At 35.6% G+C, this 126,013-nt stretch overlaps 3 protein-coding genes and 1 long non-coding RNA gene across 5 annotated transcripts; 3 read left to right on the top strand and 1 right to left on the bottom strand.

Moving 5' to 3' along the window:
* Positions 1-3,024: 3,024 nt before the first annotated feature.
* Positions 3,025-8,477, top strand: LOC129792080 (laminin subunit alpha-like). The gene is made up of 9 exons (XM_055830805.1): positions 3,025-3,396; positions 3,480-3,714; positions 3,783-3,929; positions 4,120-4,359; positions 4,424-4,709; positions 4,787-4,933; positions 5,000-7,864; positions 7,937-8,068; positions 8,146-8,477. Exons 2-9 carry the CDS (start codon positions 3,520-3,522, stop codon positions 8,391-8,393), a joined length of 4,260 nt encoding a protein of 1,419 aa, XP_055686780.1. The 5' UTR covers positions 3,025-3,396; positions 3,480-3,519; the 3' UTR covers positions 8,394-8,477.
* Positions 8,478-9,262: 785 nt separating this feature from the next.
* On the top strand, positions 9,263-29,683 carry LOC129792070 (laminin subunit alpha). The gene is made up of 11 exons (XM_055830781.1): positions 9,263-9,464; positions 9,546-9,813; positions 10,616-10,762; positions 12,935-13,171; positions 13,248-13,635; positions 13,708-14,190; positions 14,310-14,444; positions 15,717-19,218; positions 19,806-20,854; positions 21,712-26,459; positions 29,145-29,683. The coding sequence occupies exons 2-11, from the start codon at positions 9,586-9,588 to the stop codon at positions 29,274-29,276; spliced, it is 11,049 nt and encodes a 3,682-aa protein (XP_055686756.1). The 5' UTR covers positions 9,263-9,464; positions 9,546-9,585; the 3' UTR covers positions 29,277-29,683.
* Positions 29,684-62,411: 32,728 nt separating this feature from the next.
* LOC129792106 (dendritic arbor reduction protein 1) lies at positions 62,412-121,617 on the bottom strand. 2 transcript variants are annotated; one of them, XM_055830882.1, is made up of 6 exons: positions 120,215-121,616; positions 81,767-82,105; positions 81,006-81,362; positions 80,522-80,942; positions 78,171-78,230; positions 62,412-62,711 (listed from the first exon to the last, which is right to left on the bottom strand). In XM_055830882.1, exons 1-6 carry the CDS (start codon positions 120,266-120,268, stop codon positions 62,524-62,526), a joined length of 1,419 nt encoding a protein of 472 aa, XP_055686857.1. In that variant the 5' UTR covers positions 120,269-121,616; the 3' UTR covers positions 62,412-62,523. The 2 variants fall into 2 exon arrangements, with proteins under 2 accessions (XP_055686857.1, XP_055686856.1); XM_055830881.1 differs by having other exon boundaries at positions 80,522-81,362; positions 120,215-121,617.
* Positions 119,606-120,317, top strand: LOC129792153 (uncharacterized). Its single transcript, XR_008750782.1, has 3 exons — positions 119,606-119,712; positions 119,850-120,061; positions 120,208-120,317. It is a non-coding gene; the product is annotated as an uncharacterized LOC129792153 (long non-coding RNA).
* Positions 121,618-126,013: the final 4,396 nt, after the last annotated feature.

The following is a 126,013-nucleotide window of genomic DNA, read 5'->3' as shown; positions in this document are numbered from 1 at the left end:
TTAGTTTTTCTGGCTGCTTTTCCGAATTTTCCCCAAGAAACATTCACAGCCGTAATGGATCCTTTCATCTTTTACTGATAGTTTCAATTTTAAAATAATCTTTTCTAATATTCCATAAGACACGAAACGCTATTTAAAGGTGATTTATATGTTTTCAATCTGTGAGTGTACTTCTTTTCTATATTATTTATTCGCTATTTAAAGGTTTCACTTTTTTGAAATGTTAATTTTGTTTATTTAATACATTTTTTTTAAATATTAATATTAATTTTGTATTAATAGCTTAAGATAAGTTTGAAGAAATGTAGGTAATAAAAGCAAAAGTGACGGAAAGTTTGGTCAAATTATGATTAAAAGTCAAAATGACGGTAAAGAGATATTAAATGACGGTAATTTCCTTAAGAGTTAAGGCGTAACCAAATTTTGTTTTTAAATTATCATTGGAAATTGTCAAACACTCAAGAAAATCGTTCTCATTTCCCGGAAAAGCGCTGAGAAATACATGAATTTTCCCGTTTTATTGGTGTAAAACATTTTGATTTTTTTTTCTTAATTTCTAGCTTTTCTAGTAAATTCCTTTCTATGTGAAATGAAAGCACTTTGAAAGCTTAACATTATATATTTAATCCATTTTCCTGCGAAGAAAACTCGCGAGATTCCGGCAGTGAACTTTTCTTTCGCTTCCTATTTCTCCAATATTCCACGTAACCAATTTTTATTTTCATTATTTTGTAGCATTTTTAATTCTCCTTCATTTAATAAAGCATTCGCAGAAGAAATCCGCTGGGAAAACTCGCTATTAAATAATTTACCAAAGCTAAAAGTACATTTTTGCGTTAGAAAAAAAAGAATTCCTCTCCAAACATAAGTGGAAAAAATTGTCCATCCTTTGCCAAATATAATCACTTTTATCTGTGATTCTTTCGAAGAAAAGAATAGCACAGCTTCTGTGTACCACCAATTTTTGTTCAAAATAACCGACACGTTTACCAAATATAAGGTGAAATTCACCATTCAGACAGTCTTCTTTTGTTCAGATTTTTAAAGAAAAGTTAAGATTTTTTAAGAAAAGTTAAGATTTCTTAAGTCAGACTGAATTTTAGACTAAATGTAATATTTTTTGATGATTTTTAAGATTTTCGATGTCTTAAGACCACCAAGAGCATTTTTTTTTTAAACTTAAGAAATAGAAAATTGTATTTACTTATCAATTTAAAACAAAGAAAATGCATTTTTGAGTGTACAAAGAAGATTGATTCTTTGAAGAAAGAATCACAGCTAAAATGTTACTTTTCAAGACAAATTCAAGTGTAGTAAGCTGTTTTTCTTTCATTTTTATAACTTTTTCTCGATAAAGAATTGAACATATTTTTCCAATTTTTTCCATCAGTTTATGAAAATTCTTGGTGGAAAATTGGGGGATTTTCACGTGAAAAACGCGAAAATTCGCTTTAAGCAAATCATCATGCACTGATAACAGTCTTAAGATTGTTTAAGCATTCTTAATACTTGCTTAAAGGGCACTGAATGATTCTGAAGAATTTTCCGGGGGTGTTTTGAGGAAAATCACTCTGGAAAATATTTTGGGAAAATTATTATAATTTTTAGCCGTGCTTTTGAGTGCCAGTTTGTTCTATTCTTTATCGGGAAAAAGTTATAAAAATGAAAAAAACAGCTTACTACACTTGAATTTGTCTTGAAAAGTAACATTTTAGCTGTGATTCTTTCTTCAAAGAAACACAGCTTCTTTGTACACTCAAAAATGCATTTTCTTTGTTTTAAATTGATAAATACAATTTTATAATTCTTAAGTTTAAAAAAATGCTCTTGATGGTCTTAAGACATCGAAAATCTTAAAAATCATCAAAAAATATTACATTTAGCCTAAAATTCAGTCTGACTTAAGAAATCTTAAGTTTTCTTAAGAAATCTTAAGTTTTCTTAAGAAATCTTAAGATCTTAAGACTGTCTGAATGGTGAATTTCACCCATAATCAAAAAACTGACCATTTTGCCAAAACTAAAAACTCCAACAAAAAGAATTATTCATATTAACGACTAAAATCTCAATATAAAACTTATGCTTTTTTTTATTTTTCATATTAATTAATTTTGGCCAAATTATTGTTTATAAGACAAAAAATATGATTTTTCTAAAATAATTAATTTATTATATGAACAATAAAGCTGAAAATGGAGTAATGTTGGAAATGTCCAACAAAAGTCGTAGGATTTTGCGACGATGGAAGTTTATTTTTTTGGGTGTCATGGCGACGGCTTTTGGCGGCGGTTATTTTGGCGGGAATTCAAATATTTCAGTGCAAACTTTAACAAATTATTTCTTCATTTCTATAATATATTGAGCAATATTTTAAAGTTTTTCCACCTTAGAATATATAAATCTAATTTTAGAAAAATAAAAAAAAATTAATCAAGAAAATTCAATTTTTAATGGCAATAAAATAATTAAAAATTATCATTTTTTAATAAAGGAGCATTATTAAATGAATCTACATCATTTTTCACGACGGTAGTTAAATTGGCATATATTTTTTGTGTGTGATGACTTCCCAAAAAATGCATATAAAAATAAATAATATACGCGATGGTCGCCATGAAATTATTCCGTATGGATATTTGTTGTAATAACTCATGGCGCCATCACCATGGCATTGGTATAAATAAAGAAAAAGAAAGAGAAAATATAGAAATGTTGAATGTTCAAGAGAAAAACAGAGACAGACAGTGCGAAAAATTGCGACGTAACCGCAACGTAATGGCAACGTCATCGCTACTTGACGACGTAACAACGAGGTAACCGCGACGTCGCGGTTACGTATGTGGTCACATGCCTGGTCGCAGCGACGAAACTGCGACCTTGTTGTTACGTCGCCATGACGTCGAAAAATTCCCCATTTACGTTGCCATTACGTCGCGGCGAGGTGCGATGTTACTTGTGGCGTGACGTTGCCGCGACCTGAAATTACGTCGCCGCGACCAAAAAATGTTACATGGGTAGTCTTAAGTATTAAGTAATTTACAACCCATATTAATCACGTAAATTCTCAACCGACCACGTTCAAAGATAACGAGTTTTTTTGGGGGGTTGAGCCCGGTTCGTGAACAGCGGGAGATACTTCCGAGATGATCTCAACTTTAGAGCTTTTGCCGTGGCTTTCAATGCTTAAAATCTTCAGTCTTGCGTTGGAGTCCATCCTGAATGGATGGTTAAAACTCAAAGGGGGAACAAGTGCTGTGCTGGTGATCTTAAGAAAGAGAAAAAAAGAAGAATAAAGTGTTGCCTGTGGAGGTTTTTTTTTGTGCTGGTTTTTAGTTTCTAAGAAATCGAACGATTTGGTGTGTGATCTTACTTGATCGAGGATTGAGGAGCATTTCGGTTTGTGATCTTATTCAAAGTGATCGTGTTGCATTTTCTTCAATTATTTAGTCTGCACATTTACTTGCTCCTCGATCACACAGGGTGGCTCACAACGGGAGGAGATCTTCCCGCATCGGGACAATGGAAATGGGATCCATTGTCGTCGCCCTGATGATCGCAGCTCTCGTTGTGCCTGCGATCGTCAATGGGGCTGAACTCACACCGCCCTACTTCAATCTCGCCGAAGGACGAAAAATCTACTCAACTTCCACTTGTGGTGTTGACACGGATGGACCGGAATTGTACTGTAAATTGGCGGGAAAAGATCAGGAAGAAGTGAATTTGAAAATTTCTTGCAATGATCGAGAAATTTTTAATTTATTCTTTAATTTATTTCTGGGTAGACTTGCGATTCCTGCGATACAGCAGATCCTGCAAAATCTCACCTGCCAGAGAACGCAATTGATGACACGGAGAATTGGTGGCAGAGTCCACCCCTATCGCGAGGGATGAACTACAACAAAGTCAATTTAACCATTGATTTTGGCAATGTAGGTCTCTTATTATTTAAGAGAAGTTAATTTAGCCAAACACTTTATCACTATTCGGCACATTAGTTTTTGATGACCTTTTCCTATCAACTTGACCTATTTCTCTGACCCTTTATTATACCCCTTTCGTTACTTAAACTAATCACTTTGGCTTTTTTATTGACTGGGTTTTCACTTTTTTTGTGAAAAGGAGTTTTTAATGAAGAACGTTCTGATTGACTTTGGGAACTCTCCGCGTCCTAGCGTGTTGAGTATTGAGAAGTCAACGGATTATGGAGAGTCCTGGATGGCCTTGCAGCATTTTGCAGAGACTAAAGTTGATTGTGAAAAATATTTCAATGAGAAAAGTTTGCAGAACTCCAGTACAAATGATTCGAGCTCCTTTTGTACAACTGAATACTCCAAAAAGAATTCTTCTGCGAATGAAGAAGTAATAAAAATTGAATTTAAAGAAATTTCTTATAGAAAACAACTGATAATGCTTCTTCTTTTAGATCTCAGTTGATTTTAAAGATTGGATAAAGGCGACAAACTTAAGGATACGTTTCTTGAAAACTCTGAATCTCTCAGATGAAGAAAAAGATCAGAAAGTTCTTCGTCAGCACTACTATTCCGTCAAGAAGATCTCAATTGATGGACGTTGCGCTTGTAACCTGGATGGAGCATTAGAAGGAGATTCTTGTGACACTAAGTCAGGAATTTGTCGCTGCAAGGATGTAGTTGTTGGCAAATACTGCGATAAATGCCACACTGGCTTTTACAACTTCCCTGAATGTTCTCGTAAGTATCCCTTTGCGTTGCATAAGACTCCTCTAAACTTTGTTGCACCTTCGTCTGATGCCAAATTTTCATTGCAGCTTGTGATTGCGATTTTATTGGATCTGAAAATCCATTTTGCAATGAAAATGGGCAGTGTCTGTGCAGAGAAAAGTTCACTGGAAGACGTTGCAATGAATGCCAACCTGGATACTATTCCGAAAATCACATCATCTCCAGTTGTATCGGTAGGTTTCCTCACCAGCAACAAATTGAACAATAAATTAAGACTTTCCTCGTTGATTGTTCTGCAGAGTGTGATTGCGAAAAAATGGGCACAGATGATGTTTGTGATAGAGCATCAGGGAAGTGTGTCTGCCGTGAAGGATATGGAGGATCTCGTTGCGATGAATGCGTTGCAGGATACTTCAACTACCCAGACTGTAAGCCCTGCAACTGTTCAACACATGGAAGTAAATCCGCTTCTTGCGATAAAGATGGAAAATGTTCGTGTTTAGATCATTTTGAGGGTTTAAAGTGTTCTTCGTGTGATTCAGAGCACTACAACTATCCGGAATGTCTGGCCTGCAACTGTAGCGCAGTCGGATCGAGTGGAACAACTTGTAGCCCAGATGGACAATGCAGTTGTTTTGATAAATTCAGTTCAAGGGCATGCAATCAATGCGGAGAAGGTCTATTTGATTATCCCATTTGTGAGGAATGTAGTTGCAATGAGGCAGGCACAGTGCCTGACTTTGCAGGATGTGGATCAATGCCTTCAGGGAAGCTCTGTGAGTGCAAGGAGAGAGTTACAGGACGGTATTGTGATACCTGCAAGCCTCTCTATTGGAATTTCAACGAATCCAACCCGGAAGGATGTGAGGAATGCAATTGCTTCACTGATGGCACAGCAGGAGCCACAGGAACGTGTGACATCAAAACAGGTCAGTGTGCATGTAAGTCAACAGTTCAAGGAAGAACTTGTGATGTCTGCAAGGATGGCATGTATGCTATGAAAGCTGGAAGCCTTTTCCCATGTAAAGATTGCGAATGTAATCCTGGAGGATCAGTTAACGGGGTTTGCAATAAGACATCAGGGCAGTGTGAATGCCTTCCTGGAGTCACAGGAATAAAGTGTGATCGAACTGTTCCAAACTACTACTTTCCCAATCTCCATCAGTTCCATTTTGAGTACGAAGATGGGAAAAGACCTGACGGACAGGCAATTCGGTATGAATTTGAGGAAAGGATTTTTCCAAACTTTAGCAGTAAAGGGTACATTGTGCTCTCAGACAAACAACCAGAAGTCTGGAATGAAGTTAACATTGTCAGAGCATCAAATTATCGTCTGGTCATCCGATATATGAGTCATTTTCACGAAGAATTTGAAGGAAAACTTCTAATTCAGCATGCAAATTCAACTGAAAATGAGGCTGTGATTGTGTTTAAACCAGCACAAAGGCCTGATTTTGTAACATATTACGAATTATGCTGCAATGACCCCGAAGATGTTTTAGCCCTTGAACCAGGACGCTATATCTTCAAGATGCAGGTTAAGAATAAGGTGTTCCTTGACTATTTCGCCCTACTTCCTGCTCCTTTTTACACGGGCTCAATTCTAACGCGAAAACTCATCAGACCGTGCGGGTTTAAGGATAAGAATACTCCCAATACTAAGAATTCCTGCACTTACTACAATTACCCACATCTCAAAGATTTTACTTCTCTTGAGCAATTGGATCGGTCTTCGGGAGAATTACTATGGTTTTCAGAAGTTGAAGACTACAGCAGTGAAAATGATGTTGCTCTTCTCAATGAAGAACAACCGAAATTGTACTACAAACTTTCAGGTGATAAATCAACAAAGTACGTTATTGTTGTGGACTATATAACAGATACAACGTTTACTGGATCAGGAGTTGCGAATGTAACAATAGATAAGGATAATGATGGTGTCCTAACTTACAATCCTTGCCCCTTTATCACTCCATGTCGTCTTGCTGTGCTTGATGGAAGATCAAGAGTAAAAACAATCGATCTAGATGAAGATGGAGCACGTACGCTCATACTTTATGCTACAGGAAAGAAAAATTTAGGCATTGTATCGGTTACAGCTATCCCGCTTGATTCTTGGTCATCTGACTATCTTATTCCAAAGGAAGTTTGTGTCCCAATTAGGGATCCGGAGCAGGAGACTGAGGAATGTGTTAGGAGATCATACGAAAGTGTACAAGATGCAAAGAAGATTGAGATTGAAGATAGTTACACAGATCTTACTGCAAAGCAGTTTCCACCTTACGTAACAGATGTCTACGATGAAATAACACTCGTCTATCTTCCTGTTGATAAAGGATTCTCCTTGAATTTACTTTCGGACGTTGAGAAACCTGATCGGTACTTTATTCTTTTGCACTATTACCAACCAAATAGGCCTTCATTTGAGATGACGTACAGCCTAGAAATTGATCAACAAGTTCACAATGGAAGACTTCGTGTTCATCACTGTCCTTCCAATATTGGATGTCGTGTCCTGATAGGCAAGGATGTGTTTTACATTAAAGATTCGATTAATTTAACTTTAACAAAGGAAATGGATTCAAATGATATTTGGTTGGATTTTGTTCTCCTCGTACCAATGGAGAAATTCAATGAGAACCTTTTGAGTCAGGAAGCTTACAGTCAGGCCCAGGAATTCATAAATGAGTGCAGTGAGGCAAGCTTGTATGTAGATCAGGCCTCATCTGACCTGTGTAAGAAGGCTGCCTTTGCAATTACAGTAAATTACAATCAGGGAGCCTTGCCATGTGGCTGCAATGCTGAAGGATCTGAAGGAAGTGAATGTTCACCCTTCTCTGGGAAATGCAAGTGCAAACCCAATATTGTTGGCAGGCAGTGTGATACATGTGCTAAGGGTTATACCGGCTTCCCTGATTGTGTTCCGTGTGAGAGGGGAAGTGAAAACTGTGGTTGTGCTCTGGGATTCCAATCACCCACATGTGATGCCTGCAGTCATGGATACTTTGGCTATCCTGACTGTAAACCCTGCAATTGTAGCTCGGAGAGAAGAGCATTTGACTACTGCGACACTGACACGGGATCCTGCAACTGTAAAGCCAACTTTACCGGCTACAACTGCGATAGTTGTTCTAAATATTACTACGCTTACCCTCAATGTTCAGGTTAGGATTTTTTAGCATCCTTTTCTAGCCTAATTGAACTAGGACTTAGTTTTTTAATTTTATAATTCGTAGAATGTGAATGCTTTCGTCCTGGATCGAGGCCAGGATGCAATGATGAAGGTATTTGCCAATGTGTTGGGCAGTACACGGGTAAACACTGTAAGGAATGCAAAGTTGGGTATTACGGCTTTTCCAGTTGCTACGGTAAGTTTGTTTCTTTTACCGGCAGTTAAGAGTTACATTTAGGCGTCATTTTAATCCTTGATTTTGTACCTATTAAGCTTGTGATTGTGATCCTAAATTCACAACAAGTGAGATTTGCAGTAAAGACACTGGAGAATGTTTCTGCCGTGAAGGATACTCCGGACGACATTGCCTTCTATGTGCAATGGGTTACTATAATTTCCCCAACTGTACTCCTTGCAATTGCTCCAGTGAAGGAAGCATGGCAAACTTTTGCAATGATTCTGGCCAATGTCCTTGTCTCCCGAACTATGGTGGTCTTGATTGCTCAAAGAAGCTTGGATGATCAACAGTTTTGACTACTCTTTGGATTTTCTTGATAAATATATTTTTTAGTGCATGCTGTAGTTAATAAAATTCAAGCAAAGAATTCATTGAAGTTATTTTAGCGTCATTGAGCATATGCTTCCAACAGCTAACGCTATGAAGCTTATGTTTGTAAGGTTGTAAAATTCTAAGAACATTTTTCACATTTTCCTTCCAATTTGCAGCTTAATTTATGCGAGAGTAGTGTTTATGCTGTTTGCTCAATGCTAAAATATGATCTCGTTGTAAAAGATCACCTCGAATCACATTCTTTTTGAAGAAAATCGCTCAATAAATTGCGATTAGTAAAACAATGAAGCATAAGCCGCAAGAAGTTCAAAAAATTAAGTAAAACGATCACTCCCTTAGCACGCGTAAAGAAACTTTTTTATTACAGCAGAATTTCTCATCCGTAAATTCTTCCTTCAAATTGAATTGAATTATCCTTGACATTGCCTTATAAAGTAAATCAATGCCAAATAATAAAGAGATCTCACGCAAGAGCAAAAGCCATTCAAGAAGAAGAAAATAAAGAAGAAACGAAGAAGACGAATGGATTTTTTTGCTGTGCGTGTGATAAGTTGGTGAGCTGGTGCGGGAGATGAGAAAATAAAAAGGGAGATGTTTGAGAGAGCGAGAAGGGATGTCAGAGTGGATTCATTGACGAAAGATGTATGAAAGCGGAAAGATGAAGAACACACAATGCATCCAAGACGAGCGATTGCATAAAGTCCCACGAAACGCATCTTCGGGCCCAAAGGAAAATTATAATCTCTCGATCGTGTGAGAAAAATCGGTGCCTTCGGTCCGACTGGTCGGGCATTTGCGCCCAAAATCTCCCATTTGTGCTTCAGTCTTACGTTGGAGTCCATCCTGAATGGATGGTTAAAAATCAAAGGGGGAACAAGTGCTGTGCTGGTGATCTTAAGAAAGAGAAAAAAAAAGAAGAATAAAGTGCCTGTGGAGGTTTCTTTTTGTGCTGGTTTAGTTTCTAAGAAATCGAACGATTTGGTGTGTGATCTTACTTGATCGAGGATTGAGGAGCATTTCGGTTTGTGATCTCATTCAAAGTGATCGTGTTGCATTTTCTTCAATTATTTAGTCTGCATTTACTTGCTCCTCGATCACACAGGGTGGCTCACAACGGGAGGAGATCTTCCCGCATCGGGACAATGGGAATGGGATCCATTGTCGTCGCCCTGATGATCGCAGCTCTCGTTGTGCCTGCGATCGTCAATGGGGCTGAACTCACACCGCCCTACTTCAATCTCGCCGAAGGACGAAAAATCTACTCAACTTCCACTTGTGGTGTTGACACGGATGGACCGGAATTGTACTGTAAATTAGTGGGGGCTAACACGGAAAATGATCACAATTACTACTCCCTTATTCAAGGACAAGTAAGTTAAATGATTTTCCTTAAAAAATCTCTGAATCTGTTAAAAAATCGCCTTTTTTCAATTTAATTGTGAAAGGGATTTACGGAGAAAATCCTCTTTGAGGGGCTTTAACAATATAAAACAAATAAGATTCTCACTGGAGGAATATTTCTTGTGTGATGGTGAATACACTCAGAGAAATTCGTGTTAATAATTTGCATATAATTTAAAATATTTCAATTTTTGGAAGGAAATAAAAATTCTTAGCACGAAAAGAGAAAAGGTTTTTTTTTTGAAAAGAAAGAAGCTTTTCTCGAGGAAAATTCCTTGGCTATTTTAGCATTCACTGGAGAGAGGAAAACTTTTATTTAGTCCTCTAATTTCAATCTTCTTTTCATAAAATTTAAATGAAAAATTTTCCACAAGAAAAAAATGAAAAAGAAAATTTCTAAGAGTGTACAAGAAAATTCAATTTATTTCCTTTCCATTTAAATTTCTTGCATTCTTCCATTTTATTGTTCTTCCCTTCAATTAGAACGTCCTCTTCATTTTATTATTTTGATTTTAAGGTTGAAAATCTTCTGTAGCCCATAAAATTAATAAGAAAACTATTAAATAAATTAACAACATCTCACTAATTCTCCTCGAGAAATGAAATAAGTATGGAGTGAATGAGAACCAAATAATCTCACCCCGGATGCTCTATCGCGTCTGTGGGGCCTGGCGAAGAGATAAGAGAGCTCGCGAGCTATTGACCTAGGATGCCCTCACGCTCTGTCCCAAATTTCAAGCACGATCTTTCATCTGAATTTTTTTCTCATAGGTTTGCGATTACTGTGACCCTACAAATCCCGAGAAATCCCATCCACCAGCCTATGCCATCGATGGTACGGAGAATTGGTGGCAGAGTCCACCCCTATCGCGAGGGATGAAGTACAATGAGGTCAATTTAACGATTGATTTTGGTCAAGTAAGTACAACATTATAGCCTTTATTTGCCATTACATAAGAGAGATCATACAGCAGATGATCTCACAGCAAAAGCAAACATACGGACGCTGGATGAAATTTTCTACACAATTCTCATGTTTATGGATTCTGTCTGGTGTGGGCTATTTTTAAGCTTACAAGCACTGCTTCCTCATCAACTTTTCCCCACATATGTGGTGCCTAACATATTGTACTCTCCTCTGTGGCCCAGAGAAGGGAGACACATGTTGAACGAATAATATTGTTTATGTACGCACCACTGCATGGGATGGTTTTGTGAGGAAAAAATAAAGAATATGAGAGAGAATTTGAGAATCAAAGCCCTCGGCTCGTGGTCCAAAAAAGAGAGGAGAAAAAAAGACGAAAGAAACTGAAATCTTGCATTGAATTTTTCTTGCAGAGATTGGAATTTTTCTTAAGCTGAATACGCATGAAATTCAATTCAAATGACTAACAAGGGAACCTTGCACAAAATATTAAAGAACGATTGGATTCTTTTCATGAATATTTTTTCTGAGAGTTTTATTAAAAGAATGTCAATTGAGAAAAAGAGAAGAAAGAATATTTTAAAGAAAATTAATACAAATAGGTATGCCTTATTTTAAAAATGCTTTTTATTATCTAGAAAAGTTAATTTTAAACTAAATTTTTTAAATTACTGCGTAGAAAGTTCTAAAATTCTTCCTTTAACTGTTATAAATCTATTCGATTTTTCTAAAAGTAAAGATTTTAGAAAGATTTGGATCAATAGAAGGGTCTTTAGAGTGTAAAAATTCAATAATTTTATTTTTTATCATAATTAAAAAATTTTTTTAATAAAATTCTATGTCTTAATAGTTTTTTAAACATTTTTGGAGATAATTTGCAAAAGAAATCCTTTTTAAATTGATCAAAACATTTTGTAAGGTTCCCTTGTGGGCAATGAGGTTTATGTAGTAAGCCTTATTTAAGTGATAAAGCGTTTTTCTTTGAGGTTTCTTCAAGTTCCTCAAATTACTCGGAGGGGAAACGATAAGACGCGCACTAATCAGCAGTTTTTGCTTTTATGTAGACTTACTTACCAAATGGAATGAGATCGTCTCTCAACTCAACTCATTGACTCTGATTAAATTACATTTTTTTACATAAATACTTTGGAGGGCAAAATTGTTGAATGAATGACTTTGTAGCAATTCTTGGGAATTTTCTTTAGAACTTTTTGGGATTATTGTTTTGAATTTTCTTTTCGGAGTGAAAAAGATTAAGAAAAATCCTTTAAAAAATTGCTTAATTAGCATTTTTTCATGAAGAAGATTTTTTTATTGAATCTCTGACAAAGAGAGAGAATCAATTAGAAGGATATTTCTAAGAGAAAAAATATTAAAGTCTAACTAAAATTGTTTTTAAGAATTATTTTGAAAATTCCTTTAAAGTTCTTAATTTATTCTTAATCAAAATTTCTGAAAATTCTCACAAGAAGTTCTGCAGTTCTTTTAACACTGAATTTATTTAACTTTAAGTGAAAATAAATCTTTTCACACACTCAAAGTCAAGAAAACTTTTCGGGTTTAGAACAATTGGCAAATGTGGGTTAATAAAAAATATTTCATTAGAATTTTCCTAATTTTAATTCTCTTAAATTCCAAGAAATAAATTAATTTAGCTTTGAAAGAAAATGTATTTTAATTCAAAATGAAAATCTTCTCTTTTGAACTCTTGGAGAGAAGAGAAGCCCACACTGAATGGTGATAATCGTTTTATGTACATGCAAAAGCATTGAACATGATGTGAAACCAAATAAATATTTGTCAGTGTAATTTGGAGGTGGAAGAACATGTGCTGCTGGTGCCTGGCGAACCGATGACTTCATCATTTTCACTGTGAAATTGCTAAATAATCATTTCATGAGCTTCGTTGAAAAGTCCTCCAATTTCATCGCGCTCTCCTCTGTGCGGCAGACATTTCAGCAATTTTAATCTTCTTCACTTCCTTTTTGATATAATTATTCTCACTTCATGCGAGGCCTCACAGATGCTTGCTCAAGCAGTTTTTCTTCAGCTTCATGAGCTGAGATTTTTTTTTTTCTTGGAGAGCAGGAAACTTCCAATCGCGCGAAATTCTTCTTATTGGGATTTTTTGGCGGTAAATGAAAGGATTTCTTGATGTTTTGTAGGAATTTCACGTGGCCTATTTGTTCATCCGCATGGGAAATTCCCCACGTCCTGGCCTGTGGACGTTGGAAAAGTCCACGGATTATGGGCAAACGTGGAAACCCTGGCAGCACTTCTCCGACACACCAGCTGATTGCGAAACCTACTTCGGCAGAGATAGTTTGAAGCCAATCACGGAGGATGATGATGTTATTTGTACCACAGAATACTCCAAGATTGTTCCTCTGGAGAATGGAGAAGTTTGTCCTTTTTTTTCTTTTCAATTTCTCGAGAATTCCTTTTTGTTTGTTCCTAAAGAGGAATTTCTTTTATTAGATTCCTGTAACTCTGCTTAACAATCGCCCCTCTGCAAATAACTATTTCAATTCGACTGTCCTGCAAGAATGGACAAGGGCTACCAATGTGAGGATTCGATTGCTAAGAACGAAGAATCTTCTGGGGCATTTAATGTCTGTGGCAAGGCAAGATCCAACAGTCACCCGACGCTACTTCTACTCAATCAAGGATATCTCAATTGGAGGACGTTGTATGTGCAATGGGCATGCCGATACGTGCCACATTCTCGATCCCTCCAGCCCCAATAGGTTGCTGGCGTGTCAATGTAGGCACAACACGTGTGGCATTCACTGCAATGAATGCTGTCCAGGGTATGAGCAGAAGAAATGGCGCCAGAACACAAATGCTCGTCCCTTCCAATGCGAACGTTAGTAGAGAAGTTAATTTTTCAAAAAAAAAAAAAATTTAAGTTCTTTGCTAAGGAGCTTTCTTCCTTTAGCCTGCAACTGCTTCGGGCACTCAGGGACATGCGTGTACGATGAAGAGATTGACGAGAAAGCCCTCTCACTGGACATTCACGGGCACTACGAAGGTGGCGGGAAATGCCTGCACTGCCAGCACAACACTGAAGGGATCAACTGCAACAAGTGCAAGGATACCTTCTACAGACCCTACGGGAAGCATTGGAATGAGACAGATGTGTGTCATCCGTGCAATTGCAACTACCACTACGCCACGGGAAATTGCGAAGAGGGTACAGGACGCTGCGAATGCCGCAAGGAGTTCCAACCACCAAATTGCGATGCTTGCTCGTACGGGCATTTCGGTTATCCCGACTGTAGGCCGTGTACGTGCAATCTCAATGGCACAGAGGGCTACTACTGTGAACCCCATCATGGGACGTGCCCGTGCAAGGCTAATTTTGCTGGGCAATTCTGTGAAAAGTGCGCTGAAGGGTACTACAACTTCCCCGAATGTACTCGTGAGTATCTCTTTGTTTTTTCCTTCTGATTTACCTTGAAAAGAAAGCCAAAATTATTTTTTTCTTTGACAAATTAATCTTCAAGATTAAATTAAAGATTTCCTTTTGATTTCTTTTAGCTTGTGAATGTTTCCCTCTTGGATCGCAGAATTTAATTTGCAAAGAAGACGGACAGTGTCCCTGCAATAGCAATTTTGCCGGAAAACATTGCGATAAATGCAAGGATGGATACTACGAATTCCCCAGTTGTCTCTGTAAGTCTTCCATTTTATTCTTCTTCTTCTATTTGTTCTTTTAATTTTTGAGATTAGAATTTCATTTATTTCTAATTTTTTTGAGATTCTTCTGAGTCTTGAAAAGTGTTGGAAATATTTTTGAGAGCTTTTTCTTTGGAACTTCAAGAAGTTTAAGGGATGTTTATCTGCTGAAAATTTTGATTTTTTTGCGAATAATTTGAATATTTCCTAAGATCAAAATATTTTTATTCCGATAAATATTTCCTGTTGCAAATCAAATATTTTTTTTTATTGAATTTAGTACTTTTCAGTCTTAAAATTAATAATTCTTATGTTTGAATTTAGTATTTAGGCTTAAATTTAATACATTTGGGATTCAATTTAAAGTACTTTTGATACATGAATTTATATTTTTTTAGGCTCGAATTTATTCTTTTTATGTTTGAATTCAATACTTTTTTTTCATTTTTAATTAAGGACATGAATTTTGCACATTTTTAGCGTATAATCTTAGTACTTTTCATGCTTGAATTTAGTACTAAAGAGGCTTGAACTTAGCACTTTTCCGATTTGATCTTCTTATTTCTCTTCCTGAGTTTATTTTTTTTCATTTTTCAACACTAGTTTTAGTACTTTTCTGGCTTGTAATTAGTACTTTTATGCTTGAATATAGTACTGTTCAAGCTTTTTTAGTGCTATTTAGTTCTTTAATATTCTTATGACCTACATTTAGTGCTATTCATGCTTGACTTTTTCAATTTTTGGGCTTGATCTTAGTACTTTGAAGGCCAAAATTTAGTACTTTTTAAGGTTTAAATTAAATACTTTTTATGCTTGAATTTAGTACTTTTTAAGACTTGAATTATATGTTTTTCAAGATTGAATTAGTACTTCACAGATTTGATTCTAATACTGTTTTATGTTTGAATTAAGATTTTTTTAGGCTTATATTCAATATTTTTTATGCTTGAATTTAGTACTTGGAAGGCCAAAATTTAGTACTTTTAAGGCCTCAATTTAGTATTTTTCAGGCTTGAATTTAGTACTTTTTAGGCTTGAATTTAGCACTTTTCAAGCTTGAATTTAGTACTTTTTAGGCCTCAATTTAGTACTTTTCAAGCTTTTATTTGCAAAAAAAATATCAAAATATGTACTCATTTTCATCTAATTTGTTAATCTTAAATAAATTTTAAATGAAAAAAAGATTAAAAGTTAAAAAAGGATTAAATAAAGATCACGATCCTTGAAAGGGAAAAAAAGGGCTGAAAAAAGACTTAACTTTTGTTGCAGATTGCGATTGCGACATCAGGGGAACCGTGGAGGAAGTTTGTGAGAAGGATGGTGGTCAGTGCATTTGCCGGGAGGGCTTTGCAGGTACCCGATGCGATCGCTGCCTTCATGGGTACTACAACTACCCCGATTGTGTGCCCTGCAACTGCTCAACGATGGGCAGTCAATCCCCATATTGCGATCTCACTGGCAAATGTCCGTGCATTACGAATTTCGCCGGAAGGACGTGCTCATCGTGCGCTGCGGGCTACTACAACTACCCCGAATGCCTTCGGTGCAATTGTGACATTCATGGATCCGATGGGAGGTCATGCAATGCGGAAGGGCAGTGCAATTGCTTGAATAACTTCGACGGGAAGACGTGCAATCAGTGCAAGGAGGGCTTCTACAACTTCCCCGCTTGTGAGGAATGCAACTGCGATCCAGCTGGGGTGATTCCACAATTCGCCGGATGTGGTTCAGTGCCAGCTGGGGAGTTGTGTCAGTGCAAGAAGAGGGTAACTGGGCGCATTTGTGACGTGTGCAAGCCTCTGTATTGGAATCTCAATGTTTCCAATGCGGAAGGATGCGAGGAGTGCAATTGTTTCGTCGATGGCACCATTGGGGCACTGGATACGTGCGACACGAAGACAGGGCAGTGTCCGTGCAAGCCCACCGTGCGTGGGAGGACGTGCAATGTGTGCAAAGATGGAACATTTGATTTGCACGCTGGTAGTTTGTTCGGTTGTCAGGACTGTGGATGCGATATTGGGGGATCAATAAATGGGGTTTGTGAGAAGTCTTCGGGGCAGTGTTTGTGTCACCCGCGGATCACGGGGAGGACGTGCAATCAGCCACTCACTACGCATTTCTTCCCAACGCTGTATCAGTATCAGTATGAGTATGAGGACGGGAAGGGGCCGCATGATGAATTTGTGCGATATCAGTACGATGAGAGTATCTTTCCGGACTTCAGCAAGAAAGCCTACGCCGTGTTTTCGAGCCTTCAAACGGAAATCTGGAATGAGGTGCACATCTTCAAATCATCCGTCTACCGTATTGTCATTCGGTATGTTAATCCATCGGATAAGAATATTATTGGCTTGATTACGATCACATCGGAGAATCCGAGTGAAGTTGATCAGACGGCTAAGGTCCTGTTCAAACCCACTGCTAGCCCGCAGTTTGTCACTGTTTCCGGGTCGAGGGGAGAAATCCCAGCACCCGTGGTCCTCGATCCCGGGCACTACATCATCAAGACGAGTATCAGTGACATTATCTTCCTGGATTACTTTGTTCTCCTCCCGGCTGCTTACTACGAAGCATCGATTCTCACGAAGAAGATCGAGAATCCGTGCGAATTTACGGATTTGAGCCTCTGTAGTCACTACAATTATCCGAGTATTGCTCAATTCTTCCCTGTCTACCAATCATACCCGGAAGATCCCTCCTCGGTGTCCACTGTGATCCTCTACAGTGACATTGAGCACCTCTCGTACCTCAATGAAGATCAAATTCCCGTTCTCAATGGCTACCAACCGAAGCTTCATTACGATCTTACGGTTAATCGCACGGGGAAGTATATAATTGTTGTGGACTACATTACTGGGCGGGATTATGTTGAGCCCGAGCTGACGAGTGTTAAAATGCTCAAAGATGACGATGATGGCATTCTCACCTACTATCCTTGCCCGTACACAACACCCTGTCGTCAGCCGGTGATTGATGCTGAATCCCGGGAGAAAATTATCTTCCTCGAGGCTAATGCAACACGTACCCTTGTCCTCAATGCGGGGCGAAAGGATATTGGTGTTAAATCCGTTGCTGTTATCCCCTGGGATACCTGGTCCCTTGACTACGTGACCCCAAGTCAAGTTTGCGTAATGCGCGATGGTGCCTGCGTACGAGGATCATTTAGAACGGCTCCAGATTCGAAGAAGATTGAATTTGAATTTGATCGTGATGACTTGGTGGCTGAACATCTCCCCAGGAATATGTACGACAACAATACAAAGCTAATTCATCTCAATCCCGATCAGAGTTCAATTGAAATAAAGTCCAAAGTCCCCAGTCCGGGACGATATGTTATTCTCGTGAAATTCTATCAGCCAAATTATTCAACATTCAACATAAATTACCGTCTTGATGCTGATCGGCAGATGCACGAAGGGAAGTTCCCCGTGAGGCATTGTCCATCGAATATTGGTTGCAGGGAGTTGATAAAGGGGGAGGGAGAGTACATTTGGTTTGACATTGAAGACTCCTTCACGCTGACACTGACCAATGTGCACAGAGATCGTGATGTTTGGTTGGACTTTATCTTAGTCGTTCCGGCGGATCAATTCAAGGAGTACCTCCTGACGCAGGAGACCTTCGATCAGACAAAGGAATTCATTCAGTACTGTGGTCAGGATCACTTCCACATCCACCTCAATGCTTCGGATTTCTGCAAGAAGGCCGTCTTCTCACTGACTGCGGACTACAATCACGGGGCCTTGCCGTGTGCTTGTGACATTGATGGATCAACGAGCCTGGAGTGTGATCCCTTCGGGGGGCAATGCCAGTGTGGTCCTCACATAACGGGCAGGCAGTGCGACACCTGCCGCCTTGGCTACTACGGCTTCCCACACTGCAAACCCTGCAATTGTCCCATTTCGGCGCAGTGCCACACAGTAACAGGAGCCTGCATTTGCCCAAGGAATATAATTGGTGATCAATGCGATAAGTGCGCTCCCTATGCGTATGGGTTTGATCAGGTGAGTGGCTGCTTTGATTGCCACTGCGATCCACACGGCGTGATCAATGGGAATCTTCAGTGTGACATCAACAACGGCAGTTGCTCGTGCAAGCCACACGTTGTGAATCGTGCGTGCGACAAATGCGAAAATGGCTTCTTCAACTTCCCCAATTGCTACCCGTGCAATTGCGACGTACGTGGAACAACTTTCGAGATTTGCGATCAAACAGATGAATCGTGCTTCTGCAAAAAGCACGTTGTTGGACCAAATTGTCGTGATTGCGAGGAAGGAACGTACAATCTGCAAGCTTCTAATCCCGATGGGTGTACAAAGTGCTTCTGTTTCGGGAAGACAACACGCTGTGAGAGTGCCTTCCTGCGTCCACTGAACATCAGCATCTTCAAGGATGTCTCAATTGCATCCATTGCTGTGGCACCGGAAGATGTCTACATCTACCCATTGCCCACAAATGAGCCCCATGTCCTCATTGATGCTCAACGCCTGGAGATTCAGGTGGATTTCTCAAATTTGCAAACTGACGAACTCGGTGTGGTGTACTTTGGGATGATTGATCGCCTTGTGGGGCAGGATAATCATCTCACAGCCTACGGAGGGTACCTCTCGTACAGCATCCTGTACACAACGGGGCTCTATGGAAGTGCAATAATTGCTCCGGATGTTATACTAAAGGGAAAAGATCAAACTCTCGTGCATCAGAGCTATGAACAGCCGGCTAATGCGCACGTTTTCAGGGGATCTGTTAAGATGGTTGAGTCGAATTTCAGGTAAGCTCTGCCCGTTAAAGAACAGCTTGAAGTTTGTACGAACACATTTTTCCCGGAACTGTTGGATGTGCTTCCCGGAAAGTGCCATAAGTTGTGCAGTCACCCTTCTCATTGCATCAGGAAGTTTCTAAGGGATCCTAGAACACATTTTTCCCGGAACTGTTGGATGTGCTTCCCGGAAAGTGCCATAAGTTGTGCAGTCACCCTTCTCATTGCATCAGGAAGTTTCTAAGGGATCCTAGAACATTATTTTCAACATCCTGTTGATTCTTGATTTCATTTAGAGTTCAAAATCTGTCCATTTAGCGAGTGTATAAAAATGCTTCTAGCAACTGAAAAGGAGTCTCACTAAATAGGCAGATTTTGACCTCTAAATGAAATCAACGATCAGCAGGGTGTTGAAAATATGGTTTCTAAGATCCTTTAGAAACTTCCTTATGCAATGGGGATGATGAATGCACAACTTCCAGCCACTTATGGCACTTTCCGGGAAGCACATCCAACAAAAGAAAATGTTCAAGAATTTTACAAACTTCAAGCTGCTCCGTTAAAGAAACTTCTTAACTCAAAAAAAAAATCTTTTGTAGAACAACAAGCGGTGCCCCTGTTACACGTGAACAATTCATGACGCTGCTGAAATGCCTGGAAATGATCTACATCCGAGGAACATACTGGGATGGTACGAAGGTTTCCCGACTGTCTGACGTGGCCCTCACAATGGCAGATGCAGATCTTGAGCACTACAATCTCTACGAAGATTTAGCCGTGGAGAAATGCTACTGTCCTGCTGGGTATCAGGGTCTATCCTGCGAGGATTGCGCCCCGGGCTACTATCGTGATCCCAATGGCCCTCATGGTGGCTACTGTATCCCCTGCCAGTGCAATGGGCACGCCAAGACGTGTGATTACAACACAGGAGTCTGCCATGAATGCCTCCATTCAACTACAGGCGATCACTGCGAGATGTGCATTGAGGGATACTACGGCAATGCAACGTACGGCACCCCCTACGATTGCATGATCTGTGCCTGCCCAATGCCAATTGAAGGGAATAACTTTGCAACAAGCTGCGAAGTATCCGAGGATGGCTATCAGATTCACTGTGAATGCAAACAAGGCTACACCGGGGCAAGATGCGAGAGTTGTGCTGCTGGATTCTTCGGGGAACCCGAGAAGGAGGGACACTTCTGCAAGCCATGTGAATGTTCGGGGAATATTGATCCAAGTATGCCCGGGTCGTGTGATTCCGTCAACGGAGAATGTCTTCTGTGCCTCAACAATACCTTCGGATCGGCATGCAATCTCTGCGCTCCCGGCTTCTACGGGGATGCCATAGATCTCAAGGATTGCCAGAGCTGTATTTGCGATCAAATGGGAACTGAATTCTGTGACTCCTACGTAGGAACCTGCCATTGCTTGAGGAATGTAATTGGAGATAAATGCGATCGCTGTGCTGACGATCACTATGGCTTTGACTCGGGCTTGGGGTGCAAACCATGCGACTGTGGTGTTTCATCAGAGAGCACCCAGTGTGACGATCACACTGGAGATTGTCGCTGCAAACCCGGTGTTACAGGACGGCAATGTGATCGCTGCCTCCCCGGCTACTGGAACTACACAGCTGAAGGATGTTTGCGTAAGTTTTATTCCTTTTTTGATCTTTCAATGAAATCTTTGCGATCTCTCAATGAAACGTTGCGATCTCTTGCAAGAATCTTGTGATCTCTTGTAAAAATATAACGATCTTTATGTAAAAACTCTTCAAAAAAAAATCTTGTATCTGATAAAAGTTTTTTTCCTGAAATCTTGTGATCTTGAGTGAAAATTATTTTTAAAAAAATTGCGATCTTTCGCAGAAATCTTTCAAAAAAACTTCAAAAGATCGCGATCTTCAATGAAAATAATTTTTAAAAAGAACTTTGATACGCGATCTTTGACAAAAACCTTGCGATTTCTTGTAAATGCTTGTAAAAACTTAACGATCTTTTTGAAAAAAAAAAAAAATTAGTGAAAATTTTTCTGATCTTTGATTAAAATTCTTGGCTTAAAATTTTGAGATCTTGAGTAAAAATTCTTAGAAAAGAAATTCGCGATCTTTAGCAGAAATCTTTCAAAAGAAATCTCACAATATATCTGATAATTTCTGCGATCTTTGACAAAATAAACTTTAAAAGAAAGCGATCTTCAATGAAAATCATTTTCAAAAAAACTTGCGATCGATAAAATATTTGCGATCTCTCGTAAAAAAATTAACGATCTTTATAAAAAAAATTTGAAAAAAAATTCCGGATCTCTGATAGAAATTCTTGGCTGAATATTTTGCAAGCTTGAGTAGAAATCCTTAATAAATAAAATCTGTGATCTTTAAAGGAAACATTTTGAAAGAAAAAATCTCGCGATCTTTAATAAAACCTTTCAAGATTTTTTTTAAAAAATTAAATCAAAAGAAATATAATTAGGAAATAAAAAAAAAACATTTTCTCTGCATTCCAGCTTGTTCCTGCAACACGGATTATTCTCGTGGGCTGGGCTGCAATGCCCTGACGGGACAATGCGAATGTCTTCCGGGAGTTGTTGGGGAGAAATGCGATGCCTGCCCATACCGCTGGGTCCTCATTCCTGACACAGGCTGCCAGCAGTGTGATCATTGTCATCATGCCCTGCTCGATGTGACGGATTCCCTGAAATCCTTCCTTGATCCCGTTGTCCTGGAATTCGACACGATCGCCGGAGGTTACTTTACGGCGCAGAAATTGAATTATTTCGACGAGATGGCTGATAAGATTCAACCGGAAGTATTGGCACTTGATCCAAAGGGTGTCAATCTCAATCCCATTGTGAATGCCATTGAAGATTTGGAGCAGGAGACGAAGAATGCCGAGAGGAGGATCAGCTATGCTGAGCAGAATGCAGATGATTTGCAGGGAAAGGAGAAGGATTTGCAGAAGAAGGCCAATGAGGTGCTCAATGAGACACGACAGACGGGTCAGAATACCCAGAGAACCGTCAATGAGGTGCAGAAGCTCGCAAATAGCTTCCTTGATGCCACAGAGGAGACCAACATTGATGGGGTGACGGATGAGGCGAAGAAGCTCCTGGAGAGGATCGTGGAGTATAATGTTGATTTGGAACCAGCACGGGAGCAATTGGATTTGTCACGGTTGCAACTGAGGCACATTGAAGTGACAAATTTGCCTGCAACGCTGCAACAGCTCCAAATGCAGAACTTGCAGAATGCCACGCTGGACTTCCAGGATCGTCTCACGGATGTCTTCAAGCTGGGTACAGCTGCCAAGGAGAAGGCTTTGATGGCACGAAGGCTCAATGATAAGAACAATCAAGCAAAGATTAATTCAAAGTTTGAAACACTCGCTGAGCAAACGAAGGAAGCCCGGAAGCATCTCCAGGAGGGTCGGCATATCCTGCAGAATGCCTCAAATGTCATTAATGGAATAATTGAGAACACCCGGGAGATTGATAAGGCCAACTACGAGCTGAAGGATATGAATAAGCTCGTGGATACGATTTTACCGGCAAGAGATGCTGACTACCGCAATCGCACTGAAAAGCTGAAAAATGCAGCAATTCACGCACAGAATCTCCGCCTAACGTCGCAGGATCTTCAGGAACAGATGTCAAACATTGAGGCAAATTCAGGCCCTGCCATTCGTGCAGCAACAGCTTACGCTACAATCGTTAACACGACAAATGATGCCAAGAGAGCTGTCCGGGAAGCCATAATGGCTGCTAGGAATGCAACTGAACTAACAAATGGCATTGAAGATCGTGCTGGACATTCAGATCAAGTCGCGCGGGATCTTCTGGTGAATGCCCAGAAAGCTCTCAATGAAGTCAAAGTAGATCTTGAGCCACGACTCAATAAATCCGTCGAGGCAGTACAGAGAATTCAGAGCATTAATCAGAATAGTGATGATCAAGCCACGGCAATTAATTTATCTCTCGATTCAATTATCGGGGCACCAAAGACAAAGGAACTCGAGGAGGCGAAGGAGGCTTCAGATACGGCCAATAAGAAGGCACAGAATTCCCTGAAAATTCTCAAACCCATCGTAAAGGCCCTTCCGGATGATTTAGTTCGTGCGCAAGAGCTGCCAAAGGAGGTGGACAAGACAAGTAAGGATATCACACAGATCTCCAATCAGGTGGATCAGGTGAAGACAATCGTGCCGAATTTGGAGCATTTAGTGGAGGAATTGGAGCAAAAGCAGAATGCAACGAATCTCATTTCCAGTGATCTTGGTGATCGCATTGGGAAGCTGAGGAAGCAGGTGGAGATGGCGAGAGATTTGGCAAATAGTATCAAGGTTGGGGTGAATTTCCATCCGAATACAACGTTGGAATTGAAGACACCACCCAATTTGCCCCTCTTGGCGTCCAATACGAAGATGTCGTTGTTCTTCAAGACTGACAAACCCGACGGCTTCCTCGTTTATCTGGGCAATGAGCAGGGAACGGAGCAAAATAGGCCGAAGCACAATGATTTCATGGCGTTGGAAATTGAAAATGGGTATCCAGCCTTGACAATGGATCTCGGTTATGGGCCTGAGAAGATCATTAATAGGAAGTTTGTTGCTGACGGGCAGTGGCATGAGGCGATAATCGATCGAACGGGGAATAATGTTCAATTGACAATCAGGGAGGAAGTTGAAGGTGGAGCTGAGAAGCTTCACACGGTCAATGAGACTCTCCCGGGGCCGTATTCAGTGTTTGACGTTGATAAGGATAGCAGGTTGTTTGTTGGAGGCTACCCACCGGACTTTGTCCCACAACCGGGACTTGTTGCGAACTCCTTTGAAGGACAAATTGAGGATTTGAAGATTGGTGATCAAAATGTTGGTCTGTGGAACTTTGTCGATGCTCAGGATAACTATCACGGTGCCAAGGAGAGGGATAAGCTCGTGTCCAAGGATGCTCCAACAACGGGATTCCGTTTCAATGGCAACGGCTACGTCATTCTCGACTCTAAACCGTATTCCCTGAAATCTCGCTCCAGCATTATGTTCAACTTCAAGGCAAGCAGAGATACAAAGGATGGCCTGATGTTCTACGCAGGGAAGCATCGACACTTTATCGCGGTTGAATTGAAGAATGGCGAAGTTCATTTCCAATTTAAGCTGGGGCAGCATACAGTTAGCATGCTGACAACGGATAAATTCAACGACAACGACTGGCATCATGTTGAGGCGGTGCGTGAGGGACGTAAGGGTGTACTGAAGGTGGATCACAAGGAAATGTACGAAGAGGAGACTTACGAGGGTTCTGAGGATCTCAAGATATCCGATTCAATGTACTTTGGTGGCTATCCTGGGAAGCTCAATCACAGCGAAGTAACAAGTCAAGGATTTGACGGGTGCATAGATCAGGTACACATTGCTGGCTCTCCTGTGGACCTAAGTAGGAATCTCAAGGCATACGGTGTACGTCCTGGGTGCCCCGATAAGTTCTCCTCTTCACTCACATTCAAACCCAATGAACCAGGCTACTTGAGACGTGGAAATGTTTCTTCAGACAACTTCTTCCAGGTTAATTTGAAGTTTAAGACAAAACAAGAGGAAGGAGTCATCTTCTATGCTGCTAATCACGATCAAAGCTCCAACATTGGACTGGTACTGCACGATGGACATTTGATATTGACCAGCAACAGAGAATCCGTTGTTGGACGTGCCCTCAACGATGGGGAATGGCATATTGTTACAGCAACACACGATAGTCAGAGTCTTCGGCTTGATATTGACGATGAGAGTCACTATGGGACTGATGCTCCGGCTCCATTGCTCCAAATAAGCTTTGGGGACATTTTCTTCGGTGGCCTCCCGCGGAACTTCCGCCTGCCGAAGAATTCCCTCAAGACAACGGCCTACTTTGTCGGGTGCATCACAGACGTCACCATTAATGGGGATGTGGTGAACTTTGCTGAATCAACTGATCGTACAAATGCCGTCTTGGCTGATTGTCATCCGGATCTACTGAATTACGACCTGTGGAAGGTTCCACATCATTATCCCGACGAAGGAGCACCTCCTGTGCCGGAAGTTCCAGCTGTTCCGGGTAGATTCCAACCAGATGATGCAGTGAATGAGATTGATCTTGAAGAGGAACCAACTGAGAAGGAAACATCAGCTCCACCGGTGCATGTTCATTACACAACTGCAAAGCCTACAACAACGTCAACAACAACGACAACTCAGCGGCCATTCCGACGTCCGGACACCCCTGCACCACCACCACAGACAGATTGTCGCCTTCCAGCTGAACCAGAATGGGATGTAGACTTTGAGGCAGGCTACAGATTCGGCACAGGACTCAATACGCGTGTTGAGTACCTGCAGATGCCGACAAAACCAAAGCGGGCCTACGACTTCTCACTCCAATTCAAGACAACTGATCCCGATGGGGTTCTCTTCTACGCCGCAGACTCCCGGCATACGGACTTTATTGCGCTCTACCTGCAAAAGGGGCGTCTGCATCACATCTTCAAGGGTGGCGCAGCAACAGTCAACATGTCGTCACAGTATGAGTACCACAACAACGAATGGCACACAGTGTTATTCTCGCGATCACACAACAAAGGCAAATTAATTGTGGATGATGACGATATCAGTGGGGGTGAGGCGAGTGATCAACTTAGGGCAATGTCTGTGCATCCTCCGTACTACTTGGGAGGGCTCTCGCCGCAAGTTGTGGAGGATTCGTACATAAATTTGAAGCTGGAGAAGGGCAAGTACTTCCGGGGGTGCATCCGGAACTTCCAGGCAGCTGGACGTTCCGTGGGGGATCCGGCAAAACTCGAAGGTGTCATTCCGTGCTCGGAGCAAGTGGAGCAGGGACACTACTTTGGTGGTGGATTCGTGAAGCTGCGTGAGAGATTCCGCGTTGGCAGCGACATGACCATTTCGCTGGACATTAAGCCACGCACGCAGGATGGACTGTTGCTCAGTGTTCACGGCAGAAGGGCCTTCATGATTGTGCAACTCGTGAAGGGGAACATTAGCTTTGTCGTGGACAATGGGGATGGGCCATTTGAGGCGGTCTTCAATCCGGAGCCAAATGAGAATTTCTGCGATGGCGAATGGAGAACAGTGACGGTGGTCAAGTCGAAGTTTGTCATCACGATTAAGGTGAACAAGATTAATTCAAAACCACAAATTGGCCCGACAAAGACACCATCAGCAGACACAACGAGGCCACTCTTCCTCGGGGGGCATCCCTATCTTCACAAGGTGAGCTTAAAATAATGATCTCTTTTGGCTGTTGGGATTGATTCTGTTAAAAATATTTTATTTTCTTAAATCTTAAAAATTTTTAAAAGATTTTGACAGACTATTAAATCTTTCTATTGTCATACAATAAAGAAAAAAAGCTTTTCTTTTACAGAAACCTTTAAAAAAGTTTTTAAAGAGATTCAGGAAAAGTTTTTTTTTAATTTTTTTTAGCATAATTATAGAAAAAAAAGAATCTGTCAAAATCTTAGATTTTTTTTACAGAATACTGAAAATCTTACAACTAAGAGGTAGATTCTAGAAAAAATCTTTTCTTTTCTTCCAAATCGTCAGTTATAAGACTTTTTGTATTCTCAGAAAAATTTTATACAATTTTGACATTCTATTTCCTATATTAATCGTGTTTTTAAAAAAAATTTTTTCTAGTGCTTTTTAAAGATCTTTCGGACAATTATCTGAAACAATAAATTCTTAAATAAATAAATAATTTTATTAGAATTTACCCCTGAGATTGTTTAAAAAAAAGAAAAATTTTTAAATAGAATCGATCCTGTTATTTTTAAGTATTCATGATATTTTAGGGATTAGTTTTAATCTTGGTTTTAAATAAAATGAAGACTAGAATTTAATAGAACTCTTTTAGGGACTCTTTTCTCAATCTTTTATTCATTGATGTAAGTTTATTTTAAAGCATTTCGAGGCTTAGATTTAAGTATATGAGCTTCAAATGAAATGTTATCAAAAAACTTTTTTTTAAATCAAAATTTCAAGAAAGAATTAGAGAAAAAGAAATCAAAATTGACTTAAAAATCAAGATTATTACTTTAATGTAAATTCATATAAAAAATCTTCTAAACATTTCCCAGAAAAATTGAAAATTTCATCAAAAAATAATTAAAGTCTTGTTAAGTCTTAAATATTGAAATTTATTATGTTTTTGTTTTTATTTATAAACTGTTTAAAGAGTTTTATGTAGAAAAAATCTAAGGACTGCTGAATTTTCTTTACATTTGATCTTCTGCAGATTAAATTTCATTTATCTTTAAACTTGAATTAAATTCTTAATAATTTCTTTATTACTCTTGATCCGTTCAGAACTTTTTCATCGCTGTTTATATTCATAAAGTGGTTTAAAGCACTTAAAAGAGCTTTGTTTTGCTGAAGACGTCTTCGTTGGTCTCTTCTACGTTAAGTAATTCAGCAAATTTGCTCCAAAAGCGACTAGAAAATATAATAAAATTGAAAGTTTCAAGCTTAGTGTGTGATTCCTTAATGTCCTTAAAGGGTTAAATTCTGTTGAAAATTTGTAAAAATGATTTTTTCCTTAAACCTCAAAACGTTTTATTTTTTTTTAAATAATTTTTACAAAAGAAAATGGATGGAACAGTATAAAGCGAAAGAACGGTAAGTAAAACTTACGGGCTGTGATTCTTTCTTTGTCAGTGAAATGTGAAATTGACGGAAAATTGAGGATGGGAAAATTTTGAGGAAGACTTTCTCGCGCACCGAATCACAGCCAACGCGCAGATAATTTGTGAGAAGCCTTAATCGTGGGCGTTGGCTGTGATTCGGTACGCGAGAAAGTCTTCCTCAAAATTTTCCCATCCTCAATTTTCCGTCAATTTCACATTTCACTGACAAAGAAAGAATCACAGCCCGTAAGTTTTACTTACCGTTCTTTCGCTTTATACTGTTCCATCCATGCTATATTTAATTTTTATCTTTGCAGTTTATATATATTTATCTTTGCATTTTTATATGTATATATATAATGTATATATATATGCATTTATATATATATTTTATTTTATTTTATATGTGTATATAAAACGCCCCGCTTCGCGGGGCGTTGGACTTATGCAACTCAAGATATGACATGTAAACTTTAAAAAGCGATATCTCCGGAACGGCTACATAGATTTTCTTCATTTTTGGCATGATGAAAGATATTATAGCCAACTATAACATATCAAAATATGAAGCAATTCTATAAAGCGGTGCTCGAGATATTCATCGAAAACACATCGAAAATTTTGTTTTTGATTTTAGCGCTACTTGCGGACATTTTTTGAACTTGCGATGTTTCGAGCAGTTGTAGGGCTCGTTAATATCTTTCATTTGAGCCCGAGTTGATCAAAATCGGTCAAGCCGTTCTCGAGTTATGGCCGATTTTCGATGAAAAATTGTGATGGCCATATTGGCTAAACGGCTTGGCCGATTTTCGAAAATGTGGTATCGTTGGAAAGGTCTTGATGGCCCCTACAACATATCAAAATTTCAGACCTCTAGCTATAATAGGGCCTGAGATATAGCGAAAACAAAATTTGGGGGTTATCCAAAATGGCGGACCGGGGGGTGGGGGGTCGGATTTGACCTCATAATCGGATGTCTTCCACCCGATATTTAAACTTTGCCGTTGACCGCAAGTCTCTATCTATTACCGTTCTCTTGTAATTCATCAAAAGGTTCCGGACGGACGGACGGACGGACGGACGGCCGGCCGGAAAAATTTTTGGCGCATACGTTTTTTGGAATGTGGGGACCCTAATTCGTGCTCATCCCAAGTTTGAGCCCGATCTGACGACTTTGCATTTTTGAGTGTACACAGAAGCTGTGCTTCTTTTAAGAAAGAATCACAGCTAAAAAAAGACTCAACTAAAAATCCTTTGAAATTCTTCTCTGCAGATTCGAGGATTAACATCGAGACAATCCTACTTGGGCTGCATCAGGAATGTTCGCATTCAGGACAGCACGCAGGAGATTAATCCCGGCATGGCGGTCGGCAATGTTCAAACGGGCATCTGTTCAACAATCTAATAACAATCTTTCCCCAATTTTATTAACAATTTAATCAACAAAAGATGACGACATTTCTTTGGCATTTTCTTCTGGACCGAATGAGTGGACACACTGATTGGAATTTTTGCCGGTATGAAAAAAAACTTCTGTCTTTAACCATTGACGACCATTTGGCATAGATTTGTGGACAACGATGATGCAAATTTTACTTTTTTTCCTCTTCTTCTTTTTTTCTATCTAAATCTCTAAAAATTATATCAAATTATAATTCTTTTTTGTCTATAAAATCAGGCGCCTGATTTATGGAATAATTCGCATATTTTATCAATATTTTATCAACTTTTATGCTTCTCATTATTGCTTTTTATCTCAGCATTTATATGTCTTCAAGTTTTTAAAATAAAATAAAACTGACCACCAGGTCATTTTGTCATTTTCACCTCCTTTTGCCCCCGCGCAGAAGAACCGTTCTCACGTCCACCCGCAGTGCGGAGATTTTCTTCTCAACATGAAGTCGACGCCTTGGTGATGACAAGATTAGAGTTTGTGAGCTTTTATTGGGTGATTTGCCATCAAATTGCTGAATTAATTTAAAATTTTTTTTTCACCAAAATATTTCCTTTCTAATTTAATAAATAAAATATTTTGTATTCAAAAAGCGCGCAGAAATTTGACACCACTCCATGCAGTGGCGCATAATGTGGGTTTTCGGGGTGGTGCTCCCATCAATCCATAATGAATTAAGCAAAGAAGAAAATCTTCTGTTCGAGTAAACAGCTAAAATGCAAAAGAAGCATCAAAATTCATTGCCAAACTTGAAGAGAAATAAAATTTACTTAAATTCTTTTCTAATTGAGAGAAATTAATTCTGCATCGTAAAATCAACATTTTGAATTGAGTCTTTATAAAATTCTATTTTCCAAATTGGACATTCTCGGCGCAGCCATCCAATAAAGCATACACAAAGCCCGAGTGGAGATGAAATTAACAGAAGCAGCAGGAATTCTCTGCTCGAAGCGCAAACAGAAAGAATCCGATTGTCATTAGTTGTTAATTATATTATAAAATAGACGATATTTCAGACTATTTTACCACAGCCAGAGAATTTTTCCTCGTTTTCTTCTAAAATCAAATTTATTTTTCAAGCTTCGAAGTCGTTTGGGAAGTTTTGTAAAGAAAAAAGAAATTAGATTTGATATTTTTATTGATTTATTGAAGTTTATTATTCGGAAGTTGTTTAAATAAATTCTGAAAAGACTGAGCCGAATAATTGTTTCAGAATATTTATGAGTAAAAAAATTGATCTGTTGCAAATTTAAAAGGATGATGTTTATTTGAATGAAAATCTTCGTATTATTCGTCGAGATTCAAATTATTCGTCGAGTTTCTGATTATTCGGATTATTCTTCGAAAAGAGTCAGATTATTCGTTAAGAAAATTCGGATTATTCGTTAGAATTCAGATTATTCTTCCAGATTTAGATTAAACGTTAATAAGATTTCACATTATACAAAGAGATTTAGATTATTCTTTAAATTTGAACTAATCGTAAATTCAGACTGTTAAGATTCGTATTATTTTTTGAGAGGATTCAGACTAATTGCTAAGATTCAGAATATTCGTTAAGGAAATTCGGATTATACGTTATATTTCAGATTATTCTTCAAGATGCAGATAATTCTAAAAATTTGAACTATTCGTCAAGAAAATTCAGACTATTCGTCAATATTTGGATTATTCGTTAAAATTCAAATTATTCGATAAATAATTAAAATATTCCACAGATGAAAGCCCCTTTGTTTAAGAGTCGATCCAAGGGCGAGATGGGTTAAAAAAAAACTTTTAATAATTTATCCCCTGAGAACAGGAATTTAGGCCCTTTTCGAACTAAACCAGTCATATTTTATAAAGAATTGTAGAAAAAAAATCTTATGAATTTAAAGAAATCTTTAAAAAAAGGATTTTTCTTACTGTTTAAGAGAAAAATTTAATTTACAAAACTTATCAAACACCCATTATATTGTATGGCTTAAAGCAGCGGCAGTAGTTAACACACTGACGACGGGTAAAATACTTCCCAAAGGTTTTTTACGCGACATGTAACAATTAGTCACTGGCGTCCAGAAATGTTACCCGGTGGGACCATAGTGTGCTTATGTTCTTCGCACGTTATCAGAAAATATTTATTTGAGAGAATACTCACTTAAGTGAAACCAGTGAAACACAAATATTCTTTTAATATAAAATAATCGAAAACAAAACAATAAAAAAAGAATAATATTCAAATTAAAATACAATTTAAGTTTTCACTCACAAAAAACAATTTAAATTTCAAAAATCTTTCTTTAAGATTTCACTAACTGTTGTATGTTGAACATCAAATTCAAGCTCACAGAACAGTCAAAGGAATAGTTTAAATTAAATCGTATGATATTGGTGAAGAGAATATTTTGGACATATTTGGCATTTTTTTCTCATTCCAACATAACCGCTCTTTTATATTTACGTGGGAAAAAGTCAGATTTATGGGATAATTTCAGTGAAAATCTCTCAGACGAGTTTCCTTTATTCTATTAAACATTATGTAGCATTTTTTTTACCACAAAAATTAAATTGAGGTTATGTAAGAGGAAAATTTTCTTTTCGCAAAATATATAACCTAACTCACCTGAAGTTTTACACGATGAAATTTTCCACTATAAAATACTTAAAAATAAATTTCCATGTGAATTTTCAGCTAGAACATTATTTTATAGCCTAAAGGGAAACTTCTGGAAGCTTTTCTTTGCTAATTTATTCCATAATTCTCACTTTTTTCGGGCACCAGAATAAAAATTAGGTTATGTTGAAACGAGAAAATATACCAGATATGTCAAAAAAATTGCTTCGCCATCCGTTCTGAACCATTTTGAGAATTTTCTAGCATTTACATTATTTTATATTAAAAATAAATGGAAATGATAACGTGAACGAGCAGGTTGATTTTTTGTTCTAAAAATTAAGCAATTCTAGCAATTAAAAAAATCTAGAATATTCTAAATATCCTTCTACTTATTTCTTGTTTTTTTTTTTAATTTTTGAAAATTTTATTTCTCTTGACATATTTTTCATATTTTTTCTTTATAGGATAATAATATCTAAAAATGTTCTATTCGTTCTATTGTCAATATCAAGATTAATAGAATAGAATATTCTAGATATTCCATTTTCTTGTCACTATCAATCTCAAATCATTACAAATTGATTCCAACACATTTCAGAAATTTAATAAATAAAAATTTATTAATCATATATGAACACCTCACGAGTCAGCAATCAAAATTGGCTGAAAAAATGTTGGAGAAGTTTTCCTACCGGGTAAATGTCAAACGCAAAAAGAGTGGCAAATTGTTACAGCGTACAGAATTGAGAACTGTCAGTGGACGCCGATGTGCGTCAAGCCGTCCTGGATGTGTTAAGGAATGAAGAAGGTGAATAACATGCCGAGTTCACGAATTAATTATTCAACAATTTCTCCATATAGTTATGGGCAGAAATGAGGTAAATTGGCTGATGATAGAGAGAACGCCCGCAATGATCTTCAAAAAAATGTGTGTAAGCTTTTTTTGGCTGGAGATTCGGCGTGCTTGGCATTCTATTGCAACGCAGCCTCGCGCTCTCTATACCCAATGTTTCATGCCTTATCGCGACAACGATGACAGTAATTGAAGAGTGTGTGAGAATTTGAATTTCTAATCATTCCAACGTCTCTATTAAGGGGACCCCCCTCCCCGCAACCCCCATCGTGCTCTCAGCGACACTAAGCTAAATACTATTTGGACTTTAAGTTGAGGGGATAAGCAGTTGGAGGCGCCCGCGCAGATTTAATTGCTATTTTATTCATATTCCTCCTCCATTTGCCATATCCGACATATCGAGCAGAATTTATTTATTTTTTTCTTCATCATCTTTCTGCTTCATTTCGCTTCGAATATTGAGAGATGATGATGATGGAAAAGAAGAAGGAAAAAAAGAGAGGGAAATTAAGAAGAAAGATGTGCCAAATTGATGGCACCTATAAATGGTTTTGACGCGCGCTCAGGTCTGTGGAATGCCCATCCGGTGTGGAAGATAAAGTGTGAATTTATTTATTACAAAACACGAGGCGCGCAGGAGGAATAGAACTTGAGCACCATCATTATTCTAACGTGCCATACTTTTTTTTTCTCTTAAACACTTATCTTTCTTCTATAACTCATGATTATTGGTTTTGCTTTCGTAAAAATTGACTTCGGATGCGGCAACTCTTCAATCATGTCATCATTATTTCACTCCTTTTTTTCATCTCTCATCTTTTGATCATCTCAGCCTCTAAATTGCACCTCCATGGGTGGAATGTTTGTTTGAAAATCTCTTGGTGATGACAAGCAAAGCCATGTAATTTGTATTATTATCATTAAGTATTGGAATGAGTCGATATAGGGAATTTTTCTTTTGAGAATTTTTGCTTTTTTGTCATTTTCTTGTTCTCCCGAAAAAAATCTTTATTTTATTTAAGAAAAAAATCATTAAGATGCGCATCTGTTGAAGATCTATTTTAACCATAGAGAATTAAATTCTATAGGGGCAGCTGCTAATTATTCTTAAGCTTTACAGAATTTAACAAAAATTGGCAGAAGAATTGTAAAAGATTGCTGAAAGAACTTTAGATTAAAAGAAAATTTGTTAAGTCCTTCCAGGAATTAGAACAATTCAAAGCTCAAAAGCTCTCAAAAAATCTCACAAACATTTGAAAGAAAAATTCTCTAGACCAATATATCAATATATCAATTTCTCAAAGAATTAAATTAGGACTTTTTCTTCTCACAATAATTTCTTTGCCATTGTGCATCACTGAAGAAAAGAATATCTTTTACATTAAGAATGAAGATCAATGCTCTTTAAGGTGGTGACTATACAGCAAAGGCAGTAAAGTGTTGCTCTGCTGGAAACTTCTGTGAGAATAACATGATTTGAACAATGTGAAACATCATAAGGTTTTTTTAGAGTAAATTTGGTGTCTCGCGATAGCTGCCAACATCATCCGGAAATGATTCTTCACAAACTTCTTGTCCCTTTCCCCACCCCCTGTCCCACCCTCCCAAAAGGTGATTTAACATATTGATAGACAAATTGTATTCAATTGCTGGAGCCAGAGAGTCAAAGAAGATGGTGATGATGATGAAAAAAAAAGAAGTTTTTGAGTGAATGGAGGTGGAGATCTTCACCATATAGTAGACCTTATGATTCTCCTTATAATTTCCCATTCTTCCCCCTCGCAACAAGGAAACTTTCTTTATTTCCATTTGGATGCTGTGAGCTCAGTTCGTCCACCACCACTGCTGCGTATCTCTGTGAGATACAATTCAATTTGATTATTAAATTGTTCTTTTACACACAACACTATTATGTACCTACATAATATATGATGGGTTATTATGCGAAGAAGATGCAAAGTGAGATGGAATTATATGGGGCAATGAATGGGGACGAGTGGGATAGGGAAGGCGGAGAGAGAGAGAGAGAGACATTGTCTGTGAAGGTAGAGCTCCATTAGAGGAGGTGAAGGGGAGGCGGCGATGGAGTGATGTCGATGGAAATTTTACAAATTGTTTGATGGTGACCCTCGTGACCCGACACGGCGGTCGCTTGCGGAGGAGACGACGACGCCGCCGCGTCCAAATAAAAGAGATTCGATCTCGTGAATAATAATAATCACACATCTACGATCGACTCATCTTCCAACACCATCATTCGAGGATGGACCAATCGAAAAATAAACTCAAAAAACAAATTAAAGAGTAAAGAAGAGCAAAAAATGGAGGGAAGAATAAATTTGTGCCTTTTCCTTTTTTTTCGTTTCTTCCTCTTTATTCACCCATAATGCATTTTAGGGGGTGGAACGTATTGCAGAGGAGACTATAATGGTACAATTGTGTTTGCATTACTTTTTGCATCAGCTATGGCAGCGATTCTGTAAAAAGGAATCTTTTCATCTCTTTCAATTTAATTTCAAGTTGGAAGAATAATTCTTTAGAACATATTGAATTTATAGCTGAGACACATTTTTGTGCTATAAAAGATTTGCTATAAATATCCTTGATTCTGGTAAAAATACTTTGATATTTCATCATTAGAGGTAAACGGCAAAGAAAATATTTTCTACAAAATCATTAAAAAAGCAACAAAGGTTAGTTTTTTTTAAAAAAATAATTTTAGATATGTTCTAAAATTAATAAGCAGTAGTGTAGTAATTTTATGGCATGTGTCTAGAGTGCCATAATGTTTTTTTTGCAGATTATACAACAAGAATCCTTGCAAAACTATAATAAAATAAAAAAAGATATTGTGCAAAATCAAGAATAAATAAATTTATTAAATAAAAGTATTTCTTCCATTCTTTCCGCCACCTTAAAAGCTAATTTTTTCTGAATATTTTCAGCTAAAATATTAAATTTTCTTTTTACCAGTTGGGGTAGAATAAAAGGAGAATTTAACGGAAATATTTAAAAAATTAATAATAAAATTTTTTTTATCAAGAAAATTTAATTATTTTGCTGAGAAAATCGACAAAGCTTGGAGGTTCTTTCCCCTCAATTTGATTCCAAAAATCCAAGAATTTCCACTCAACTTTGCACCGAAAAAAAAAATCACCAGAACTAGAGAAATTTTTACTCTCACCCAGAGAGTAGCCCCAGTGGACTGTGTGTCTCCAGAATGGGTACATAGAGCCACTGAATCTGAGACTATTTGTCTCCAATGAATTTAGTTACAAGAAATCTGTGAAGATGTCACCACGGTACTAAATCAAGAACTGCAATACAACTGCAATAATTTTATCGCAATGCTTTGGTTATGTTTACATTTTGTCAATATAAAAATAAATTATTTTCATTTATGTCTGTTTCCCTGAAAATGTGGAAGGGACAAGTTTTTTATTCTCTCTCAACCGCTAAAAAGTGAAGGAAATTGTGCGGTGCAGTGAGTGGGCTGACGTGAAAAGGAGTGAAAGCTGTAAAAGCCGAGGATTCGGATACAAATTATACAAACACACAAAGGACAATTCGTGAATTCTATAAAAGGCGTTGTACGAGGCATTTTTCCAAATTGTTGCCGGAGTTACGTCCAACCACCCTCATGATGACCTCCGTGTTAATGCTCATCCTCAGCATCATCTTCGTGGGATCCTTTGGAAAAACCTCTAGGTATACGCCGCCTCTACACGTTAATTCCTCCTCAAGATATTCAAGGTCAACACAAAAGAAGCCACGGGGATTGAGGAGGCGCTATGTTTCTTGCATAGAGAGAGGAAATTGTTCAAAAATATCCTACGCGCATTCCGGACAAAGCATTGTCTCTCTCAGCAATCACGTTGCACTCAAATTGGGCAATTTCTCTCTGTGTGTAAGACGCAATTTGACGGTCATCACGGAAGAGTCCGTCAGTACACGGCTCCCTGACAGTTTTTCGTGTGAAGAGGACACTCCGGCACTTCCTAGAGAGCCTCCCTTGCGTGCCCCCCCGTTCCCTATTGGGGTAAGTAGCTCATGATGTTGCATAGTCGCACTGGACCTTGGAATTTTGTTTTGTTTTTTTGATCGTTGCAGTCCGCTTGAGCGGGACGGGGAGCTCCTCGCACTACCTTCAAATTGTAAGCGAGGGGGAGGTCTCCCAAGAAGAGTATCTTCATGCTGTAGAATTTTGCCGGTTTCCGGGGCACAGTCTTCGTTCCACGGTGTTGATTGCCCAGCCATCCTCTCCCTCCACGTACAGACACGAGGATGCCTTTTCGTGGCCTGGAAGAGAACTATTAGAGCTCTCCCTGGGAGAAAGGAACAGTGGCTAGGGGAACAAGAGGAGCTTGGTCTGGCCTTGAAGCTTTTATTCTCTGTATAGGATGTCAATCTAATCAAAATAAATTGTGGAAATGGAGAATAAATGGGGTTCAACCCAAAACGGATTTTTAAAAAAATGTTTTTTTTTCGCTTTTGTCTCTTTGTAGTTGTTTGGTTTCACTCCTACAACATTTTTTATGAAAATTAAAAAAAAATCATGTTTCAGTTTTGCCGGACCATGGCACTCAAAGCATCTTTCTGTTCTTGTATCAGACTCGTTTGACATATTCTTGTAACGCACTTCATTAATCATCCGAGAATCTAATCATTATGACAAAAGTTGAAGAAAAAGAGAATATAAAGATTTATAAAAAAAAGATTAAATTCAATTTATGCAAATAAATAAATTTTTAAAAGATTTTTTCTTATGTAAATGCATAAAGAGGCTCCCTATATAGGTCTGTTGGTACATATATTATTAATTACAGATCCCATTCTTTTCATTTTATTTCGAATATAATTTTTTATTTTATAAATATTATTAATTTCAATGCAATAAATAATATTCTCTATTTTCAAAATAAAAAAAAATACCACTAACGCCATCTGTTTATTGCCAATATGTCACGGCTGCTATAAAATCAAATACACGAACTACTAGAATTCTTGTCATTGTGACAATCAATTCTAGTGACTCGTGTGTCTCTATATTGGGGAATCAAGTCCACTACTTTAGCGACGAGCCCCAGTGAACAACGATTCTCTAAACCTCTAGCATATTTTTTTTTCGGTGTGCACAATAAACATCGCGAAGACATATTCAATTCATTCTTTTGCAATATTGTTGCTTCACCACATATAATAAAGCTCAATTACATTCTCCACCAAAGCAACTATATAATATTGCTCTGATGGTGTGTATGGGTTAAGAACGCCCCTTCAGATCATCTCTATATCTTCCTTCTTATGTTTTTTTTTTACAATGTATGAATCGTTGTCTTCTTTTGCGAATTAAAAAAAAAAGAAAATTTAAAGCAAAATACAAAGTCAAAATGTTGCGCCAACAATTGAATTGATCCGAATCTCATCCACATTGTGATTGTATTTTGATGAGTTTCAGAGGGGGAGGCAAGCAAAATTACACAGCAGACATTTTCAATATTTTTTTTTCTTAAACTATTATGTACATATGTATGGTATTGCCTCTTTTGCATAAAACTATTATTACATTAAATTGTTTGTCAGAATATAAAAGTCATGGTGCTTGTAAAAGGAAAAGAAACTAAATCAATTTTAACATAGATTTCGCCTTGTTCATCGTAAAATTGAATGTTGTATTTCAATTTCTCTTCATTTCCTTTATTGTTGTTGGTTTTTTTTTCTTTTTAAATCTTCATGGAACCTGCTATATAGGTATGTATGTTATACAGCAATTGTACATAAGTTTGATTGAAAAACTATCGAACGTAAGAAAGGTGGTTGAAGTCAAAATATTTATTAAAAAAAACTCTGGTATTTATTTTATTGAATTAATATTTTTTTAATGAACAAAAAATATTTTTTCTTCTCAAAAATTATTTATAAAATCAATTTGATTAATAGACCTGCAAAGCTTTTTCGGAGCTTTTTTATTCGTATGAAATGATGTTGAATAAAGCTCTAACGAACCTATTATAACAAGAGCTCTAATTCTAATCATTTTATATTGTCTGATCACATTTACAATGAGCATAAGAACTAAATTAAAGCATAAAATCTTCAGAGCAATGAGAATGATTTCTTAAGGAAATTTTCGTAGAGAAAAATATTTCTTAAGCGGTAAAAGCTTCTTTTTTTGCGTTTAACTATAACTCTATTCCAATATAGATATTTCTTTAATCAAATTCTAATATTTCTTCTTAATCCAATTCCACTAATTTCTTATTTATGCTCACATGTTAATAAATAAGATTTCTCTAAAAGTCCCCTAAACATGGTAAAAAAAAAAGATAGAAACTTTCCGATATTGATAAACATTATAACTTTCCATGTGGAAACAAATATTTTACACAGCATTAAAAAAAATGTAAAATAATTTCCAAGCTTTGAATTTAAATTTATTATTTTAGGTAGGAGAGCACCCATGTCCGAATTCTTATTCTCTCCTCCTATATTTTGTGGGAAAGAGGTGAAAAAAAAGATGAACAAATCACGTGTTAGTTATCTCCAAATCTGGATTAACTACATTGTCTTTTGGAATAGTTTAAATAAATATTTGGATATTTTTGTTGATTATTTATAAGATTTTTTTCTCTACTAAATTTTCATGAATTTAATTTTGGGAAAAACTCACTCAAGAGAGGGGAAAGAGAGTCTTTCTGGGGCCGAAGTGGGAGGTGAGAGGCGGGAAAAGCAAGAGTCAGAAGGCATGAATGGCGTGGATAGAGCGAGAGAGAGATGTCACATGGTGAGGAAGAGAAAAGCATAATAATAATGTTTAAATTATACCAAAAGGCACCACTTTGCATATTTTAATATTCCATTTGGGGGATCAATGCTGTGGTGTTGTGCCTCATTGGAAATTATGTGTTTACAGTGTTATCGTCCCAAAAGTGTCTGATTAATCTGGAGCTTCGTGGTTTGGATTAATCCACACAACACAACCACCACATGCGACAAAAAAAGACGAAGAAGTTGGCTGAAGGAGGCACGAAATGCTGTGCGTGTGTGTACCTCGTTGGGTTATTAATCAATTAGCATAAATAATGAATTTCTATGCCGCCAACGCAGAAACAGTTCACCGGCATTATCATCTCTCATGTGCTCCTCTTCTCTCTCCTTCTAAATGCCCTCTTCATCTCCTTTTGCGCTTTTTTCTTCTTCTCCACGAAAAGCTTCAGAATTTTTCACTTTACACGCGACTTTTCCATCCAATATGATGCATAAATGGCAGAGATTAAGAAGAAGATGAAAAAAAGAGACGAGCGCGATATTAAGAAGCTCATAAAGCTGTTAGATTAATTTAGAAAATATTGAAATTAAATCGACTCTTAATCACCCGATGGAACTCGTGTCCCCCAAAGTGGAAGATCATTGTGAAATCTCTAAATTAGTGGCTGAATTTATAGTTTTTTCCCCCAACACTTATCATTCCCATATTTCTCCGGATTGGCCGTGTGCTTTACAACAACAAAAATCGTTCTTTGAAGTGTTTTTTTGGGTGCAAAAATGGGCGAAGGTGTCACCTCAATCTCTCTTTGAGATTTCCACGTGAAAATATTGAAGGGAACCGTTAAAGGAATAAAAAAAATTGTAGGCAGAAGAAAAAATTAGTAATAAAATAAATTCTTAGACGAGAAATAAAGATTATTTCTTAGAGAAAGAATTTAGGAAATCCATTAAAAAGAATTATATTAGTGGAATGAATTGGATTTTTTACCGATTAGTCTGTCTGATGTTCAATTGATCAAGATTTGTTTGACTTATGTGATGTAGAATTTTCATATTTCTTTGTTTTTGAATTTGTTTTTTAGCATCCTTCACTAAATTTTCTTAAAAGTTCCTCTCAAAGAATTTCTTGAAATCCTTCAAAATTATCCTAAATTAGTTTTCATTTCATTAATTAATGCAACAGTTAGAACTTTGGCTTAGCAAGCATAGGTCCGAGAGTTCAAATCTAGTCTAAATCATCAGTTAGCTCATCCAATAATTTTTTTTCTCCTAATTTTATAATCTTTAACATAAAGATCTAGAAAACAAGAAAGAAAATAAAGATCTAAAAAAAATATTTCTGTCCAAAATACTCAAAGTTTGACAGAATTTTAAAGGAAAAAATTTAGCCTTTAGTCAAAATATTTCTTTTACTTACTAAATTCTTTAATTTCGACTTCAAATGTTTTTTATAGCCAAAAATCAAGAGGAATATTCAACATTTCAATATTATGTTAGAATTATAATTCAATTAATTGTGATTTATTCAAAACACGATCTAAACAAAGGAAATCGGTGAGAGAAAAATTTATTTTTCTGAATTATTTATACCCAATGGAATTAACCGAAAAAAAGAATCCGCCATTCAGAAAAAAACTCTTTTAGCTGTTTTTTCTTCCTCTTGTGATTTTGTGATCATAAAAAATGCTGCTGGTTGAGATCTTCCGGACGAACATCACCCGCAACTATTAACTTTTTTTTGCCTCTTTGCTGAAATGTGAAAAATATTTTAATTTATTTCTTCGCGAACTTTGCTGAAAAAAAAGTTCTGTGCGTGTTGGAGAAAAAAGGCAACTTCTTTTGGCATTTAATTCATCGATGATGGAATATTTGTGAGAGAATAACTAAATTTTTCCATTATGCAAATGCCGCACTTTTAAAAACTCCTTCTCTCGCTTTTCTCTTGTTTAGACAGAAATTTTTACAAATATTTTATCTTCTCGCATATTTGCCTCATCGGTGCGCGCGCGCCAACGGTGGACACAATCACCTGAAATCCCATTCACAAAAATTCTTCATTATGATAATTTCATGCGCATTTTGTTGGTGCGAGGGTGAAGTGATAATTAACGCGGATTTTTTTCGTGACACTGAATGAATAAAATATCAAAATAAATACTGTAATCCATATCGATTTCAACCCATAAAATATTCTTTTATCCGGCCTGTCGATGCGTAAATCATTGATGGGATTTAAAAGAAAAATATTTCAAAAAGAGACTTTTCCAATTAATGAAATGAAAAGAGCTGAAGATCGTGTTTTGCGAATCATCAGGCAGGAGGAAATAATTGTCTAATATTACCTCCAATAAAATGCTTCCTTTTGCAGATGTGAAAATATTGCAAAATCGCGCACCACGAATGTTCAAAAAGTTGGTCGTTGTTGTACTTTTAGCGTTTGGTAGGTACCTAAAAGTAAACGTTAAAGAAGGCGAAAGATGAGAAGTGAAATAAAACAAGAAAATGCTGTCTTCGCCAACATATTCCACCCACATGATGCTATTTGCGCAAATTAGTTGCATTATTTCCCTTCTAAATGATCAGCCATTTGAACTCTAAAGAGATATCAGTGCTCACAAGAGCATAATTGTACGAAGATTCCCGCGCGCGAGGTCTTCCACATCTCTTCTGCTGTATTACCTACAACATATATAAATTGTATGTATAAAATGTTTCGTGTGTGGATCGAAAGACATTACCCCAGACATGACTGATTGAGAAAATCTATAATGAAGAAATTCAAAAGGAGGTGGGAAAGTTAATTGCACACACTCCTGCAAAAGAACTCTCTGTCAGTTTAATTTGGCGGAATAGCTCAGCATAAACGGGAGGGGGTCGATGTCGCAAATGTAGAAACATCACAGATCATTCACAAAAAAAATTATAAATCAAAATGTAAAAGAAAATATTTCAACATCTCACCACGAAGATTTCTCCGTGTTTCCCATCGATTTTATGGGAGCTTTTTATTATGTAATTTTCCATACGTATGTAGGTATACCTATGTTATGTATATTAATTTTTATTAAATAAACTGGGATGGTGGTATTGATGAAACTGTTTTAAAAACCAGACAGCTTTTAAAGACAAATTAATTTTAAAGTTGAATGTAAAGAAAATGATTAGAATTGAAAATAATTTGTCTTACTTTTTACTTTTATTACTCTTTTGTTTACCATTTTTTTGAAGAATTTTTATACTTATTAGAATTTAAAAAAAAAATCGTTTATCTTTAAATGTTATTTTGGTCAAAATGAATCCAAACGTGAAATGTTTTATTTACCGTAATCTTTATGAATTTAATTTGTTATCCTAAGTCGGAAATGTGAGGAATTTACTTAAAAGAGGCTAAGAAAAATTATCTGACTTAGAAATGTTCTTTATACTTTGATGTTTCGATGATTTATGTGGAAGCGAAAGGGTTAAAATTCTAATTTGCGTTCTAGGAAATTATTCTGTAGGTGTCAGATTCAGTTTAAAAATATATTTAAAAAAATTCTTATTTTCTTAAAACGACTTTTACTAAAAGTTCTCATTCAAAAATTAACAAAGAAGGTCCTACAACCTCCTTAAAATTTTCAGTTTAAGCCACGAGAAGCTCAGGAAGCTTTTTCTAACAATCTAACATCGTTAGATCTTTAGATTCTTTACTTCTTTTTTCTTCTAACGATTTTTCAGTGGAAATTATCGTTTTCTTTAAACTCAAAATATTTCAAAAAATTCTCAAAAAATATTTAAAATTCTTTCTCACAGCTTTTGCTACTTACTTCATCAATACATATTTTCATTCATTGCGGAGGTGCTACAACTGAGGCTACAACAGTGTAAGATTATTAGGCACAGAGTGAGAATCACAACAACATTGCAACATGTGCACGGTTCATCCCATAAAGTAAAACATCTATTTGCCCCTGTGATTTACAATCCATAAAATTGCAAAGTGTCGCGAGAACTAATGCACTATTGACAAGTCTGTTACGAAGAACTACATTCATTTCCAATTCCATTTTCATTCTAAAACATCATCGGCGGCTCCCCCAGTGAGTATCAATAAGCTGTGACGTCCACATTGACGTTCTCGACGATAAATTATGAATTCTTTAATACACACCATTTAGTAGGTATATATGAGGAGATGCAATCATTTAATATTCCATTTAGATCCGAAGGTGTCACGCTATGGTGTGAAAATTTTCAAATGTAATACATTCAATGCAGAATTTCTCATTGATTTCCTTCGAGTATACCAAGAAGTTAGAAGAAGAAAAATTAATCAGAATGATATGGAATTGTGATAATGTCAAGAGACTTTACGTCTTGTCTCATTTTAGCTGTGTTTCTTTCAGACACAGCTTTTGTGTACCGAGCAAAATCGAAAGTCGTCAGATCGGGCTCAAACTTGGGATGAGCACGAATTAGGGTCCCCACATTCCAAAAAACGTATGCGCCAAAAAAAATTTTTTCCGGCCGGCCGTCCGGCCGTCCGTCCGTCCGGCCGTCCGGAATCAATCGCTAAATTGCGAGAGAACGGTGATAGATAGAGACTTGCGGTAAACGGCAAAGTTTAAAAGTCGACTGGAAGACGTCAGATTATGACGTCAAATTTTACCCCCCACCCCCGCGTCCGCCATTTTGAATAACCTCAAAATTTTGTTTTCGCTATATCTCAGCCCCTGTAATAGCTAAAAATCTGAAATTTTGATATGTTGTAGGGGCCATCAATATCTTTCCAACGATACTTCATTTTCGAAAATCGGTCAAGCCGTTTAGTCAATATGGCCGCTACAATTTTTCATCGAAAATCGACCATAACTCGAAAACGGCTTGACCGATTTTGATCAACCCGGGCTCAAATGAAAGATCTCAACAAACCCTACAACTCTCTAGAACATCCTAAGTTTCAAAAGTGATCGCTAGAGGGCCAAAAATCAAAAACAAAATTTTCGATGAGTTTTCGATGAATATCTCGAAAACGCCATTATCGATTTGCTTCATTTTTTGATATGTTATAGCTGACCATATTATCTAGCCCCATGCCAAAAATGAAGAAAATCTATGTCACCGTTCTCGAGATATAGCCTTCCAAAGTTGGCATGTCATATCTTGGGTTCTACAAGTCCGATTTTGATCAACTCAAGTGCAAATGAAAGGTTTCGTGAAGCCCTACAAATGTCTAGAACATTGCAAGTTCGAGAAATGACCGCGAGAGGCGCTAAAGTCAAAATAAAAATTTTCGAAAATTTCGAACTCGAATATTTCGAAAATGCCATTATCGATTTACTTCATATTTTAATATATTATAGTTGAGGTTAAGACCTTTCCAACGATAGCTCAAACTCGAAAATCTATGGAGCCGTTCCCGAGATATGGCGTTTTAAAGATTTCTTGGGGGATGACTTTTTAATTTTTCCCGACTTTGCATGTATTTAAACAAATTCGCGTTCTAGTTTTCTCTCACAAAATTGGTACACTGAAAGAAACACAGCTCTCGTAAGCTTGGTCAGCTTACCCGTACATTTTATTTTATTTTTTCCATCAAAGAGAAAACATGCTTCTCTTTTCTCACGGCAACTGGGCGATTCTCTCTTTTAACATAGGTAGGTAAGGTACGCGCAGTTCTAAAGCAATGTGCTAAGCTATGAGAGAGAGAAAGAGCTATTTTGTGGTATAGAACATATAGCCAATAAGTCATGGAATGCGTTTTAAATTATCCCTAATTTGCATACTTGTGATTTTGAGATTATACTTGAAATATTTGTTGTCTATCTGAAGTGTTGTTGAATAATTACCGCAGCCACCATCAGATAAAAAAAAGCTCAATTCAATTCACGAAAACATATCTACGAATTTGCATTGGGAGCCCCTTTTGCCCACCATCAATGTCTTTTCATTTGCTTTTGGGAATTTTCATTTCAATTAATTAAATTTTATTCATTTTAAGAAAATTAAAAGATTTTTCTTTATTTTTCTACATATTTTTATAAAAAAAAATTCATAAAAATTATTTATTTGAAATTCATGAAGATAAATATAAAATTAGTTAGATTGGGGGCGTGGTTAGTGCTCTTATATTAACCCTTTTGCGTTCGAATGAAACATTGAAACAATGAAACATGCGATGTTTTTATCACGATATTTCTTCTGAAAATGCCCTCAGGGAACATTTCCCAATCAAAACGTTTTCTTTGGCTTCTTCTGCGTGAATTTCACAATTGAAAAAATTATAATTAAACATATAAAAATTTGAGAAAATAAAATGTTTCATGTTTGGGTCAGTGTATGACTCAATAGAACTGAAAGGGTTAACTTATAAATTTATTCTCTTTCGTTGATTTGTTGATTGGTTTGTAACTATACAAAAAATCGTAGATTCAAAGGACTTTATAAAAGCGTTAAAATGAATAAAGTCCTTTAGGAAGTAACTCAAAATATTCTTTTAATAAAATTATTGCACAAAGAGAAGCTTTATGTGTGTGGAACGCGCACCAATAAAATGCGGAAAACTCCCACATATTTTATTATAAAATTGCATATTAAAATCGGAGGGAAATAGTAGGTAATATTGTGATAAATTTAGCAGCCGCTAACTTGCAGATTTTCTCTCTCTCCCTCCTCCCACCCCATATGAGTATGTTGTGACTAAATTGCAGTCACTGGGTTAACGTGGTGTACTCTCGACCATTTTTTTGTGTTATTTATATTACGAAAAATACGAGAAGCAATTGTATTTCAAGGACTACCACTTCCATTTGATTCTCGCGCACAGGGAATTCTTTTGGCTCTTTGGCGGGCTTTTCAGTTGTGCGAAGGAGATATGCCGCGTGCACGGTATGCCACGGTGATCACCCACAACTGCTCGCGGCCTCTTAGTCACTTACCGGTTAGTATGGCGAGTCTGCGGAGATTTTTTTCTACCACTCTCCTCTAACTTACAAAATGCGACAACTTTTTTTTTTTTGAAGTAATCCACAGACATTCTTTTGTAACACTTTCACACTTTGCCTCGCGAAACTTCCATCACATACAAATGAGCTATAAGATTCTTGTTTTCTCAACAGCAGAGCTCCGCACCACAAAATCGTGAGACTTTATCTATTTCTTGTATGAAAAAAAAAAGTATTTTGCTAAGTGACCTGCCAGAAAAGTCAACATATTAAGCAACATATTAAATCATTAAGTATACCGCTGTTGCTGCAACATATGTATATATGACTTATTGAAATCTTTATTTCAACTTAATTAAATTTAGGAAATGTTTGAATGGAGGATAAGAGCAAAATGGGCGGTTATGTGCCAATTAAGAGTTAATTAAAAAATATCAATATCAACTGCAAAAACACGTGCATGTGTTTTATTAGTCGAATTAAAATTTACTACCTACTATTAAATGGGGATAAATAGAATAGAATAAATTGAATTAAATAGAATTCTTAGTTACAAGAGAATCTACACAAATGCTCATTGGAAAAATTAGCTGATTTATTAACTAACTATGCTAATTTGTTTATTTTTATTGCAAAAAAACATATTATTACTGGGCTATTAAAAGGAGGCTATTCAGGCGTCCCTTTAAATGTTTCACAACTTTCAAAACATTCTCGACAATGTTTCTTCATTGAGTATTTTGCATTGAAACATTATTGCGAATGCTTTTTTTGCATTTTATGGGAACATTTTTTTCCCTAGAACCGAAGTCTAATATATCCTTGAATAACCTCCTTTAAATATGGATTTAAAATTCTTTTTATTTAAAAAAAAGGACTCTATTCACTTTTAGAACATTAATTTAACAAACCGTCCAAGGTTAGTTTGAGGCCATATTTCGCCAATAAATTATAACATTCAGAAGAACTTTATGAAAGCTTTATCTAAAGGATTAAATTGGGAATTACCACCACCAAGTATGACATCGCGCGATGCACGTCAAGCAAATCAAGTAAATTTTTTTGCAAAGAAATTCCAAATGTCGTTGATGCTTAAATGTTGCCCATTCTTGGGACGAAAGCTGCATTACAAAAACTATATTCTTTTCTACGTGCTTTCGATGCAAATTCTCACGGAGGTGGCTGCATTGTGGCTGCATGATTGCGCACATTATGAATATCTCCTCCGGAAACTTTAATCACTTGAATTATCGCACGGAAATTATAACATAAATTATTTATGAATGTTTTGCAAAATGTTTATTGTGCAAATAATCCAAATGACAATGTTTTATGCCAATTAACATATGTTTTGTCACTTTAAGAGACACTAAGCTGTCGCAATTTGTGCACATGAGCCACACACATGAAATTTTCACTACAAAATGCATTAAAATTTTTGCGACGACAGTACCAAATGCTGCGGATATTGTTGAAGAGTTTAAAAGGTATTTTAGTATAATTTGTGCAGAGTTTTGTATTTGCCTGCGATGTAAGAATAATGTGTTATTTTGTCATTTTAACATTGTGGATTTTTCGTGTGTGGTATGTTGTGGTAAATGATTAGCAGCAATATATATTGGCTGTATATACGACGGAGGAATCGTGGTTGCGATTGGTGAATGGCCATGTGAATGCCACGACAAGAGTGTGGAAAATATGATTTTTATGCAAATTATCATTTTAATTTCTTTTAATTAGCAGACACTATTACAGTTATGTCTTATACGTGATTTCCTCAAAATCGCCACAATTTTCGCGCGTTCTCTTATCGTGGAAAAATTAATTATGTGCGCAAGAATTGAAACCTTTCTTTATCTAACAATTTATTGAATTTATTATTTGCTTTATTTTTTTAATAAATAAATCATTTCTTGGATTTTTTTCTCTTTATTTCTCTCGAACGCAGAAAGATATGATAAATAGTATACAATGTTGTGATATATAGAAATATATGGGGGAGGAGAAAAAGCCGGAAACTCCGTATCCTGTCCAATACACCAATTCAAGGACTTTTAGTTATTTATGTTTGCGCACAAGAATAAGAAAAAAATTAGAATTTCTTGTGAAGTTTGTGTATAGAAAAATAAATTCTCTACCTGAATAATTTGTAATGTAAGTTCTTAATTAAGAACCACATGGAAAAGAAATGAATAAATTTTCTTCGTTGGACACCTGATTTATTGTTGATTGAAATATCTGTCCTTTATACAATTCTTACTTATTTTTTTCCCTCTCTATTTATTCTTTTGAAATGCAATTCCAATGCACTTTTAACAATATTTGCAATCAATCGACATTTTAGCATGTAATCTTAAATGCAATTGAAATCACAATTTATCATTTTAGCAGTTAATAAAATAAATTCCATTTGACACGCATATTAATTCCTAACTGAATAATAATTACTCTAAATACTTTTAAAGAATTTATTGTTCACATTGTCGCTTATTACTCCTTCAATTTGACACTCAATGATTTTTATATGACACCAAACACCGCATTAAGTAACACCTTATGCACAACATTGGCCACCATAGCCATATAAGAGAGTTTCTTTTGCCAACTCAACAAATCCATATGATAGTTTATTTATTATAAAGAGTCTTGCCGAAGAAAAATTACATCTGCAATGGAAGAGAAACAGCCAGAGCTCTCAATAAGTGATGGAAAATGCTCTTCAGCAGAGTGACTTTTGTGGTGCTTTCTGGGTACACTATTGGATGCAAAATATGTTACCTGAAAATGTAATTTTGCTGTATCTTGTCACCAAGAGAGGTACTTTCGGTGTACAACATCGTAAATTGTATGATAAAAGTGCGCAAAATGTAATGCAAGGCTTCTATGAGGCAAATACAATATGTACCTACTAAAAGGCAGCATTGTAAATGTCTTGAGATTACCATAAGAAGTTGATTTTTAAATGATTTTCTTTGAGAAGTTCTAATTTTAGAAGGAAAAGCTAGAAAATATTTCAAATTGGATGATTTTCTTTTCTTCTATTTGCTTCCTTAAGACCTTTTCTCGAGATTTTTTAAATTTTTCGTTAAATTTACTCAATTCAAATTAAATTTACTTTGAAATTTTCTCAATTTTCCAGTTAGACAGTTTACTTTGAAAAATATATTTTGTTTTTTGGGTTTGTGGAAGTTTAATTCCATATAATATTCTTCCAAAAATTAATATTCAAAATAATATTCTTTGACAAACTTCGTTACAAACTATTTTTTCCTACCACATGAGTAAGCATCCCTCTCTTTGAGTTTATCACAGAGAAAAATGATTCTTTTTACATATTATTATTTTTAATTAAACAAGCATGTCCCCTTTATTGATACAAACCTGTGCGTACACACAACACCTATAATTAAAGTCGCTATATAGCACTAAGTGATTTAAATCCCCATATAAATATCCCCATATTTAATTTTTAAATAAAAAGAGTATTTAGTATAATTTCTAAATAATTCCTGACACATAACATTGATCAACGGGCATGTTGGAGCACCTGAGTAATTATTCGACTTTTCATTCTAAATGAGACCCAATAATGTCAAATTTTGCAATAAAACCAATATTTATAAATTGAACATGCAAATCCCGCCGATGACCTGCAGTTTTATTATTCCACTTAAAACCCATCAATTTACCCATTAATGTCCACCGATAGCTAACTCACTTGCTATACGTTCTTTTTCCGAATAAATTGGCATTTTAATATTGTTGTTTAGTGCTTTTCAATATTATTTTTATTATTAATGTATCATATGGAATTTCCTTTACCTCGTTGCCACAAAAAGCATAATTTTAATTTAGTAGGTACATTTGTATTTTCCATAACTAATATTTCTAATGTAAATGTTTTAATCTTTCAAAACCCATAACTGCGCACATTAAAATTGTGTTCAAGATTTTTGCTATCTTGTTCATCTGACAAAGTTTCCTGATTAAATGAAATTGCTCATTGTAGGGGAGATCAGGGCTAAGTTACCCCGGTAAAAAAATTAAGCAAAATTCAAGAAAGATTTTTGATTATGGAGAAGCTTTAAACATTTTTAAGAGAAGTTCCACAGAAAGTGCTAAACTGTTCTTCTTTTTTAAGCAATAATAAAATTAGAGATTTGAATGTTTTAATTATCGTATTAAATTCTTACGTCACGTAAAAATTTCAAATAGTCTTAGAAAGCAAAGTTTTATTTTGAGCGAATTCGAGTTTAAGAACAGTGAGAAAGAATTTTTCTGGAAAAACTCATAATAAATTTCTTAGGGATGTTGTCAAAAATACTTAAATAATTTTCCCAAGAATGCCACATCCTCCCCTATTAGAAGTAGAATATATTCCATGCAATCTTTTATTTGATTTCATGTTCATTTGGAGGATTTCTTGGTGGAAAAATATGAGGTGAAATCCATCGATTAACTTCTGCTTGACATGCAAGACATTGTTTGGTTGATTTTTCCACTCAGCTTGAGCAACAAAATAATAAAACTCAGGATAAAAGACAATCCCACACTCTTGAATTTAGCTTGTTGTTGTGTGAAAAGTTCTTCAAGAAGACGAGGAAGGTTTTTGGCGTTTGCCACTAAAATGTACATATATATAGAGCGTACCTTTGCGATATATGTATACATACATTGAGAGAATAGGCAACATGCTGTGCATAAAGTGCATAAATTATAATCAGATTACTCTATAAAACACGGTGTTTAATTAAACTTTTCTAGGACATTCACTTCATCATTCACCATGAGTGAATTTTATTCAATAGGCGAGAGAATTTGCGTTGTACTTATTGTGTTTATTGCGCCTCTGATTATTTTTTTTTATTCCATCAAAAGAATTTTTTTCGCGGCTTAAAAACATTTTCAAATTTCCTGTCTAATTTTCTTAATGATTCCTCAATGTTGAAAGAAAAAGAAATTAAATTGAATTGAATTAATCTTGAAAGCTTTCGTGGCACAGGAGATTTCTCTTGCCGACAGAGAACATTTTCTGCAACATTCCTCCAGCTCCAAAAAATATCTTGTTGGTGTGATCAATGAGACAGCTAATACAGGTGCTTTGGATCACACGAAAAAGGTGATCCTATCACCATTCAATTGACACACGGTGTACTTACCAGTGTTGCTGTGGTGCACCGTGTATCAATTTAAATGTCACCGCATGTTTGTCCAGCGAGAGTCAAAATAAATTATTCCACGTAATAAATTCTCACCAAACATTACGGAGAGACCTTTCTGGGTCCAGGGCGAGATGGGGTGTATGTGTATAGTGTGAATGTGGCGCTGAATTTTACCTCAAGAGGGAATAAAAGGGGTATGTGTGGGTGAAGCAGGGCAGAGTTTTGGTGAGAGTGAAGGAAAAAGATAGAGTTCACGTTGTGAACTCTTCCTTGGACTTTGAAAAAATTAAATAATGATTGTTAATATAAATAAAAATGCCCTCTGCCCTGTAAATTCCACCATAGATTGTGCATTGAGACTGGCTCTTCAGAACATTCGTAGCCTTCGGGCAAATTTCGATTCCCTTGTGGCTCATTTGTCCTCTCTCCCAATTAAACAGCACATTGTCTTTGTTTCTGAGATTTGGATTGGGGACCATGAGAAAACAATATACCCCATGAATGGTTTCACATTTTACGCAAATTGCAATAACCAATATAGAGCGGGGGGAGTGGGGGTATTTGTGAGCGATACTTTGCCTATCGTTGAGTTTGAGCCTCTCTCTCTGTCTTCCGCCGACTGCCTGACTTTGTGCTGCACTTTCGGAAATGAAAAATTTTACTTTATATGTATTTATAGATTCCACTCTTCCACTGTCCGCCAATTTTTATCAGATTTGGAACCAATCCTACAGTCACACAGCAGGGCCAGAAATGTCTATATAATGGGGGATTTCAATGTAAATGTTTTGGAGAACTCAATTGATGTTGATAATTTCTTGTTCCTATTTTCGTCATACGGTTTTGAGGCTCTGGTTGATGAACCAACTCGTTTTGGAACCAATACCGCCACTTGTATAGATAATATATTTGTTAGAAACAAATCAAACCGACTGCGCAACAATTGCAAGGTGCTCGACCTCTGCTTAACAGATCATGCTATGCTTTCGCTTGAGATAGGGGGAATTGGGGGAATTACTGTGGAACGAAATCAAAGTCCGTTAACCGCCAATGTAAAAATTTCCTATAAAAAATTGAATGATCTACTCAAGAGAGAAAATTGGGGGGATGTACTGAGAGTAGATGATGTAAATGTGGCGTTTGCATTGTTTATTGAAAAATTAAATGTACTAATCTCTACGTGTAGCATCAGGTCCCCCTCCAGCAGGAAAAAGAACGAAAAACTTAAGCCTTGGATGACCGTTGAACTGAAGAAACACATATTACGTAAAAATAAGCTTAGTGGCCTGAGGAAAAGGCACCCAAATGATGAAGGTATTAAGAGACGGTCTTTAAACGCCCAAAAACTTGTTAAAACACTTATCAGGGAACAGAAATTTAATTACTACTATAAAAAATGCTTTGAGTCTGCGGGAAGGAATATGAAGAAGTCATGGGATGTTGCAAATGAAATTTTAGGTCGTAATAAGAAATCTAAAGATTTGTGCGAAATCATGATTGACGGGATTTCTGTAACCGATAAATATCAAATAGCTAATTCCTTCAATGAATTTTTCATAAATGCTCCCTTAAGTGTCATTGAGTCTAGCGACTTGGGTGTGAGTGACGGTTCTTATCTTGCACATTCATCCCCGACAAATAGCCTTTTTTTGTATCCAACTACTAGCTCTGAAATTTATAAGATAATTAAATTATTAAATAAAAAGAAATCAACAGGGTATGATGGGATCTCTGCCATGTGTATTAAAGAAATTGGTTTTTTTATTGTAGATATTTTGAGAATTTTATTTAATCGATGTCTGGAGAGTGGAATTTTCCCTGATGCACTAAAAAGAGCTGTAGTTATACCAATTTTTAAAAAAGGGGATAAGGGTCATCTGGGAAATTACCGTCCGATCTCGCTATTGCCAGTTTTTTCCAAAATCTTTGAAAAGTTACTCAAGGCACGATTAATGGCATTTTTAAACAATAATAAATTCTTTAATGAAAGTCAATTCGGTTTTAGAGAGGGGCGGTGCACTGAGGATGCCATGCTCGCTGTTACGAATTTTGTGCACAAGGCACTTAACGACAACAAAAAGTATGTTTCTGCTGTTTTTCTGGATCTCACTAAAGCTTTTGATACCGTCAATCATAGCGTTCTCTTAGCGAAATTATCTAACTGTGGGGTTAGGGGTGTTGCTCTTGATCTTTTTACTTCATATTTGACGGGTAGATGCCAGGTGGTTAGAGTGGGTGGTGTGCTGAGCGAGCTGCGTGATCTAAATTGTGGAGTGCCGCAGGGAACCGTTCTAGGTCCGGTATTTTTCCTTATATACCTCAATGATCTCCTCGATTCTGCCCTCTATGGTAATATCGTGGCATACGCTGACGATTTAGCCCTGTTGTATTATAGCGAACAATACGAAACCCTACGAGGAAACATGACAGATGATCTGTGTACTATAAGGCTGTGGCTTAGCAAAAACTCAATGGTGCTGAGTTCTAAGTCTAGAGCTATGCAATTTCTTCCCCCTAGATCACAACCGCCTGCGGCCCCAATTATATGTCATTCACCATCCTGTGGTGGGGTTGCTTGTGGTGGGTACTGTGTCGAGATCCCTTTTGTGAGTGAGTTCGTTTATCTGGGAGTCACAATCGATGATGCACTGACCTGGAAACCCCATGTGAGAAGCCTGAGAACGTGTCTCTTGCCCGCAATCAGTAGTCTCTATAAAATGAGCAGATTAGCTCCTATAAATGTTTCTCGCGCTTTCTACTGCGCTTGTATTGACTCGCGGTTACAATATGGGATAACTATTTGGGGGAATGCCTATAACACGAACTTAAACCCAGTTAAGATGGCCCAGCGAAGTGCTCTGCGGGCAATACTGAGAAAGACTAGAAGGGATTCTTTATATTATTCCTTCATGGATCTGAACATTGTCCCAATAATGTACAACTTCAAATATAGGACCTTGAAGGTATTCTTTATCCGGGGTGGTTACTTGCATACTGGTAGAGTGAGGCCCCTCCGAGGTTGTGCCCCCGTAATTGTCCCGCAACCACGAACAGAGCTTTTCAAACGTTCATATACTTATCTTGCTCCCACTCTGTTTAACAGCCTCCCTCCTCACTTAAAGGAGCAGGGTATATCACTTTTCAAATTCTTGCGGTGCCTGAAGGAGCACTTGTGGGTGGAGTACCGGGCCGAAAGGCCGGAGCAAATTGGCCCCTGTTAGAACCCATTTATTCTACTACAAATAAAGTCTATCTCGCCCCCCCCCCTCCTAGGGTTATGCACGCCTTGTGTTGGATTTTTCGAACATGCCACTCATTGGTGTGTCTGTGTCTGTTGGGATGGGTGGTTTTTTTTGGAGTGGTGGGTGCCTCCCTTTCTGTCTCCTCAGCAGGATCGCCTACGTCAACACGGGACCTGCGTGGCCCAATATTCAACCATGATTGTTCCTGAATGTTTGAAATAAAGGTAAAAAAATGCAATTGACTGGGTCTGCCTCGGAACTCCCTGTGCGCTTTAATTATTATTTACAATTCACTGATAAGTGTTTCTTTCAGCCTGCAAGGTATGACAACTATATCCTTTTACAAAAATGAGTACAAAACTATTGATACTATGGTTATATCCTTTTATAATAAGCCTCAAGTGAGGTAATATGAAGTGTGATACATGAACTAAAACTTGCACCCTCCTGCATTAGCCCCACGTAGGGGTACTGGTTGAAAATATGTGCCTGGACCCATAGTTGCAATCTTCAGAAAAGTGAAGAACATGGGTGTTAGCCAAGCACTCAACCAGGTTTGATTTCTTTTTCTCTCTCATCTGAAACCAAGATGAGGAGGAGGGTTGCTGGAGATGTTTATTTTTATATATTTATATCTACTTTGTTTATTTTGAGTGTTGTGGCGCATTTGCGAGTTCCGGGGTGGGAGGGGGGTGCTGGAGGTTCGTGAGATCTTCAATCGGATCCTGGCGTACCTGGACCCTCGATGTGCGGAGAAAGTGGATGGCACTCACCTATCCCTCCCTGTCTCTATTGAGCCACTATCCTTAGTTTGAGTGTTCTGCACCTTTGTGGTGGGTCTTTAAACCCTGGTTTCCCCTGTCTTTCTGGTGTTCTTTTGCTTTTTGGTTGTTTTTTTCCCCTCTCCATTCGCGTTGCCTCTTCGCTTTAGTCTTAAGAACTCAGGGACAGCAGCACGTACTCTTAATTGAGTCCAGCTGTCCCTTACGTCCCTCCGAACTGTACTGTCAGCCCGTCTCAATGCTTATGTTTTAGGTAAAAGTGTTCTTTTCTTTCTCAATTATCTGTTTTATATAAATTCATGTAATATTAAATGTAAATGTAATGAGATTGTAAAGGAATCGGCATATACGACCTATGATCCGAGCTTTCTGCCGTTTACTCGGGGAGGTCGGTAATGAAGACGGCGGCAGCCGCAGTTTGGAAACGAAATAAAATATCTATCTATCTATCTAAAATTTTTGCACAAATTTCGTACAATCTTTTCATCATTCACCCGCGCGCGCAACGTGGCTATAAACTTCATTCGGGTTGAAAATTAACTCATTTTTTCTTAACTTCTTTTCCACATATTGTTGCTGACAAGTTGATATACCTTGCGACGCTTGACCCAAAGAACTGTCCAATTAGTGGGGTTTTGTATTTATCAGTGCTAAAGGTACGTGTTTCCAGTCGTCGGGCCACTTCATCATAAACTCTTGGCGTTTTTCGTCTTGTTATACATCGCTTATTAATGGTGCATTTTGTATTTTACCTCTTTGGCTCGCACAATTCACTTAGAACAGCTATATTGCATTGGACTGAGAATTCGGGAATTTTTGAAATTCTCCTTCCGGTGAGCGTCGATTTCGTGAATGAGCAATTAAAACATTCGAATTGCCAGAGCTTTCGACACTCTGCGTGTCATCCTCAGTGGTCAAAAACTATTGCATTAATGCTGTGTGAATCACGTCATAAGTGGGAAAAGTGAGGGAATGCTAATTACACAAACTGTTGTTCAGTCTCTCCTCTCTTGTTGTGCAATAATTTTTTGAAAATCGTTTAATTTTTGTAAAATTTATAAGTTTCCATGCCTTCAGCATCCTCAGTTTGTGTAATTAGCATTCCCTCACTTTTCCCACTTATGACGTGATTCACACAGCATTAATGCAATAGTTTTTGACCACTGAGGATGACACGCAGAGTGTCGAAAGCTCTGGCAATTCGAATGTTTTAATTGCTCATTCACGAAATCGACGCTCACCGGAAGGAGAATTTCAAAAATTCCCGAATTCTCAGTCTAATTCACACGTCGGCTTACCAAAATATATTGCATTGCTGGTATTTGTTGAAAATTTTTTAAAATTATTTCTTTTGATTAACAATTAAGACTGAGTGATTTCTGCTTTGAAAATCCCATAGATTTCCTTTTAAGGGAGTTTATTCATTTTGAGAAATTTTTTATTTATACAAAGCACGACAAAAAGAAAATTTTGAAATGTTTGATATTGGAAATATGTAAAAATAATTTTAAAGAAAATCTCTGTTGATTGAGAATAGCTGGAAAAATTAAATAGCATTTTCAATGAGACATTTTCTGGATTTTCCAGGTTTTCTAGCAATTTTGTCTGCCCAGTCAGACAGACAGCCTTAGAATGAATAAGTTCCTTTATAGAAATTTTAAGCCAATATTTTGATCTTCTATACGAAATATATGTTAGAAGTTTCTTAGAGGCTTTAGGTGGGTAGCCTGGAAGTCTAAAGGTCTCTAAACACCTACGCTGAAAATTCAGAAAGTTCTAGCTTTGCTTCGTAGGTGGAAAAAAAATTCAGACTGAGGTTTTAAAAGAAAATTTTCAAACATTAGAAAAAAAAGAATATCAAAAGTTAAAAAAAAGAATTGTTGGTAGAAAAAAAAACGTTCAATTCTAGAAAAATATTAAACTTTACAAAAGAAATGTCAAACGTTAGAATTGCACAAATCTGTCAAAAGTCGCTAATTTGAATGCAATAACCGTTAATATGGTTAAGTAATTTCAGTTTTTAGAAATCTCTGGTAATAAGATCTTTTTGAAGATCAATGGCTGCCACTAAAATCATTCTTAACCACGAAGCTAAGTACCTCCATTTAATCCATCTAACTAGACTTTTTTCCTAGCCTCCCACTGCGTTATGATGCAGGATAGCACAGAGAGTGGAAGTGATGCATTTTACATTTTTTACAAACATTTTTTTTGCATTGAGCTTACAGGTAACATACAAAATGTGTCCACTGAGTCTCCGGATAAAATTGCATTTGTCCGTTGAGGGGGAATTTATGGCCACGCCACATGGAAGTGGGTCAGTGTATATGATTTGTTGGAAGATTTATATGAGCTGCGTCTCGCTGGCTGTACTGTCCATTGCTTTGGTGGAGAATGTCGTCTCCGACGCGCGTGTCAATTGCAGAGATAATTCTATTTGAACGTGTCGCTCGAGAATTGCGCGAGACCGCGTCCATTTATATTGCCGCTGATTTGGCAGGAGAGACATATTCGGCGGGAGAGATTTAAAAAGCATAAATCGCATAAATAAAGCGTCCGATATTACACCCATTAAAAGCAACGTATTTTTTATTCAAATTCATTCATTCGCATCATCTAAATGGGAAATGAACGATCGCTGTGGAGTGCACAATTTTGAGGAAGATAAGTTTGTGTCGTGCTGTAGTTTCTCTGCATCTTTCATGGGGGCTTTTATAATCGCCATCATGCACTCTTCTCCAAATCTCCATTATGCCAAAGGAAGGCTCCATTTGATCAATGCGATCAAACTGTGATGTTGCCGAAGAAGTTAAACAGTTTTATTACACCCTAATGTGTTTCACTACAGAATAAATTACACTGAAAATGCAAAGTTTTTTTATCATGTTAATCAGAATCTTAATGCTATGTATTGAGAATTTGGCTAGAATGTTGAGGAGTTTCTGCTGTTTAATAGAATATAAATGTAGCATAGAGTTTTTGAGCTACTAACGTATTTTCAAAGTTCAGAGAAACCTAACCTTATTTTACGTCGTAATAAAACCACGCGTAATTAATTGGCAATCGCAGCAAGAGTTCAACGGTGTCATTGCTATGGTAAAACTTACCTGCGCATTGAGGAGACAATCGCATAAGGAGTATGATAGTTTTGTGTCACAACATTGCACAAGAAAGCAATCCAAAACAGCCAACAAGCGTTCCGTGATCCAGCAAACTTGTCGCACATACAAAATAATTCAGGAAAAACGACCAATCGACATGTAATTTTACTTTATTTTATTCACTTTTTCTTTCATCTTCTCTAATTTCGATAGACATCAATAATATTCTGAAAGATCACGCAAAGTTATGAAATTCGCGTGGAAATTTTTTGAGATATTTCTTCAAAGTTTTCACAGATTTTTCTCTATTAAAATTTTCATTATTATTTCCTTTCAAATTTATCTACTTTTAAAACTAACATCGAAAGAATTTTCTTTTATTTTTCTTTTTCAAACTTGGGGTTTAGCTTCATGGCAATGAAGGAAAAAATTGCAATTTTTTAAAGCAGGTAAAATCAGAAAATTATTGGCAAAATTCGAAATTTTGCACACACACATTTAACACTATTTATATAATAATTACTTAATTATCTATGGAAAAATTGAGATACATAATTACAAGTAAAATGACATACAATGAAAATATGTAATACTTTCATATTACTTACATTTTTATATATAATTAAAATATTTATATATATATATAGGTACTAAAAAATACATTGACAATAAAATATAATATAAAGTGGAATTATTCTTATTTTTTCTTCATTTAATTTGTTCACATTATTATGTTTAAAAAAAGACTTTTTTTTTAACATTAAAAAGACTTTTTTTTAAAATTTATTTCTCAAGTCTCATAGAAGTTTGATAAAAAAAAAACTAATAAAACATGAGAGAGAGATTTTATTAATTACATGTAAAATAATATATATCTTAATGGCATCTAAGAACACGATTTTCTACATATGTACAAAAAATTAAGATTCTTAATGATTACCTAATTGAATTAAAACTCTAAAGAGGCACACACAAAAATTATATTTTTCTTCTCTATTAAATGTCTTTTTTTTCACTAATAGCACATTGAGGGGGCAATATTTCACTTTTTATTTGGATAATTTGTATGAAGAATTTTCTTTTGTTTAAGGAAATATTTTATATGTAGCATGAAAATCTTTCAATTTGACCTTGTTTAAGAAACTCTATTCACTTCCAGAAAAAAATTACTTTTCTGCTTACACTCTACTCCTTCTTATTTACAAATTATACAGTACACATGTTTTGCATTTTTAAATAATTTCTTTTTTATAGCTTAACACGCACGCACACACACATTTACAAAGCACATTATTGGGCTCCTCTCTCTGTGTGATTGATGGAGGCCTTATTGGTGCGAAAATAATTAATTAACTAATTATGCAAATTTGCGGCTGTGAAAATTACAATTTAAGAGCCAGCTTGATATTGGTAACACATCGATTCACAGTAATTTATAAAATATTATCATGGAGCTGCAAGAGGGCAATTTTTCAATTTTAACACTATTTACGCGGGGCAATTGGCAAACCATTCTCACCATGTGCACCTGATGGATTAATTGTACTGCAAAGTTGTTGTGCAAAAGATTAAATATTTTAATGATTCTCTCGTAATTCTTTTTCCTGAATGATTTCTATTTTTTATTCATTTTTAATTGACAATTAAAAGTTTTTTTTTTAAACAGCGTATTTAGCTGACAGTTGAATTTTTTTGTCAAAAGTGCATAAATGTCAAATAAAAACTCTAAGTTTTTATGAAAAGATATGAAGGTACGTAAGTTCTGGGCTATTAAAACTTTGTTTAAAAAAAAAGGTTTAAATCTATTGATGGTAGAAAGAAATTCCTTTTATTAAAAAAATAAATTTTTGACAGATACATTTTTTAATGACAGTTTTTTTTTATTTGTCAAGATTACATCTGTCAAAAAAAAAACTATTAGAGTTTTTTCAGTAAGATGCATGCATATAAATTTTTGCATAGCTTTAATTTTTCACGCATTAAGACATCAAAATAAGAAATCTTTTTGAAAGACAAATAAGATAAAAAATCATAAATTTGAATTTTTGCAAGCAAACCAAAAATGTCTTTAACAGATATTTTTGACAGATGCAATTTTGACACAAACGTTATGACAGTAGTTGAATTTGACATACATCAAATTTTACATTGCGAGTGTACTTATTCCCATCATCAGGTCTACTAAATTATTTTATGCATTATTAAAAATGCAAATAAAACAGACTCAAAATATTCTTGAAAAATTAAAAAAACGATTTTCTCAAGATTTCTCAATTATTCAACAAAAAAAAAACTTTTTACTTCAATAAAATTTTTTACAAAAATGCTGAAATAAATAAGAAGATATAACCTACTGAAGAGAACTTAAGAAATAGGAAATAAACTACATGCAGCACAAAACAGGTGAGAATGGTGCGTAACAATATTTATCAATTGAATTGTATGGGAATGTACATTAAGGGCAATGTCATAATTGTCGTTATGTACATGTTGGTGAAAATGGTGGAAAAGCAACCAAACCAATAGAGAATCATCAAACAATGGAGTATGCAACCTAAATTGGGGTTCAAATCTTCCATTTTAACCACTAAAATGCACTGCTGGTGCACACTTAGAGAGTCCAAATCATGTTGCACATGACAAGTGCACAAGATGAGGGAAGTATTGTATGTCTCGGAAATTGTTCAACATTTTTCTTTCATTAAAAAAACCCATCATCGACCATCATTGATCACGCATTGGTGACCTCTTTGGTGTGTAAACGCATTTAATGTAACTTATGGTCTCTTTGCTCTTTTAAGGCATTCGCTTATTAATTTATGTAACACCGCGTTAACAGTTATAAGTTCTCGCTGGTGTATGAGGAGAAGACGAAGAAGTAGATAAGAATTAAAAGAAATGAAAAACAGAGGTACACAACTAAAAGATGGCTATGTGGACAGAAGAATGGGGCAATTGGAAGGATAGGGAAGCCAAAGAACAACGAGTACAAAAAAAATCTCGACGAAATGTGTAAAATAAATTCGCGCCGTGTGAGTAAATTTCAATAAACCATTGACAATAAATTGATTGTTCGGTGCTTTGGAGTGTGCAAGAGAAGACTCTGTGGGTTTATGGGAATTTCTTTCTTTCTTCTTTTTTTTCTTTAAAGAGTTTATGTAGTTTCGCTAAAAAGACATTTTGATGGTCACATTGCACTTTGCATTCCATGGCGTGCAATAAATATATTATATACCAAGGAGCTATGAAAATGACAAAAAGATTTCTCACAGATTGTAAAAATAAACTCTTTAAATGGAGGTTCTATCATTTTGTGCACAGGTGAAAAGAGAGAGAGAGAGAGAGAGAGAGAGAAGGAGGTATTATCTGTTAAGAAGAGAGTTCTTTAGAGAAGTAAAATAAAAAATAGAGAGATTGTAAATTCACAAGTCAAATAGGGCAAGGTAGTACAGTCTGTTTGGAAAGATTATGCAGCAATTCAATTTTTTCATGTACAAATTTGCTCGCTTAAAAAATAAATAAATTCTCCGCAAATCCTCTTCTCAGACAGACTGTAAAATTTTCAAATGGTGGCTCCATTAGTCGAGGTATTTAGCAATTAAAATTAATTGACAGAGAGAGAGAAATATCATCTTTCGAGAAGCTAAAAAACAATGAAAATCCCTAGGATTGAGAGAAGTTTAAAAATTTCTTGTCATTACATACGTTTTTTTTTAAACATTAAGATAGTTTGTCGGTGGAGACGCCTGGTGCTACCATTGCGGAGGAAAACCTATTTATTTTTAGGCAAATGCCTCTTCATGTGGAGCGCCAAATGATCACTCCTGGCAAAGCTGCGTTCGCAAACTACACACTTGAATGGCTTTGCACCTGTGTGCTTCCTGTAGTGGCGGGTAAGTTCGTCTGATCTTGCAAATCTCCATTCACATTCTGGCCACTGGCACGTGTAGGGTTTTTCACCTGCAACGAGAGGGAAAAACATAAATATAAATTTTGCAAAATTAATAAAATGAAAGTTCATCGCAAAATTCTTGAGAGGTCATTTGAGGAACAACAAAAAAATTGCAAAAGATCATCCACATTGCGAGCTTCTATTTATTTTATTTTATTTTATTTTGCCAAATGGCAAATTCGTGGTGAATTAAAGAAAATTGTCTCTGCTGCATCTGTTGCAATCGCCCATTTGGCAGCAGAAGGCTAGTCTCACTCTCAAGAAAATCTCACCAATATCGTTTCTTTTCTCAGCGTGCTTTCATATTATATGTATGCACTTTAAGTAAAATGCTATAATAGTGTCCCTCTGGAATTCCCCGCGCGCGCGCTTACTCTTGCTCACCTCTTGCATGTCCCAAATGTTGGCACATTATCTCCCAGCTCGCATCATCCGGCCGATCATTTCACAATGCACCACGTGAAGTGCAAATAAGTTGAGAATACAATCGGTGGCAATTTAACTTTAAATGAATTCATTGCAAGTGAAATGTTTGCCGCCAATTTATTCATCACCGCGTGTCTCCAAATGGAATGTCTTCTTTTATTTTCTACCACACTATACTCCCACACCACCACCAGGTAAAAGAAACCACAAAATTCATTTTCTTATGCCATATTATTGTATTTACAAGCGAATTCCTTCACACGTGGAAATTATTCGCATTACGTATTGCCGATGTAATTTGAGGAGAGCAAGAAAAAGAAAGAAAAAAATAATCAATTGTGGAGATAGAGGAAGAACGTGCCGAATGCAAAATTTATTTTGCACATTGTTTTATTTTGTGTCGCAAAAAGAATAAACAAAATGTTTTGCATTTATGAGTACATACACTATGGGAAAAAAGAATTGGTGCACTTCTTGAGAAATGAGAAAGTAAAAATTTAACAATTTATTAAATATTGATCTCTTTATAATCACCCTCGAGGAGTTTAATCGGTCATGTACAGAAAAATATTCCATTTGATGAAACAATTGAATAATATCTTTTAGTCTCCCACATTGCAATGAGATTGTCTTGAAAGAAGCAGCAAATATTTGTTCAAAAATGCAAGAAATGACGTCATAACTTTGCACCGCCTTTTTCGAAATTCTCATGCACTGATTAATGGTCTCAGAGTAATTTTCCCAGTCACTAAAATAATTTCCTTTCCCTCCAATATGTGATTCAAATTTTCTTTCCTCAAGTGTATATAAATTCATCTTGGAGCTTTTTTTTCTCCCCAAGAAAACCTGCTGTTTGCATGTGAATGGAAAGAAAGTTAACGCATTCATATTTTTTAACGAAAAAAAAGAAGAATTATTCATATGGAAGTGAGATAATCTTTCATCATATTTTATGCTACAGCAGATTCATCGTTGTACCCATTTCAATGTACATAATATACCCCCATACAATAACAATTTTGCTATATTTATGAGGTCAAGGGATTAATAGTCAATTGTATTCCTTTTATAAATAACATCAGTCGCCAGAGAGTCATGTTAATGATGATGCACCACAAGAAGTAATCAAGCTGCAATATTCCTGTGGTCTTGGATGTACCCACCAATGTGGGTGTCTTGTGCGGGAAAATATGAATTGAAATTATTCGCATAGAGATGCTATTAAATTTTGTTATTTATTGTCACTCTTCTGTGGAAATTAAGTTGCAAGATAAATGACCATTTCTCTGTCTATTCGTTCTCCTTATCACCACATGTACAACAGATTGAGAAAATTGATAGAAACACTTTCTCTAATATCTGAACCTTATTGCCCTTAATTGGCCTTCTCGTGCTGGCATGTGTTGTGTTGAACTTTTGCCTCAAATGGACATTGAGTGAAGAATTTATTTGATTTGGTGAGAATTTCAATTTAATTTTTAATTTAATATTAACCTTAATTTCATGTACAGAGAGTCTTCAAAGTACTCTTTTGAAGACAAATATGAAAACAACAACGAAAGACTCTAGGCGACGAACCCGATTTCTTTTGAGTTTTGAGTGCCATAGAGGCAGCAAAACTCACATAGACCTCAATGTCCGGCTATTGTCACAATAAATAATTAATATTTGCTACAAAGTCACAATTTATTGTTGCAAAAACAACTAAAAGTGTTGGTGGTATATGAGAGAGAATTCTTTTGTCTCTTTGAGTAGACACAACACACAGAGTTAATTTCTTTACTCTTTCGCGGATCACATTGTACGTAACGTATATACGTCGCATAAGAATAATATGATGGAATGTGGATATCCTCGATAGAGTTACAATCCGTCTTGGCAAGTTTAAAAGTTATTGCGAACGCCACCTTTCACAGTTTTGTCTTTTCTTCTCTCTTAAATCATCTTGTGGTGATTTCAACAAAATGGCTTTGATGGAATTTTTTTTAGGTCATTTTACACGTAAGTGCTGAGTTATTTTGAATTTTTAATGCACACCGAGAATGATTTAATCCATGTTTTAATTTTCAGAGATAGCGCAGTGGGTGATCTCAGCCGCCACGACAATGCTGAAATAATTACTTTCAGCGATAAATATCGCACGAGTAAATGAAGTTAGAATTTTCCGAGAAAGACTTAAAAATTTGTCAAACAAAGAGACCTTCTTCATCAATTGTAGTGACCTATTCTCTTTGCATAATTATTCCTCCATCATGTACCACTTCTTTGAAACATTAATAGAACGTCAAAGAATATATTTAAAAGTTGATTCTATGCAAATTGCTTCACAATATTCTCAATCGAGGTGAGACTTTCTGTTCGGCATAGAGTTCGCGATCTCCATACCCCAAAGATGCCATGTTAAGTTTGACGTGTGGTTAAATATTTAGCACAAAAGACATACTGTCTGACAGATTTTGATTGCATCAATGCTAATTAGAAGTCTTATGTTGTTTCAATCGCACGCTGTGCCGTTGAAGAGTCCGCGGGAGGATTTTCTGTGACTCACCATGCTTCTCATTTATTTTTTTTTTGCCTATATGCAAATGAATAATTTCCACACACATACTAAAAAGCTTCTCTTTTGCTCTATTCTTATCTTATGCGGAGTGACATATAAAACCTTACACGCGGTTCTTGAATGGAATTCTTCTATATATGCGCCTTTAAGCCTAAGACGAGGGAGATATTTATTTCATTAATATGAAATGTTGTTACCCACCACGTTGATTAATCTTTAGTAAATATTACATTTCCTGATTTGTTCGTGCGTAAGAACTTTGTCAAAGTGGACAGAGAGAATTACATTGTAAGAACGTTTATAAATGTTATGGAATTTTAGAAGAATTATTCTAAATATTCTATAAATGATTTTTCAATAATAAATATTTCTCAGTCGAAATATTTCTATTAAACTTAATTAAATTGGAATAAATTCTCTAAAATAAATTTCTCAATCCAGCTATATTTAGCAAATTCTTCCAGAATTTCCAACAGTTTCAGAATAATTAAGAATTTTTAATACTTTTGCATGCAGCAGATGTCTTCCTTTTCCTATAAAGCAGCATATATTTTTGGAAATAAATCCAACAAATAAAACCCCAAAATTTACAGCTGAATAAAAATGTGTTCTTCAGAGACATCATATGGTGCGAGAAGAACTTCTCGCCTCCGGGGAAATTTAAAGAGTGACAGAAGGAATGAAATTTTAGTAGTAGAGAATTTCATTCATATTTTGTTATAATCAGTGGATAAAAATGTGATATAAATTTTGAATAATTTTTATTGGAGAGACCTCCTGGTTTATATACAAGAAAAATCACTTGAGGGGGAATGGCGGGAGCGGAATACTTGTGTGTTGAATTATGAAGAATCGAATAATCCAACAATTTGTGGTTATTCCATCCACTTTGGATCACCATCTGATTTTTTTATTCTCCTTCAAAAATTTTAAATACACAAAAAAAGCAAAAGAACTTATTAGCATATTCCTGTTTGTTTATTATACTTCTTGGTGGATATTTCCCCCCCATACAGTATGAATGAACTCTCACTGTTGGTGCCTCATAGTGTGGGTCATCATCGTCACCATCTTATGTGGTCACATAGAAACAAGGGAAGAGGAATTTTTATTATATTGCTCCAATGATGGTGTTTTATACGTTTTTTTTTATTGAATCTTCTTCCTCAATGGGGGTTTACTATCACACCACGATGGATATATTGACTTGATTTTACCACCCAAAATATCTCGCCTGAATTCCACTTTGAAACGCACTTCAAACGCCGCAGGATTCTCTGTGTGTGTCGTGTGCGGGAATTTTTGGTGTGAGCTCGTAACCACGCAGTAGCATCACAATATGGCACAGGTTTACTTGAAATTAAACCATTTTAAGAGGTCAAAAGTTCAAGAATTAGTGCTTCATTGATTCCCCCACGAATGAGAAAGTCAATTGGCTAGGACACTTAGTTGGACATCTTATCAATGAGAAAGACGTGCGCTTTTAATGAGACACAGCAAGAATCTCACGTGGAAATTGCTTATTGGAGTTAACATGCAGAAATTCGATTGATATGATAAAGATGAGCGCGTTTGAGGTGGATTTTCATGAATGAATCAAACCGCTATATGTTGCTCCACTGAGATGGTTGATTTTACGACCCAAACACCGTCTCTTTTCACCATCAATTAGAGATATTACCACTTTTATCGCATCTCCCCGCGGCCTTTGATCGTCTCTTTTCCTTAATTTATATTTATGTGCAGTCATTTTTTTTCAACTTCTTCGTCTTCGTTCATTCCTAAAGCATCCCAAATGCGCCGCTCCGGCAAAAAGCGATTAATTGCATAAATTATTGATTTTAAATTTGGTCGATAGCACTCACAAAATATTTCTCCAATCGCCTTTGTGATCCAAAAGCGTGGTGTTATAATTCAGAGTGTGTAAGAGATAGATAAAACTTGTCACCATTGACATGGATGACACTCAATCTCTATCTATTTAGTTCTTTTTTTTCTTTTCTTTCTTTCCAGAGGTAGTGTGGTACATAAACATGAGAAGGAAGAGAGATATGACAATTTGCATACATTTCAGTGCTTATCGTCAACAACATATAGTCTGGTGTATCATCGCAGAACACTCAAAAGGTACTCCACAACGTGCTTTTGCGAATTATTCCATTGCTCTTTGGCGCACGGAAACAGTACATCGCGTACAGAGCTTGAATGGGGACTCTGTGTATGAGAGTATTATAAGCAAACTATTGAATTCCATCGAAGAAACTATGACCGCGTAAATTGGTTGCGATGACACATTGTGAGAAAACCTCTTTGGATCCACTCAAGAGCACGCTTTGTCAACTTCTTTGCTATGCTACACTGTTAATTTAATTTTTCTTCGTAAACCATGTAAACACTGATAATTTGCAATAAACAGGGATATTTTCTATAATAGAATAATTAAAAATATGTTTAAAGAAATGTTAAGGAAGGATAAATTATAATTCTTTCAGAATTTAGTCCAAAAAGTGTGAAATATTTAAATTATTTCTACATATAAGATAACGTTAAATATTTAAACTAAAGAACAAAATGAGAATAAATTCTTTTAGCATCAAAAACAGAAAAGAAGTAATGTTAAGAACCAATGTTAGTAATGTTACCAATAAAATTCATTAATAACTACATATCAAACTATTTCCAACAGTGTGCGTACGTACAGTTTTCTCTAAAGCACCAACTCAAAGAGATACTCAATGTTTCATACCACAATGTTTACGCGGATTGTTTTCTTTCTCAAAATCATCATTTTTTTTATTCGCATAGCGCACATCTAATCATCGCCTATATTCATATGATTCACCATAATAAAGCGCACAGAATTAACAAAAGACATCAACGGGCAAGTAGACGACGAACCCGCAAAGTCTCTCGTTAGAAAAAAGGCTCCCATTGTCGTTACGTTTTGAATTTTAATTGGTTCACCGTTTCTGTGTCGTGTTAATTAAAGGCTAAGTGTGTATAAAGGTATAAATTTCGGAAGGAATGTGCATTGTGGTGGTTAAAATACTCCATGATGCCTATTTATTAACCAATATTAACTCCTATTACGTAAAAAAGTCCAACATTGTGAATTCACGAGCAAAGTTTGAGATTCAAGTTGAATATGGCAAAGTCATGACTTATTATATTACTTGTGTGTCGATTGCGCCGGCACAGGAATAAATGCCAATCATCCAAATAATATTATAAAGTGTTGACCTTTTCTACCAATTGAAACCGCATCGCCACTCTCTTATGTGTGGTGGAAAAGTACAAAAAAAAAACAGAGACATTGTAGCCGGTGTGCCGCAAAAGAGACGCGGGGTTGCTATTTTTGTCCCATATTGCCATTTTCAAATAAAATCACTTAAATTGTTGCAAAAAGTATCACATAAAGATTTTTAACACGTCCGCGCGGCCTCTGAGAGTAAAGAGAAAGATTTTTTGCTTAAAGAGTGTGTCTTTAAATGGCCACAGAGAGCACACAGAAAATGCCTACAATCGGAGAAATATACATGCAAATGGACATTTTAAATTGTAGCAATATCAATGGAAGGATTAATCTTAAAATGCAATTATCGTAAACATTACACGCCATTCAGTGTGTCTCATTGGAAAATTATGTCCATTGCGTGAGATTCGCATGAAAAAAAAATAAAAAGGAAAAGCATTTACACACTTCTTACGGGGATGGTTGAAAAATATTCGTCTTTTTCTACAAGAAGGAGCATTTTTTATAGAAGGATTTGTTTTATTTTTGAGAGAGAAAAACGTTAATTTCAAATATTTTTCAAATATTACTTTAGGCCTTAGGAATGATTCACCCAGCCGAACAACTGCACAACTGCACAACCGCACAACTGCACAACTGCAAAACTGCACAACCGCACAACTGCACAACTGCACAACTGCACACCGCACAACTGCACAACTGCACAACCGCACAACTGCACAACCGCACAACTGCTCAACCGCAGAACTGCACAACTGCACAACTGCACAATCGCACAACTGCACAACCGCACAACTGCACAACTGCACAACCGCACAACTGCACAACTGGACAACTGCACAACCGCACAACTGCACAATCCAAGATTGAAAGCCATATTGATTTTGTGCACATATGAGAAAAATTTTTTAAGGAAATTCTAAGTTCAAATAACTCAAAAAACTCATAAACGTCTGAAAACTTTCTCATCCACCTCCACAACATAAATCAGAACTTTTTGCACAAAATTTTTGTGACAAAGGTGGTGGTCCGTTCTAGGCAAAAATAGAAAAAAAAAAGAAATCCTCAACATGCTGTAGCATTAATTTGCTTGGCAATAGAAGTCCTCATCAGAGTGGTGCTGGCTGATGCAAAGATGAAGAAGGGAGAGGGTGAGAGAGCATAAGCTCAATTTGCACATAATAGCACGGCATTTTGACCGGATACTCAACACCCACGGGTTTTTTCGTTGATGCTCTAGAGGCAAGCAAATGAGCGAAAATACATGTAGCCTTCGCAATCATTAGAGCTCTCGCGGCTTTTCCGTTCTTTTGCTTCTCCTCCTCGCACCTTTCACATAGCACCAAATATCCCTCTCATCGCATTGAATTCTCCTCAATAAATTGTGTATTAGATGCCTTGTCTTTCGTCAATTGGCGCTAACACTACGCACACAAAAAAACTATCTGATTGACAGAAACATTGCGTAAAATTTCATTGGAAATCAACAATAATGTAGCCATGGTGCGAAATGCGGGGACCGTCGTCTCTCACTTTTAATTCCTTCTCATATTTTTTTTGTTTGAACGAATTTTTGAATTATGTGTATGGAGACCCGAAATTGTCGTCTCTCAACACTCTTTTGGGCAAAAAAGAGATTTGTGTTTATTGAAAGCACACACAGACAATATATACTTTGGGGCTCAATTGATCAAATCGCAACCGCGGGAGCTAACGCGTGAGCCCGCGAAATCCAGCTGCGATTAACCACCAAATTGGCGCACGTGTTACTCACACACATTTTCTCCTACATCTTGACCATTTTTCCGCCCGCAGCCCATTTGCCACCCCGCTAAGCTACTCTCTGCACTATATAAGATCTCAACTTCCCGTAAGCAAAACTGGTCAGCACGCGTCAGAATCTTTCTTCTTGTGGCCTCATAATCACTCTATCTCGCACTCATTTTCCACCTCTTTTCCCTTCATCTCAACATAAGATGCGCGATCTTTCTTTGCTTCTCCATGGCGTGTGCATTCAATCAACTTCTAAAGGGGCTTTTTCTTTTTTTCCCTTTTAAATTCATTCATTCTCTCCATCAACTCATGTGATTTAAATGTCTCATCCATTACACACGGAATTCAAAGTTAAATAGTTTCAAGAGCAATTAAGTGAGTGATTATTCGTAACACCTGAGGCGAGAAATGAAAGAAGCAAAAAAAAGCAGGCACTTTTGAGTCATTGTGAGTGATTTGTATTACTAAATCGGCGGTATTATTCACACAACTATAAGGACTATTCAATCATTTTGAGGGGCACGCAGATCTAAACTTGACAAAATTCAATTACAAAATATCCACCACTTTGTTCTTGACTGTGTGGTCGGAGATTTATAAAATGTCTCAGCATTATATTGCTTTCAGTTACATTCTATCTTTCATTCTTTCCTTTTGTTTCTTCTAATCTTGTTTTATTTCTTTTGCTCACAATTATCATGCATTGATTTTCTTTATTCCTGTTAATTGCATTTTTATTTGACATTGAAAAAAAATCAAAATAAGAATTAAATAAATAAATTTCCTTTCCTTTGTAGACCCTGATGAAGGGTTGATTTTAAATCGAAAAATAAGATATATTCGTTGCAATTTCAATCTGTATCAGAGAGATATCAATAAATATTCCCCCTATCAGTGATAGATAAGAGCGAAGGAAAAGAATGATTCTTGATAAAAACAATAAAGTCTCAGTATTTTATACGGGATAGTGAACAGGAGATTATCACTGAATCAGGGTCTGAATGGTTGCACACATTGTGGTAAAAAAAGGGAAAAGAAATGGAGGGAATAACAAGAAAGTCAAACAGAGTTCGCTAAATGTTCAATGTATAGTACAACAACACAGTGGTGCAAGCATGAAGATTATGATGAAGAAGAGGAAGATTGGTGCTCTTCATGGCGTAACCTCTACTCATTCTTCATGTCTCGCCATTCCTCAATGGAAACAACACACCGAGCGCAGCAAACAACGGCGAAGACGTAAAAGGTGCGGAGAAGTCATGTCTCGTACAATGGGAAAAATTGTGGTGGTTCGTGGATTAAAACCAAATGCACCACGCGGATGAGGAAGAGCGAGATGGGTGATGAGTTGAATGAATGAATGTTTCGTATCAATGGGAAGAAAACCACACTCAATCACAAGCTCGCAGGAAAGCCCGCTTAAGAAACCTCGCGCTCTCTCATCTGCTTTTGCGCGACCGGGGAGTTTATCGTGCTCACCGGGATCAGGTCGATCAGGTACATTAAATGAGATGAGATTGTGCGCACAACGCGCGTGGGTGGGAGATCATCTCTCTCTCTCCCCCCGAAAATTTCTTCTTTGTAAACAACGCGTGGAATTGAAAGTAAGACAATCCGCAATGAAGAATAAAAAGGGAGAGTATATGAACGTTGATGATGCGCGGGAAATCTTCCCAAATTGCACGTACCAAAATAGGCGTCATCGATATGTCTTCAATCGAAAAAAAAATCCACAAGAAAAAAAATCGAAAATCACGGATCGAATGAAGAGGAAATAATTATTGGGTTTGTAGCTTCACGTCTTTTTGGACGAAGACATATAATTATGCGGGGCGATTGCTATTTTTTTGTGATATTTCAATTAAAACCATTCGCCGGGTGGAATGGATTTTAGAATAAAGACAACACTCGAATGACCTCTTGAACTTTCTTCTTCGACTCGCGTGTGTTTACGTCCAAATAACAACTGTATTTACATTTTAACCTTTCACCATTCTCCTCCACATGGGAGCTTTAAGGTGAATCATCAGCTTCATTTATGTTAATTTCTTCGTTGAATTTTGATTAATTTACATGAAGAGCTTTGAAGAATAAAAAAATCTGCATGAAAAGCTCTTGAAAAGCTTTAACATTTATTTGGTAAAATTATGAGGAAGAATTTGCCGCTTTCGATTTATTCTCAAGCACGAATATTTCTGTATTTTGCTGTTCAAAAAAAATAAAGAAACCTTTTCCTTTTTTTAGTCAAACAAGAGAGACTTTCTTTAATTTTAATAAAATACCAACAAGAGACATATTTTTTGAGGTGCAATTTATTTTAGTCGCATCCCAAACAATTTCTCATATTTCACGCGGAATTTCGTGGTTTGTATGCTTCCGCGACTTTTTTTTTCTTTGCTGGTACATTGAGCATAATAATGGTAGAAGAAAAGAAGTGGTTTCTTTAGGTGGCCCTTCGAACAATATCTCATTTTCTCCTCCTTGTTGGCATGGCTACCAAAGAGAGGCAAATAGTAGAGCATATACACACACCACACGTGAAATTCTCTTCTTGTTATGAGTCGCAAATTTAGGTCAATCATTCACCACACACAATTTAATTTTTTTCACGCCACAGCACCCGAATGACTCACACTCATGGTATTTTATTGCCATATATCTAAAATAAAATTCACACAGCATTTAATTCCATTTGGAAACTATCAATTTTCTCTGGGCAGCGCCTCTCAAAAGAAATCTCAAAACAGATCGTGTGGTGGAGTGTTTGAGTTGCCAATTCCAACACGATGGAAAATTCAATGTGTCGCACGAGATAATTTTCTGACAAAAACAAACGATTGGATATCGCTTTGGGATCACTGATTTATGAATATTCCACAAAATTCATGAATAATTTCTCATAAAAAAAACCAAATGGAATATTTTCCAATGGGAGCTTTATCAGCTTTTATTCTCACACCATATACCCTCTCTATGGCGCTCACGGAGACCCCGAGCAATTTCAGAAATATCTATATCGTTCACACCAATATATATGTAGCATGGAAAGGTCAATGATATAAATCATAAAACCTATACGTTTAGATATATAATAATTCCTCGAGAGAGACTCTTTGAGAAAACAATCAAGAAAACAATAGGAAGTGATTTACTCTGTTGAAAATTCCTCGCTATATTTTTTAATTTATTTATTCTGCCCCCCCCCCTCTATGTGAATTAGCATAAAACATACACGAAATTGGGATAAGAAATTCACACGAATTTTGATCAAAATGCTAAGAAGAAGAGCATCGAATTAAGACTTTAAGCTTAATGCTCTTGTGTGTTTTGTAAGATTAATCATAAATTAAAATATAAATTCCAACCTTCAAAAATGTTTCATTCTTTAAAACATTGAGATACATATATTTTCCGTATGGGGCGCGTACGGACGTCAAATACTGTCCACGAATGATGAATTGCGGTGTATATTTTACAAAACAAATTGTTTTATTGCACACAAAAGTGGAGTTGTGTGGCACAAAAAAAATCCCAACAAAATCAAATACAAAAGCTTTGAGTGCAAAAAGACTATGTATATATGGAGAATTTTATGTATATATAAAATATGAAATAGCTTGAGTATTTATTGCTCACCTCCCAGGTGTAAGAACTGCCATTTTATCTCCTTTTTACCATTTAACACATCACACATTTCAATTTACATAAAATTTATTCACCTTTGCATAAATTTTATATGTTCCAACAAAAAAGGTAAAAACAATTTTTGTTTGATAAGAAAATGTGCAGGAATTTAGGGAGCATTGTTGTGAAGTTTTTTTTCTTAAATTGAAAGAACTTCAGAAGCTAAAAGCTTTCGGTGCAATAGAAGTCTTAAAAGCTTGATCCATTTTCTTGCCAAAGAATTAACAGATCAAGAAGAAAACATATTTTCCTAAAACTTTGAGCTTTTTGAGAGCTTTCAGAGAAAAATATATAGATAAAAAAGCTCCACAAATTAATGAATAAATATTTTAATATTTAACTGATCCTGAAACAAACAACTAAATCAATTCAAATAGATAAATCATCGAAGATATAAATAAATCAAAATTCTTAATTTGAAACCGCAATCATGAGTTGTTATACCAATAAAAAGAAACAATTTATTGCAATAAATTTCAATGCACTAAAAATAGCAAAACTATTAAAGTAAAAAATAAGACAATTTAATAAATCCACGAGTGTGAATTTGCCATAAACTTTTTTTTTTCTTTTTGAACATACAGGCACAACATGGTGTAAGCCATGCGTCTTACTCGTTGCTTTTTTTTTCAGCGTAAAGCAGCATCAGGAACAAGAAATTGATATGCAAAACATAATCGATTGGAATTCTCTCGGCGTTTTAGTTTTGTTACTGTCTTATTTTGCCTCCCCACCAACTTCTTCTCAATCACCAACTAACCGTTAAAGTGCTTGGTGAGATTAATAAAAATTATCCAACAAACAAAACGTGATGGAAATACGCGAGTAATTGATATTGGGCTAAAAATGGTCAAAAGAAATAGATATAATTCAATGTCAAGTTCTCATATAGACAAAAATATTGCTCAATGAGCTTTATTGAGATTGAGACATGCCCGCAAAAAAGTGTCTGAGTGCTGTTGCGAGAGTTTGTTAGACGAAGTATTGATGAAAAAAAAAAGATTTATTGTGTGCTTTTTTTTTCTCTCTACGTTCTCAAGCGGCATTCCGCACTAAAACTATCGAACGTTCAATTGTGCGCGCATAATTACAAACAATATAAATTTTGAATGCGATTGGAAATGAATTTTGTCTCGTAAATTGGACCTCCGAGAGGTTCTCTGCAAAAAAAAAATTCCGCGAGAATTGTTTTGATTTTCATTTGTGCGCGCACCGTGCTTAAATTCACACAAAAGAGCTTTTTGTGTAAAATGGAAGAGATATATAAAATGTTGCTTTTAGCCTTCCAGTTTTGCATCGCGAAGGTTGATCTGCAGTCTTACTTTTCCAACAAGATATTGGGTTATATCTCGCAAAATTTTATATCGTTCCGTGTTTTTAAAAGCTTACAGTAACATTTTATTCTACATACATTATGTACACATAGAGCCTACATATGTACATACATATGTAAAGCCTTCAGAAGAAAATAAAATTTCCCATGTTCTCCCCTTCAATTGAAATTAGAAACTCTACATCTCATAGAGCACATGGCACTCGTGCCTTATTTATGCGGGTTAAGTCGCTCCACACAGTGAATGTGAGCTCTAGAGATGACAAGATGACTCCCAAGAGTGAGTCAGAGAAGCCAGAAATAGCCATTGAAACGATCTGCAAAGTTTTTTTTTGTACCTCAACTCAACATCTTTGCATAAATTCTGCCACTTGGGAAGCATTCTGATTTACATTCAAAGTTATTCCTCAAAATCAACACTAACTAATATATTGCAAAAAAAGCTCCTCTATCGAACTTAAAACCACCAGAAAGAAGGAGCGTTAGACTATTAGAAGAAATTCGCACGGTAAATGTGTACACACGAGGCTATATAGGAGAAGAAAAAAAAGGCAATTAATTGAGTTCTTTGCCGTATGTAAAAGTCCTTCAAGAATATAAATTCATCCAGATAACTGTTGCACAGAGGTATCAATTAAAATACAGAAAATACAGCGACTGTGTAGCACATACAAGAGATTCTAGAAGTCACGAAGAGTCAATTGATTTGACACGGAAGTAATTGATTTCTTATTGTTATTTATTGCTTCGATTGCAGATCAATCATCGAGTTATTATCTCAAAGCTAAGATTAGGGGCTTTACGACTAAATAATAATTCTCGTCTTGTTTTTTTCTGTTCTTCTTATGACGAAATAGAGTTTTATTGAATATTTTTTTACGGAGATTCTTGATAATTCTATTATTTGTGTATTTAAAATGGAAAATTTTCTGTTACCTATGGAGTATAGTAATGAAGCTTTAAATTAAAGCTTTCTTAAACATTTATAGTCTTTCAAAATAATATTTTTAAAGATTACAATGACAAGTATTCTGAAGCTTCCTTTAAGAATTATCGAATTTTTTTTTCAATTTCAACACAGAATTTATTTTAAGCAAATAATTGTATGTTCTTTATAAAGAACTTTATATTCTTTCATTATTTTTTTTTAAATAGTTTAATAAAATCATCGAATATTCTTCTTTCAGTAGCCTTTTAAATTATTTATCATTGAGTTGAATAAATAAATTATAATCTTATATAAAAAATAAATAAATTCAACAGAAAAAGCTGTGTCTGAAAGAAACACAGCTAAAAGAGGTCAGAATAAGACCATCCTCCTGTATTGTAAAATATGATAAAATATCTCACTAAATCACTTCTTTTCCTATAAAATCTCAGCAAAAGAATTAATTTTCTTTCCATGAAGACCTCCTAAGACGATTCTGTGGCAAAGAATCATCCAAAATATACTTCTGAGAGCATCAGAATTACTTTCAAGCACTCTCTCTAGCTCTTTAAATAATTTGATTGATATCAAATAAAAATTCCCCCTTAACGTATTCTAGATAATTGATATTATTACTAAAATAACTAATAGTGCTATCAAAACATTTGATTAGCATGGCATCTTCAGTGGAGAGCCCTCGTGAAGTGTTAGAAATGCATGTAATGATCACAGCGTGAGCCAAACTAAAATCCCCCCATTTATCCCACTGTGTGTGGGTGCCTATAAAATTGTGAATATTATGGGATATTATAAAATTTTGAACCTAAATCGAATAATATTTAGTGACGAGGGAGAAATTCCAATGTGGTGCCGGACTTTTTATCACTTTGCCAATTCCTCGTATGGCCCGCAAGGTGACCGTCCTATGGTTATTTTCTCTCTTTACTTGAGTTTCTTTTATTTTTACAACATCCACCACGCGACTTCTTTATTTTCATCTTCTGCAACACTGTTACGGGTTAAAATGTTCATTTGACATTGTTTAAAATGGCACATTCTTGTGGGTTTCCCCTCTCACACACAAATGTGGGGAGCTTCCTCATATATGAGGTGGACATCAGATGGAAATTATCTTCAGATTTAATTGAGGTGGATTTTTTAAAAAAAATTTTATCATCTGTGTGTTTCTCTTTTAGAAGTTGGAGGTAAGTTATTTTAAGTGTTTGGTGTCTAAATAAGTATTAATCAAATTAATTTCTTTTATGAACATTTTCTGTATAAACATAATCTCCACAGAAGTCATTAATAATGCCATAAATACAAAAATATATTCCGTAATAAAATATTATTTAATGCAGTCATTAATTTTTTTTTGTAACTCGCTTCTCTCACACAAAACCCCATCACTGTGCGCGTGGAGAAGCTACATAAATGTGGATGATGGCATGTTGGTTTTTTTTTCTTTCTTATTATTGAGAAATAAAAAGAAGAAAAGAAGGATTTAACTCACCTGTGTGAATTCGCTGATGGGCTTTGAGGTGTGAACTTTTTGTGTAGACTTTTGCGCATCCTGAAGAGGAAAATTCAATAAAAGAAAAATCATTAAAATGGATTTTCTTGCAGCTCTAAAGAAATCTAGATGAATCACAAAGTTGGTCACTCTTGCAATGAGTTTATTGACTCTTTTTTTTTAACCACAAAGGGAACTTTTTTTTATTAAAGTAAAATATTTTTGGAGAAATTGCCTTGAGGAATTTCGCACAAGATTCTGTGAGACGTGAGAAGAAGAAAAAAAAAGATATTAAATTCCTGCTGCAGTTACGACAACGAGATACAGGCCACGAGAAAAGAGCCAAGAGCAACATAGTAATTGTTCATATCGACAGCATGTGAAGGAAGGAAAAAAAAGGCAATAAGAAATTAAATCAAAAGGAAGAGAAAAAAATGCAAATCGTTTTGTAATGGCGAGAGTGTAATAATTTAAATGCGATTATTGCGAATTTCGTCACATTTTCGAACTCGTTAATTTTTAATGGGTGCAATTAATTGAACGATATGGGTAATTCGGCGTATTTATTTCTTTTTTTTTTGTTACTGCTCATTGTTGAACTCTTTTGATCCAGCTGCGAAATATATTTCTGTGAGCACGCAGCCGCTTTTTTTTTAGAAATTGCATACGCGGGAAATATTTTTTTGAAAGATTTATACAAGTTAATTGTTTTCTCCTTTGCGGTCAAGCATCTGACACAATTTCTGCGGGATTTTTTTTATTTTTTTTTCTTAACTTCTTCTTCACCAATATTGACCATGGAGGTTTATGTACATTTTACACTTCCTCCCAAGTGAAGCTGTGATGTGTGTGCTTCTGTGGATTCTTGTGAATGAATGAATCTGTTTAGCCCAAGTTGCAGGCTTCGCTGTGGCAATAAATCTCACAGTGGCGATTGTAGCATAAAGGTAGGTAGGTATATAAGAGAAGTTGAAGTGCGAGATCGGGCAGAAGACAAACTAAAAGAGATGAACTTGAAGGGGCGAAGCATTATAATTCATTTTCATGCTGAACTTCAGAGACATTTATGATTAATCTGAGAGAATTTCTTTTGATTTCCTTGAAGATTTATTCTTGATTTAAAATGGAATAAAAAGGATTTCTTTATTTATTTTTTCCCACCTGAGTTAAAGTGCTGATAAGAGGATCTAACTTTCTTGGGAAATTAATACTTGTGTATAAGAAAAATTCAAAAAATAACCGTTAAATTTTAATCCCTTTAAGACCCTAAAAAATCCTCATTGACCATCCCCCGAGAAGAGAGCCCCGATTCACGGAAAAAAAGAGCTTTACAGCTTCATTCCTTCTTATGGATTCGCTCTTCTTCAGACATCGCGGTCAGATAGTAAAGTGGACGAATTGCAAGATGAAAAAGAAGATGGATCAGCAGGAGAAGGTACAAAAAAGAGTCGAAGATTCAGTCAAACAGTTGCTCCGTGCTGTGAGGCAAACATTCAGCACGGTCGGAATGGCAATTCTAGTCCACTTCAAAATAAATGGGGAGCCTCTTCGCGACTTCTGCCTCCCTTTTTTCTTTAAATAAAAACGTTCCACATGGTACTGGATTGTTATTTATGGGATGTTGGTGAGTGTGATTCTTGCTGTTCACTTCATCTCACGATTAACAGGTATTTTTCCGCGTGATGGAGTAAAGCGGGAATGAATGAAAAGGTCCCATATCCATTGCGGAGTATATATGACTTATGAGGTTCTACGGAAAGTTCTGGGTATAAGATTATCTCGATTAAGCTCTGTCTTTTGTGCCAGGAAAAAATAATCTAGAAGATTTATCTCTTTGATCCTGAAAAAATTGAATAATTTGTTTCTTTGCTACAATTTCTTGACAATATTCTTTGGAGTTTAAGAATATTTTCTAAGCAAGAATATTGATAAAAAATATTTTTTTATCAAGAAAACTGAGGTGGAGTGAGTTACCTTCTATTGGGTAATTTCTGTAGGTCCTCAAAGAAATTTTTTGCCCTCAAGAATTAATTTATCTTCAAAATTTCAAAAAGCTTTCAACCCAGAGCTTTTCCATCAACCCAGGAAGATCTTGCTGCACTTTATGGACATACATAGCATGGTATAAGAAGATGTGAAAAGTATTTTTCAATCGTACAAGACAAATGGTAAAATGAGGCAAGACAAAGAGGTCTTTCAATTTGTCCGGTGATTGATTGAGATATCAGGCATCGGCATAAAAAGCCAATATAGCTACACAGATATAATATTCTTCTGCCATGTGGCACACACCACAATGGGTAATATAATGTGGCGGGTTTTGTATGGGAATAAGGCAAATGGAGACATACCGAGAAAATCACAGTGATGTATCCGCCGCTTCTCCAACTCCGGATTATTCCGTCGATTGTATTTGCCAACAATCTTCACTTGTGCCCCCTGCAGAACAATTGCCGAGGACGCGCTGTTCCTGTGGTTTGGTAGGCTGCCGCCACCTCCACTGGGGATTCCATTTGGTGTTGCCGGATGCTGGCTGCCGGTGGATGCATGTACCGACGTCGTGTGTGACGCATTGCCGGACATGGAGACTGGGTGCGATGGTGCCGATTGCTGTAGGTATGGTGGCGGTGGTGTTCGGCGCGGGGGGCCCTGCAGGGAGTTCCCCGGACTTCCGGGGTCTGAGCTTGGCGGTGTGAGCGGCGGGACGTACATGAGCCTTGAGATGGGTGCACAGAAATTCGAATTCTGCGGCGACATCTTTGTGTGGTAGTTCTGCACCGGGAGACAAGGACCATCAGGCAGGGGGATCACCGTGACGGCAGATGCTCTACTCACATGTGGATGATTCTGCTGCCAGCTGTAGTAGCTGCCCTGTGTGGAATTTGGTATGTGAACATGGCCACCATTGTGGGGGTGATTGCCATTTGTCGTGGGCCCCAAGTAGCCATTTAGTGGCCCCTGCAGTCCATGGGGTTGGTGTGGGTGCTGCGGTGGTGGATACCCCGATGGGGGAAGGTGGTAGAGTGCACCACCATTCTGGGTATGATGCCCCGTGGGTGGTTGGTGCAGAGATGAACTCGAGAGACTCTGATGCTGCTGCGGGTGGGTTTTTTCGGTTTTTATCTCCAACGGACTGAGAAGGGGGGACGCTAGAGGCTCCAACAGGTGATCATCGGATGCTTCCAGTTTTACCTGCAAGGATAAAACTTTCTTACAAAAGGCGATGGATGCTAAAACGTTATTTCTTCGTCGTTTTTCAATTCGAAAACTTTCTGCGATCGGTATGAAACACACGATCATTGAAACATTGATCGCTGATGAAATATGAAACATAAAATTTTATATTCTTAGCATAATTATCAGACGAGGTACATAATTACTTATGTTAAGATATTTTCACCATAAGAACATGGATACAAAAGGAGTAAAAGGATAAAAGTATGTATACGAAACAAAGATTCAAAATCAATGTTTTAAACTTAATTTCTAATGTTTTTTGTGTGTTTCATTAGTTTATGAAAACTTAACAGTAATGGCGCGATGGCGTCCTTTTATCAATGAACATTTTCTAGAGATTTTCAACATTTTCAACTAACTTGTGTAGCTCCTGCTATCGTGCCCAGCATAATTGCATTCTCAGGATCAATATTCTGTATGGAACTCGTGATATCCTCCCACAGGGGTGGCCGTAGGAAGGAATCATCCACCTCATTGCAGAGGATCTCTTTGCCTTTGGTGCCGAAAAAGAAATCTCTGCCATAGCTCTCGTAGATTTGATGATGTCCCCCGCTAAAGGTACTTCCGCTGATCGCACTGGATCCTCCGGCATCGGGTGAGTCGCCAATCTGGTGGTGCTGCACAACCTCGAGTTCAATGTCTGTGTCCAATTTGTGAAGTCGGCCCATCAGCTCATGCCGATACTCTAGTTCTGGTGACTGCGGAGAGGTAAGAAAAAAAGATTCCTTTGTGAGTAATTAATAACATTTTCGACGACAATTAATTATTTCACAAATTCTCAGTGTTAAATGTCAGCGTTGGAATACATTTTCTTTTTACTCTTCCACCATATCGGTCATTTATTAAAATGCGTGCGTGGATTTTTTTCTTCGCGTCTTGTTGATGGGAAAAAAAGCATAAAAGAAATTTTGAGTGCCCATGCAGAGTCCACAAAGAAATTTTCAAACTTTAACAGCAAAACTCTTTCTCTACATTTATTACTTTACTTTGTATTCTATATTTAATAATCTTCCCATGGGTCAAGGGGCGTTGGGGGAGGACGGTTTGATAGAGAGAAAAAATCGAATGTTCGTGTCTCTCAGTGGACATCATTTATTTTTATGTTTTGTAGTGTTGTGATGATGAGGGGCCTCAATGTGGCCCCATGGAAAAAAAATTTCTTGCTGTCTAAATAAGAAAAGACTCTGGGACACCGGGTCCGTATGAGACAACAATACCCAGCCACATCAGTCCTACAATGAAGCGCACAATATTGAGACTACCAGTCATTAATTTTCAATCTCGGTGGACGTCTCAAATTTTTGTGTGAACCTCCCCGCCGGAGATTTCACACTTTTCATTGTAAATTCGTGTGTGGCTCTAGGCTTCAACTTTTTTTTTATTTTGCCTCTCATCCACTAACATTTTGGCAGAAAAGACCCATCAATTTGGTCAAAAGATGTGCAATTCCATATTCTGAATGATTCGCGCCATTGAGAAAATCTTCATTTTTAACCCATTTCGGTTCGCTAGACGTCTGAAGTCGTCCAGTTACTTATTTTTATTTTTATACGCCGCGTAATAAAATATTACCTAATTTTTTTACGATTACCCGGCTGGTAAATATTCATTAATTACAACTAGATTATTTTATTACACGGAGCGTATAAAAATACATTTAATAAATCATTGTAAAAAATACTAACTTCTCGTGTCTTAAATGTAAAAAATTAGGAAAAGCTCTTAAATTAAAACTTATATAGGGGACATAGGGTGTAATTTAATTAAAGGGCTCCCAACCTACCCCGCTGGATGGTATAATATATCAAGATAATCTCAGCAGCTGCACTCTGTGCTCGCTCCATCATCATTGACACGATCAAATTTATTCAGCATAAGGTGATATTTGCTCAAATGGAAATTTATTTGTTCACAACAGCAAAGAGAAAAATCTACTATTTACATTATCAACTTGCACAATTATTGGCTTTGGCAAATAATAGAATTCTTAATGATGTTTAATCATTACATAGAGATGGAGAAGGAATAAATAGCCACTATCTTCTCCTTTCCGCTCACTTCCATCCGATTTTATTCACGGGGTGCGTTATTTAGGGAATTAAAGTACATAATTTACTAAAAAATCATTTATTTTAAAATATATAATAATTATATAAAAAAAATCTTAACCGTTTAAACTCTTTTAGCGACGCGGCATTTATTTATTTTTTTAATTTGCAATTGAAAAATGATATTATGAATGAGCCACCTGTTCATGTGTCGATAGCTAAATCGTTCAAAAATCAATTTATATTACTCAGCTGTGAAGAAATGATTTCTTCTCTCCATGTCCCGCCGAAAAAAAAGAGAAGAGATGTATTTCACAAACGGCAAAAATTCGAATAATGTAGCACAATCACGATTTTTCATTCGATGGCCACGGTAACATTTCATAAAGTGAAATAGCAATAGACAAATGGAAGTCAATTAATTTCCCGCATATTATTTACATTGAAAAAAAAATATCTCTGTGGTGCGTGCCTGTATTTTTTTCTTGTCTTTAGCGCACAACATCTCATTGGGTGTCTTGGTGGAGAGCGCACAAGAAGGAGGTTTGTAATAAATGGCTCTAAAGTTCTCACAAATCATAAGATGATTACCGCAGCAAGATGGATTATTGTTTTAGTTTCCGGTAGCATGTGAACAGAGTTAAATTGGTATTAGTCAAAATGTCAAGAAAGCTCCGCACGTCGTGAGTTTTTTTTTTGGGTGGAAAAGAAAATGCGACACACACGTAAAGAAGACCCATTGGGGCTTTTATTTTATAGGGGGACGTGGCCCAATTCGGACCACCGCCCAATTGCGACCGCCCCTTTTTCTCGTAAATGACGAAATATTATAAAATTAGTTTCACTACATTATGAAGATATTATAGTAAGGTAATGTTAGCGCCTAAAATAAATTAATTTGGTACACAACAGGACTAATAAAAAATCAAAATTCATTTTCAGCACTTGGCCAACATTTTCTGATTTTAGAAACTAAGTTGATATGAGTTTTTTTCCCACTATTATGTCTCATATTATGCCGCGTTTCTGTAGCTTAGAGGGTCTAGTTTATTACTTGATTTACAATTTTTTGAAAGATTTTAGGTATTTTAAGTAATTAAGTGAAAATGTAATACATGCAGAATGGTCTAATTGCGACCCCCAAAATGTTTCAATTCGGACCGTCTATTTCCACCATTCACCACGGTAAAGCAGTCGCGCATGCGTGTAGTGGTGTGGAAGTGTCTCTCTCACACAGACCGCGCTGTGTTTTGATTTCGGGAAAATCAATATTTTTTCACGTTTCTTGAAAGTTTTTTCGCAGTGAAAATGTTCCTACAGCCAAAAGGGAGTGCAGTTAGTGTAATTTACGCATTCCTCAGAAGAATTTTCGTGGATTTTCTGGGAATTACGTCAGTGGGTGCGCAATTGTCGGTGTGTGTGAAAGTGTGTGTAGTCACCTCAAGGGCGAAATGTCAAAACAAATGTGGGGAAAAATGAAAATAAATTCTTGATTTTCCGGCTTTTCCGGGTAATTCATGGTGTTTTTCCTATTTATAGTAGTGATAAAAGTGATCTACTAGTGAAAAACCCACAAATTACGGCAAAAACAGGGGGTCGCAATTGGAACACTCGGGGGGTCGCAATTAGAACACCGTGGTGAAAAAGTGCAATTTTAGCAACTTTTTTTAATTCCATTATTACTCAGAACAGGTAAGAGTTAGAAGGTTTGCATCTATAGAACAAAGTTAGCCTATTAAATGACCTTTCCAATGGTACCAAACTTGGAAAGATTTAATTCATTTTAATATGACTTTTTTCAATCCTTCTGAAACAGAATTTAGGGGGTCCGAATTGGGCCACGTTCCCCTACGAATTGTACGGCTGCCGCAGAGACATGGGAAATAAATATTTCTCCATTATAATGATGAAGAAGCTCAAAGCAAAATACATAAATTTTTACAATACACATCTCTCCTCATGTTGTGGTTACATATGACCAATAAGAGGAGAAATATGAAAAAAAAATCCCTGGTGATTGCATGGAATCAAAAAGACAAATGGAGTGCCATTAATAACGCAGCAGTTTTTAAGTAGTTCTTCGATATGACGTAACCCCATCAGGAGCGAGAATTTCTACATATTAAAACTGCTGAGAGAAAATTTATTAATCCATCTAACTTCATAAATCACTCAAAATGTGTTTTCATTTTTTTTCTGTTCATTCAATTCTTCTCTTTGGCAATAATATTTTTCTCTCTACTCCCGCATGCAAATATAGGCACGTGAGCTTTTATTTTTATATCCTTTAGTCTGTGTGCTTTATTTCCTTCTCATCTACATTGCTACAGTCAAGTCCTTGTTGACATACATATAATAACAAAAATACATAACATACATAAAATTCTCCTTGGCAAATTGCAATTGTATGCAAATAATTTGTGAACACAATGTAAAGTTGAGAGCCCCATTAAAGTAATCACTTCAGCACTCACGGCGTGTGCATATTGGATTGGAACAAAATGTGTAATGTAAGGTATATACATAAAAAGTGCGAGACAATTAATCTTCAATTGTACTTAAAGAGACAAATTTTAACTTTATAAAACCACCATTAATTTTATGTTTCACCTTTTATATAATTCCAATTGAATTTTTTTTTTATCTCATACCCTCGTGGTGCTATATTTTGTCACATTTGTGCCTTTGATGTTTTGCGACAGAGCACGAAAAAAAACTTATTGTTTCTCCTTCACTTGCTACACAAATATGATTTTTATGAGAACCTTTTATTTTATTATTATATAATTGCTCATTTATGCTTGTATATATAATTCAGTACAAGCTTCAGTATGAAAGCTGACCTTGCGTGGATTTATTATATTCTGTTATTGTTGATTTGCTTGAGCTTTGAGGCTTTTTTAAGTTGTGCTCTTGAAGAAAGTTTCAATGAGGGTGAGTTGAGAAGAATTTCTTTTAGCCAATTTTCATGTCTTGTATCCTTTTATCAATGCTGTCTCAAATATCTTTGGCTCAATTTATCGAACTCTTAAAATATATCTTTTCAAAATTCAAAACTAAAAGGCAAGTTTCGGAATAATCAAATATTAAGGTGGAGATGCGCAAAGAAAGGAAGAAAAATCTAATATTCCTCAGACAACAAATTCCGAAAGAATTTGGAGAATTTTCTGTGGAAACTGCTTTAATTTTAATGGGCAACAAACTCAACTTGACTGCTCCCAAATTATAATTAGAATCACCATCTATGTCACCTTTTGAGAAGATGTCTAAAGAAAGCTTAAACCAGTAGGAATGTTGATAAAACATGAATCACTTAACGCCAAATTCTCAATTTAGGGAAGCTCTTGAGACATTCTTCTTCGCGATATCTCGCGCGTCTTCAACTTTGCCACCAAATTCCGCATGAATATTCAGAATCACTATCAAATTAGACTGCGAGATAGTTAAGAAAAAATATTATACGTGATGAACCACAACATTTTAGATAAAAGAGTTCTTTCATGGGGTTATCTAATTCTTATATATTTTTTTTCGTTAGAGAGCTTTGAGAGATATTCTTAAGAACTTCTAAAACTGTTTAAAAAAAACATGAATTGCCTGACGCTTCTTTTGATCTTTTTCTCTTTTCTCTATAATGTTTGATACGCAGAGAATGATGGCGAAAGCTGGAAAATTTGCAATTTTTCGCAACATTGAACATTAAATGACTTCCAGATCATCCAATTTGGAACATAAATTAATTTTATCTGTCGCATTTAGAGCGTTGGTATGTCCTTATCTAAAACTTATAAGCGTGCTAAAATTAGACGTTGAACTTCTCCAAGAGAGAGAAGGAGACGCTTTTCCATTCAAGTTGGAAAAAAATCAGAGTTATTTTTGCAAATTGCGGGAATTTTTGCGCCATATCGCGTGTAAATGTTTATCGGAAAATAATGTGGTGTAGTTGGATGAATTTTATGTACAAAAAGATATATTTTTGTGTATTTGAAGAGCGATAAATGCATCGAAATTTTAACATTTTCCGCCGTTTTATTTGCTTGAAGATAACAAGAAATGTCTATTGCAAGGTGATTTCTCTAATCTCATTGTCGCCCATATTCTCCGCAAAAATTGCCGGATACCATGTTTCCCAATGACGTCTCTCGCCCCTCATCAACTTAAAGGATATTATGTATGTAATGTATATATAAATATTTCGCTTGAAAAGTGTCTTTTGTGGTGTATTTAACTTAAAAATTATAACCCATTCTGGGGAGTTTACTCTTGTGCATACATATATGAAGAAATAGTTGTTTGTAATTTGATAAAATTGAACCCTGACTCACAGTGCTGATATTTTCGTTTTTTTTTCCTTCTTTCCTTCTTTTCTTTAACACTCAAAAAAAAAAACATAAAAAACAGCTCATATATACGAAAATTTATTTGTCAATTTCCTTTATCACCTTCGTGTGCGTTGGTAAAGTGTTGGATGATTTTTTTTCCACAACTTATAGTCTGCTTGTGCAGTACTTAAGTGAAAAGTGCAAATATATTCCACAAATAGAGCCACAAGATGTTTGACTTTTTAGTGTGTAAAATTAGCGTTTCTCTTGATTGATGATTATATACCATTGGGTGGTTTAATCAGTAAGCAAATTGACGATAGTGGTTTTCGCCTTTTATCAGTCTCCGTGTGGCAAATTGATTTTTGTGCTGTCTGTGAGGAAAAAAATTACTTAAAAAACGAAAAAATTCACCTGAAAGACGCGCTTCACTTGAACTGTAAAGCAAAAGATATTTTTCATTGCTGCGCAGAGGGGCTAATAATTTACTAAAAAAAATGCTCTTGTCTCTGTGATAAGAAAATTCTTTTTCTTCTGCAATTTTTCTTCATATTTCCCTTTCTATTTATGCTGTGTGAATAACGGACATATTTATGCTTTAATGCGAAAGGAAATGAAAGTATACAACATGTTGGATATGCGTGTTGGCATAATGCAAATGAATAGCCTCTCTCTCTGTATGACCACGCGGACCTCGTGTAGCATTTATTGTGTGTTATTCATTTGCAAGAATTTCCCAACTTTTGTGGGTAACACGAGACTTTTCTAACCTCTCGCGGTGATCTTCATCGGCAATTCCGATCACACGACGCGATGTATTTTCTTCACATTATGAAAAATGAAATTGAATTTGATTACCCTTTTAGTCCTCCACCTCGCGGTCTCGCATCCCAAAATGCACAATGTCGATGGAATTCTGCACGCGAGAGAGAATAAATTGGAACACTGCGGTGGTGCACGGCATTACTTAATAGAGACTCTTTGGGTGATCACCGTGATCTTTGTTGTGAATTTCAATAGTTTCCCTACAATGATCATCACTTGATGTTGTAAAATCCAAACGGGCAGGAGAGGCCGCGTGTCTTGGGCAAAATGTCATTGCTAAACCGCGAGGGAAATGTATGTATCTCATATATACCTACAAAACTATATATAATCGTGAAAAATTCCATCCAAAGTTAAAAGAGATGACCTGATGACGATCAACGTTTGACGATCAATGTCTTTTGCATTTTAGCTTCTCTCTCGCTTCACACCTGTCCACCCGCAATGAACTTTATTCACAGTCAAAGTTGGAAGAATTTTTCCAAGAACCTACACAAAATTGGCAGCGTCTCCCTCACATTTTGTTAAATTATTTTCCATCAATTTTCTCTCTTTGTTTTTATTTCCAATCTATAAAATATAATATTTTCTGCTAATAAAAGGTAATCAAGTCATACTGTGTGGTGACTTGTGGTGGCTTTAATGTACCTCCAAAATGATGTAATATGAAGGAGAATTTAGAGTAAAATATCAAAATCGTGACCAATTCACGAAAGCGCGCCAAATACACAGTGCACATAAAACATTATGCGAGATAGCGATTTCTTCTTCAGCATTTGTGGGCAGACTTTTGGTTTTATACCTTTGAGGTGTAATTGGAAAGTCACCAAACCAAAAGGCTGCTGTTGCTGCTGATTCTCTTTCTCTCCTATGTACCCGCGATGTACTTCTATGCTCTGCTGAAGCTCGGCTTTTTATAGTGAAGAACGGAATTGTCTTCATAAAAAGCTTCTTGAATTTTCCTCACTTTAAATGTTTTTTCATTTAAACATTTCTCAAGAATTTTTTTTCTCCACAAAAGAGATCTTCTATTAAGGATAACAAGTTCTGCCATTGATACTTTAGTATATTAGTAAGGAAATCAAATTAACAAACTTACGCCATCTATTGGAAATTTTTGATTGATCTTCTTCAGCATTTTTTTTAGCCATTTTTGCACAACACTGTAGCCACTCAATCAACTCCAAAATTCCCATAGTGCACAATTTATGTCTCAGAGTGATTCAATTGACTCTCCGGCAAAGTGAATCACATTTATTTATGCGAAAATATAGTTAGTTTGGGTGAATTGCGAAAATTTTCTTTATGATATCGGCGGCACTAACCATTTAAAATGTGATTTTGAGCGATTGCCAATTGAGCCGGTTTCAATGAATGCACACCGCGCGCGGTCCTTTTGGCCAGGTAATGGGGCAAGAGAGCACACACGTGAAATTGAATGATGACATCGATCGCACAGATGAAGCATATAAAGCGGTGTAACTTTAATTACCATTTCATTGTACTTCCAATACAATATTTTTCCTTCGATCACAATTACTTGGTGTTGTAGTCACAATATGTATAATCCATACGACGATCGCTAGTCCATTCCTTGTATCTAATTGCGATCTTTTGTCTCAAAATTGCGCAAAAATATTTAAGTAATGCTTGCAATTAGTGGTGCTTAATTGGTTATTGGAAGACTATGTGGCATGGCAAATTGCACGCGGGGAATGTGTTTGAGTTTACATTGAAATGCAATGTGGAATCATTCCACAACAATATCATTTTGCTTTTGTACTATATATGAAAGATCAACTTGGTGATCGATGATTCTATATTATTTATAAACTACCAACATATTTATGACGCAGTGAGTGCGAAATGCCTCAGATTCCATCGTTTTTTTTTAATCTTCTCTCATAAAAAGCACTTTTTTCCACTCTCCCTCCTGTCTCATTACTGGCATGTGAGAAGTCTATTTGTTCTCAGTCTTGAGAGCGTGGATTTTTGCAATGCACTTTGTGTTAGGTTGCTGGAAGATGGAACGTACAATGGGCACCTATAGTACATATTATGGGGCAAAGTGGAGCCCATGCAAGAAGCGCAAAAGAAGTTTCAATGAGCCAAAGTCGTGACAATTGCGACCTAATGATCTATCATTGAGCTTTTCTGGGTGTTTTCAGTGTTGTACATGTATTATATACACTACTTGGAGGACCAGTTGCTTTTGTACTTTTCACCACGTTCGACAGATACCGCAGACATAATGTTACATTAGCAAGATATATTGTAAGAGCAGCACCTCTACTCTGTTTTCTGTCTGCACTTTAATGCCACTGAATAATTGCAAGATTTTTCTCCAATATATATTGGATTAGATTAGAAGAATTTGTTCCCTTAACTGCTTCACTTGCTTCTTTGTTTTAATCCTCCGCCTTGAGAAAGTGGCGCCATCTCTCAAGGACTCTGCTGCTTCACTAACCGTTTAGGAACTATTTTTTCAGTCTCAATGCTATTTTTAATTTAATCTTAATAAATTCACAGAGAACATAAAAGTTTAAAAAAGGAAGGAAGGAAAAAATCGAAATTTGTACCACAATCGGAGGCCTTGTTGGGGGGAGGTACGTGGTATGAGTGGAAGATATAAAAGTATCGCGGATTTCGTGACTCTAACAATTTGATGGTGGCAATAATTCTTATTTTCCTGTTCTTTCCTGTGCAATACTTCCCCACCATCAACACCATTTAATACAACAAAATACACAGAGGGAGAGAGGGCAACCATTTAAGCATTACGATGGAGGGTGCTAGTAAAAAAAAACAGAGAATGTTCACCCACGTTAAATGCAATTAGCTAATGAAAATTTTAGCATAGAAACATCATGAATGGGGCATCCCTTCGTGTTTTATTACGCTTGACCCTTTGAAGAAGAGTTTGTAGTCCTACTTTGGGAATCTTTTTTTTTTCTTTTTGTTTAACTGAAAATATGTAGACAGAAGTTTATTCATTTTGTGGCTTTCCACGTAGAAGAAAATAATCTATGAAAAGCCTCAAAAATGAATAAACTCCTCTTAAGAAAAAAAATAAAATGTGGTGATTTTTTTTATTGGAAGAAGACGCGCGGGAAGAAAAAGGAAGAAGAACTGAACAACATACACTTTAATGAAAATGTTGAAAACAATAAATTTAGTGTGTTATCTGGGAATGAAGGTGTTAGGTCTCTCAACTCTTTTGGCTCTAATTGACTTTATAAGGAAACAAATCGTAAATTTTTTTCCTCCAAAACGAGAGGAAAGAATTAATAAAATAAAACCAAAAGGAGATATAGAGAAAACAACAAGGCATTGAGACAATTTGTGAGATGTCGGTTATGGGGATTTAAATCTCCGTGATTTTTCTTCAGTTTTCTTCAACCTTCATTGATTTTTTTCTCTCTCTTCTCGAGATTTTTGTTATTTTTTCACCTCCATTGTGAGAGACTTCTTTATCAAATTAAATAAATAAATCGGAACAAAATTTTTGGATAAAAATTCCGGTGCATGTGTGTGTCCTTCTCAAGTGTGGCTCTCGTGCGGAGTTTCTTTCGGATACTTTACAACTCTTGAAGATTTTTATCTTCATTAAACTTGTCTCCTTCACTCGGGGTTCCTCCTGAGTTTTGTGTAAAGAATGGTCCATGTGAATGACGAAATGAGCGCACGCATTTGGGATGAAAAAAGAATGAATTTATATCCTAAAAAAAGAGTCGAAATTGGTTTTCAATTTCTCATGGCTCTTTTATAACCTACACCATGTCTCTCATAAGCTGCTTTATAAGTTTTTGATTTAAAATTAATATAAAATTTCATTTTTTTTTGTAAACATTTTAACGAATTTGAAAAACGTTAAAAAACAAAACTTTAATCTCTAAAAGTAATAGTCGAAAAGAAAGAATTCTGCAATTCCTGAAAACAGTTTATTTGCAACACGGTGTAAGAAATGCCCAAAAAAAACTCAAAAGATTGACCCCCAAAAAGAGCAACTCAATATACTCAAAGAAATCGCATCTTGGTGTATAAGAAGTAATTTATCAAAATTTCTTCTCGACATTTTGCACAACACTTGCACTTTATTCGTCCATTGTACCACCGAAGAAGTGGAGAAAATGTGTCAAAACAATTTGTCAAGAAACACCCATTGAAATTTATTCTTTTAAATCGATTGAATGAAGTTTTCTTTAAAAAAATATACATAGAGAATATTATTTAAAAAAAATAAAATTAAATAGAGAATAAAAAACTGTCCAAAGTAAATAATCAAATTCTGCAATTAAGGTAAATTGCAGAGAAAAAAAAATTAAAAATTCAATTGGCGTGTATCTCGTCAATAAAACTAAAGCTCTACATGCTTTGGGACCTTCTTTTGTATATTCAGCTCACATGAAAGTTTGTTGTTTAACACTTTAAGAGAAACACATAAAATAAACGGTTCTTCTTTTGCATTTTTTGACTTTTTTTGGATTTTTTTTCTCTTGCCGGGGGTTTTGTTTGCCATCTTATGGCTCAATGGTAATAAGCCGCGAAGAAAGCATTTTTATTGTTGACCTATGGTAATGAATGTTGAAGTAAATAATTCTCTTAGTTTTTTGTATCTTCATCAATATTGTTCTTAAGACCGACGAAGAAATTCACCTTCTTCCGGGAAAAATTATTAGCAGAACGATATGTATGTGAATAATTGAGCTTCAATGAAATTTTGAATAAAATTTTTTGCTAAGAGTTTCATAACATTTAATTTATATTTTATTTTAATTAATTTTTGGTTTTATTGCTTAAAGAGCAGTGAGAGTTATTTTAAATTTTATTACCTCAAAGTTTTTCATTTTTCTTAATTTCATTGCAGCAATTTGTGCGGCACTTTAAGACTAGTATCGATCACAAATTCGCGAAATCTATTAATGGTTCACTTAAATATGAATATAACTTGCTTTAAATTACACCGAGACATTATTATTAAAAATAAATATTAGTTTATCTTGCCGCCGTTGCAAATAAACTCGATTTAATATCTTGTCAAATTTCAAGCAACTTTGCGGGCAGGTAAAGTCATCAATTGCCAATTGCTTTCATCTGCAATGTCTTGGAGAAGTTTTGATTGACAATTTTACTAACGGTCGTCGTGTGCAAAAGAAGGTTTTTCCTCCACAGCACCACCCGGGAGTGAAACTGAAAGTATAAAGTCGCGGAAACCGGTTGGAAAAGCAAATCAAAAATAATAATATACCTTAATCATTGATCAAATGCATGGTGAGACTGTCGCAGTCGACAAGTATTTCGATTGCGATAATTGAAATCTCCCACAAAAACACTTTGCAACACCATGAGAGTTGAGAGGCTATTCCACACAGAATCTGAGATATTGAAAGTTTTTTCTTATGAATTTCTTTCTCATCGGTAGAGTCCAGCGAATAGTGCGCAATGTTCGTTCAATTTTGCAATAAATGCGCTGAATTAATTTGATTAAAATGGCGCTATAATGATTGGAGAGAAAAAAATTCTATTGAATTTCAATTAAAAAACATTCCCTCAAATGGTTTATTAAAGTGGAAATGCGTAAAGTGAGAAGCTCCATAAATTCTGCGTGTGTTTGTCTACTATGTAGGTACTTTAAGAGGTAACATTTTGCGCGTACGAGGGGTAAAGACCGCGACATCACTTTGCGCGCGGAACCGTGGTAGGTGAGAAGCACAGTATATGTATACAGTCGTGCTCTCGTGGTAGGACCGTCGTCAAAATGACTTCTCCGCGGTAAAACGGCTTCAGAATGAGGAATTTTGCCTTCGCAGTGGGATAATTAGTATCCTACCTTTCCAATAGTACTAATTGTCCCACTGCGAAGGCAAAATACTTCATTCTGAAGCCGTTTTACCGCGGAGAAGTCATTTTGACGACGGTCCTACCACGAGAGCACGACTGTACATACATAGTACTTTGGTCTACATATTTATTTGCTCTTTCACGTGGTGTTTTATGGTAATGGGTATGCGCACAAAATTAATAATACAAACATGTTTTAGTTCGACAAACATATAAAATGTAATATTTCCATCAAAATAATGCTATGTGTGGCCATACTAGACAGCAGAGGGATGTGCTGCAACATTAACATGTGAGATGGCGTAGAAGTATAAGAAGTATTATATATCGCACTAAAAGCAATCAATTTTTGAGGCGCAAAGAGAGAAAAATCATTTTTCGTTTCTCTGGCACAAACAATAAAAAGGCCTTGCAATGGACATAATTGACCACCAGCATGTTGATACTGATAGAGATCAAATTTTCTGCCATTTTCAAAACTTCCATACTCGGGGTTCATTGCGGAGTTTGTATATTAGTTTATCATTCATACCGATCAACAACTGCCCAATTAATTACGCCAAATGCGTATTTTAATCTTTCAGTTTTATATATTTCTTCACGTATTGAAATGGAAATTGATTTAAATGGCTTTTCTTTAATGCAATTTTCATTAGTAGGTTATTTTTTTTTGCTAAAACGTCATGAAGGAGATTTTACTACATGAGAAAATCCAAATGCACGTTGTAACCAAAAATGACTAAGAAATCGCCAAAAAGACTTTGTATATTTTGCAATGAGATTTAGCTGAGAATAAGCCGACAGAGATTGTCAAGAAATGTATGTAAAAATGACGACATTAATCTACCTAATTTTAAAGATTTAATTCTGATCAAGATCTTAAAGTCAGAATTATTCATAGTTGACTAGAAAATTTCAAGGAAAATTTAGTTCCTTTTAAAATTCCTCAAACAAACTTTAAGACAAATTAATTCACTTTTTTTGGATAGATATTTTAAATATTTTGATAGCCTCAATATTGTTGGGTGTTTAATGCAAAACTCCCCCCAAATCAATTTTGCATTTAACTGCGATTAGTATCAGACAATACACATATTTTACAAAGTGATCAGCAAAGTGATCTTAAGTGGAAGCAGCAACAAAGTTCGTGCGGCTCAAACTCCAATATCATGCTCTATATATTTGAAGAAAAACCAGGCAAAACACTCAAATGGCTTTTTATTATACATATATAGGTAACAAAAAGGAATCACCGTAGCGTGGGCGTCTTTTGCATTGAATTTGATGTGTGAAAGAACATGATTTTATGCAATTTGAAAGAGTATGAGATTGTCTGAACATCAATATTCTTCTTTGTTGTTGCTATATTATGTAGGTACATATGTATATACAATTTTCAATAGCAGGGAGGACAGAAGAGGTTAAAAATAAAATGAAACAAGAATCAACAATTCATACAAGATGATGATGAGACACAAAAATTCAAGCCATTGTTTATGAAAGTCGCGCTGGCAAATTATCATCTTCAATTTCTTAACATACATAATGTAGAGATGCTATATATTTACATTATGTATATATATTCGTGAGGACTTGCCAACAAAATGCGTGGGAGTACTTTTCGCATATTCAATTTTCTTCAAGCTTTTCCGTTAATTTTTTTTCATCGTTTCTACTCTCTATTTTTGTAAGATAATACACAAGAGATCCTCAAGAAGTTGAAGACTTAATGGTTTAAGCGGAGAGATCTCTTGCATATATCGCGATACACCATTATACAGGAAAGAAAGAAATAAAGGAGACGTGAGGGGGGATGAATAAATGGAAAAAGGAATAAAAGAAGAACTCAATGATTAATGAAGCTCTATCGTGATTGAAAATTTTCTTTCGGTACTCCGCAGTGAAACTGTCTCGCGTCAAATACAAGAAGACGAAATCACGATGGAGATAGTGATCACATTTGACTGATTATGAGCAATTAAAATAGATGGAACAAACTATAAATTACGGAATTTTAAAAGGAAAAACGTACACACACATAAATGATCTAATTTACTCCAACACACAGCATTTTATAACCCAACAATATTCGCTTTTATCGTACACAGGGAGTGCAAAAGTTCTTGGCCTTCCAATTTTGAGGATATTTTCTTTGAATTGATTTTTAATTAATCATTAATTAGTCAGTGTGGCTTAAAAACCGCAGCTTCAATTTTCGACATTTTCCAAGCCAAAAAAGAGAATTTCCCCCTTAACATCTTCCTCGTAATTATTTTTTTTTAGCAAAAGCCAGAAACTTTAAAAGCTCCCCTTATAATTTCATAGCGGGAGGAGAGATTTCTTCACTTGCAAGTTCTCTTCTCTCGAGTATTTTCTTCACAATGTGCTCAAGTAATTGCAAATGAAGGAAATGTAAGTATAAGCTCACCGAGAACTAATACACGGAATCGGATAATTAAATTTGCATATCAAACTTATTGAACTACAATAATTATCTCTATTTCTGTCTTTTCACCGTGGGCACATTTTTTTCTCTTGTAGGTACACCCAAGCAGCTTAAAGTCACACAATTTCACGTAAATGATACGTAATTTTCTAACGTGATCAAGAGCTATTTATTATTTCGTATCAAGCTCGTGGTGTGTTCCTATGAGTGGTCATTTGAACTAGGTATAGATACCTACATTTATATTGGACAGGAACACAGCCTTTATAAACTAAAGAGATTCCTCGCTCTAGCTTGTTAGATGGGGCGAATGGATTAGAGGAGAGTTTGTCATGTTTTATTTTATTCACATCTCGATTATTTTTGGCAAAGAGAAAAATTCTAAAATGCCCATGCAGATAGACTTCTTCCCCGTATGTGCGATTATTTATTCACATGTATTCCACGATAAATGGCACCTCATCAATGGTTTTATCAGCGAAAAACGTGTGTGCCTTTTTCTCAATCTCTCTGTGTGGTCCACCAAGTCAATTCTCGATGGAAATAGGACTTTGATTCTTTTTTTTTGTCATCATTCTCTCTCTCACTCAAAACATATTATGATGTACAATAAATTACGGAGAAAGAGACTTTTTTATTCCTCTTTAAGGGGACTCGCTTTGACACGATATATTAGGCATTTCTCTCGCATGTATTTTTTATGAAAAAAAAAATCTACAACATAGTTTTTTCTCACACAATCCGCGCATAATTTGGTCTTTTAGCTGAAAAACGAAGGAATTTTTTATCGATAAACACGCACCAAAAGATATCTGGAAAATGAATAAACTTCCTATAATCAAACGGCAAAATCTGCTCTCGATTTCACACCATAAACCCTAAAATAAATGAGCTCTGATATGAAAATGTATATTGATTTACATTTTATGCTTCTTATTTAACATTTTAATTAATTCATCCCTAAATTAGAAAATGAAAATAATCAAGAGATTAGCTAACCTTGAATAAAGCAATGGGAATTTTTTAAAAGTCTCATATCGCAGCTATTTGGCAACCCAATCTTATCAATTTGTTCGCAATGCCACATATCTAATATTTAACTAATTTTTTTTTAAAGTCTTCACGTTTATTATCTCTTCGTCAAAGTCTATTTTAGGAACAGGTATATAAATAAAACAAACATATATTATCCACGGGAAGATATATTAATTTTCTTCAAAAAATAGTTATTTTAAAGGTAAAATTTTCTGATATTTTTCAGTGGAAGTTTTTTTTTTATTTTAAAATTTCTTTGTGAGAATTTGAGGAAAGTCCATTGCTTTCCTCAAGTTTGTATCAAGTAAAATTCTAATAAGAATCTATGAGACTGAATAAAATAATTTCTTCTAATTTTATAAGAAAGATAGGAATTTGAGAGATTTTATTGAAACTTCTACGTGGAAATAGTTCCACTCTAAAGCTAGAGCTTTAGAGCTACCACATTGAATTTTCTTTTAAATTAATTCAAAGGCCTTTTTTCTCAAAAGCTCTTACATTTCTTTTGGCACAAGTTTGCAAATAAAAAGTAAAATCTATCACATTAAATGTGCCACCTTTTCCGCCTTCTACTCCATTTCGTGGCAAAATCTTTTATTTTTCCTTAAGCAAAACGAGCAAGAATTTTAAGTATTCGTCTTCACAACGGAATTCTCTTGGCGGGTATTTTGAGCACATTCTAAATCAATGCCATCTCAAAAATTTCCTTCTTCATCACAATTGCGTGTCTTGACAGTCGATTAGTTGGCTCAAGTCGATCTGAAATTAGCATAAAAAGCCATGTAGAATAATTCTTCTTTTTTTCCCCACTTCTCATCGTCTTCTAATACTTATTCTCTTCAACCTGAAATCCCGCATTGTACATCCACTATGCCCCAGCGCACTCAACCTCTTACACGGAGTTAAACGTTTTGACATCACCGATCAAATTTTGTCATGATTGCAATGCATTTTAATAGCACAATGTTTGTTCGCATGCAAATTCACTGTCATTATATGGCACATTGTATTTCTTTCGCTTGCATTTCTTATGTGATGCCAGCATAGCGCGCGAAATGGCTCACAGAGGGGTGCGCGGGGGGAGGGAAACCATGCAAAATTGCCCGCTGTTTTCGGAATTAGACGATGCGCATGATGATGAAGATTGTTGACGGTGAAAGGTCAGCAATGGTAGTAATTGCTCGCCAATCTAAATACACCTGCAATCTCTTTTTTTAAGCCCTCATCTCATATTCAAAGCATTTTCTTTAGAAGAAAAATATCTCATTTTCTCGAGGACTTTTCTCATATTTTTTGTAGTCCAGTGGAAGAGGGCTCATACCGCAAAAGTATATTTTTTTCTTCTTCTTTAAACTTGCTAAATAGCAACAATTTATAAATATATTTTTGTATTCTGTCTCGCTTCACGAAACCTCACTAAAATATTCCCATTGTCATCGAAGGTTTTTTTTTCTTAAAAAAAAAGTGCGTGTTTGAAGAAGATGCTGTGAGAAAAATGTGAAATATTTATGTAAATTGCAATTGTATGAATATCTGTTGATTTTTATGATTATTTGTAATTTTCCAGAGAGCTCATTTCAACTACAATTGATGCTAAAATGTGTAATTTCATAATGTTTTGTGATGCCCACATGTTTTTGAAAAATTATTTACATCCAAATTGGTTTGGTTCTCTTGAGGTTGTACTTTGTATATAATAATGGAGAATATACTTAGAGCATTTAAAAATCAGAAAGATGAGTAATGCTCATGGACGTCTAGACGGTGGTCGATCAAAATATTGACTTAACGTGAAATATTTCTTCTCTAATATTTTTTTTTTAGAGATTTCGATTTCAATTTAAACCAAATTATGCTGGAAGAATTCTTTGATTTTATGCTGAAATTTTGTGGACATTGAAACGTTTTCTTGAAGAATAAATAAGGTCAATTTTTTACTTTTATTTAAAATATAAATACCATTTATGCAGAAGTGCTCTAAATTATATATTAAGTAAAGAACATTTCCTCTAGCAAATTATTACTCAACACGTATATAGCTTCTACCCTTGTCCATACATAGACAACTCGTTAGCTTTTCTACATAATCATTTTCCAGGGAAAAATTATGACCGAGAAAGTGATTCTTTTAATGAGAAATTCCACCTCGGAAAAAATGGATGTTTTCCACGAATTCATAATAAAAATGAAAAAAAAAGTGGAAAAGTTCTCTCTAATACGATGGAATATCATTCTAAAGGGGAGGGGGGGGACTGATAGCAGAAAACATACAATTACGTCTGTGAAGCCTCCCAAACACGCGGTGTGGGATATTATATGGCAAACATAATGTAAATGGAATGCCCATTTGGAGAGATAATCTTTAACCAACAATACTCGCGGCTATTTGAAGAAGCAAAAGAAAAAAAAATACCCATGAATGGTGCTCCATAAATAAGAAATTATAGGTGAGAGTCAATGAGGGTGGCTTCGTGAGCAATGCTGGCTGGGATATTCCACATCGCATAACAATGACTCCTCTCTCTTCATCCTCAAAATGTTTTTCCTTTTGAAACCTTTTGGTTTTTTTTGTGTTGTTCCGTGTGCGGTGCAAAAGAATAACATAAAATGATGAGTGGAAAAAATAATATACATTGGGCGAGGATAATGAAATGGAAAATGACACGAAACGCCGTGTACAAAAGAAGGACCACCGAGGCTATGTACATACATATGTTGTGGATGGTTCATAAAAAAGGGGTTCGAAAATTATATGACTTGCAGTAATTCGATAACGAGAGGCGCGTGTTGAAATGATGCGTCTTCGTGTGGTGTTAAAAATTGTGGTGAAACGAATTAAAGAGCAATAAGAAGGACCATTGGATGGCATATTGACACCTTAACATTCAGCACACTGTGAGGATTGAAGGCTGACCCGTGGTTGGGCCAAGCTAAGAAAATCAAATAGGGGGGTTAATGGCTGAATTACATGGTACATCACATTATGTTGCATGACATGCATACAGAGCAGGGAAGGGGTGCAAGAATGTTTCCTACTTCCTCCCCCCTTAAATGTCGTGAGTGACCCTTAAAAATTGTAAGTTAATACGACAGGGGGTGATGGCTATCGCGACACCTTTAGCCCACACGGTGAACATGCTGCATTTAATTTGGTTAAAAGAAAATCACACGGTGAGGGGATGCCCAAGCACGTGCAGACTTTGACTCATCCATTTACATGCACGTGAGGCAAAAAAAAAACAACACACATTCATCGTTGATGTTTGCACTGTTTTAACTCCTCTCTGTTTATTCTAAGTCACTTCCTTCCCGTGAGATAATTTTTCCGCTGAATTTCTTGAGTGCTCTCTGCTGGACATTTGTGCGCAAAAGTGAGTCAAATACGTTCTAATTGGAATTGATTTAAATTTATTACATTGAGTCACTCGAAAAGATTAAATTCTTGTTTAAATCTCACAATTGGATTATCTAAAATTCAATTTATGATCAGCCCTGTAGACGTAGGCATAAGAAATCAAAATGAGATTCCCCTGAAAAACTAAGAAATCGCAATTTTACGCTCATTTTACGCAACATTATGTTTTTTATGTTGAGTCTCCTTTTTTTTACTTCAAACCAAATTATGGAACAGACTACATAGAGAAAAAAAAACTACTCAAAGCTCCAATGTTGCTTCATATACCTACATATTTTTTATGCAAGAATTCCTTAAGAGGTTGAAGTCATAAGAAAAGAAATAAAAAAAAATCACGGCTATTGTCAAATGAAAGTAATTAATTAATGATAAACATTTCATACCATTTAGCATGAATTTCAGGAGATAAATGTAAAATCTTTTGAGTGCGTGGAAGGGAATTAAAAGGGAGGGGGGAGACCTTTCGAAATTCAATGCGAGAGAGCAAAAGAAAAGATTCATAACACGAATAGAGGCTGCCATTTTAATCGAAATTCATTAATCATAATACACGGCATAACGTAAAAAAAAAGAACTGAATGCCAGACATTGAGGAGTTTTCTTGCAAAGCAGGAGCTTTTCTCATGCGCGCGCGAGATCTCTTTTCACGTCCCAAATTTTTGTGATCTTTTAGCATCCACTTTTGCTGCGCTGCGTCTCACACTCGATGACCTTACTCATTATCATTTTAACATTTAACATAAATAAATTACTCCATTAGATTTTTTTTATCATTTCTCATTTTAGCCTCCTCTCCGCCGCGCCATCCCACCCCCGTGAAATACTCTTTTGCTGCGCGGTGTGTGCTGAGAGGAAAAGGTTAGGACTTTGCGTGTCTGAGTTCGATTTTCAACATAAACACACCATTAGTCAAAATTTGATGGTCATTTACTTGACTTTCGGAGTCGTGAAAAATGCGGCAAGAGGGCGAATGAAATGAGTGGTAAAAAGTTTATAAATTAACTAAGAGCGCGCACGGTATAAATGGTGCGGAGGAAGACAGACTGTCCATCGCGGAAGGATGAGTCTATCATGCGTTGAATGCCCAACAGATGGTCTCTGACCGATATGTCTTGACCGTGTGGTTGCTCTCACCCTTTATTGTAAATGACTCACAAAAGGCACAGAAAATTAGTTTCTTTTCCATTTTTATTTCTCATTGACTTGAAGACTTTATTTTCAAATGTTTCAGTTTGGTTTAACCAAGAATTCTTAAGTCTTTTTTTATGCTTCTCAACTAAATCATATAACTAATTCAATAAATAAAAGAAAATCAGCAAAGAAAAAATTTATATGAAAAAAGTCGTGGAAATTCAATTTTCCTACACTCTCTGCAATTGAATTAATTTTACCTGCCCGCAGGTATTACTCAATCAAATAGGATTTTATACTTTTAATTAACTGACTCATATTTATGGTGTCTTCCTCACACAAGATGTGTGTGGTTTTGAATTAAAATGCTATGCAATTAAATGTCTCGCAATAGCCGCGTATGCTTCCCACTGATTAGTATGTGCAAGCGGGGACTTTCTTGAGTTTTATTCTTTACAATGAATCGACGTGTCGGCTACACCACCTACTAATTAGTGGGACTTTTAGTCACTCTCTCGAGGGGGTTCAAGTTTAAGTGGTTTAAATTGACAAATCGTGCCTTCTGTGGCATTCAAAAACCAAATGCGGATTTTTCCTCCCCTTCCCCCAAACTCAATTGACAAACAATCCTGCAGTTTGTGGCACATTGAAAATTTTTTAACTCCTTTTCTTACAATTAAATGTTTCTTGTTTCTCTCTCTTATTTTTTCCCTTTTCAGTGGTGCCTATTATAATGGGTTGATGTTGGTGGATTTATTTAGAATGCAAGAGGAGAAAATTGCGCTTACAATTAGTTTAAATGAGGTTAGAATGAGCGAAGGAGATGGCGAGTGATGCCTGTAAGCGAATAAGGTTGTATTTTATTTTGCATTTAAATTATTATTGCGCATTACGAGTTAGTTAGATCACTAATTTATTCGCATAGACACGTAAATTATTGACTACCTTTCTTCGCCCACAAATAAAGCCTCATAAACACAATATAGATAGGTAGATATGTATGTACATATAACTCGCGCTTTAGCACTGGGGGGAACATCAAATGAGCCACAATATGCGAATGAATGACGCCCGATTGACACGGCAGATCGACTTATTGAGCAATGCCATCACAGTGAGACTTCATGAGATTTTAACCAATAAAATTGTGCTTTTGTGCAACATTTTTGCTGCATGAGATGTGCAAAGAAATTGCATTCTTTTGCCTGGCAAAAAAAAACATTGAAATTTAAACTGATTGGGTGTTTAGGAGTCGTCAAAATGCGCAAAAATGGGGTGAGTGTGCGCCTTGTTGGGAGAATATTTTATTCAAATTTTGTCATATAGTTAATTTCATTTCTCATACCTGCGAGGCTGGTACGCGAATTGAGATTTAAACGCATACACACGCAAAAACCACGCGCGATAGTCAATTTAACGATCAATCGATGTTATTTCACCAAGTCAATTACTATTGTGACATCTCATTTACAAATTAAAGTAATAAAGCAGCAATAGAAATCGATTATTTGCAATGGTAATTCCTCGTTTATAGAGGCCCAGAAATAACTCTTAAATGGGGAGGAGAGATGTGAGTTGATTTGAGATTGATGGGCCACTGGTTGAATAACTAAAATATTCTAATGAACCCAAAGTTATTGGCTTTTTTATGCATTTCCAGACAGTTTCTACTTTTTTTCTCTCTCTTTTTTCCATCGATCTAATATCTTTTAGCGTGGGTTGAGTGGTGCAATTGATAGAGCTGTAGTCTTATGACTCGATATCTCCTTGGTTCGAATCCAGTAATAGAATTTTTTCCCTCAGAGTTCTTCAAAACGTTATACGTTGAAAATGCGAGACAAAATATTTAAAGTAAATTAAATCAAACTCTCAAAATGGAACTATGTGCTCCACTATTAAGATCTTATGCATAGCATTTGACTCGCATTTGCAATCCATATAATTTCTCGGGTATTTTCCTTTTAAAGTTCAACTTTATTTGCAACTTTAATGAAACTTCAATTTATTTGTTCGTTTTTGCAATTTTATTTTATAAAGTTCTTTCACGTTAGAAGGTGAATTGACGGTGAGAGAGAGAGAGAGAACTTTGCAACAATCAGCATAATTGCATACGAAACCATTTTCAGCGACACGTCAAATGATACAGTTTTCACAAAAAAGATATGTATATAATATTTCTCAACAATCTCCACATTATAAGCATTTTCGGATATTTGAACGAGAAGAAAAATAAATAAAATTTCCTTATTTGTCAAATAACAAGCGATAAAACGTGACTTTATTTATTTTTAGCAACATTCACAAATATAGAAATCAATATATATAAATGAAACAATGTTCAGAGAATATGTATGCGCGTATATTTCCTCTCAGAACTTGGGGATTTTTTTTTGTACCTTCAGCTGCAAAAAGTTTGTTTGATTTTCGTGGAAACCTCTACCGGCAAATTTTTTAGCCGGAAGTCCATATTCTTGCGCTTTATTTGAGTAAAAAATGACACATTTTCACGTGTTTTTCCATCAAAGAGAGCTTTCACTACACGTATGCATTATGTATGTGTACATAGTTGCGGCTTCTTGTTTCGCGGAGAAAGAAAAAGGCAAATTATTTTATGACAAGGCATTAGATTCCTCTGCCCAGGGCAAGCTTCTTGTGCGGATGGGGGATTCTAATGTAAATGGAGAATGGGGGAACTTCTAATCATCTAGCATCGATTTGGATGGGAATACATAACAATGAAAAGCCATTTCCATTGTCGCTCATGCGCGCAATTCACTCGACCACTCATTCGTGGCAAATTTCATCCAGCCATTTTTGATTTTCCCCGCGTGAACCAATCGAAAAGACTCTTCTTCTCTCATATACCGCGAGACTCCAATTCCAGCAATTCTCCGTCGCCCCCCTTCGGCAAAAAAAAAGCCAAAGAACTATTAACATAATTTATTCCCCCCGCATTTTTTTCTCTATACATTATTTCCCTCACATTTCCCCCATTTACGTTCCATCTCCATTAGCGCACAAATTGTTCCATGCTGAAAAATACACGAAATAATTGCGGAAAACATCATGGAGCCATCACGCTCTAATAGGAAAATATATTGCAAAGAGGGAAAAAAAAGAATGTTGTCCTCCCCCCAGTCCACCCATTCACAGTGGGTATTTCCCATAAAAGAACCCACCGTGTGTGTGTACCGAAAACTTGACCGGAAATTAAATGAAACGCTTCTTTTATCCTCCCCCCAATCGCATTCCACCCGGTGAGGAAGACAAAGCTCACACACGGGAGTCATTGTCTTTGGTGATTTATGAAGTCTATTGATTAAAAAAAATATGTTCCGAATGTTCTTCAAAAAGTCAGCCCTTTATGCCCACTCGTGCGCTATTCTCATTGCCTATACACCCACCTCCCAGCACCCTCAGTGTTAAATGGGTTTTTGCGTTTTGCCGAGTGCGGTCAATGCGGAGACCTCGTTAATTAATTGCGGTGGAAATGGAATATTATTCGGAGAATCCTCAAAATGAAGGGGTCGTGAAATATGAAAAACGACTCTAAATCATGGAAGAGGGTTGAAGAGGTACTTTACCTCCACCCCCATGCGTTAGTCATGACACAGAAAATTGTAGATAAGCTTGTGCTCAATCAATGAAGGTACCACCTGGCTCAAAGAATGATCAAAAGGGAAGCAACTACAACTAATCTCGAGGGAAAAATTAAAAGATTTAGGGGAACGTGGCCCAATTCCGACCTCCAAAGGTCCGCGTAGAATGAGAAAAAATTCTATAAAATAAAAAGCAATATTCTTAAATTTGGTATCATTCTAAAGCCAATTTAATGCTCTTTTAACTCCCATAACTTTCTACATTTAAAGTTTTATCGGTTTTAAGTAATAAATGATTGAAAAAGGCCTTAGGAGGTCCGAATTGGGCCACGTTCCCCTAGTAATAATTATTAGTTCTTGACTGAATGCTTAATCCTCTAAAAACCTTTTTAAAGGAATTAACTCTTTTATTTTTAATATTTTTTAAGGAAAACCTTATCTTTTAAGAAACTATAAGTCACCTAATCCAAAAATTAATCCATTCGAGAGATCATAAAGAAAAAAGTGGAACACCAACTAATCTCAGAAAAATGAACCAAAAAAAAACGTCTGCATATAAATAAATTAGAAAAAACGCACAAAAATAAATGACAAAAAAAACTTTAAATTAGAGTTGGAAGAACCCACGAGAAGCAGAAATGAAAATTATTGTCAGTGAAGCCTAAAAAATGACCAATTGTCCTTTGTAGTCATGTGGTGAGGGTAATACACAGTGGAGTTTTCATTCATCCGGAATCGCGCACAATTACACAATGAAACGTACATGGATCTAAATTGCCCAAAGAAGACAAACAGCGACATTTTCTCCTCTGACAACTTCCAAGTCGCATATAGAGGAATTGTGAAAATGCAGCACATATGAAAATAACGAATCAACAAGAATATTAAAGCAAAAAGAGCCGGCGTATGAGCCAAATGGAAGAAGGTTTTACAACAAAAAAATGTTGGTTGATTTGTTGGATTGATATTTTTCTTAATTATCTCGTGCTATATATGTGAAAAATTTCTCAATTTTTGACATTTTCTCCTTCACTACAATCGCGTGATCGACAATATAGTTCTTTTTTTTGCCCTCCTCATAACACAACATTACTCTCCTTTATGAGTTCGCCATCTCAATGACTTTTGCAAAGAGAGCGATGCGATTTCATCATTTCGCCTGATCATTTTGAGCATTTTGAGTTACCTACTTTAGGTATTTATATAGTTTTCCTCCTCACTACTTCTTTAATGTAACTCCCTCTCCTGCAATTGTTACAAATCATACATATCTACCTACATACATATAAAGCATTTATGATTTGCTAGATCTCGTGCTTTTTTTCTGAAGCCGTCTTCCCTTGAATCACATATAGTGAATGACTCTGTGTTACCGTATAAACTAATTTAATTGAAATTTTAATGCTTAATCATCCAGCAGAGAAAGAGTGAAAAGAAACACAGAGTTGGAGATTTGTGCGATAGATTGTGTTGCGTCTTTTTTTTTCTTGAGACATCACACAAATAATTTTCTCGTGTTTACAAGGGGCGAGAATCTCTAATTCAATTATTTCATATTGAAATATTGTGTTAAAATTGATGAAGATCCCATCAATATTTCGTTGTAGTTTCTACCTTCTTCGGCATGGGGATCCTTTCAATGCTTATATATATTATTCATGTGGAATATATTGGGTCTCTTGCTATGAAATATAACAATTTATGTTTATAGAGAAATATTTAGTTGTATGTGCGTAAGGTAGGGAAGATATTAGAGGTCAAGGAATTATTTTTAAGCCAAAAATTGAGTAAAATGGAAAATGAAAAGATTTTCAAAGCTTTCAAAAAATTGTCAAGCTTTTAAATAAACGTCAAACGTTAGAATAGATGACAAACGATTAAAAAGAAATGTCGAACTTGAAAAGAGAAACGTCAAACTTAAAAAATAAAACACCAAACTTTATGAAAAATTTTGAACGTTTGAATAGAAGTATCTTTACTTAAAAGAAACCTTGAAATTGAATTGATTTCTGGCTACGTTTCTGCATAATTGAGAGATCCGATCGTACTCAAAACTGACATTTCGATTCTTGATGGATCTTCTTCAGGCAATAAAATCGTTAAAAAATTGATGACAAAACTCTAATCTTTTTTATACGAATTACATACAAAATTTTCTTAAAAATTCCAAATTGATATTCTAACATATTGCAACGATCATTTCATAGGTAGCAACCACATGGTATTGTCAGGTAATATTTATACGATCTCATGATGACGGTTAGATGGACATGAGAGTGTTGGAAAATATCCATTTGATAGGGAGATAAAATTATATTTTTTCTCTAATTGTAAAGTGGGGAGATAAATATATTCTATTGTGCACAATATATTTTATGCTGATGATTGGAAAAATGACCAATCGCGCCCGCAAGAGCCATGAAGCGAGCCGATCAATTGAGCGCGGCGCACGCGGTTTAGATCATGTTGCCCGCGGTGGCTAACACAATTAGTAATAAAGTAACGACGATGATGACTGCATGAGATTAGTGATCATCACCTTTATGATGTGGAAAATGTGAATGAGCCGTGAGGTGTTTAAAAATTTTCAATCTCTTCTCTTTGGGGCTCATACCTCGAGGTGAATACGCGATCGCGATCTCCAATGCGCACGGGAACACTTTAAGGCGTCTCTTTAACCCTTTTTTGGCACACATGCTGCACACGTAACAAGTGTCTCATGGTGAATAGGGTACCTACATAAACTTATTAGCTCCCCGCCAATAAATTCTTCCTTTTCCCACGATATGCAACAGTTTGCACCGACCAACAAAAAAAAAGTTACAAAACGTGAAGGAAAAAAAACTACCTCCTCTGTGCAACCAACATATATAGGCTAAACACAGAAAAATAGTGTAGGGAAAGAATGATCGATTCTCACTGCCTTCTGGTTATTTCCAAAAGCAATAAATTTATTATACGTTTACGCATTTATAACAATGGAAAATTATATTGCCATTCTTATAATTGAGGGTGATTCGCTTTGATGTTCATTGAGCATGAAAATACCATTTAAACTTTAGACAGAAAATGTACTTCCGTTCAGCATAATTTTCACGATTTTATCTCTCTCTCTCCTCCCGTTTACTTCTACTTTTATTATATTATTCAATTTAATCAATTTTAATTGAGAAAAATTACAAATTACTCAATGACAAATGCCGTGAATAGACAATTTTTCTACAATAAACACAAACTTTTTTTCCTTCCTAACTAAGCGAATTACGTAAATTTTGTGTACGCGATCACACCTTGATCGCATCTCACAGCTGGAGAGATCGTAGTTTTGTGTGGAGTAAAAGTTTCTATTTCAATGATTTTTTTTTGGTAAATGTTCACTGATTTATTTTAATGATAAATAAGAATTTGGAGTGAGGTTTATAATAATTTATTTAAAGAAAAGACATATTAAAGATATATTTTATTGTTTTTTTTTCACAGATTTTTGTTCAAAATTTTAATATTTAATTATGTGTTCTTACAACTTATTCAAAAGATTTTAAAAAAAAACTAAAACATTTTTAACAGAGCTGTATCAGTCTGTGTTTCATAGTAAGACTATTTATGATTACTCAATTCAGTCATAATATGGGAGCCCTCACTGTATTTTTTATTGATTCATTTCAGTCCAATTTCTTTCTTAAGTATTTAGAAGAAATTGAAGAAAATAAGCGAAAAAATCTTTTCTTTGTTTTACACTAAAAAAATATTTTGTAGTGTAGCCAAATTGTAGCCCCAAAGCCTAGGGCAAATTTGTAATTTTTAATTCAATTTAAAATGTAAAAAAAAATCTCTCATCGTTTGCGCGAGAAAATTGCATCGAATAGAGCCATTTGTTGATGGGTTTGAGAAAGAACACGTTGAGCAAAAAAAAAACGTGGTGCTGGTTGGAAATAGTAAAAAGGCCGTGTTTGTTGTATATTATTTGTATTATATAAAATTTGAACTTTTGTGGCAGCGGCACGGAGATCATGGGAATAAAATTCTCCTCATATATGCGCGAGTCTGGAGTCGCCAAGAAAATGATACCATCGCGGAGTCGCGCTGAAATATCTCGAGGGCGAATTTATTTAATACATATACATATATACATGTTGCATTAAATGTATTCAACATATATATTCGTTGGACATAAACAAACATTTAGTGCAAAAAGGGGCTCTTTCGCAATGATTTTTCCAACACAATGCAGAGAGAGACCACCATACGATGAGAGGTTGCCCATTGCAGAGGGCAGAAGCAAATTTTGCTTATGGCTAACAAATAGCATAAAAAGAGAGAAGATTTTCATGGGATTTCCACGTGCTATGTGTGAAAGTATCACGCTTTTATGATGGAATTTTTAATCTTTGAGATTTAACATCAATTTTTCGTACCATCGCGTGGAAAAATGTGTGATGTGTGGCAAATTTCTTTATGATGAAATGAAAAAAAAATCGAGGAAAAAGACACGTGTTTGGTGGTAACAGACAATTTGAATTTTTGCGAAATCTCTTTTGCATTTTGCACAGTGCTCAGTGAGACACAAAATATTAAGCGCAAGAGGCACAGAATATAGAGTCTCCCTGCATAAATCATTTTCATTTAATATGTTGGTGAGATGATCGATAGTGGAATTATGCGAAAATGACTGTTAAACAATAAAATGTGCGCATACAGAGAAATAAAACAACAAAAAATAACATCAAAACTATATTCAGTTGAAATGAATTAATTTCAATAAAGCGAACAAGGAAAGGTCTCCTTCTTGGCTGCGGTGCGAAATTAATGTCAGTTTTGCGTGGCAGTCAAATTGAGGAGATTTTTCATTTTAAACATATTTTCAAGTGAAACACGCATGATTTCTGCATTCACCACATTTTGTGTAATGGAGCTCTACCTCTAAATGGCAAAAGTACAAGAAGGCAAAAAAAACAACATGAAAAATCCCACTCATTCAGTGAGAAAATGGAATTGGAGAAATTTGTATTAAACACAAATTTATTTATCACTTCCTCAAGGGGATTTTTCAAATATTACATCCTCTTCTTCTTTATTTATTTTTTTTACTCAATATTGCTATTGATTTGTATTTATGTCGTATTTTTTCTCTCTGAATCTTTAATATACCTTTCAACGAAAATTATTTTGAAAATAATGTGAATTTTTTTGTATCTCTCACTCCATAATTACCATTTAATTGATATAGTAAAAGTCTTTTCTTGGGCATTTTTATTCGTGCACACCGCAACCATCATTGTCGTGTAACATGAGAGTTATATCAACTTTTAATTCTGTGAACGCCCACGAAAATTGAATCATCTCATCGAAAAATCATTGCCGTGGATCAAATTGCACTTTCAATGCGCGCGGTAATGTTCCATCAGTTAAAATGTTGGGTACTTAAAGAATCTTGAGGGGAAAATTTTTATATTGGATGAAAAAGTAAAAAGATATTGGAAAAAGTAGCTTGAAACTAGTCAATAAATTCAATAATTATTATTTTTTATTAGGGAACCTCACGTTTAAGCGTAAAAGAGATACGTAGTGTGTGTAATGTGTAAATTTAGCCTCCTCTACTAACAAGGGCACATTACATTTTGTCTAGATTATATAGGACTCGTCCTTTCAGAGCAGTTTTTTTTAAAAATTCAAAGTAAACTTATGCCAAATATTATGCCTGAGTTTCAATAAAAATGTTTTAAAGTACTTGGTAAGCCACGATTAGCAGTTAGAAATATAGGATTTAAAAAAAAATAAAATCTAAAAAATATTTTAACACTTGGAGGATCGAAGTTTCTAACCTCAAAAGTTTGACCTTCATTTTCTCTTAAAAGAAAATGTTTTTCCAAGTTTTCTTTCAACGATATTAAAGTAATGGAACTTCCCTACACACAGATGTAGAAATTATTACGATATTTTTAAGAGATTTTATTTTGTGTCGACTTAAAAAATGTCGAATTGGCCTCTTTGGCCAGCAAAATCCTCCAAGGGTTAAAACATTTCTAGTGTAACTCCAGTTCTAATATTTGGTACAAGTTTACCCTTTAATTTAAAAAGAAACTTTAGAAAATATGACCTCGTTCATTCTGGACAAAATGTAACGTTCCCTTGTAAGATGGATCATACATTGGCCCATGAAAAAAAATTCTAAATTCCCATAATGAAGGGAAAATTAAAAACAAAGGGATAAAATTCGTGAAATTCAATTATTTCCATAGTTGAATGCTCCCTTTAGAGCCCTCGTCAAAAAATCACCCATCTGCGTAAATTTAATTTACAAAATTAGGCACTATATTGGGGAGTTGAATATGACCAAGAAGAAGCTTTTTTGTATTTATTTTTCTCTTTTCACCGAAAGAAACGTCTCATTTTTCATTTCTAAAATTGCACAACTTAATTCATAATCCTCATTGAATGCAACTGCAAAAAAAAATCCCCAAAAACTTTCGTATTGAAAGGAATGCACGAAGGAGGATGTTTGTCTTGTACGAAGACACATCACGGGGGTATTATGCAGCATTTGGTGCTTTAGTGCTCTGGAGCTGAAGGTAGAGAGAATTATGAAAATTTTATACCGATAAATTAATTTAATGTGACAAATATGAACAATATAAAATACATTTTTGTGCATTCAGTGCGATATTTCAAGAATGAAACGCGAAAAAAAACAAATAACTTTTTTTTTCGGGACACCCACAGGTTGTGCAGTAAAAATTTTTATTGCGTTAATTATTTTAAAATTTCTCGCACTTTGCGCTCTCTTTTCCACCCATTTGCATGAGTCCACGCGGGGTCCAAATGGGTCTTAAAGTGGTGAGTAAATGATCACTCTGGGTGGATGTGGAAAGGTAACAATAAAATATCCAATATATATTTTCTTTTTTTTACTCCACAACGCAGCTCTTTTCGTCTCGGCTTGTGGCGTTTTGTGTGCACACACGATGGCACGATTGGAAATCCTCCCGTCTGTCATAATCACGCTGTCGGAGGTCCAGCGATTAATTAAGAATATCCATAAAGTCAATTAATTCGTTAATCACCTGGTGCGGAGGCCTCTGTGAGAGCACTTTTTTTTCAACACAGCCGCAAATCCCCCAAAAAAGTGGGTAAAGCTTTGGATGGTTTTTTTTCTCCTCCATAAAGAGATGTTTTGCCATGTTTTGGACATTAATCGCTAAATGTGTGTCTCGACAGAAAATTCATTGAACAGAAACCACCATAAAATTCCAATGAAAGACTTTTAAATCCTGCAGTGAAGGAGTTCATTTTGTATGTCAGCCAAAATGGGCTGATAATTTTTTAAATGGATACATAAAATTTAAGTAAATTCCTCCTCATCTTAAGTGCTTCGAAAAAATTTGCAAAAATTTGAGGGAAAAGAAGGTTCTTGCAAGAAGCATCGATTGAGCGATTGAGCTTTATCGTCAGGATATGAGGATTCTTTTAACAAATGGTTGATCTTTTGATAATATTTTTTAACATTATTTTGAAAAATTTTCTCATTGACCTTGTTTTCCTTTCTATTGGTGTGGAAAAATGTTAATAAAAGCTTAAAATGAGCACAAAAAGCTCAAAGCTCACAGCATAAAATTGATAAATTCTTTTTTTTTTCTTTTCCTCCATTCAACACAAATCCTATATTATGTGTAGTTTAGCTATTTCCATTCATGATTCAATACATAATAATCTGGCGAATGTTTATGAAATATACCGTGAAAGTATCTTAATGGAGTAGTTGTCGGATGTTGGCAATAATATTTAATTAATGTAGCCAATTCAGTCGTCTTGTTGCAAAGCGTCAAAGAGTGTGGTTTATGAGGATCTGTGGGTGGGTGGTGATTGCAATTGCAGTAGAGATTGCTTGCCTAAATGGCATTGTCTCGCTCTTTCTCCATGTGCAAATCCATCTCATTCTAACCATTTATGTTACCTTATGGCCTACCACCAAAGAGTATTAAAAAGCCTTTTAATCTCTTTTTGCTGCCTCTCGTTTCCACAACTATGCGACTTACAACTTCTTACATTCAACAAACATTAATTCTTTCCTTCAGTGAACATCAAACTCTTCCTTCGTAATTTTATTTTCTCACAAAAATCATTTTTTTTCCAAACAATTATTGCTCAAGTTTAATATTGCGGCAATTATGAAATCAACCTTTTCACCAACTCTCAACGAGCTGGATGGAAAAGGTTGAACATTCAGCAATATTGACGACATAACAATTAAAAAATATATGAATAAAGGATCTACTAAATATTTTGATGATTCAAACAACAACGCACTGTTAAATTTCTTTGATAGGTTAACCACCATTAAGAGGCGGAGATGTTTCCATCGCGCATACTCAAATTATTACCTTTTTATGTGTCTTCAAGGTATTTATTTATAGAAGAAGCTACCTCTCTTTTCTCTCTCCTGCAAAGCGCATATTTTTCTGGTTTTTTTTTTGAAATATTTAAACAATCTCCCTGATTAATATATTATCGTCTTCAATGGAATAAAATATAGGAAGACAATGGTATGAGGAATTTAATTTCTTAAATATTTAATATATTATAATTAATCACAGATATCAAAAATTTTATACGCGTGCTTTATTCTCAAACCGTGAAACCTGAAGCTTGCCCAAAAAAAATCGACACAAATCACAGGAGAGAGAGGAGCGAGAGAAAAGAGCATGAAACCATAAAAATTGACAATCATTTGATCATATAGCGAGATTTTAAGCTCAAATATTTTCCAATAGTAAATTTATATTCTTACACACATCCATGCTAAATATGTTTATATATAAAATCAATTTTGAAATTATAGACGAAGTGATCATAAAATCTTTTATACTGCTTTTGACTTGAAGGGGGAATAAATGTGTGTGATGAAAAAAAATTAGCAACAGGAAGATCTTTGAACCGTGAAATATAATAATTTACAAACGGATTCACACTTTATTGGGGAAGGAAGATAATATGCCTTCTCCTAGTACCTAACATAATGTTGTGTATCATACATATAAATATGTACATCTAAATTCCCATTAAAGGTCTCTTATGGGTAGTTTTTGAACCCCTTCCGTGGAAGCAATTCATGAGAAAAAGAGAACAATGACGAAGAATAAATAATTGACCGATCATTTTCACATTGAAAGCCATTGTTGCAGTGAAGGACCCTCAATTTATAGGGTCTCTCACAGAGTGTTTTAAACTATTTTCAAGAACCTTGAGCCCTCAATAAATACAAAAAAATTCAAAAGACTGCTTATTTGGGTAAAGCAAAGCATTTAATTTCTTTATTAAACAAACTTTTGAGCTTTTTTGTAAAGTAGAGCTTTTTCATTCTCTTCTTGTGACTTTGCCAATGAAGAAGTCTGGGAGTGATTTTTTTAGCATCAGCTCTGTTAATCGTGTTAATCTTTATATTTATTTAACGCACATTACATTAGAACAAAATTAACGTCCATAAACGTTCATTGGAGTCAGGTTTAGATTTTTTTTAAATTGAGCAAAAGAAATATAATATTTAAGAATTCAAATTTAATCCCATAATGCTATTCAGCTGAAAAAAAAATTAATTAAAACCCATCCAAAGATATGATTTTTCATTGATATTTCCTTTAAAATTAAATGCCAACGGAAAGACCGAAAGGTTTTGAATTAAATAATTTAAAAAAAAATTCCATTGGGGTAAGATGAAACTCATGCTCAAGATAAACAGCTCTGGTGCCACAGAGAGAGAGAGAGAAAAGTAAGACGTTTCATGAGGATCAAGATAATTTGCAGAGTCACTTTAATGAAAATGAAGTGCAATTCCAACGAAAGGTCAGGTTCATTTTCATTGAGCATTAACGTGACCAAAAATTGCATTTGCAATCAACACCATTCCCCATTTAAAATGATTTTAAGCGACAAAAAAAATTATCAAAAATTCTTTTTTTTTGGAGGATATTGAGAGCTAAATTTTGGCTCAATAAACACCTTAATTCACTTGACGCGAGTTATTAAGATATCCAAGAAGACAAAAAACACAGACTTTTTTTTCAATAAATGAAAGATAATAATTTTTTGTACATATATGGTGAAAAATAAATTGAATTGTGTGTGCAGAGCTCTTACATTGCATCCAAAGAAATTGGATGATAATATTTGTTAATCATTATTAAAATATAAAATTCAATATTCATTTCTCCATTTGCATAAAAAAATTTATTCTTCTTCCACTAAAATCGAACATTGGCAGTTGTTGCTGTTATTTTTTCTTTCTTTCTTTTTTATTTATTTTGCCCACCAGCAAGAGAAGAAAAGAAAAGCAAAAAAAAGAGGTGATGAAAAGACATGGAAGCATGATTGAGAGGGAGAATGAGGTAAAAGATATGCGTTAGCATTAAAAATCCTTTCCGTCACATCGCGCCTCTTAAATCGATACCTTTTCGATTAAATGCAAAATTGAGAGATACACGTAAACTGCATTTATTATGTGGTGTGAATAATTCCAGCAGAGAGAACACAGAATTTAAGTGCTTTGAAGTTTATGAATTTAACTTTATGACTTAGTTTTATATTCGCTGAATATTTATTTGTACAATTTTAGAGGTATTTTCACTCGATACACCTCGCCCCATTCTTTCACCAGATTATGCATTTATATGTACACCATTGAACTCGCAGAGTGGATTCCATGCACTGCTATTGCAATTGACTGATTATTTAGTTTCTTTGAAAATTAATTCCAAAAAGGAAAAAGTTATGATTTTATTATTTTCCCATATTAATTTTTAATCTTTAGTGTCTCATTTAATATTCTTTTATTTATTCTTTTAGAGAAATTAAATGTTACTTCTTATCTGTTCAGAGACTTTTTGATTATTTTTTTAAGAAGATTTTTAAATCAATTCAGCTCATTCTTTTTAATGATTTTAAACTAACGAAAGGATCTGTTCTTTTCTAATGGAAGATCAGTTAAGTATCGGTAGATTAGTCCAAAAGAATCCTTAGAATTTTGCTCAGAGCTTTCGTCGCTTTTGTGCATATTCTTCAGTTGCAGGGAATTTAAAAAGACACACAGAAGCATCAAAAGTTCTAACTAAAATTTTAAGAAATTGTTCAGATTGATCCATCAATGGCAGTTTCCCTCAAATAATGAATAAACTCCTCCGCAAAAATCATGACATATGGCTGTGGGTGCATCACCTCTTTTGTCAGGTGACAAACGTGGCTTGGGCATTGGGAAGGAAATTAAAAGAAACTATGGGAAGACCGTTTTCACGTGAAATGTTTATTGGGAGTTTCTTGGGAATGAAAACGCGCGCGCGCACCTAATCGTATGGATAGGTTTTGTTTGAACTCTGCTGTTTGTGGCTTATCACACAGCCGCGGGCCGATGAGAAGAAGAATAAAAAAAATCCCAAATTGACATTGATAAAGGCAGCGAAAACACCATCATTAATGCTCTGTGTCAACTCCATGAATCAGGCACACTCTTTTGAATTTTTATTGTTGGATAAATGCATTATATTGTTTAAAAATTCTCCACACACCGCTTGGAGAAAAAAATTCTCAAGCTTTCCACCAATTCCTGGAAATCTAACACCCATCTTCGACCTCTTTTTTCCTCTTCTCACACATTTTTTGTCCCACAAAGTGCAAAGAGATTGTCCGATTGCGCGGGGGACCAACACATATATTTTCCCCGCGACATGATCTACAATTTGCGATTTTGCAAATTTTATTGCGTGATGATTGTTAATCGTCAGTTGGACACAAAATTTTGCAAGAAAAAATTTCATTTTTTCTTCTCTTCTTTCGAAAAGCCTCTAAAAGCGACGGAGGTAGGTATGAAAAAAGCTGCGAATGTGTCACTGCATTCTCAATATTTGATAGAGATTAATGACAAATTTGGGATTTCGCAATGGACAACATATTTCTTTTTGTGGAAAGAAGAAAAAAAAAATGCGCAAGTGTTGGAAAAGTCCAAAGCAAAAAAAATGGAAAAGTACACACATTCTCATGCGGTAAATAATCCGATATACTATCTTATGTATGTCTTATTGCGATGACGCTGATTATAGCCAAAGATAAGGAGGAAACCTCAAAGGTGCCGGCTGCTAAATATAATGATGGAAAATGGGAAAAGAGCGAAGAAGGTGAAAATACATGTGCAGAGCACTTTTTTGTGTGTTAATACTTCTTCTTCAAGCGATCACGTACGACCGAGAGAAATGATCATTAGCAATTTGTTTGACTCAACACCTCATATACGGAAATATATTGTGAATGAGGAGGGCTATATGCCAAAAGAAGCACAAGCGAGGGTGGGAGGCAGAGAGCAGTAGGAAAAAAAAGTGTTGGAGTAATATTTACAGCTCATCCACTGAGTTTTCTTTTTTTTTCAAAATTAAAAAGAAATGTGACAAAACGATGATTGTGCGTACTGACTGCGTTTATGCAGATTGTAAAACCATATAGAGTTAAAATAATAAAGATGCTTTTTGGGACATAAAAAATATGTATCTCTCTATCGACATTTGTTGGTGAGCAAAATTTCAACATATTTATTGCAAGCTAAATAATATTGCAATACTAACTCACAGACTTTAAGTAAAAAAATTAGTTTTTTTTTTTAATTTTTAATAAAAAATTTAAAGATCACGCAAAGGTTTTAAGAAATCTCATTAATAGCCACATATTCTAAAAAAAAAAAAGAATTTTAAATATATTTATCTCAATCATTTATGCCTGATGATTAAGTAAATAGTGACCCTCGAAACGTCAGATTGAAGTACGGTCAGGTATTACATAGCGGCGTTTTGGTTAACGTCAAACTTGCTTTACGGCGAATTGGTTAACGTATTTTGTACTCGGTATTGATTAACGTACTATTTGCTTATTCTATCTTTCATGTATAAAAATGTATCAAGCTCTCTCATTCTAACATGAATGTTCCAATTCACCTCGAACCATGGTGGTGAATTTTTATAATTTTGAAAATCAAGAAAATAGAATAAAAAATGAATTATTTTTTATCGTAGCATGATTAATTGTAAGAGAAAAAAAAGCATTTTTGTCTCCCAAAAATTTATCAAGCTAATCTAACAAAAAGAACAGTCCACAGAAATTTTAACTTTTAGTTAAACCTCGAATTTTGGATCAAATTCCTTTTATAAAAAATACAAAATCCAAGCAAAATTTTTAAATTAATTTTTCAAAGAATCTGAGCTCTGTTGATGATCTCCAAAGAGCATTTCTCCAAATTTCACATTGACCTAATTATTTGAAAAATAATTCAATTAATTTAAATTCGAGAAAATTAAATGTTTTGTTCAGCGTGTGATCCAATAGACGCAAAAGTGTTAAGAAGAAAAAAACTAGAAGTATTTTGTAGCAGAGAAAATCAAATTTGTTACATTTAATAAAACCAAAAGTTAATATAGAAATTTTCAAAAGGGCTTAAAATCTCTTTAAGAGATATTTTTAAATAAATTTCCATCTTTGAGCTAATTCTTTGATTTCTTCTCTCATTTCAGATGTGTTTTTTTTTTGCTTCATCAACCGTTTGGATGTGGAAATCTTTCTCAACTAGGTGGTCTACAGAGGGGCAATATTTGTCAAATGTACCAGAGGTGAGGAAGGTAAGTGTATACACATAATATATATAGAGAGAGTAAGTATAGGGAGTTGGAAGCAGCAGCAAAAAAAAAAGAGTGGCGAAACTAATATTAAAATATGTTTTATCAATAGACATCACTGTATGAGTTCCTTCTTGCAGGTTGTTGTTTACTTAGAAAGTCTCAAAAAGGTAAATCATCAGTCAGACACACGACACGGAACCTGCAATGGATGCATCGTGTGGCACCCTAGTACGCGCTTATGAGATGTCGTGGATCGCTATTCAAACACAGATTAATTGATTTCAATTTCGTACTTCACGTGTTTGATTATTTTCATTCAACTTTTCTTCACCATTTCTCCCGCATATAGGTAATAATATACTTTTCTTTCTTACTCCATACGGGACTCTTATTTGCCCAAATATCTGCGGTCTTTCTCACTCTATTTTGTACGAAGAAGACGCGGGTTTTATTTAATCAATGGGTAGCCTCAAGTGTTTGTTTATGTGTACACAGAACTCACCTGCATTACCCACAAATTTGACGACGGCACAATTTGATCTCCTACTGTATCCATATAGAGCTGTGCGCGGGTGGCGATAGGTGCGGATATCACTTGATCATCCACATCTGGACGATTGCGATCACACTGATTTTATGCACGAAAAAAGGTCTCTCTGATTAAATTCTTCGCTGAAGGACGGGGGAGGATGAATTAAATAAGGAGTGCAGATAGAAGAAAATTAATTCACCCACCAATCACTTTATAAAGTACAATCTCTACTTGTCTATCTCTTCGTTTATGCACACGCACAAGAATTTTTTTTAATAGTCCGTAAAGTTTAGGAGAGAGAGCCTCTATATGGTATTAATTTGCTTGTATGTCAAAATGATATTCCGCGAAACCTCTTTACGCACCACGATCACGTAGATGGCAGATATACGCAGAAGAATATACGAAGAAAATCGTTTTGCGAAGAAGGAATAAGAATGAGAATTGAATATATTGGAAGAGAAGTAACTAAAATGAGAAAAAAAATAACTTTGACGATTCCTTCGAGAGCTTTTTTATTTCTTATCAGTTTGATATCAGTTCTACCGCAGTTGCACTACGCTTTATCACAATCATTCATGCTGGGGCTTGAAAAGAAGAAGAAAAAAATTGTGTGTGGAATTTGTAATTTGCGATATCTTCACAAACTTTCTTCCAGCAATGTTCCCCACGCTTGTGGTGACACAGTTTTCTTGGTGCCTTCCTTTATGGGTTCTCTTCACGATCACTCACAGTTCTTGGGCTAGGTCTTCATTTTTTTTTTTAGTTGAAAATACGATGAAGTTCAAGATTTTGTCCCTTTGATATCTCTATAGTGTCTTTTTGGTGATCGTTTAGTGATCTCTGCTTGAAAATTGCATTTACTTCTCAATTATTTCCTCTCTTATCGCGATCATTTGATCAATAAAATCCACACAGTATCTGTCACACTAATTGGGCACAAATTAACATATTTCACTCTAATTATGCTGTTCAGGATAACTTTTCTTCCTTTTTCAGGCAAAAAGGTACAGCATAAAATGCCGTTGGTACGATGAGTTTATTGCATATTTGCGAGTAAAGTCACAAAAATCTCCGATAGTTCAGGATTTTCTTTTAAATTTTCTCGTAACACACACACTGTTGAGCTTTTCTTTTTTCTTTTTCAAAAAATGTGAGTAAAAAGAAATTCCCACCAAAAAAAAACTTTTTTTTGGGGGTGAAGAGAACTTTTTGAGAGAGAGAAAAAATCCTATCACAGAGATTGGAAAACGCGACGCTTTTTTAAAAAGTTGAATTTTGAGCTTTGAAACGATCGCGCAAAAGAGATCTCTCCGTGTGGCAAAAAAGCGTCTTGCTGGTGTACTTCCACTCCAATCGACCTGGCGAGACTGACTGACTGATTATTCCGCCCGAATCAATGAAGTGCGACCACGACTGAGGCAGTGTGCGCGCCATAGATACACCTGAGAATGACGCGATTGCGACATACTATAATGTTGGAGGAATATGTGTACATACATACATATATACCATATGCCTTCACATAATAACACAAACTTCTGGGACAGAGATAGCCTCTCGCAGCCACGAGGAAGTTTTGTGTGCTCTCTCCCACCATTTGGTGCTATGGGCTGTGTGGTGTGTAAGAGGACTCACACTGTGGCACTCCACATCCACTTCACACCTGACCAGAGGTACTTCACAGCAGAATGTTCTCTCCAACGACCCACAGAGGGAATTTATGGAGGATTGAACTTGATACATATAATCGATTTTTGATCATCACACTTCCTCCCTTCAAACAAGACGAAGATGCATTCCACAAATTTAGCTCTTTTTCCAGTATCTTTTTTCAATCTTCTTCTGTTTTTGAGTGTGACACTTTTTTATTCTAAAAAAAAAGATTTAAAAATGCTTTTATACCTTTTATACTTATTTACGATCACCCATGTATCAAGATGCTTGATTAGTTAGTGGGAAATTGTAGGAAAAGAATGAAAATTTAAAACATTGATTTCTTCTAGTATTTGCTTTGTGGAATACAAAAGGAGTTTATTCATTTTGTGAAGTTTTTAGCGACATTCTTAAAATATATAGGAGTCATATAAGTCAGTCTAGGTTTAGATAAAAAAGCTGTAAAGTAATAAAAGCCTTTTTTGTTAGGAAAGGATTGATAAAGATTTTTTTCATAATTTTCCACGGCGGGATCAACTAAGGTCCTGTAACTATTTGCTCAAAAATTACACTAATGACGTCACAATTGTATTTACTGTCCCTTTAAACGCATGAAGCATTTATGCTTCTTGGGTGATTTTAACATTTTCTTCTATTGAAACGAATGTAATATTTTCTAGTAACTTTTTATCGAATTTCTTTACTCTCTTGTTAGATTTTCTTAAATTTTTCCTTAGCCATCGTCTGTTTTTTAATGGCCCATCCAGTCTCTCCTAAAGACCAAAAATATATTAAAAAAGAATAATTACTTTTAAACAGATTTTCCATTTTCCAGTAAGGAATGCTGGATAAACTGAGAATGGAATAATCCGAAATTGTAAGAAATTTCAGTAATTTCTTACAAAATATTTTTCAAGAGTTTATACAGAATTTTTCTTTCAGAAATTGAAAAATACGGTTTTCTTGAGTTTTATGATTTCTTCAATCTTTCCGGATGTGTTTAAACGGATTTAGGAAGCCACAAAGACCTTTCTTTTATGATTAAGAATTTTAATTAAAAATGTAGTTTTTTACAGAAACAATTTGAAGGAATTTAATCTATTTTCTAGCAACGTTTGCACTCCACCCAGTCTGAAAATTATTCTCCAATGCGTTGGCGCCAAAAAAGCTCCCTCAAGGAAATTGAGAATAAACAAAAAAGCCTGACAAACTAATTGCTCAATATACAGCAGAGGAATAATTAATAACAAACTGCAGTCAATCACTCAAAAGCTCGAAAGTTTCCTCAATAAAAATCTACTTGAAGAATGATCTCCGTCTTGTTTCGCGGGGGGCTGTTCTGTTAAGAATCGCGCGCGACAATCACTTGTCAATTTTTAATTTACTCGCGCGCGAGGCATCCAAACAGCGCTCAAGAAAAAAATTAATTTAATTCCCGGAGCACAAAGTGAATTTAGACAGATGGTGAAAATGATTTTTACGTGTCTGCGGTGGCTGAATTTGTAACAAATCGCTCCAAATAAATCACGAACCTCCGCATAACGCGTCTTGTGGTGTTTGCTTGATTTCAATGTGGAGATAACAGAAAACCCAAGAAGTTGATTCACTTCTTTTTATTCATTTTTTCTTCTTGTTGTTGTTGCTGTACCACGAAGAGAACTCTTCAAATTGTGGATGAAGATGAATGGCGGGTGGTGAGGAAGAGAGATTGCGCGGCTCACGACTTCGATTCATGGTGGAAAAAGAAGGAAAAGAGCGCGCGCGCGCCAGCAACAAAAAAAAAACGATCTGAAAAAGTAAATGGGTTTAAGCTTCTGGGATTTTGTATTGCGTTGAATCTCATTTTTTTCCCATCTTCTTCACAGCATCATCTGGATCTGTGGCGTATTATGATGTTTACATGCGGTAGAGTGAAGGAAGCGCCAAGAAGGATTATCTGGGGAAGCAAATGCGGGTGCAAGTGATCGTATATCGTGTGTGCCTTTGGTGAGGAGTCTCCTCGACTAGAGTGTGTCCACCATTTATCCTCTTGTCTTGTGCACAGAAAATGACAAATTTTTCCAACTCTAATAACCATCCAGTGAGGCAGTCAATGGTGGAGCAATATAATAACTCAATTGGAAGGATTTGAATCAGATTGCGATGGAGCCTCCATTCTCCGAGGAGGATGGATAAAATAAAACAGACAGAGAAACATGGAGACAATAAGGAGACTCAGAAGCAATTCAGAAGCTCAATTCTTTATGGATGCTGCGCACAGATAAGCTTGCCGAGGGAGACACAATATGTAATAATAATAAATGATAAAATCAATGAATTAATCTTTTTAATAGGATTATAACCGAGCTTATCTTCCAGCTTCGTCACAAACTTCCTGTCATGTCGCGGTCCAGCCAGAGTGATCGATGTCCCACCCCCTTTTGTCCTTTTTTTATCCCTCCACCACCATCAAATCCAAATTGTCACGATCGTGGGTGATCCTCATTGCATTGTCTCATATGTAGGTACTTTAGAAAATCCATCTGAAGATCAAATATATACTTCTTGCTTTTCTTTACGTGCACTCCATCATCAATCATTGGGCAATTAATCAAAAAATATATACTTTACTTATATTCCCTCAAGAGACACCACCAAAGATAACCCACCGCAGAAGATTCCTCATCCCAAAAAAAAAGCTCACTCGCTGTGGAAGGAAGAGAAGGAGAAGTGGAGAGAGAGAAAAAAAAGGCGAGAAAAGTCGCGGATAGTGGAAAATATGGGGCCAAGTGTATTGAATTGCATAGTGTGGAAAAACCCGCCTTTTTCACCTCCAATTGTTACCCACTTGGCCAATGAGAGTGGCTCTTTTCCCGCTTCGGTACCTCAACACACGCGCACATTGAGAGCTCATTTTGCCTTCATTCCGAATATTCCATTCAAAACGAAAATCATGCTGTGAGACGGCAAAGCAATAGGCGAGAATGGCTAAAGGTCCACTCACAATAGACTCAATGTTTTTAGCTGGAGAAAATAGAATTGAATTTTCATTTTTTATTAACCCAGATTGGTCAAGGATTTTTTTGTTGTTGAAATATTCGTAAATCTGACTTCAATTCCTAACTAAAATCCTTGACAATATTTACGTGAAAAGTACTAAAACTTTTTGCCTTTAATCAAACCTATTCGACTTTTTAAAAAAGGAAAATTTTTAATGCCATTTTTATGCTTTTAAAAAAAGTGGTCAAATCTAGGGTAAAATCTTTAACTTTTCAATAAACTTTAAGAACCAGAAAGAATTAAAAATAATTAACAATTTCATTTCCTTTCCAAGTTCTAAATGAAGAAGTTCATTCATTTTGAATATTTTAATGCTTTCGTAGAATTCAGAAGATAGATAGGCATGAAAAATATTTATGAGGATTATTTCAAAAGAATATTAGGAAAATGATATTTTCATTTAATAAAGATCAGTTTGAAAAATTCTGTAATGATTTGAAAAAAAATTCAGAAAATAAAGCATAGAAAAATTCATTTAAAATAAATTTAAATTATTTCTTTTGTATTTTCTTCTCTCATTAACTAATTTTCCTAGCTCATAAAATGGACAACAAAAGATTTATTTAGTTAGCATTTTTTTTTAAATAGAATTATCTTAAACCACCCAAGAAAGATATTCCAGAAAATAGCGAAAATCAATTTCTCATTTCTTTTGCTTAAAGCATATGCATCAATGCCTCATGAAAGTAATTTAAAATTAATTCTTTTTGAAAAGTAAATTAATATAAATCAAGATAACATTAATTGTTAATTTTTTTTTAATTATTTTATTTTATTCACGTGTCGGGCCAAAAAGAAAAGATTTTTTTCGTGCATATGCTTTACGCATAAAAAGCAGATCAAATTGGGTGCAAACTTTGCAATTTTCTAAACAAATTCAAACTGAAATTATTCAGCTAGTCAAAAAGATAAAATTGAAAATTCTTTTTGACTTTTCTCTCTATTTATTCTCCACAAGTTTTTCCAAACTGAATTTATTTTTAAATCTCTTCAATTAACTTTCAATGAAAACCCCCACATAAGATGAATAAACTCCTTTTATTTTGAGAGAGAGAAGGAGAGAGTGTAAAAGGT

Source organism: Lutzomyia longipalpis, chromosome 3 (genome assembly GCF_024334085.1).
Source record: "Lutzomyia longipalpis isolate SR_M1_2022 chromosome 3, ASM2433408v1".
Lineage (NCBI taxonomy): Eukaryota > Metazoa > Arthropoda > Insecta > Diptera > Psychodidae > Lutzomyia > Lutzomyia longipalpis.
This window is presented reverse-complemented; position numbering and strand designations above follow the sequence as displayed.

Bases quoted from the DNA above. Each gene is read 5' to 3' on its own strand.
- LOC129792106 (XM_055830881.1), bottom strand. From the start codon at position 120,268: ATGGATACAGTAGGAGATCAAATTGTGCCGTCGTCAAATTTGTGGGTA. The intron at 81,363-81,766 runs GTTAGTTGAAAA...TTATCCTTGCAG, and splicing joins CGATAGCAGGAGCTACACAA to GTAAAACTGGAAGCATCCGA. The intron at 62,712-78,170 runs GTGAGTTAAATC...CTCTCGTTGCAG, and splicing joins CCATCAGCGAATTCACACAG to GTGAAAAACCCTACACGTGC.
- LOC129792080 (XM_055830805.1), top strand. From the start codon at position 3,520: ATGGAAATGGGATCCATTGTCGTCGCCCTGATGATCGCAGCTCTCGTT. The intron at 4,710-4,786 runs GTAAGTATCCCT...TTTTCATTGCAG, and splicing joins CAACTTCCCTGAATGTTCTC to CTTGTGATTGCGATTTTATT. The intron at 4,934-4,999 runs GTAGGTTTCCTC...ATTGTTCTGCAG, and splicing joins CATCATCTCCAGTTGTATCG to AGTGTGATTGCGAAAAAATG.
- LOC129792070 (XM_055830781.1), top strand. From the start codon at position 9,586: ATGGGAATGGGATCCATTGTCGTCGCCCTGATGATCGCAGCTCTCGTT. The intron at 14,445-15,716 runs GTAAGTCTTCCA...CTTTTGTTGCAG, and splicing joins CGAATTCCCCAGTTGTCTCT to ATTGCGATTGCGACATCAGG. The intron at 19,219-19,805 runs GTAAGCTCTGCC...AATCTTTTGTAG, and splicing joins ATGGTTGAGTCGAATTTCAG to AACAACAAGCGGTGCCCCTG.